This window comes from Genypterus blacodes, unplaced genomic scaffold (assembly GCF_046128005.1).
Source record: "Genypterus blacodes isolate CSIRO-AG114 ecotype Tasmania unplaced genomic scaffold, CSIRO-AGI_Gbla_v1 ptg000039l_1, whole genome shotgun sequence".
Lineage (NCBI taxonomy): Eukaryota > Metazoa > Chordata > Actinopteri > Ophidiiformes > Ophidiidae > Genypterus > Genypterus blacodes.
This window is the reverse complement of record NW_027466852.1, coordinates 4,707,227-4,843,360: the sequence shown is the minus strand read 5'-3', so window position 1 is coordinate 4,843,360 and position 136,134 is coordinate 4,707,227. Positions and strand designations below refer to the sequence as shown.

The following is a 136,134-nucleotide window of genomic DNA, read 5'->3' as shown; positions in this document are numbered from 1 at the left end:
TAGATGTTCTTCAGATGAGTCCCTTGCTTCTGCAGCCAGATCCAGCTGCTCTGGAGGTTCTACAGCATCTTCAGCTGCTTTCCCACTGGACTCTGCGTTGGATTCTGTGTGGTCACTCATAGAATCAGAGGAAAATTCATGGCCCTCATCAGTCGGTTCATCACTGCCCCCGTCCGGTCCTCCAATAGATGACAGCGACGCCTCAATCAGGCTGCAGCGCTTCCCCGCTCCTCTTCCTCGTTCACCTACAGCACTGAATGCGGCGGAGAGGGACAAGGTCTCGCTCTCAAACGAGCACTCGGACGGAGCGCCGGAGCTGCTTCCGCCGGCAGCTCGGGGATGGTCTCGCCTGGGCTGGGGCAAAAATCCCGGCGCTCCTGAAGCCTCCAGCTCCTCCTGCTCCAGCTCCAGGCTGAACTGAGTGGGGGTCTCACTCGAGCCTGTTTCTGAGGTGCTCTCGTCCGGCTGAAGCTGCAGCTGCAGAGAAGTCTGACGAGGATCCTGAGGAGTCCTGAGCCCGCCAATGCGAAACGAAGAAGACGTCTGAACTTGACACTTGCTGGGAGACACGCGGCGCAGGTGGGGGAGAGTGTCCACGTTCTGGGTTGGTGTTAGGACACGATTGAGCGGGGGGAACTTGAGTTCAGAGGGCCGCGGATGAGGTTGCTGATGTGTACGCGGGTGGTGTTTGGGGCTGCGGGGAGTAGAGGAGCAGTGGATCTTGGTGCGGGGAGCCGGGCAGGAAGAGGATAAGATATTTTTGGGGGAGGTAGAAATCAAGCGAGAGCGGCGGGAAGGGGAGGAGGCAGACGGAGTATTGGGCGCAGCAGGAATCACCCAAGCTTTAGTGGTGCTCCTGGTTGGAGTCTTGGTTGGGGTCCGTGGTGGAGTTTTGTTTGGGGTGTGAGGAGGCGTCTTAGGTGGCGTTTTTGGCTTCACTTTAGCTGTGAGTTTTGGAGAGGCTCTGGGTGTGTGTTTGGGTCTTTGGTTGCCCATCAGCTGCTGCTGCTGCTCAGTAAGTTTCTGCATGTCTTTCTGCAGTGACTGCAGAGCTTCACTCAGTTTCTGCACCACTTCATTATACTCCAGGACTGGGCCTTTCTCTTTCTCTTTCTCCTTCTCCTTCTCCTTCTCCTTCTCCTTCTCTTTCTCTTTCTCCTTCTCTTCATCTTTGTCTTTCGCCTTCTCATTCTTGCCTCCTCCCTTTTCTGTCTCTGCACCTTTCGTACTTTGCACAGAGAATGTGACCTGCTTCTCTAATCGAGGTGGATTGCGTTCAGATGGTTTGTCTTCCTCAGTTTCTCCATGTCTTTCCTTCTCCTTCTTCTCTGTCTCTTCCTTCTCTTCCTCCTGGCTCAGTTGCTCCTCCATGCGAGTTAGACGCTCCTCCAGAGTCAGATTATCTTCCTCTGCTCTCTCTGCTCCTCCTTCTCCTTGCTCCCTTTGCAACTGAAGGAAAGCAGTTTTTCCAAGCCTCTGTCTGTGTTTGGCAAAGATGGCTTCAATACGCCTTTTTTGGGCTTCGATGCCTTTACGTTTCTCCTCCAAACGAGCACCCAACTCCCAGGCCTCTGAGCCTGGTTCAGGGCCTCTGGGACCTGGACTGTCCTGGCGACCAGGCGCCCCTGCAGGGGTGGAGGGCGTGTGTGGAGTTCCTGGGGTGGTCGGGGTCTGAGCAGTGGCGGACTCTTCCCCGGTGGGGGCAGGATTTCGCCTTCTGTTGTCTCGTCGTTCGGCAAAGCTTGTCATGCGTGGACTGCTGCTGGCACTGTGGTTACCCTGGCGACTGGGTCGAACATTGCCGGGAGCATTTCTCGGGGTGTCATCTGATGCTTCTGAGGAGTCAACGCTGCCATCGCGAAGTACAGAGTCATCATCGCGTGACATGTCAGTCCGTGTGGATCTCTCTCTCCTCCCTCCTCTTCCTTGCTTTTCAGGCTCACCGCCTTCTCCTCCTCCGACCGGCCGATGGAGAATTCCAGAGCGGCAGGGGGCGGAGCTACTGAGGGGAGGAGGATCCTTTTCAGGGCAATGTAGGAAGAAACCAGCAGGGGCTCCTTCTGGACACAACCTCGCCTCTGGCCTGTCATCTTTCTCGCTTATCTTTCCCTGTTTCTGATCTTTTCTTCCAGTAGTATGGACCACCTGTAGCACTTCCTCAATGGTTGGCAGTTCTCCTAGCGGGGGGGTTTGCAAGTGTGAGTGAGGAGCCCAGGAAGATCGATGTGACGGGGCAGAAGCACTGACAAGGTGGCTGAGGTCTTCCGGAGGGCTGTATGGGACACGGGTCATTCCCGATGACATCATTGCAGGGATGCCAGTGGCGAGGCTGTCAGTGCTGACAGAATGAAAAAGAGAATCTATAGGGTTTCCCATGACAATGTCAACATCACTGTCCAGCCCAAATGGGATGCTGAAAGTCACTGCAGACAGAGGACGGCTGGAGAGCGGAGGGATGGGGGATGAATGGATGAACAAATGGATGGGTTGATTCAAAGACAATGGAGAAGCAGAGGTTGCAGGAGATGGAGGAGAAGCCAACATGAGAGCACAAAATAATTAGGACAAAATGTCAAAAACAAAAGTTTATATAGAAATCAAGTGAAAGTTTCAGTGTAAGTACCTGATTTGCTTTTTAGTCCACATTTTGTTTTCTGGAAAGACAGAGGCAAATTCAATTGATGCTGATTCCAATCAAATGAACAAATTCTTGTAGAGCTGCAATGTAACGTTCTTACCAGGTGACACTGGTGAGGAGATGGGCACAAAGGGCTGTTTGAAGATGAAGGAAGGAGAACTGCTGAACAGAAGAACACAGTAATGAGTATTACTAATATATTCAACATTCTATCAACCAAACGTTCCAGTCAGCATTGTGTTTTGGCGTGAGCTTCATCGTAGCATTTTTGTCTCAATTCCTCGGTTCAAAGACAGAACAGCTTTCCTCACCTGTTGTTGTTCCCGCCGACGGGACTCGTACAGTCCAGTAACCCTGAGACATCTGAAACACACAATCAGATACAGAATGGAATCATAAAGACTAATATTCATTCACATCAGTCAGACAGTCAATATAACGACATCAACGAACAAATGAACATCTTTTCTGCCGCACACCTGTGAGGTCGACGGGCTGTGCAGGCTGGACGAAGTCGGGCTTCTTCACCTCAAACCACTCCAGCAAGTCAGCAATGAAGCTCATGATGTTCAGCTGAGGTCAAGAGAATAGATGTAGAATTTACTGAGAGAATGACAGAATCAGCAACAATCATTTAAGTAAAGCAACAAAAGTTAGTGAGATGGACAGAAATAACAAGACTCATTTCCTATTTCTGTTAACAAGAGTTATCTGGAGTAAACCGATCATGCCGATTTCAATCTATTGATGCTGTTTACGGGACATCTGCCTAAATCTGATTAGAATTGCATGTAAACAGACTGTGTGAACCTGGTGGAGGTTCATGCTCAATTCAAATCATATTCATGCTATTATACTGAATAGGGTGAACGGGTGAGAGAAGCCGTAATGCCTACATGCAGAGTGGGTGGAGCGTAGAGCAGGTCCTCCACAGCCAGGGGGCAGCAGCTCTGCAAACTGCTCCCACAGAACTCCCTGATCAGCTGCAGGTTGTACAGGCTGTCAGCCACTGACATGGTGTCCTTCAGACACACCTCTGAGAGCAGCAGACAGGGGTGGACAGAGGGATGGACAGAGGGGTGGACAGAGGGATGGACAGAGGGAAAGAACTGAGTTACAAGGATGAATACAAACTCTACTCTGCATGTACAGCATGTATGTGTGTCTGTATCAAAGACTTCTCTCTCACACACTGAGAATAGAAGCTGTTTGAAGCTGTTTACACCTTTGATAGCTGATAGATCAAATATGTAATACAGATATAATTAAAGGAAAGTTTGAAACTTCCTCTCATTGACCATAGGATATGTTCCTTTTGTATTTACTATTTAATGTGTGTGTTGAGGCCTGGGAGAAATCTCAACTGTAGAAAAGATAAGGTAAAAGTGCTGCTTAGTATAGAAAAGGAAAAATAGCCATTAGTCTTTGTGTGCACATGCGTGGTTGCATCTGACAGTGTGTGTGTGCGCGCGTGCGTGTGCGTGTGTGTGTGTGTGTGTGTGCGTGTGTGTACCCTCTAGAGGCAATAAGCTGGGGCAGTAGAAATGCAGCACAGCAGCTATAGCACAGCCGTTAGAGAGATCTTTGACGGCAGAAACCAGAGGAAAAGTAGGAGTGAGCTTAGACTGCACTTTATCCTTCCGGTAGCGGATCTAGAACAGAAAGAGAGGAGAGGAGGGGTGAGGAAAAGGAGAGAGAGGAAGAGGAAGGAGGTGCAAAGACAAGTGGGAAATGGGAACAGCAAATGGGCGAGTGAGGGGAAGCACGGAGGGATGAGAGAGAGAGAGAGAGAGAAAGAGCAAGAGAGAGAGACGGGCAGACAGAGAGATTTGATATGAAAATAGATATTTAGGTGTAAGTGTTATGTGATTATTGGTTTATGTCAGAGAGAAATGTCACGCATGTGAAAGTGCAAAAGAAAGCAAAAGAACGTTACTGCTGAAGAAATAACAAACGGTGACGCCAGCCATTATCCAATACAGTGGCAAAGACTATGAGCCCACACAGACCATGCGTCAGTGCAGAACACACACAAACACGCACACACACCAGGACAGTGCAGTGCAAAGCCACACACTTAAAGAAGCGTCGCAAAAAAAAAATGTGTCACTGGCAAATACAACAGATGAGAAACGGCAATGATCATCACAGAGAACATGGAGGAGCGCCCTCTCGTGTCCATGCAGCAGGAACACGCACTGATGACTGTGACTTTAGTCTGAGCAGATACAAACTACACTCTGCTTGTTTCTAACACACACACAGTCAAATCTAAACACATGGATCAAAAGCGTGTTAGTGTGTCGTCTGCATGTCCGTGGGAGAGGTGTGGGCAATTTGTCAGTCAGTCATGTGCGCTGCTACAGAACACGTGGAGGAGGAAGGAGGACAAGGAGGAAGAGGAGGAAGGCAGGGGAGAACAGAGTGAGGTGTTATACGTTACCACTGGCGGCTTATTCCCCGACTCCTTCAAACAAAAAGCGATAGCATGCTGGATGGGGAGGATGGCAGAGAGAGGGAAACAAGCATAAATGACACAAGGGCCGGTCACCGCGGTAACCGCCACGCCACAAACTCACATGGAAAGGAAGAAAAAGAGAAACGGTGGAGAGGGGAAGGAGGAGAGGGAGGGGGACAAAGGAGGGGGCCATCACCTCCCTCCCTCCGCCCCCCGACCACACCTCAGATCTCATAACTGGCAAAGTTTGCTACTGGTAACCGCGCGTGTTCAAAAGCATTGTCGCTATGGTAACCATTACAGGACATCACTATAGAAGGTCAAGAGGTATGGAGAAGGTATTACTGTCAAAGGCACTTCACAATGGGACAGAGGAGAGGCACTGGACAGCATGGATGAGACCTCCAGCAGGCACAACACACATCAGCCACAGACAGACAGACAGACAGACAGACAGACAGACAGACAGAGAGAGAGAGACAGAGAGAGAGAGAGAGAGCGAGACAGACAGACAGACAGACAGACAGACAGACAGACAGGTGAACAGGACACTTACGGGGACTAGCTTCCAGTACCAGCGGTTGGAGTTAGACTGCAGAGAGCGTGAAATGAAAGAGACACAACAGAGAGGCAGAGCAGGGGAGATGTTAGATGCCATGTGCAGTACATGGGTATGAGTGTGTGTGTGTGTGTGTGTGTGTGTGTGTGTGTGTGTGTGTGTGTGCGTGCGTGCGTGTGTGTGTGTGTGTTTTCACCGTGTCCTGTGCGGGCTGTAGGTCTGTACACGTCTGTGACTTGGGAGGCTCCTCTTCCTCTGTGCTCACTCTCAGCGCCTGGTTCAGCTGTGTGCACCACACAAACACAGCTGGTATTTAACTCATCAGTTCAATACATTTATCTTCAGTTATGCTATTATACACTTGCCAAAATGATTGAAATTGCATCTCCTTCCATCATTTCATTACAGATTTGGAATTACTTTGATTGAATTGATGAAAAGGTGTATCTCCAATTTTGGCAATTTGAATACAGCTTCATATACACTGGGAGACCTCCATACAAACCTCCATGTTACTACTCCTAATTCTAAATATGATATATTCCTGCTGTAATGAATGCAAACATCAGACGTTTCTTACATGCAGTTATTGCTTATGAACTGTCTCAATATAACAGATTTCATTGTTTCTGCGCAGGCTTTGCGTCCCCCCACTCAAATGAGCTACTGAGCTTTGGTCTCACCCTGTTGACCCAGAAGAGCAGCGCGTTCTCCCATGGAGCTCCCACACCCATCTGCTCTGCCTCATCCGCCATCTTTACCCTGCCAACACTCTCTCTGGCAGCCAGGGACATCAATGCATCAATCAGGGCGACGTGGGCCTTCTGACAGGGGAAACAACAGCAATATCCTCTCTCTCTCAGCACATGGCAGCACAATGGATTTGCAATGAAATAGAACAAGGCAGCAGAAATCAATCCAATACCTCGCAACTATACACACACACACACACACACACACACACACACACACACACACACACACACCGTCTTGATAGGGGAGTGGCTGAGGTCATCCTCTGTGATGTCATCATCCTGGACCCTTGGAGAGAAACCTTTCTTAATGAGGAGCTGAAGCAGAGCCGAGTTATCTGCCAGGGAGCCCTGCGACGCCGGCTGGGAGACCCCGTTCGCCTCGGCCAGCAGGTCCTGAGCTCGGCAGTAGAAGTCCGGGGCGAGAAGCAGCTTGCAAACAGCTGGTTTGAGGTGCTCCTGGTCATACTGGTCTTTGTAAAGTGGCTCATGTAAGTCCAGCGGTACATTCTCTGAAGAGGGAGAAAGGATGAAGAGTGAGCGCATGTATGTATGAGCAGAGAGGAGCTCAGAATGAATATTTCAGTAGGTGGCTCGAGATGAGTGAGTCCTCTGAAGCAGGAAGGAAAAGGAAACACTCAACATGATAAAGATCACATGTGTTTGTGAGGTAAAGATCAACCTGCACTGCAAATTCCCTCACAGTCTACATTCAGGCTTGACCTCAGATAAACAAACACTAAGGGTCTGCAGGTTAGATCCACAGAAACTGACACAGAAGGCAGAAACAGAAGCGACTGAGTCAGCTTCCCTGCACTCCTCTCTAAAGGGGATGGGGAGGCCTCGCTCAAATGCAAAGAACTGCTTTGTCAAAGCAACAATCCCTTTTGGACACCAGGGACACACAGACTGCGGCATGTAGAGAGAAGAGGAACACACTAAGACCTCTAGAGCTCAGAAAATGAAGATAAAAGAAATGAGGAGACAATCAGCGATATCTTCTGCAGGGATCAAATCCCTTTCAGTAATGATGTCATCATCTGCATGAGCAGCCAGGTTACCCAGACAAGAGTGTGTCTGTGTGTGCTACACACTATGAATACAGCACAGAGTGGGTCGATTCACAGACAAGTACACACTCACCCGATCACACACACTCCTCACTGACCCACATTCATGTGGATGGTTGCTCAAGGAGTCATGATAATCCTGAAGATTGGGCTGGACGGACATCATTAAAGGAACCATGAGTACTTTCCTCCTTTCCTCTGCCCTACCACTTCTGTCCATTCACTTTCAACTACAACTGCTAAGGAGAACTACAGCTCGGTGTTGTTGCTGCTCTTCTTCCTCGCTGTATCTTACATAGATTTCCTGGGGAGTAGCTCTCTCCCTCCATACCCAAAGAGAGGAGACAAATGACAGTGAGTTTGAATAGAGAATCAGTGTGTGACAATAGTTGCTGGATAGAAACAGCGCCATGTTTGACTTTAGTCTCTCAAAGTAAGTCAAAGTCATTGTCACATGGTGCAGCATATACACCGGTGCAGTGTGATACACACTCTATTTGGGGTTAAACTCTCCTCGGTCACCCTCTGCAGCGCTGAAGGGAAATAGGACGATCGTCGCTATGGGAACGATGGAAATGGAAAGCAGCCATTCTGTCCCAATCAAAGCAGAGACTCGGGCTGGACTGCAGAGCAGGAACCAGCTGAAGCATTTAGCATGGGACTAATTTAATCTAGCAGATACACAAACACATCTGTGGAGCTAAAGCTGCTCTCCAGTGTAGTTGTGTGTCACATTGTGTAGATCTATTTATGTGTGATCAGGTGCAGGTAAATACATGAAATTAACCCAATTGTATGTGTGTGTGTGTGTGTGTGTGTGTGTGTGTGTGTACTTTACATTTTAGTACTCATCTGGTCATGTTAGAGTAAATGGGTCTATGGCTAAATCTATGGGTGGCATTTTAATGATTTCCATCTGAGCACCCATTAAAATGCTATGAGGCACCCAGTGAGTGATCTCTAGGGGACAGAGAACAATGACGCCCCCTGCTGCCAACTTTCTCATCTAGCTCATCTCTTCTCCTGTCCATTGTAAGCTTAGACATACAAGAGATGATGGGAAAATAACTCAGAACATAATTAACAAAAATGATAAGTGACATCATTTTGTTCATCATTATGTTTACCGTGACATTCTCTGTCACTCTGCATCTCTTGTATGTAGTATTTTCCTGTTTCTAAAGTGCTTTGTAGGTTTGATAACTACTACAAAGGAAAAATGAATATAGTCATTTGTGTTAGTTATTATCATTCACCCTTGACTGGATAAAAGGCAAACATACCGGGGATGAATAGAGTGACAGCACAGCTCAGCGTGTAATGGACTCCACTGACTCACACTCACTACACATGAACAAAAGCAGCACTTATAATATGCAGGTGTTTCTTCTTGTGTAAACAATATATATATACTGCCCACTTGTGTTATTTATATTTACCGGTACATGCTTACTTTGGAATATATCTCTTTTTACAGTCACACTTTTATGATGTATGACTGAGCCTCAGTAACATCTATTGTCTCACAGTGAACCCACAGCACGCGCGCGTTACACTGACACAGATACTATGAGCTCGTGACCCATTTACCGCCGGAAACACTTAAGTCTTATTTCTTGCAACACAAAAGTTGAAATTGTGTAGTTTCCACCGCCTCAACGTCTCCACCCGTGCAGGTGTAACGACATGACTTCACCTTAAAGCTCCACGGGCCTAAAACACAACCTGACAGAAGCCTTTGTTGCAATGCAGCTGTGACCGCGTCCCGCTCCTCAAACGCCTCATGCACCACTTATATGAATGCTTCTGCCCAGCATCAAATTCGTGTCATTTTAAAATTAGTCGTGGCCATTTAAAGAAAAACGCATTAAGGGTTACAGACCGAGAGAGCCACAGCAGGGGGGGTTTAGGGCTTCAGTCCCAGGCTGTGAGGGCCGGATGCCGGGCAGGAGACAGCCGTGTTTCCCCTCAACGCCTCACAACCCGACATACGCCGGCCTGAGCCTCACAAACCGGGATGCTAATTTATTAAACGCCCCACCCAAGCTGTGCGCCGCCTTCAGCAGACAGAGAGCGGTGGAAGCCCCGAACACGACGAGGAGCTTTTACCTGCAGAGCCGAAGGACTTAGACAGCAGCCACCGCACGCTGGCGCAGGTCTTGGCCCGGTTGAAATCGTACTGATCCAGCGGTTTAATCTCCGGTACCGAGAAGGTCTTCATGGTGCCGGCAGCATCCACCATGGCAAAGCTGCTCCACACGGGGGACACGGAGGAAGCAGGCGCGCCACGGTATGATGTGATGATGATGGAGGAGGAGGAGGAGGAGGAGGAGGAGGAGGGGGAGGAGGAGGAGGAGGACCCTACTGTGATGTATCAACTAGGGCTGTGTGACAGCATGACAGCACCATTTCTAAAACAAATAGTCAAACATATGTATCATTCAGCCCCTCCACGCCCCAGTAAAGACTGCCGTCATTCGAAACTCCGTGGTTAAATCAGCGGCACCTCCATTCAGAGTGCACGCGTATTCACGCCTTTGTGGTAAATTGATTGAAGCGGAAGTTAGCGTAAAGATACGCAAGTGACTATTTCCGTTTTTCAAAATAAACTAATAACTCAACAACAACATTTCTTCTTTCAAATTCTCTCTCTCTCTCTCTCTCTCTCTCTCTCTCTCTCTCTCTCTCTCTCTCTCTCTCTCTCTCTCTCGCTCTCTCACACACACACATCCTCCTCTTTGGCAAATCAGAGGTTACAGAGTTCAAATTCTAGGAACGCATTAATCAGATGCTCCCAACGTTACCCTGTGGTAATGTACATTTTGTCACCTCAGTGGAATGTAATTCAATGGAAACTATGTTTGCTCTCTGCTTTGCTACCGGTGATGGTTTGTGGATCATTTCAATTCCAAGCATGTAACTTACAAGTAAGTGACACACACACTGGGGTCACATGACTTCTTGTATTCTGCACTTGAAGAGAATGTGCATGCACACCGACACTTCAAAACCACAGGAACAGGATACAAACCAAGACCTCAAGTTTAAGCTTCTACGTGGATAAATGTAGCAAATCAGCGATATTTCTAACCCTTTTCTCATATTAATCTAATCTACCTTTGTGGAGCAGTAACTCAGTGGTGCCTGTAAAACAGCAAAGTTACCTAACCTAAAGAATGCTGTTTAACTAGTTTGTTCCTGTTGTTATGATTGGGTGTAACTTAAGGTGTCACAAGAATAAAGGAATAAATATGATGGTTTTGGCTTCACAGAGCAAATTGACATCTGAGAGAGCAGAGCTGCGACACTATTTCAAACCAGTACAGAGGACCTTAACAGCAAAGACGCCTGCTAAGACTGCAGAAATAAGGTGTGTATGAATTTATGTACTAGGTGTGTACATTACGGTTGTATGTGTGTGTCTGCAGTGCCGGGCGACATTTGAAGTGATATATGGAGCTGCTTAGTGCCGTCATGGTAGTTTCAAATCCCAAACCCTCTAAATTATTTAACTATTTATTACGTACTTATTATTATTTACTCACTATAATTATTCAGTGTTAGGGGTTTTATTTAATTCAAAATCTGTGTAGGGACCCTGAAATGTTTTGGCCCTGTGTGAAGAGAGAAAGGAGAGGAAAAAGAGAGAGAAAGAGAGAGAGAGAGAGAGCAGGAGTCATCTCACCTGTTTGTTTTTGTTTTAATATTGGACTTTGTGAGAATAATCACTTGAAGTAACACAAGAACACAGCTTAAAATCATCTCTTTAATTAAGTAGGAAAATGTAGTAAGTTTACCTTAAACAAATTAAGTTTGGGTTTTTCAAAAATTATTGAATGTCGACCTTCCCAAATGGCTGCAAGTGCATTCATACTTTACACGCAATTTTGATGCATGTTTATGTTTTATGTAATTCCTTTGTTGTGTTGCAGCAAACACACCTGACCTCCACAGGTGGTCTGTCCACTGAGGGTCAACCGGCCATGGGTGGTACCTCCTCTAAGAAGAAGGTGTTTTGGAGAAGGAAAAAGCAGTCAACTATGAGCAAAGCCTGGAAAGGACTGAAGGGGGCGATACCCAATAAGAAAAGCAAGAAGAAGAATATTTTGTCACTTGAGAAACTACGTATGGACAGCCAGAGGAAGGAGAAGAAGAGATTCTCACTGCCAACGGACAAAAAAGAGAGAATATCTGTGAAAAGGTTCTCTCTTGGGGAAATTAAGAAGGAGCCACAGTCATCACAGGTGTTTTCACTGGGAAGGAAGGAGAAGGCGAGAGGGGGTAGTCTTGCAGCAGGGGATCTCATGAAGAGCATACAGTCTTCAAAGAACACAAGTAAGGAGCCGAAACCCAGCAAGAGGTTTTCCCTTTCGCCCTGAATGTGTGGATAACACATGCAAGCAGAGACGGCAAAATCAGAAAATGCGGGGAAACAAGAGAATTGATTGTCATTGATCCATGGCAGTGCTACATGAGCCATGAAAACAATCTGAAGAAGACCTGTGGTTTGGCAGGCAGAGGCAAGAGCGAATCAGAGACGTACAAATATTCAACAATTTTATTAACACACAAGTTAAAGAGAGCAGATTATTATGGCCAATATCCATTTTATGCAGTACTGAAAATCAATCATCATATTAATTACACTAAATGTCTTGATGCCATTTTTACTTAACCACAACCAGGCCGCAAAAACGCTGCTGCACAGCTGTCCTTAACTTACAAATGGATGAAAACAAAAGTCTAAATCTAAATGTCATAGCGTATTTGTTGACTTCACTGTAATGTGAAATTCATGTGCATTTGTACAAGAGTCTGATCATAAATACAGTTTTATATGGCAATTTATCTGAGTGATTTGAGCACAGACATTTCAACACAAAACACCAAAGGATTATCATTCAGTAAAAAATAAAAATAAAACATTAAATCTTAATCTAAACTAAATACAAGTAGAAAAGGAACACCTGGCAACATAATGTCTTTCGGTTGAGCAGTTTGTATACAAAAGAACGTCTTTACTGGCTCACTATTGGGAAACAAGCAGAACTTTGGACATAAGCTGCAAGTCAGTTTGGAAAAAGAACACAAACTATAATATCTCAGGTCAGCTGGAAGGATTGGTCTCTTACAGTTTTGTGAAATTACAGGAAAATAGCTGTTCAACAAGTCTCCCATTGATATCATAAACTTAAACATATACATAAATATTAGAATCTTATGAACAGTGGCAACATGGGCTTTCCATTGATTCTATATACACACATACTGGAACCTATGGAGGGTTACAAATATTACCTCTAGAACCTCAATGGCACTCAATAGAGAATATTTGCACACCAAAGCGATACAGTTGTTGAGACATGCCCGGGCCACACACTGGACTCACCATTTCCATCACGTATTCAAGTTGAAGCTGCTCTTCTCCCATTCTTACTTTTATAGGGAGGTCATGTCTAAACAGGAAGAGAGCTCCTTCCCTTGGCCCAATAATGAAGAGTTTGCCCCCCTTATGCCTGCTGAGAGTTGATGCTAGTTTAATTGAGTGCAAGTTACTAAATGAGTCAATTAGGTTTTAATTTAGAAGACACATTACAGCAAAAATATCAGTTTGGTCAGGATTTACACATTGTTGTTTCCTAAAGTATTTGAATTGTCCCTTTAACAGACAAACATACAGACAGTGGTCAGAGGTAAACACAATGATTTTAGCAGCAACCAGTTTTGATGCTGTCAGAACAAACATCTACTGGTTGTAGAATAGCAGGACTTAACACATTTAATGCATGCATACATACAGACAGGATGTTGTGCATTTACGCCGCTTGTTGCTTGGGCTAGTTTCAGCTTGCTGAGGAGGCCTGGGTGTCGTCTAGGCCTTCAAGCATGAGGGGGGCACCGTTGTTCTTCTCTTCTAGTTCAGGATTGGGAGACTTAGAGGTCTGAAAACAGAGGTGGATAAAGGACAAGAGGAGGGAGGAATGAGGAGAGGAATGGGGTGAAGGAGGAAGAATGAGGATCAGGTGATGCAGGAGGTATTAGGGAGTGAAAAAGAAAGAAAATGGGTTAGTTGTGTCCATACTGGCAGGAAAAGTGAAAGACAAATGAATACATTTAGTATTATTCTTATGTAACAATGTCTCAGTTGGTTTCACTCATCAACACACAAACACACCGCGAGGCAAACAGCAAGCAGCCACATATGACGACACAAATCACAGAGGTAGGTGGAGTTATAGTTGTGCATTTATTCATTTTGTATAAAAATAATACAAAATGTGAAGAAAGATCTGTAACTGTAAAAAAAATATTATCACCAGCAAGCCTATAGTATGACAGCGAGTTAGTTCAACTGAAATTCAAAAACACAGTTTGCAGGTTAAATATACAGTAGAGCTGCTTTGCATTCCCTTTCAGGGTTCTACCAATAAAGCCAGAGTTAAGCTAATGATTTAATCAATGCCACCGTCCACAAATGTGTAACCTCATTCATTGTGTGAGTCATGGCATAGTTCACTTTCATGCAATCCTTCCTCTTGTGAATCAGTGTATACATATGCATATCCTTGCATGCAAGGCTGCAGCCAATTTAATAACAGATCTGTGTGGGTGTCCGTCTTCCTGTGGTTGACGCTGTGTATGCCCCCAACATGTTCACATGCCAGAGCAACAAGGTCAGAGGAAATACAGCAAGACACATGAGCCGTGCCAAACACAAGCAGAGATCTGGAGTGGTGTAAGACTGTACAAGCGCTGCCACACAATGTAACACACATCAGCATTAGCACAAATGACATACAAGTGGTGTATCACTGTATATTGGGGCAGCTGGGAAATTCTAATGAAACCATTAACGGCAGGAAGCACTGTGAGTCAGGAGTTTTCCGGCTCTAATTGGTAGGATTTACTGGAAAGTTTCAGACCCTGAACACAAACATGTTTGGCTTTTTGCTTTTTCACAAGACGGCTGCAGTCACCCAGGCACAACAGTTAAGGAGGACACACACAGAGTATCTACACTCTGGGTTCCATTTTGCAATGTTTTTATGCGCAAATGACATTGATCTCTAACTGCAGCACTGCGCTTACTTAGATTGTTTTAGTCCCTCCTCCTGAAAATCATCATCATCATCGCGAGGCCCGAGCGGGCAACACCCACAACTTACAAAAACATGGATGCTGGCCACGAACTTGTTCACTCGCCCCAATTCTTTTGCTAGGCGTGTTGGAACACTTTATATGTCGATGATGTCACCTAAAAATGTTACAGAAGTAAAGGACCAATCAAAATCTAACATGTTCAGGGCAGTTTAGGACGTATAGGTCTGACTTAGTGGATGCAGAATATTTAACCCGGATTCCCCATTAAATCAGATGATACACCCAACACAGAAGCACTCAAATATAAACGGCACAGTTTGACTGCTGACATCGAACCATGCAACAACCAGAGGGGAAGATTTGATATTTATATTATACAATTTAGGAAATCACTCTATGCTGCTTTTAAGCTCCTCCTCCATTGTTCCGTCGCTTCTGTTAGCATCACCCACAGCTAATCCCTCAATGAGTTGAATTTGGTTGGATATTTGAGCGCATCAGCAAAGTGCACCATTTGGGTGGCTCGCGATGCTCAAGGAACACAAGCATCTCTGCTCAAGACTTTTCACAAGTCGTGGCAGACATAAAGAAAAAAGTAATTTGCCCATATTTAGACTCGCATGGGTCAGACTCGGTACCTACAGCAAAAAAACAGTGTCAAGTCACTCTGCAGTGGATTCACTCAGAGCCTGTAAAGTAGATATGCACGTCTTTACATTTGCTTTTGAGTTTTACCTGATTTGATTTTGCTAACACTATTGTTTGTAGTAATCTGTTTTTAAAATCAAGATTAGAACGATTATGTGCAGTTCTTATTTTACATAATGTTTAATTGTTTAGTCAAGACAATTGTCACCGATAGTTTGATCGTTACCATTTGCCAATCATAGTATTTCTACAGTCAGTATGATTTCAGGGACTTGTATCGTTTACAGCCCTGGTCTTTAGTGTGCTTGGCTGTTTTGATTCTGATTGGTGGTGTCGCCTCCGTTGCTCTCAGACAGTACCTCGTGCTCCAGGGTGTTAAAGTTCACGCCAGACTTCAGCGTGTGGCTCTTGTCGCGTCGGCAGAGGCAGCACATGATTCTCTTGAAGGTTCTCCACATGTCTTTATCCCTGAACGAGTAGATGATGGGGTTGACGAAGGAGTTGCACTCGGCCAGCACCAGGCAGTACTTCTCATAGCGCAGCACTCTGCACCGGTCACAGCCAAGACCGTCCAGCAGCAACACCACCAGGCCGGGCGTCCAGCAGATCACAAAGCAGCCTGTAGGAGGAGAGTGGGAGTCAGGGAGTGAGAGGACGGTGGGGAGAGGGCGAGGGGAATCGAGGGCATGTAAGATTATTAAAAACCTTGTAATGGCATTGTTGATCAAACCCAAAACGTGACATAAAGTCAAAATAGTTCAAAGGAACACAAAGACAAAAAAGAACCGACAAAGGAGAGTAGAAGAACGTGAAGAAGTAGGGGGTAGCCAAGGGAGAAAGGGAATGCACTGTAAATTCCTCTGTAGACGATGCACACATGAACACACATACACACGCACGTCAGCTTGAGTTCTGGGTTTAGTCTGTATGATCAAATTTCATTGTCATAATACCTGATTAGACAGCTCAGGAATTCCGTATGTACACACACTAATTTATGCACACGTCCAAGCTACAGATGGAAAAGTTAAAACACTGGGGTAACAAAACACAGACACACGCACATAGACACACATACACACACACACTTGCACACAAACACTAAGCGGTGTCATACAGGCAGGAGGGAGAGAAGCAATGAGGGAATGTTTTGTGTCATACTAACTAAACTATGCAGCTCTCTGTTAGGACATGTTGAGGGTTTGCTCACATGCCAGACATGTTGGATCCTTGTCGGCGAGCGAAGACGGGAGAGAAGTAACATTGTCAAAGTTGAGGAATTTAATCCACAGTTAAAAATGCAAAAGCAGAAGCAGGGGAGTGTGGGAAGACGGGAGAGGAGCAGGAGAGCACGGCCAGGGCAAAAAGAAACACCAACAATCAGCAGAAAAGGGAGGGAAGGAGTGTGGGTGGGGAGAGTCAGGGTCAGGTTTAACACGTTCAGACAAGCTAAGAGAGCAGCCTGCATGGCACTGTGTGTGTGTGTGTGTGTGTATGTGTGTGTGTGTATGTGTGTGTGTGTGTGTGTGTGTGTGTGTGTGTGTGTGTGTGTGTGTGTGTGTGTGTGTGTGTGTGGATGTGCAGAGTCTTAAAAAGCAACCAGTGTTCCTTTTGTATCACAATTTGAATTTTTCATTGTGGAGCTCCAGGCTGCTGTTGATACGATTGATACACTATTTTTACACACAAACCCTGGATGGAATACTGTTGCATATCTGCAGAACTGCAACATCTGAGAATAAACTGTCTCTGAATATGTGTAACTATTGTACTCTTTATTTCAGAGGCATTGACATCCTAAAGTTTGGCTTGTGTGTGTATGTGTGTGTGTGTGTGTGTGTGTGTGTGTAATACCACAGTTCAGTTTAGGAGAGGGGATAACTACTGTGTCTTTTGTGTGCGTTTGTAATCTCTACACAGTTACACATGGGGATATCAGCTAGTATGCCATGAGCTGCTCACTTCCAGCTCACTCAGTTCTCTCGGTGTGCAGACGCAGTGGTGGAGAGTCTGAGAGAGAAATGTGGCCCTTCTTCATTTCTCACAAGGACACAAACAAGAGTTCCACCTCCTTCAGACTCTTTGATCAGAGTGACAGATGAAGCATCCTGTGACAGGTGACATCACTGTTGCCCATGACATCCACTTATACTGTAAATTCATTTCTATCCTCCCTATTCTTGTCACACTTGTGGGTGTGTGCGTGTGGGAATGTATGCGTGTGCGTTTCCTCACCGAGGATCAGGGAGACCGTCTTCATCAGGTTTAGCACAGTCTCTTTGTGTCTCATCTGGGTGGTGTGCTGGGACATTTGCTTGCTCTTGTGCCTCACATAGATGAAGATCCTGGTGTAGACGACCACCATGATGGAGAAGGTCAGCAGGTTAAGAACGCCCCAGAACACCAGGTAGCTGCGACTGTACAGTGGTGCCATTGTGGAGCAGTTCTCCAGGTCACACAGACAGTGCCAGCCCATGGTGGGGATCAGACCCATGAGTATTGCCACCACCCAGATGCCCATCATGACCAGCAGAACGCGACGGTTGCTCATCGTGCTGTGGAGCTGCATGTTGAAGATGGTTTGGTGCCGCTCCACTGCCACAGCCAAGAGGTTGAGGACCGAGGCCGTCAGGCTGGTGTCAATCAGCCCCTGACGCACAAACCACAGGTGCTTGGTCAGCTTGATGGTCCAGGGACCAGTATGGAACATCATGAAGAGGTAGGAAACACCTGACAAGAGGAAAGAGCAGAATGAATCACAAAGACATTATTTATGTATGGTCCCACATCAATTGTTAAATTATTATTATTTTTAATAAGTCAAGAATTGGGGGCTAATCATGACTGTGTGTCTATATCTCTGCACTGACTGGTGCGGGAGTTTGAGGAAGACAGTAGATCCACTCACTATTTACCAGCCAACATTAAAAAGGCCGTACACAAACAAGGTGACTGGTGTAAGTAAATAGCACACTGATGAGCATACTTTCAAACTGAACGCACACATACAACACAAACTTTACACAAAGTACATGGCAGTATAAATATAAAAGTTTATGTAAATTAGGCTCATACCTGAGAAGAGATCTGAAACGGCCAGGTTACCCAACAGGTAGTAGATGGGAAAGTGGAAACGTCTGTTCATAAAAATGGAGATTATAACCAAAAGGTTAGAGAAGATAACGATGAAACACACCCCCATGCCCAGACTGACAATCACATAGTCACGGGTTCGCCAATTTTCACTGATGTTCTTGCCGCTCTTGTCATAGAAGAATTTGACAGTGCGGTTATTGAAGCATCCTTCTCTGTCCTCGCCCAGTGTATCCATCTTCAGCTATTCAATGGATTTGGGATCAGGGAAGAAAGCGTGAGGTCTGAATCAGCCTTTTAAAGCAGTTCAGGGTGTGGCGTGCTGGTGGGGGCGGGGGGCCGGGGGGGTTTCTTAGAGCGTCATCCAGTACGGCCCTCTCAGATGTTTTGTGGTCTGCAGGCCATCGGCTGGAGAGACGGTGACAGGAGGTGTCCGGTAGGAAATCTGAAGCCTTTATCTCTGTCTGGGATTGTGGCAGCTCCTCTTCATTCTGTGGAAGAAGGAAAGGTTAGTTAAGGACATTATCACAGCTTCACTCGACTCCATTACACAGCTTGTGCCAAACAACATGTAAAGTTCTTCTCAACTCGTAATTATATGTTAATTGAAGTCTGCACATTGTGTGAAAGCACAAAAGCAAAAACCACGAGAGAGATGTAAGATGAGAACAAATGAAAGGATTCTGCAGTGGTTTTGATCAATACTGGATCAGATAGATACAATTTGTATTTGTGCTGTGTGTGTGTTGTGTCAACATTGGTGGTGGTCAGGTCATGCTGAACCTTATCCAACATCACACAAGATCCCAAAACACAGACAGAGAGACAGACAGTTGTGTCTTTCCCATATCATCTTTGTCTCCGTTTCTCTCCCCTCCCTCCTCCCTTCTCCAAGGAAAATATATTGAATTCGTGGTGAGTCTATCCAGGAGCTGAGTGCGTTCGCCCATCCTGATGGCATCACCCCGAGCTGAGGCACGTATGCTGCAGGTGGAGAAACTCGTTCCTGCCTGCGGCAGCATACAAACGGCCTTCCAGTCACACTCGCACAACAATACAAACTTGCATGCTAACCTAGTACTCCATGGGCGTGTCTAACCAGGTGTGAAACTCACACACCTTAACAACGTTGATAATCTTGAACAAATACAATTACTTTATATTACGCAATAATAACGACAGAAAATAACTGACATGTCGCAAGGGATTTTGGCTTTAAGGATGTGGAGCCGATTTGTTGTTAGGATAAAGTAAAAGTGATTTCTTATTTTGACTCCACACACCCAAAGTTGTTCTCTAGCAAAGATGACTCACACTAATTGTTTTGGTTCTGGGAACAGTTCAGTTCAGCATCTGTGGAACCAAGCTGCCATCTGTTGCTGCCATCTGTTGTGGCACCTAAGGGTAGAATAGGTGAGGGCATGAGATCCTCAAACTAAGTTTGAAGTCACTGATGCTTGTGCTGCCTGTCAACTATTCACTAGTTTTACAAATTGTTGTGTTAAAGAATCTCGAAAGCTAGAAATTCTTGGCTGGATGAGTTATTGACTTTATCAGGCAAGTTGCTGCTGTACTTTTACCACCAAAAGACCAACCTCTGTGCAGCTGAGCAAGGCATGACAGACGCCTGTGAAGCTTTCTGACCGGGGCACTGTAATCAAAACCAACCACAACTTGGAGCAGAACTCAACCGGTCAAACCCCATTTTGGAGGACACATCTGAAATGAGGCCAGCAACAACAAACTTTAATCCATTGTTTACGGTAAACTTGCACGGACCACATGATGGGCTTTGAATCAACAAAACTCCCTCACACATGCTGCCATTGGCTCTGATAATCACACACATACACACACACACACAGTACCACTCTAAGTTCGCCTCTCTCAACAAAGGAGAGCAGCACCCGAGTAGAGACACACCTCAGAATTACACAATCCAGCTATGTAATCCAATCTCAATCCAAACATGAACAATACACACACGCACACACACACACACGCACATAGAGCTCCTCAGTGACCCATTCCCCATCCAAGGGTGTGTGTGGACGGGGTACGCCAAACCAGAAAGAGCAAGAAAAGGAATGAAAATGTGAGAAACCGGAGAATGAATGATCAAGACGGGTTTGATTAAGGCAACAATGCAAAATATTTGAGGAAAGTCCCACAAGTATGGTGCCGAAAACAAAAAAGAAGAAGAGAAAAGTCAAAACATGATGACTTGGATGAACAGGAATGCTAATACATGGTTTGTGGTATGTGTGTGCGTGTGAGTGTGTGTCACTGTCCGCGCAGTGCCAACAGGTTCCTGTTTGTGTGTGGCATTCAAAGAGGAAGTAACAGTTGCAAATCCTTTTGTAAGGGAGCGTTCCTCCCACCTCTCCTGGATCTTTTTCTGGATGAGAGCTGACAACCAAGCTGCAACTGATCTTTGAACCCAGATCATTCAGGTCACTCAGTGCCAACACGCCACCTCCACTCTCTCCTTTAGGACAAACCTGTAAACTACCCTCCACCCTTCACCTGCTACGTGTACACGAGAGCACAAGAGTGCAGATCTACCATCTTTATTACCAACTTGTTGAAAGCACAAACATTTCTGCTCAGGTCCATTAAAATTCCGCTTCTGTGTTGACCTTTGTACTTGCTGCCAAGGTTAAAGGGGGAATTCTACAGAACAACTTCATCATTGTTAAGGTGTTTGTGCTACATGTGATATGTGACGTGTACATTTCAGTGTATTTGTTATTTGCTGTATGAGCATAGAGCTAGCAGGCAAACTGAATCTAACCTTGGAGTCATGGATTGTAATGTATTGTCCATGACAGCACAATACGTTAACCCACTTATTAAGAGTATTAAATAAATAAATCACAGACTATAATAATTTAAATGACTTCATTACTAATAACAAGCTTGTGCTGAGGAAAATAGCATCATTCCTGTTTCCTGTGCTAGCCTAGCAAGCGAGTCAAACCTCCGTGCTAGCTACAGAGAAGCAGTTAGAGTTAACATTTCCATTAACTGTGAAACACAATATAGTGAATGAAACATATTTTGGGACGTTGCTTTTCAGTTTTAAAACCTGACGAGTCTGCTTTCCAGGTGACGCCAAGAAAGCAATGCTAGTTTGTAGCTAGCTAGGAATGCTGGTAACTCTACCAAACAAACCAGGTCGATTGGTCTATTATAAACTTCAGCAATCATTATTAAGTGAATAATTCACCGCAGAGTGCTTTGATTGATCGGAACTGCGCATTACATAGAGCAACGTAATAAGTTATCATTTATTTATAGGGCACTTTCATAGGCAAATGTTCCAAAGTGCTGCGTGCTAGAAAATATAGCGTAGCCATAAATTCCACATTAAAACAGATGCACCTTTCATTTCACCTCATTACTGCAGGTTAATGTTCTGTTGTCTGATAATAAACTCACATTTGATTGTAAATTAATCCAATTAGTAATGAATAACGATTGACAAGATGTGTCTACTACAGACTGAACATCTAACATAACCTTGGTACACACAGGATGCGGTCTCTTGAACACCACCTGAGATCACGTGCCAGCGTTTATATCCTGTGTTGGTCTGCAGTTGTTATAGAAGGTCCACAAGCAGGAGTCTTTCTTGTAGCAGCTGAAGTATGTCAGGTTTGATACTTACAATTGTAATCATACATGTTCCATAAAGACTTTGTCTTAAACCTTTGTGTCCATCTAGCTGTTGAAGATCAATCTCAAACCTGAGAGTCTAGACAACAAACTGTCCAGTGTTTATGACATTGGAGCGTTTATGTGCCTCAGATCTACATGCAAATCCTCTCAAAACACAACCAGCTATAACTGGCGGCTTTTATGTGATCAGTTTCAGTTTCACCCTGTGCTGTGTGTGGCTCTAAGGGACTAGAAATACAAGACTGCGATTTCACGTGTCATAACTTGTTGGAGTGTGTGACTGGACCAGGCCGAATCACTAAATGCCACTTTGAATGAAAACCCCATCATTATCGGAGCAGCCACACCCGCGTCTCTTCCCTCTTTATTTCTCATCCTCTCTCTGCAAGAACTCACATTTACTTCAGCAAGCACCGAATAACACTGCACACAAACACAGACCTAAGACACCTTTCAAGAGCCAACAAGACTGGAGGGATTGTGGTAGAGTTGATGATGTCCCTCCAGCTGTGAAGTAAGGACAAGTAACAGCTGGGATCCCCTGTGCAACATCAGTGCCTTGACCTCAACCCAACTCATCAGATAGCACAGACACTTCCTCTCCCTTATAACACACGGTCAAGGCAATAGCCTTGCTCGAAACCTTTGTTAGTAGATGAGACACCTGCCTGCACAGGAAACTGCTAAAGAAAGGTCATGTCTCACTTCCCACTGAAGCTCTGCAAATAGGAGACGATAGCGAATTCCGGTCGATGGGACAGTCACGTCTTTGTTGCTAAGCTCTACTGTAATTAGGGACGTTTTTAAATAACTACAGTGCACAACAAAGGTTTCCATAAACTTGAAGAAAAGCAGATCTATCTATTGAACCTCTATATGCTGTTGGAAATAGAGTAAGTGCAGATCCTTGGACAGCACAGAGACACTGTTGGTGGCCCCGTTTATCAGAATGAGCCATCATCCGGTTTGGTGCAGGTCTGCCTCAAGCCTTCTGGCTGTGTCAATAACAGATCACTGACTGGCTCTAGTAACACGGTGTGTGTATTTAATGTTGCTATTTCTTCTGTGGGCTTGCAGGCACCAGATTAGAGAATCGTTCCACTGATCATCTGTACCTGCACCTTAATGATAATCAACTGTGTGTAGCCACCAAACGTTCATATTGATTTGATTAATTTGAGACAGACTCCCATTTTACAAGAAGTAAAGGTAACATATTCTTAACAGATCTTATTTTGACTTAACAAAAAGTGATTAAAGCCAAATGGATTGTATTAGCAATAAAGTTAAAGTGAGAAGAGCAGCACATTTACACCCTGGAGAGGCTTAAGAAGCAGTTTGACGTGTTTTTCTTATTTCATGATCTTTATAAATGACTCAAGTGATTAATCTTGTGTTGATCAACTGACCATTTAAGCACAGAAAGTTACAGGATAGTCTCACCTGACAGATCCATTAAAGGCCTAAATGTTCAAATACATGTGGTCAGTCCAGATAAGCGGGAGTGTTAAGCGCTAAATTTCCTCTTTCTGCATTCTTTCGTCGTCTCGGGGCAAACAAACTGAATAGTTGAGGAGAATTAAGCCTTGAAGTTTAAGTTGGAAGTTTACCAAAGGAAGGAAGATCGATGTTGGATTATTGAGACGGGGCTGCGATCGTGTCCCAGAGAGAGAGAGATACCCAGTGGGACGGAGCAGTTGTCCCGGTGCAGGACAGACTCAGCATGGACAAACATAGCCACCAGGAGTCAAACCGACTTACCTTAGCGCGGATCTCAGAACGCGTTAGTCCAGTAAATCCAGCTGGTAGGCCTCGGCAGGTGAAGCCGTCGTACCTTTGCGCACACCAGCGCGCTCACAACAAAGGCTGGTTGAAACTATACACTCGGTTTACCGGTTCACACTCTCGTCCCGGCGCAGCTCCAGTCCCCAGAGGTACGTCCTCTCCTCCCCCCTAAATTTTCGGATCGCCTCCACCTGTGCGGACTCTCTCTCTCTTTCTCTTCCACGCTGCGTGGTTTCCTGCTGCGTCTACCTGTGCGCGTCCCCGGGGCGCACTGAGTGAGTGAGTGAGTTAGGGCGCGGTACACACACTCACACACTCAAACAGGCAGGCGCGCGCACACACACACACTTCGCTTCTCTCTTTCACAACACAGCAGCCTGGAGCTTTGTGCTGTGGCCCATTCCAACCTGAGCGTCATGTGTCCGCCCGCCGGATGAAGCAGCCAATGGGAGCCGGAGCCGCGGCCTGACTGACGGCTTGCACGGGTTTGTTTTTGCTTGGAGTCGGATTCTTTTTTGATGTTGAAGGTTTCCCAGAGGTAAGTGGGCCTTTCTTTTTCAAGATGGTGAAAAGGAATGTTGACAAAAGCGATGTGAGGACAAACACATCTGGTAAAATACTGTAATCTCCTTAAAGACTCTTTATTCTTCTTATTACACACTCCTCACATGTATCATCATCTACCATCTACAATTCTATGATTCATAAAATCAAAGTTATTGGTTTTCATTCACTTTAGATACCAAAATGAGCTGTGTTTACTTTTATGTTCAGGGTTAGACATGACACATGCACAGCAGGACCGTGACCCGGATCGCTGAGGTCATGGGCCCAAGAACCTCCAGATCATCCACTGCGCATGATATAAAGACCATGGAGGTAAAAGGTTTTAGACCACAATGATTCACACCCTGGAAGCCACTCACAGATTTGATTAGGTAGGAACTTAATATTTAGCTTTCAATATATATTTATCTCTATTATACTCAATATACCATATAGCCTCTATGTTCCTGAATCATATAATGAACTACAGAGTAAACAAAGCGTATCTAAATGCTATGAGTTGTAGTGGATGTTGATAGCTGAGACCTAGATGATTACCACATTATAGGTATCGAACATTTAGTTTCTACCTGTGATTGATCTTCTGTTGCATTGGATCATTTTTTATTTGGTTTCTCATTGCAAGGATCTCACTCATTGATGCTTCCCTGCCTGTTTGTGCAGCCGTACTTGCATTAGACAGTACCCATTATACATAATGTGCTTGGCTTCAATCCTGTCACTGGGTAAAATTGCTGTCTTATTACAATCATATCCCAGTAGGGTTTGATTGGAGCCGCAGAGACGTTCTTGGATCGGTTGTTTTGATTCTTACGCAGTGCGAGTGCTGCTTTTTCACCTGTCCAAACAAACCACACCAGTAAACGCACCCGTGTGTGAAAGTGACCTCACTTTACACAGAAGCACTCATGACCTTAAACTGTAGAAAACACATTTGCAGGATACAGAAGTCAAATAACGACACCCCTGAACACTCTCTGTCTCCAGCAGACCTATGGTACTGATCTCGTCCTTATTCTCATTCTGACTACCAACACAACCAAAACTGCCAACAAAACAATGATACCAATGAAACAGACACACCACCACCACCACCAACCTCCACCAACAATGGCCTGTCTGGCTCATCTTTTATTCAGAAGATGAAGGCACAAGGCCTGTTGGCATTCAGCTCACCACCCCACTGAGCAGGCAGAATGTATCATCTCATCCAAAGAGGCTGTGTTACATCATGACAGCAACAAATTAAGTTTTTGACTATCTTGTTTTTTTCCCCTATTGTTTGATAATTTGGCTGAGAGTGGAATGAAGTACAGAATGAACCTGTCGCCTGGGATTTATCTGTCCACAGAGTTAAATTTATGATACAATGTATGAAGGACAACATGTTGACTCCATCAATACTACTATACTATACTCTACTCCATTCCCCCACTCAACTCCATCCTCCCTCTAGCATCATCTTGCACTCCACTGCAATTTGCACAACTTTCTGTTTGCACTGATCATTTCCGTTTCACTTCCGTTTTGCACTAAGACTCCTTGCACTATTTATTTACATATTTATTCATTTATATTTATAGTTAGTATATATAGTATATATAATGTATATAGTTTATTCTGTATATATTCTGTATTCTGTATATATAATAGTACACTTTTGCACTTTCTGGTTGGATGCTACTGCATTTCATTGGCTTGTACCTGTACTTGCTCACTGACAATAAAGTTGAATCTTATCTAATTTAATATTAAACTTTCTCCATGTTGGGCTCATTAGAAATCATTTAGAGGCGGTGACGTGGACCTAATCTGTTGCTCTTCAGATAGCTGCAATAATGTTTATGGAACGTCGGAGGCCTTTCAGATGTGGAAACACTGTCTCATAATGAAAATCACTGGTGAAAGAAGGGAGGAGATAAGGAGGAAATGACGGGAAGAATGTGAGGCAGACAAGGATGGTGCAGCAAGAATGAGGAGACAGAAGTGGAGACTCTTTCCTGTTTATACAAAAGGCTCAGTGTGTTAGCGTGTGGAGGTTAGAGTGTGAGAGAAAAGACAGGCGTGTTTGTTCAACATGTGCCATCTCCTCTTCTTGTTAGGTGCATGTGTGTGCACGCTTTGTGTGTGTGTGTGTGTGTGTGTGTGTTCCAGGGTTCAGTTTCCCATTTGTTGTATCAGGCCTCTGCAATATCTGATTTCCACTCAACGTCACAAACAGCTACCCTGAGGCTGTGCTGTCACCACGGCAACCGAGATGCTGATTGCTCTTCATGCCCTCCACAGCTGTCCGATGACATCAATGACCAAACAGATTTATCACCTTAAGTAATAATTCCCCATGGACCCGGGGACCAGTAGGACAAAGCTGCACACTATTACATTCAAGGTTTGAAATTTGTTATTAATGAAACATAAATAGGTGGACCAAACTTGATAGAAAATTCGTATTTTAACTTCCTTCCATCCTTCATTTCTGATCTAAGGAGACACGCAGCTTAAAAAAACAACCTTATTTTATTATATACTGGTGGAATAAATCCTTAATCATTGATATAAGAGCAGGACAAGGAGCATAAATTACATTTATGACAAAGCCTAATCTGTTATGATTCTTCAATGAACTGTCTATTACAAACTATCAATCCAGTTAATGTACAAAATGATATTACTTCTTTATGGGTCAGACTTAGAACTGATCAATCAGTCCATGTGTTCCTCTGTTTCCAGACAGCATAGACAAAAGGTTTGTTTTCAGGATCAGGAAGTGTAAATGGAAGGGGAAAGGTCAGAGTGTGTAAACAAGCCGAGGACACGTTGGACCTGAGTGGCGACACAGCAGGGACGACCGCATCGCCATGGACACCAGCAGGAAGTGAGTGACGACCAAGCGACCTCCCAGAGAGACCACGCGCACCCTACAACTGCAAGACCCACTGCAGGAGACCTGGGTTGCGTGTGAGTTTGGGAATGTGTGAGTGAGGGTGTGTGTGACCAAACTTGACTGGGGCTTGTGCAATGTGTACAATATTGTGGAACTGTGACTGTATGTGTGTGTGTGTGTGTGTGTGTGTGTGTGTGTGTGTGTGTGTGTGTGTGTGTGTGTGTGTGTGTGTGTGTGTGACCAAACTTGACTGGGGCTTTTGCAATGTGTACAATATTGTGGAACTGTGACTGTATGTGTGTGTGTGTGTGTGTGTGTGTGTGTGTGTGTGTGTGTGTGTGTGTGTGTGTGTGTGTGTGTGTGTGCGTGTGTGTGTGTGTGTGTGTGTGTGTGTGTGCGCACGTGTGTGCGTGTGCGTGTGCGTGTGTGCGTGTGTGTATAAATCACATACGGAGTTGCTTATTGTCATCTGGCATCGATTTTGTCGAGGCCCTTGATGTCCCAATGATTGCACTCATCCCTGATTTCCACCCCCTGACATTCCAAAATGCCATCAACAGGAAGATTGCAGTAGTTCTTACTGAGCCTGTGCATGTGTGTACGATACAATGCTGTTGGTATGCGGGACACACACACACACACACACACACACACACGGAATTTCCCGCTTAAAAGATGACATCACTGTTCTGTGAGTGGATGCAGCTGTCAGATTGATTGATTGATCTGTTTTGTGCTGGTGTCACTGGTAACAACAGTGGGTAAAGGCAATGCCGGACTGAAAAATGTATCATTTTATTTACCACTTTGAAAATAGGATTCTGAGGGTGCTCAGAATAACCCAAGATACAGAAGAGAGGATTTGTTTTATGTCTGAAAATGTAAGTTCAAAGTTGAACTTTATTTTGAAATTCTGGTGGAGAATCAAAACAATGAAAGCGTCTCCTCCTCTCATGCATCATTTTGTCTAAGTAGGATTTTGTTGGGAAACTTCTGCCAAATGTGAAGACATGATAAGAGGAGGAACAGGAGGCGTGCATGTCACACTGACACACTGCCACATAAATGCAGTGGCGTAACACACAAAACATTATTTTCCATAACATATAACACTAGAGAGCTTAACCAAATACTGCAGTGAGAATAGTTTGATGTTTTTCACAACAGACTGGTTTTGGACATGGACAGAGGAGACCAAGAGCTCTGCTTGTCTGCTTCCTTAAGAAGATCACATGACTGCGCTGTAGACACACGCACACACACGCACGCACATGCTTAAATTTCACTCCTGGCAGACATCACTATGCTATTCTTTCATTCTCAGTTGAAGTGTTTCTCCTCCAGTGTGTTTCCATTCACATGCAGAGACTTAAAGGTGACAGCAGCGTTTCACCAGCATCCCTTATCTTCTCGTTGGCCTCTCCTCAACCTCTCACCTGATAAATGCAGGGGCATGCTTGGCAGTTTTCCAACATTTGGTTTCTTTCAAAACACTCCGTCCCTCCAACGAATGAGGTGTGGAAATGCACAACGCTTCTGTCGCGGCCCTGATTTGATTTTAAAAAGCAAAATGCTATGCAAAACCACAGCGGTGCTCATTTGACAGTCAAACACAATCGAAACGAAAACAACAGCTCCCTGCTTGCCAAATGTGATAAATAAATGCTGAATAGATCCTCACAGACGCCAGTTTATCAGTGCACTAAGGACGCTATCAGTCTGTGCAAGGTCACAGGAGAACAGTTTGACTGTTTGGGATACAATTTGAATAATCTGCTTTCAGACTCAAATGTGTCTGTTACAACTAAAACTGAATGTCAGAGGAAGTAAACTAACTTTAGGTCCAAGAAAGTGTGACCAATGACATCGTCTCACCACTTCTGTGTTTGGTTTCAACTGGTTTTAACCACAACATTCCCTGTTCTGCTTCAATGCTGAGTAAGTCCATAAGTGACTTCAGTGTTTCATCTCCATCTTGTATTCACAATCCTGGCTTATCAATAACTTCTAATTCCAATAGATTTACACTTTCGTCTTCACTTTACATTCTGGTAAAGACACCTCCTATCCTTTCACCTCCTATTGACATAATCAGGTCAGATGGTCAGAATGTAAAGAAACGTACAGGTGAAACTGAAACTGCACAGTTCTGCTGTGTATCATAAAAAACATGCATCTCAGATACTGTAAGTTGATTAATTATACACATTTTCCTTTATTCTTTTTCCTTTATATTCTTTTCCTTTTTTTTCCCCCCTGTGAATTCTTTTTCAAGGGCATCAAGGAGGAGCGTCGAGCACATTTTGGAAAGGAAAAGCGAGGACATGCCTTTCCTTTTCCTTTCTTTTATTCCCTTTCTTCTTTACATCATTTTTGATTTTAGTAATGTGAAATTGAATGTAGAAAGTGAGGCTACAAGTGGCAGTGGGCCCTTCCTAAAAAGTGAAATTAATCAATGGCCAACAGTGACTATATAAGTTTCAGTGATAACGTCTCTCTATCGCCCTCATGTGGCTGAAACAAGAAGAGAAGACAAAAAAAAAAGAAAATCACATTTTTTTTTAAATATTATTTTAATACTTTTCTTAAAAAAAGATGTACTCCATAATCTTAACAGGATGAATCTATTGACTTCAATACCTCACTCACCAACATAACAACAGGTTGTTCTGGATAAAATAATGAAAAATAGCTAAGGGAAAGAAAAAAAAAAACTCAAAACAATCAAATATGAAACGGGAAATAAATGAAATAAAAGTAAAAAAAAAAAAAAAGTGTATATAGAACCAAAAAACACTCTTGGATCTCTGGGCCAACCTAAGGAGAGCAGGACAACATCCCACCTCCAGAAAAATACAATGGCACACAACAACCCAAAACTGTTATCATGGGAAACTAAAACACAGGATGACAAACAAAACGTATTATACAGACTGTAGGGGCTGTAGAGATAAAGGCGGAGGAGACAGCTAAGAAAGTTTAAAGACACGTACAAGATGAAACAATCCAAAAAAACAAAAGCAAACGGTGTCAGAAATGAAACAGTTAAGTGCAGCAGCTAGATGATGTAGCTACAGGATGGTGGGACTTAGTAAATAGTGACAATGATTTGGAACCGCTTATTCAAACTATTACAGAGCAAACTGGTGCATAACTCTCGTTTTTAAAAAGGGATAAAGGAAAATTAAATAGCAATAAAAACATCCTTTAATATAAAGTGAAAAGCAGATGCATTTTACATGTAAAAATGTGAAGGAACTTTCAGCACTCAAGAGATTGGTTTTGGCATAGAGTTGAGAATAGACAGAGAAGGTATGAGAGAGAATAAGAGACTAAACAATCATTTCAATAGAATCATAGAAAAGTTTTTTTTTTCTTCTTTACAGTAAATTCTACAAAATCAAAACCAGAGCTCAGAGATGAACACAGAGATGAGCTTTGCTCCCCACCGACCAAATTCCTCTAATGATCGTTTTTTTGTTGACTTTTCATCGTATATAATATATATTCATGTATTTATTTATATATAATATGTATAATTTGTAGGGCATGATCATTAGTTTACAGGCCAGAGCGCTAAGGCAAAGGACACACTCTGAAACGTATTACATCATCATTCCTTCCTCCTTTCTGTCTCTTGTTCAAAATGGACACAGACCAGACATCACAGGATTATCAAAGCGCACAAAGGCTCCAGCTCTCCAATTGAGGGACCGGCAAGAGAGAGAGAGAGAAGTAGAAGGGGGGAAAAGCAGAGGGAGAAGAGGGAGGAAGGATGTATTTAGTAAGCAGGGTTTACGTGGCCAGGGTTTTTACGTTTCTACCACATCCTGAGAAAAAAAAAAAAAAAAAAAAAGCAATTCTCAGACGGCTGAAACTGACAAACTAGACTGCAACAACCCACCCAAACAAGCTAAATCCAACAGAAAAAAGCAGAGGGACAAAGAGAGGAAATAAAGGCGATCTGTCCATTCATAATTTGTTCGCCCACTTCTCTCTGTCCAGACAGATTTACATTTTTACTGATTTAAATTCTTTTTTTTACTCCACCTCTTCATTGCCATTTTTTGAATTTAATTTTTTTTCAATATCGCAGTTCTGTGCCCTCCTCTTCTTCTACTCTTACTGTATCACTCCACACAGGTGGAGGGAGCTGACCTTCTGATTAGTACAGTGTTCATTTTCACTCTGTTGTCCCTGGAAACTCATAACCAACAGCCATGAACACAATTCAGACACTAAAATGCATCCAAGTTGAGGGTCGTTAGAATTTTATTTCTCCGCTCACGTGACATGCCGTTCATTTCTACTCCTTAGAGAAAGGGACAATTAACATCAAGTGTGTGTGTGTGTGTGTGTGTGTGTGCGTGTGCGAAGGTGTGTGAGCAGCTATGTATCAGAGCACTGTGGTCTATATCCACTTCTGCCTATGTGTGTCTACATCCTTCTTTCTCACTGCCATCGGCTCCTTTCTTTTTCAGAAGAGGTTCTCCTCAAAAATAGCCATGAGGTCACTCTGGAAGTTGATGTCAATAGTGTCGGCCATCTGTGGAGGAGAGAGACAAGACGGAGCATTAAAGGGCCATGTTTGCAATTTTCAGATCAGACAGTGTGGACAACATCTTCAGACTCCAGACGTACCGCCTCTCTCCTCCGCCTCTCCTGTTCACGGCGCCGCGCCATCTCCCTCTGCTGGTCGAGAGCGTTCTGCGCAGCTGAGGAGGGTGGGGGCGGGGCGGCGGGCTGACTGGGCGGAGCCTGTGGAGAGTGAGTCGGCGGGGTGGTTGCAGGGGGAGTGGGAGCAAGCGGCGACTGTTGCTCCTGACGACGGCGCGCATCTTCTTGCGCTCGACGAGCTTGCTCCTGGGAGTCCTCGTCATCGCGGCTGCCAGACAGGAAACGGCAGGTTGTCAGTGAATTTAGTTACAACAACAAAACTTTATCAACCAAACAACTCCTCACCTCAGCATCAATGATACATGAATGTAACTTGGGAAATCTCAAATTTAACAAAACCTAAAAACAGATAAATTCTGCTTTGTGTTTTGAGTTAGTTTGTTTTGAGTTAGTGTGTTGCAGCTGTTGTCATGGTGTCAGTTGGTTTCTTCCCACCGCCCTCATGTCACTGTCTGCTTCCTTCCGTCTCCCTCTCTTACCGTAGCTTCTCTTGTTCTCTCCTGGCCTGTTCAGCCTGTGCTTTGAGTTGTCTCTCTCTCTCCTCTTTCTCCCTTGCGGCCCGCTTGAACTGTTCAAAGCTGTCACTGGAGGAGCGAACTGAAGAGGCTGGTGTGGATTGGGACCTTTGAGCCAGGCTGGCCCAAGAACCCATGTTCTTTAGCTTCACATGCGAGGAACAGAGAAGATGTGAAAACAATAAGTACAAAGTGACAGCATAGGCAACAACATAGCATCTTTACAACACACACACACACACACACACACACACACACACACACACACACACACACACACACACACACACACACACACACACACACACACACACACACACACACACACACACACACACACACACACACACACACACACACACACACACACACACCTGTGTCTTCTTGGGGGCGATGGGTGTTTTGGGCTCTTGCTTGATTTTGCTGTCCTGCTGGGTGCAGGGGGCGGCTGGAGAGCCTGGGAGGCGTGAACCAAGGCGTGAACAATCCTGCTGCTTCAAATCTGATCCTGAGAGAGTCATGTGTCACATGTTCGATTTATGAAGCGTACATCTGGCAGGCTACCGTCGAAAACTGTTGCTTTAAAGCTGCTTTTTAAGATTCTGCAATTTTGGTTTTAAATACAATGGAGGCAAAGTTGCAAAGAGGTTTAGAACTTCACACAGACAAAGATAGAGAGGGGGAGCTCTTGTACTCACTGTAAGATGGTTTGTTGTCAGGGGGTTTGTGTGCATCCTGACGCAGGGCGGGACTGAAAGGGGAGGGCGGCAGTACTGGCGACTGGGAAGGCTTCTCTTCTTTAACCGCCACCAGGTTGGACCTCTGTTCCTACAGGCAGACGGACAGTTCATTATTGAGAAAGGAAAAAAGGTTACAATTGCACAACTTTATCCTCTAACCATCACAAACTCCAGACTTAGGATATATACATGGCACAGAATAAAATTATAGAAATACAATCTGAAAAATGATCCCTGTCAGTGTAAAATAAATACAAATACTACAATAACAATACTGCTCCTAATGCATTAAGAATCAAAGTTGGGATAAGTGTTTAACCTAAACGAAATAAACAATCTTGTTTCACCAAATACATTAAGTTTGGAAATATTATTGCCTAAATGCTCCTCAAGGTTGAAATCAATTCTCTTTTCCTTTATAAATCTCTTAATAAAAATTTTGAAATGGTAACTCAAAATTGTAATGACGGTGAACAGTGATTGAGTAAATGTTACTTTCCCCCTCTGCGTGCAAAGACAAACACAAAGACATAGATCACTAACATGATTCTTGGTCTGAGACGGTGACTGCTGTCCCATTGCGTGAAACGGAGGCATCTGAGGGGAATGCATCATCAGTGACGGAGGGCTGTCCTGCAGGCAACCTACGAAGATCAAATCAAAATGTATTCCATCCAAATACAAGTGAAGCCTTTTGGAACTGTGCAGCCACACCTACAGCGCGGTTTATTCTAGAAAAGTGTTTCTGCTTGTAACTGTCTTACCTGTTGAGAAAGGCTCTACTTTGTTGCGCGGTGACATGTGTTGTTGGTGTTGATGTTGCATCTGCTGTACCTTCTGCTGCAGGGCCAGTCCCTTCTGCTGCTGCTGCTGCTGCTGCTGCTGCATGGGGATGTGCGTGTGTGTAAACGAATGCTGCATGTGTGTATGGCCCGTGTTGTGTCTCTGTGTCAGGGCTGGGGAGGGCGTGGTTATAGCTTGTGTATTAACCGACTGCATCAGCTGGGAGGCGGCCTGCACGGGTGAATGTGTGTGTGTGCGCGGCGGCGGCGGCGGCTGGCTCAGCGGGGGAGGCCGAGGCTGGAGCGACTGCAGGTACGTGTGGACCTGACTGAGCGGCAGCGACGGGGGCGGGGTTTCAGAAATGGTAGGCGTCTGCTCTTCGTCGTCTTCCAACAGGGCTTGAGGAGGCTGTGCCGAGAGGGTGCCCAAGATGCCGTGCGACGCGGGTGAGGGGACGCGGGGCCGGGGGACGGGCTGGGGGACGGGTTGGGGGACGGGCTGGGGGAGGGCGAGGGGCAGCGAGGGGCGAAGCTGGGGCGGGGGGGAAGGAGGCAGAGGGGTGAGCGAGGCCGGGGCAGGCTGCAAGATTTTGGGAGGAAGTGGTGCTGCACGGTGGCTAGGTCTGGATGGTTGCTGGGGAAGAGCATTGTGGAGCGCTGAGGAGGGGGAAGGGGGAGACAGGACAAAGTGGAACAAGTACAGAGATAAATATATTGTCAGTAACATTACCACGTTAATAAACATTTCCAAAGACCAGGAAACATGTTAAGTATTGCTGAGGTCTACATACCCGGTGAAGGTAAGATGGGATGTTGGTTTAGGAAAGGGTGCGTCTCAGTGGGTGTCTGGTTGGTGGGTGTGTTTGTGTTGAGGAGGCCAGTAGGAACTGGGACACCAGCAGCAGTAATGATTGGATGAGGCTCCGAGTTCGACTGAGACAGATGAGGGTTCATAAAATGGGCAAGGGGGTCAAAACCAGAGCCCAGCAGCTGAGAGGAGTCCAATGATGGGACAGAGACGGGAACAGGGGGAGGAGGGACAAAAGGTGGTTTAGACTGGACCACCTGCGGTTGGGGCTGAAGCTGGGGCTGAAGCTGGGGCTGAAGCTGGGGCTGAAGCTGGGGCTGAAGCTGGGGCTGGAGCTGAGGCTGAAGCTGGGGCTGAAGCTGAAGCTGGGGCTGAGGCTGGAGCTGAGGTTGGAGCTGGAGCTGGAGCTGGAGCTGAGGCTGAGGCTGAGGCTGAGGCACAGGCAGAGGCAGAGGCAGAGGAGCTATAACCGGGCCTGCTACACTGCTGAGGGCCTGGTGAAGTGTTCTCTTGATGTCCTTGTTTGATAAGGTCTTCTTCTGCTGCTTGGGAACCAGCCCTGAAAGATTGACATCAAACGAGAACGGGGGTGGGAGACGTTTGAGACGTCAAAAGAAAAAAACAGTTTCGGAAATGTTTGGTATGCTGGCAACACATATATGAACTGTGTACATGACAGTGTATATGTGTGTGTTACCATTCTCAGAGTCTTCACTATCATCAGACGAGTCACTGCTGCCGGAAGATGAAGATCCCGTCTTCATCTTTGTCACATTTGTCACTTCCAAAGGCTTTTCTATTGCAACAAAACAACATTCATTACTTGGAATCGCTGCTCCTCGTCTGAGAAAATACTGAACACTGATTAGAATCCATTCGAAATTTTGTGTATAACCGAAAGTCTTTCCATATTGTACATCTACGGGTCACAAGTCAAACGGAAATGATATTAAGGACAGTAATTCATATTGGCTGCATAAGTGAACTCATACCTCTATTTACGTTTACGTTTATTGAGTAAGACCATTTAGTGCTGTGATCAACCTCAGTGAAGAATTACAAATTTACAAATTAACAAATTCCTTCAACAACCACGAGAGCATTGTTTAAGCACTTCGCTTTACTCCAAAGGACTCGCCACGGCTTGTTGTTGTTTACTTGAAGTATATAATGTGTACACAAGCCTTTGTCTCCTCAGTACAGATATCCAAATTAAACTGAAACCATTTAGTCAACATTTGTAAATGATTACTGATTCTACTCTGCATTTGATACATTTCATATTTTGTGAATCAAAGAGTTGTTAGAAACTCTGGACTCGGTGCGTGATCTTACGCTGAGCGCACAAACAGCCTACCTGTTGGTTTCTTCTTTTTCCTAAGGCAACTGGAAACGTATTTTTCCAGCTCTCTCAGCGTGGAGGGTTTCAGAGTCTCAAAGTCTATCTCGATTTCATCCGGATTGGAGTTCTTCAGTGAGGGCTCCCGGGTTTGGATGATGTGCACGACGCGCCCCAGTTTGTCACCGGGCAATTTGTTGATGTCCAGGCTCAGCTGCCGCTTCTCCTCATAGGACATTGGCTTACACCTTTCAGTGTTCAGGCCTCCAAACACATCTGTGAAGGAGAATGAAGATATTGGCGGGATGACGTTGCATCAGAGGAATTGGTATTGAGTACAAGAACATAATGCATACCGAAATAAACGTTAATATACTCAAATATACACACCTATGTCATCCTCTGCTTCTAGAGATGCTGAGGGGACGAGAGGGGTTGGCCCTGGCTGAGGGGGCACGCTGGTGCGAATGTTCTTTATTACTTCTTTTTTACTATAATAGACAAATAGATTTGATTAGCTCCAGTTAACACAGCTCAAATACCTCTGCTCCTCTTGTAAATCCTTCTAATAACCTACCCAGGCTTTTTCCTGTCCTTCTTTACAACAATTGGATCTTTGCTGTTCTTGCTTTTCTTGGATGTCTGAAGCAGTGCAGAGGGAGGCGCCTCCACAGGTTCCTCTGATACCATCTTCTTCTTGTGCTTTTCTTTCTTCTTCTCCTTCTTCTCCCTCTCTTTCTTCTTGGGCTTGCAGACCGGGGGCTGGGAGAGTGCGGCCAACTGCTCATGGACAGCCTTGAGCTACAGTACACAGACAAACACAATTGCAGCACAAGACAGACAAACGGTGGGATGCAAATTTCTTTTTGTGTCTCAGCCTTCACCCATGCTCGGTAAAGCTGCTCTGCATGGCCCACCCACCTTTTGTTTCTCATAAGCCTCCCTCCCCCTTCATTTTCCATCCTCTAACCTGTTCCTGTAACTCGGCCAAACGATGTTGCCTTTCGTGGTCCGAATTCCCTCCCGAGGACTCCGATTCGGAGGAAGTGGAGCTGTCGTCTTCCGAGACGGCAGAAGGAGGCGGGGCTTGTCGAGTGGAGGGGGCAGGGTGGAGGGCTGGTGATGGGGTGGGAACAGGGGCCAGCTCCTCTGGCTCGTCTGGCATTTTGGCAAAACGCATCTCAAACACATCCTGTCAGGCGGGAGATGAAACTGTGAGAAACTGAGGCTCTGAGCTCGTCATATGCACGCACGCACACGCACACACACACACACACACACACACACACACACACACACACACACACACACACACACAGTATATATGCCAGTATTTGTGATGTGTTGTGTTGTATACCTGCAATTTGCGTGCCATAGCAACCACATCATGGTCTGGTGGATTGTACTTGTAACAGTTCGAGAACATCAACCGGACATCTGATGCAAATTCTTGAGCCTCTCTGTACTGTCTGTTGTCCAGCCTTTTCTGTAAGAACAAACACACACATGCATAAATATTTACAAACTTGCAAACCAGCTCTGGGTCAACAGTAAAATAAAGCAAAGTTGTACTTTAGTGACAGTAGTTCCACAATATGTTGGCCACCAATCCAAATAAGATCACCTTGATGTTGCTGAGATCCATGGGGTGCTTGATGATGTCATGGTAGTCGTGGAGACCAAGAGCCTTTGCATCAACAGGTTTGTAGAAGGGCCAAGCGTAAGACACATGTTTCTTGGACAGCATCTCTCTAACCAGGCGTGCACAGAAACGCAACTGCTCCTGGCGTTTTGGTGTTCCTGTGCCTCCCACGTCCAAACCAACACTGAGGCCCAGGTGATGCTGAGAGTCTGGCTGTGATGTTTCTTTTTTGGGTTGTTTCGACGGCCGACTGCTCTCCCTCCGTGGCCGAATCTCAACAGAAACCGGAGAAGATTCACTGAGCTGGTCATTAGCGGTAGGTGTGGTGGTGTCTGCTTTCCTCTTCTGACTCTTCCTCTGCTGTTGGTTTATCAAAGAGCACAGATTTTAAAATGACAAATTAAATTGTGTTATGTAGAAATGCCAATTCACCTGTCCATCTTCATACCTTAATGGGGGCAGTAGAACTCTGCTGCAGTGGGGCAGGATGGAGTCCTGGTAGAGTTGGGACTGAAGTGGGAAAAGAGATCATGCCCTGGGCCAGCATATCTGGGGCTGAGAGAGAGAATGGGGGTCCCAGATGGGGTGCATGGGAGGTGGGTGTAGGAGGCACACGTGGGGGCTGGGGCTGGACCAGTGGTAAGTTGGGGGGTCCGGGGGCAGTTAGTTGGGCACATGTCTGTGGGGTGGTTGAAGGGGATGAGAAGGTTTGTGTATGCGGGGTGGAGGAGGGAGAGGACGACTCATGGCCTGAATCTGACTTGATCAGACCTGCGAGAGAAAGTAAGAATAAAGATTGTCAACACCGGGATGACACCAATTAAAGATAGAAGAGAAATAAGACAGCGTTAAGTGATCAACACCAGGCACTCTGACTAAGACACGGGCAGGTCACACCTGTACAAGTTGACCGAGAAAACAGACAAGTCTTAACAGAACAATTAAGGCTGTAATGAAAGGCATGTTTAATAAACAGCGGGGTCCAGTACCGACACATATTAGACTGTACAAACAAGCTCAGCTGGTTTGATTTGTGTCATGTGCCTATCCATGTATTTCGCTGTGTGAGGAGGGAGCGGTGCAGCAGAGGAGTAATGTCACTCTCCTCACACAGACTATACACAATGATCGCTACGACTTCATCGGTGTTCCAATTTTGAAAGCAATGCTCGTATAACTGAAACAAAACAGCCCCACCAACAGCCCCCAAAACAGCCCTTCATAATGATGTAACTACTATGCCACTGCTGTAGATCCTAAGAGACAATATTCAAGGACCATATGCCGAAGTATCTCGAATGTACCTGATTCCCGTCTGACCCCACGACGCCCCTTGGTGACCACAGCGATCTCAGTTTCCTCCTGGGGCATCTCTGTGATCTTCTGGAGAAAAAGCTTTTCCAAGGCCTCTGCCATTAACACAATGTCATCACCAGGCTAAACAAACGTAGACAAATACACATAAGAAACTTTAGAGGGTCTTGGATGAACTTTTGTTATTTCTGTATTTTAAGTAATTGGTGACATAATTATGCACAACAATTTCATCCTCCATAAGTGTGACAGTTGAACTAATGTTGTACAGCACTGGATGACACAATCCTTTGGCACAGCGAACACAGGTTTACCTTGTTGTAGATGTAGCAATTTGTGAACATTGTGTTGAAGTCTTGGATACACTCCTGTGCATTCCAGTAGTAGTTGTTCTCCAAACGTTTTTTTATCGTGCCCATGTCCATGGGGACCTTGATGATCTTATAGTAGTCCTAGAGACAGAGAGCGAGAGATAATAATGGTTATTACTCTATCGGGAATTAAGTGAAGAATCAAGGAGAAAATGGCAACAATGAATGCTTCGGTTGTAACTCTCATTCTCTTTCATACATTTTGTTTAAAGACACACACACACACACACACACACACACACACACACACACACACACACACACACACACACACACACACACACACACACACACACACACACACACACACACACACACACACACACACACACACACACACACACACACACACACACACACACACACACACACACACACAACTCACAGGCAAATTGAGCTTGACTGTATCTACGGGGACTTGGAAGGGCCATGCGAACTGGTGTTTCCATAGCGTCTTCAACACCACTTTTAGCAGGTACTGAAAAGGAGCAGATCTGGAGTTAATCAAATTGTCCGGCATCACAGTTTACACGGTCAAAGGGCAACGAGAACCATACAACAGAGTAAACATCCCCCCCACCTGTAGCTGGTTGGTCTGTCGTTTGGGTCTGGAGGGATTCCATGTTTCAGGGGGTGGAGGGTTGAAGGAGAGAGGTGGCGGGGCAGAGGGAGGGTGGTGCTGGCTGCTGCCTGCGTCCAGTCCGTCCCCCATAGCAGCGGTGGATTGCAGCAGCTGTGCAGACAGTTTAGGTAGATGGGACCTGGAGGGGGCAGGCGGGAGCGGGGGACCCCCCCTCAGGCCATCACATGCCCGGCTTGACGCTCTGAGGGCAAAAAACAAAAATAAAAATCTAAAAATGTAGGAAATTAGCTCCAATTGTCCGGAAAGTCTGATTCAAATCCGATGTCGTCTGTGAAAGTTCTCCGTCATCCAGGTCATGCTATCCTAGGAAAGTTCATCTGAGGCAGCTGGACTCGCTGGTGAAGGCTTGAAGACGTTTCACCTCTCATCCGATAGGCTTCTTCAGTTCTGGCAGACTGGTGGGGTTTCCCAGGATTTATACTCTGTGGTCGTAGTCCGGGTCATTGATTCTCCTGATTAGTCATCATCAGGGCCATTGATTAACGACTCTGACTACGACTCCACAGAGGATGAGAGGTGAAACGTCTCCAAAGCCTTAACTAGCGAGTCAGTTGCCTAAGATTAACTTTCTTTGAAGATATATGTTAATATGATCAAAATCAAAACAAACTGGCAATTTCCCACAGCAAACCAAACCACTGCTACATAGCAAATAGTTACAAACATACAGGAAACAAGTGAGAGGGGACAGGATCCAGGACATGTCAGGACAACTGATAGAGTGGGTAGATGGCGAATTTGTCATGTGATTAGCTCATAACAATAGTGTTTTGATCACAAGTGGGACTTCCAGAAGAAAGTAAACGTTATTATCTATATCTAGAAATTGGTCTGATTTAGCGTCTGTCCAGAAGGGAAGAAGATGAAGTAAAATTCAACTAGAGCAAACCATAAATATAAAATAAAATACATATTTAAAAAATTAATCTCTGATGAAATACAATCTTTGATAAGGTTTAACATAATGTGTTGGCAAACATGCTATTTAAAGTCATTCTTGTTCTATTTGGATTCAAGAAGTGGAATAGTAATTACTGGATTCAGACAAAGCGTGATAATTTTTAGACCTACCAACTGTACTGTAAGGTTTCAAAATGCATGATTACTATAAATGTTTCTGTTGATACCCAATCACAGCTGTGAAACATAAACCTACTTACTTACTTAAAGATTGTGACAAGGTGATAACACGGTATTAATGTGTTGTACGATATGTATGTGCACACGATGTATGTAATGGTTCAAAACATCATTCATTCAACACAAATGGCCGCAAATTATCCATTCAAGTCAATCATGGATTACATTTGGGTTGCATGATATGGAGAAAAAGTGTGATATCGATTTAACTTTTTGCACAGAAAGCAGCACTCTTCATACCGCTCCTTGTGCTTGTAGTCTAAGTGGTGGAAGAGATTGGCTACCTCTGCTGAATACTTTGGGATTGGGACTTCTATCTATACTGAAGTACTGTGATGGGATTACATGTCTGAGCTCAAGTGAGTAGCGTGTAATGGAGCTGGTGTTTCCGTCCACACCATATGAGCAAAGGTCCTTGCAAATAAACAAGAGTCCGTTATCCACTTTGCCCAGGGGGAGTTACTGGGCAGATGTGCTTTAGGGACCAAATCTTCTGTCTCAGGCTACATGTCACCAATCATCAGCTACCAGTAAATGCTTAGCCTTGCACACAAAGACACCACTATTATCATTAAAGTCATATATTTGAGAAATATATATTGAAAGCCTCTGTGATAGTGCACATCACACAACTAACATTGTTCAGCCCAAGATTAGATTAGATAAAAAATATAGAATTACTTCCTGAAATTTTCAAAACAATAATAGTGTAATGTCAGATTTCCTGTTTGGAGTAGTGGAGCCTTTGAACATCAATAAGTCAAACTTTCTATGCACAAACGGTGTGTAGGGACTTACATGTTTGTTGCAGTGGAGCCTCGGTTTACTTGAATTGTGTGATCATGTCTCAACTGTGGCAGCAGGGATTTGTTGAGGTAATCCAGAGGCTTGTCAGCGACGCGCTGCAGGGGCAAGGAAACTCACCTGGAAGAGAAACACACAATTGCAGGATGCCAGATTTAAACTTAGGCAGACAGTTGGAAATTTACCAGCTGACCCAGATTTTAACATCAGTGTCTACCTGTCCATTGAATTAATTACTGTGATTATTACTTGTTGTAGAGATGGGAGCAGGGCTGCAGCAATGCCTCTTATTGTCACTCTAAACCATCCTGTGTCTGGAATCAGCAGTGGGCTACACAATTCCTATAGGCTAAACATTAAAAAGTTTAACAGTAGTACAAGGTGAAGAACCTCAGTCTTCCAGCCCAAACTATCTTTCTCATGCAGCGCTTGTTGCTGTTGTTTTGTTTCATTTTCATTTTCAGCTCGGGTGCCACAGAAAAACAAAGCAGGAATTACTTCTAAATCATGTCTGGAATAAAGTGCTTTACTTTGAAAACGGTGTATTTTTGTACAATATTGAGTTCCATTGTGAGTGGGTTAAAGTTTGGTTCTGAATTGGAAAATCCAAAGTAACTGCCGAGTTTGTAATTGCAGATTTACAGACGACTCTCTGGACTGTAAACAAGCTCCAGTGGTGATAAGTAGAGAGTTTGGACACCAATTTTATGTGGAGTTTATTCCCTTCACAGAATACTGCTAGAAAGCAGAAATCATCTAATTAAATCAGCTGCAGTTTGATCAATGACACCGTGGATCTGACTGTTTGGTAGCCTAGCATTTGTGTGTTTGTTTGGCATTCACATGGAGTTACCATGAGTGAAAAATAACTGAATGAGAACAGTTTTATGCAAAGTTATGGACGAGGATGTACATTTGTTTCCTCTCTGTTCTAAATGACAAAGGCGACTCTTTTTAGGGAATTCATACCCTTGCCATGCAGAACCCTTCCAGGGACCACGGACAAGCTCCTTTTACTACATTGAACCCTGTTTATGGCTCATAACACATAAGTGGACCCAAATTGGACAATATTGTTCTGTAAAGATTAAGTGGATTTATCTGAGGGATAAAGAACCTTGAAATGGTAAATCATTGTGTGTTTTTGTTTTGTCCTCAATATGTGAGAGTGCAAATATTTAAGAGACTGTTAAATTGAAAGAATAAGTGGTTTTATTTGTATATTTGTTTCCTGGGTTATGATGGAAGTCCCCATTTTGTGTTAACTATGATCTACTATTACACAATATAATAGTTGCGCACTGACAATAGACTGCCGCTACAGTTTGTTTCAAAATCATTATTGCTGAAGTAAATACCTTGTCGCGCACACGGTTATCATTGATAATGCTACAAAAATGCATCAGCCATTTTGTTATAAATAAGTACCCTATTAGTTGTTTAACTGAACTACTGGTATGCGAGGAAAGCGAAACAGCTAATAAATCTCTACATGACTACTTGACCCTTCGGCAAATTACCAATAAACACACACAGATACACAACTTTGCTGTAATGAGGTAGGTTTGTATTCATGTCGTTGTAGCTTTGCCTCGCTAACCTTCCGTGTCAGTGTATCGCCATGTCCTTTGAGAACTGACAGCTCCGCACGTAAACGGCCTTTCAGAATACTACTTCGGACAGGATTGAGATTCTCGAAATGACGTACGTCGCACTTCACATGAGCCTCTGCGCCATCGTGCTTAAGCTACGCAGTGAAAAGGACGTAACTTATGTCACGAATACGGCCTACGGGGCTACAAACAAACATCCTAGCAGCTAACTGGATAGCATAATACCGACCTGCAGCTAACGTGTACACTGACAGCACGGAGCACACACAGCCACGGAATCTACCATACCGGGAGTGTTACATTCCGAGACATCTAGCCAAATACGTGCAAGCAAAACCAAATCACTGCGACTTGAAATACAAAAACGCATATATCTCGTGTACCCGAACCGGTGCAAGGCCTGCGAAGACAGCTCATGCTCCGTTTGGCACCGCGCACACTGACAGCGTGAGAAATACGCCGACGTTGACCGTAGTAACACTTTGACCGAAAACCCGTTGTTGTAAACATTCTTTTAATGTGGCTGTGTCAACTACAAAGACAGAGAAAAGACCGTTTTTACCTTCTTCGCTCGGCTGTCAGCGCGCGCAGACCTTCCTCGCCCCAAATCCAGAACAAACAGTCCCGTTCGACGTCGATGACGTCAGACGCACGGGGGCCGGCTGAGCGGACTGGCTGTCAGACGGAATGTCACCTCTGCGCGGCTCCTCCCCCTCCCACGGGGAAGATCATGCAATACCACGTAATGATTTCGAGCGATACATTTATTTGGCCATGAAATATTTGTTTTTAAACGAGTAGATTTAAATAAAAACACAATAGAAACGAAAATGTTGATTAGAAAAAAAAATCGACACTCCGTTTGCATATAATGTGCCAATTCACTTTAACACAGATGAACACAGTGCGTGTCCATCTTGCTTTAAAACCGTGAAATTGTACCTATTCGGAAAAATAGCCGCGAGTGTTACGCAAATTAACAAAGTTTTTATATTTGTATTGGTATTGGCAATAGCGGCCTATGGAGTAGGTACGCCCCCGTGTGGTCATAGATGATACGCCACTGATCTTGCCGATCTGTGACCGTCTACGTTTGCCCTTCCATTGTCACGCAAAGTTGCTCCCTCGTCTTTGTTTGATGAGAATCAGTCAGTCCAAGCGTCACTTGTACGATTGATCTCTGGCGAAAATTGCTAAAAAAAAAGTTCAGTATACAAACAATGAAATAGTAATTTAACAAGTTTATTTAACCAGCAGAGGGAAACAAAACTGCCTGTTACATGAGAGATTATTGTTACATGATCAATTCCTGTTCTACATATTCCACATATTTTCTATAGACTCACCTCATACTACATGAATGACCCAAGGTGTAGAATAAAAGCCCAGCAATGTCAATTTATGTTGGATTTTTGAAGATGAGCACTTTGATTCACGTTCATAAATCCTATCAATGGGCAAATTGGTATGGCATTGTCTTAACACAAGAAAATGGACAATGCTCACAACTGTACAATTCTCTTAACAGTTCTAAACAAATAAAATAAAAAACATTGGAACAAAAGGCACAAAAATGTATTAACAAAAATTAAAAATTCATGTTTAGGCTTCTAAAAATGAAAAACCTGGCGGACAGGGCGAGTATCAATGTGCCTGCTTAGAAAATCAGGCTGCACAGACTGTGGGAGGCATTGAGTGGTCCGGACCTTTTTAGGTCAAAAGTCGCACACAGGGTACAAAAGTCATTCATCATCAGTCTTATCAACCCCCTCAATCACTGCTGCCTCTATTCCTTCATCCTCCTCATCCTCATCTTGCAGTTCAACCGGTGCTCCCTCCTCCCCAATCTCATCCTCAAGCTCATCCCCGATCTCATCATGCACCACATATCCCTCTTCCTCCTCATCCTCCCCAACTTCAAAACCTTCCTCCTCTTCCTGCTGCCCCTGCTCTTGCTCTTGCTCTTGTTCCTGTTCCTGTTCCTGCTCCTTCTCCTCCTCCTCCTCCTCCTCCTCCTCTCCTAGCTCCTCCTCCATCTTTTCCTCCTCTGTTGCTTCACCAGGTGCTACCTCTTGGCCTGGCTCTTCCTGAGATGCTGGCTCTTCTTTGACTAGCATCTCCTCTGGTTTGAGGTCATTGGTGAACTCCATTTCTGACATGTCCATCACCATAGAATCCTCAGGGTCCTGGTCATCTTGGTTACCAGTAAATGGGTTCTCGCCCTGCCAAATGAAGGAAAATGCTAAGTTGACAGTCTTAATAAGACACCAAGAATAATTATGTATCCCATAGTGCGCCGGAACAAAAACATTACGATTTTAACGGCGCATAACAAATAACCACATACCTTGAGGTAGCTCTCCAGCTTCTTGCCAATGAGTTTGTGGTTAAGGATGCTGCGAGCAACTGACAAACTGGCCCTCTTTGACTGCTCCATCATACCCTTGAAACACAGAGGACAGTTACGAGTGATACACAGAGCAGAGGGAAAACACCCAAAGAATAAACACAACATCTGATATCACACTATGTGGTTGTTACACTCACAACATGCTGGACTATTAGCTAGATGAAATTCAAAGACTTAAGCTTTGGACACAGTGTCCATTACATTATCAAGTCCCAACTGGAATGTGTGTGTTGTCCCATACCTTCCGATTATAGTTATGGTCATGCGACTTGATGTGTTTCTGAATCAGATGGGGCTGCATTGGAATGAAAAGGTCACAGGCCGCACAGTGGGCAGCCTCCACTTTCCTCATGAAGTGCTCCATACCAAGTTCTACACCAGAATGAGGGGAAGAAAATCTGCTGTAAGATCACTTGCGTCCTCTACATCACTCATACACAGTCAGACAATCGGAGACGGAAAAGCCGCTTACCCCTGGTGAGGTCCTGCTCTTTGTACACCTGGCAGATGGCAGCGCTGTGATTTTCCAGTTGATCCACCCTCTGCTCCGTCTTCTTAAACTTGTTTTGCAAATACTCCTACAACCCAAAGAAAGCTCATCAGTGTCTCTAGTAATGTCATTGTATCTAGGGTACAATGTGTTGATGTCGGTCAAATTGGAGTCACCTGTAGGAAGTCTGTGGTGGGCTTGGAAAGCTGGCCGGACAGGAACTTGAAGTGGTCCTTGTGAAAGCGGCTGTCCATGTGCGCCCCCATTTCCTCCTTGTAGAATGAACGGAACTTGCACACAGAGCACGCAAACATCACCCTGAATAAAGCAAAAATGACACGGAGGACATTTAGCCTGCGAACCCAACTCTTCAAAAGGCACACAATGTATAATTATACATTCGAATTGGATGAATTTGGGCCATTTGGGCTGTTTCGCAATGCTTGTGAACACTATTGCGGCGACACCTAGGTGGAGACCAACTACATGTGAGCCGGTCTTACCATAGTAAAGCACAGGAGAGCTACAAGAAAATTGGTCAATACAAGGACACTGCTGCCGAAAGACTTGTTATTCTGCTAATATTGCAATGTAGAAAGCATGCATTGGGAGGCTCAATCACAGCATAGACTGACAAACCACGCACGTTTCCTCTTCTATCACCAATTTAGTTTACAAATGAGGGTTTAAACAGCTGCTTCACTTATGGTCTTTACTGTGAAATATCCCTTTGCTCCCTAAACTAAATGATTCATCAATGGACATAAAAGACAAGAGACGCAAAGTAACGTTTAAGGGAGGTCAAGCCTGTGCCGGGCTCAGTGGTCTGCAGTTACATTTCCCCTCACCTTTCCAGGAAGCCCCTCCTCTTTCTCATTTTGGGGTGCTTGTCCAGACCTGGGGTCGGAGTTTGTCTGCCCTGTTGCTTTTTCTTCGTCTGGGAGTCGTCTTCGTCTTTGGGTGCATCTGAGGATGGAGAGCGCAGAGAGTAAGCATACCCGTAACAACTTGATTATCATATAGGAGCTGATGAAGACGGCTAAAGCATTTTTACAGTCCCACCGAAGACGCAATCTAAGACACCTATACAGTGCAGGAACAGCCAAGAGCAACTGTGAGCTCACCTTTCTCTCCATCTTCAACAGGAGTTGTGTCCTTGTCCTGTGATGAGGAGAAGATAAGCAGACGGGAGGTTTATGAATAACATAATATAGACTATAAAAAGTAATAAATAGAGTTAGTTACTGTCAGAGACTTATAACAAATGAAATCACTCACATCAGGTTCGGTCTTTGCTTCAGTTTCATCACCGTTTTTCTCGACTTGCTCTGTGGTGGAAGCAGGGGACATTAGCATGAGCCATCAAAAAGACCATAAGCAGAAATCAAGATGGAAATGTGGTTTGCAAAGTAGTAGTTTTATCTCTATGGTGTCATGTACTGTATGTCCTGTGTGTTGGAGAGCACCTTTGGGAGCTTCTGACTCTGTGTTCTCCGTCTTGTTAATTTTTGACTCTGGCTCATCAGATGGAGTGAGCATCTGTTTTCTCTTCTTCTGCCCATCACGCTGTGGTTTCCCCTGCTTTGGGTCAACAAAATCAATTTGCATTTAGACATGGACATGTTGGCAGAAACATACGACAACACAGCCAGTGTTATATATACACGCACACACACACATACAGAGACACACACACACACATCTGTAAATTCTAGACTTGTCAAATCCAATTTGGCACAAGTGAAATCTCTCCCTTCTTTGGACAGTCCTTTAACATTAGTGTTTAATCAAGTCTGATACCTTGGACTACCCAAGGGTGGGGCAAAACAAAAATAAAATCCAAATAAAATAAGGGCAATGGTGAGCTTGTGTACACTGTGGGTTGTCATTGGGCACTTAATGTACACAGGGGGCATTTTAGCTCCAAAATGAATCTGAGCCGGGCAGAGGGGGAAGGGCGAGTGATGATTAAATTAGAGATGATTTGGGACAAGTTGCTTTTATTACACAGCAAATACGAGCACGTGAGGCTGACTTGACTTGTCTGATGCGGGTACATAAGGAAGTTTTTTTTATAAAGGGCTCAAGTTACACCCAGTGTGATGGGGCATCCTAACCTGGCTGGAGGTACTTACTTTGTTAAGGGGTCTCTTTCGGCCTCGCTGGCGGCCAGCCCGTGGGCCCCCTCCAAAATGCCTCCCAGGAAAGTCGTGAGGCCCTTGAGTGGAACCCTGATGGAAACCCCCACTCTCAGGGTACATGCGGTGGGAAAGGAGGGATGGGAGCTTGCCCCTACCACCTCCTGGAGAGTGGCCACGGTGGGACTGGCCACCACTACCGCTTCCTCGCCCACCTCCGCCTAATGGAGTGGGGTCAGACCTGCGGCTTCCAAACCCTCCAGCTCCTCGGCCCCCGGCACTTCCACCCCTTCTGGGGGAACGTCGGCCTGCTCCGGCCCATGCTCCACCTCCAGAACCGCCTCCCTGGCCACTGGTGAAGGACTCCCTCATATTGTGTCGCATCTTAGCGACTCCATAGGAAGAGGAGGGGCTGTCGAAGCCTCCTCCTCCCCCAAGCCCCATTCCCCCTCCGAAGCCAGAGCCTCCACGCTGACCCAACAGCATGCTGTCCCCACGGCCATCGCCATAACCATAGCTACTGCCACCAGATCTGTAGAGATCTCGGGAAGAGGTGAGAGCGGAGGGGCGCGAGTCAAATGACTCGTACTGGTCAAACCTGCGGGAGGGAGGAAGGGAGAGGGATGATAAAGAGCAGAGTGCGAGGGAGGCAGTCAGGCTTGGATTTCTCCACCTGCATTTCCTTTTCCTCCATGTCTCACTTTCACTCTTCCTTTATTTTCTTGTCACTCCCAGCTTTTAGAACCACATGAGATCAGAAACTCCAAATCCAAAACAAGTTAACAGTTTGCAGTATATGGCACTGTTTTTCTCTGATTATGAAGTTTGCAGAAGCTCATCCAACCACCTTCTCTGTTGGAGGTCCCGTAGGTTAAGGGAAATGCAATTTCTTTTCCCATCCACTCTCTAGCTTAAGGACAGTTTGTCAAACTTAGGTGGTGGTGGTGGTGCAGGGGGTCCATTAGAATCAATATCTCTAGATTGTTGGAAGGCCTGAAAAGTCACTGAATTATGTGTCAGCACTTAAGAAGGGATTCTATAAATTGAGCTTTGCTTTGGAGACTTGAGTGTTTTTGGATAAAGATGCAACTGACGGTTCCAACCAACGATTCCACTTGACATAGCAATACTAGGCTGAAAAACCAAGAAACTCATCTCTCTTGAGTAACCAAAGGTCAGGACATGGGATAGGTCACTTGGAGGATGAAAGAAACAGTGTGTGAGCAACTAAAACTAAAAGTCAGGACAAAGGCAATGCTGAAAAGGGACTGGCTTCGTGTGCAAGGATGTTGATGTGTTACAGACCACCTGGCCTATAACAGTGTCTCCAGAGGGTCGCACATTGCCATGGTGTATAAGCTTAGGAGGGAACACCACTATTTATCTCTCTCCCAGAAATCAATCCAAGAGGAAACAGCAAATCAGGAGCACTCAAAGTTTCCTCAAAGGCAGAGCTATTCAATGCTTCTGAGCAAGATGCACACACTCCATCACACCCCATGCATTTAGACCTATCGTGTAAACTGGAATTACTAACTTAGACAATTTATCACTAGGACAATGACATCTCTTTCTACAACCACATGAAGTTTTCAAAATGCACACAAAAGCTTGTAACCTCTCTCAGAGGTGGTTCTTTGTTTGTTCCATAGAATTAAACGTGGTCAAACTCTTGATGGAAATACATGCTGAAATACAGGCTCATATGGATAGAATGATTCCACCAGTTGTTTTCATGTTGAACTGCAACATGTACGATATAGATAACTTTTCTGAATCTCATGAAAGAGAAAAACAAATGTACTGAAAACACAATGGCTTCATGTACTGGGAGGGCTGATGTGTTGAAAGGACACTACACACTGGACTGTTTTCAGGAATAAATGCAGTGTGAGGTGCCAGAAAAGCCTATTTTGTTACATCTGTTCATATGCTTTGTACTTCAGCAAATATGTCCCATCATGGTGTTTGTGATGTTGCCAGATGTTATGGCAGCGCGGCTTAACCTGGTAACACAGATAAACAACAACAGAAGGTGTATTACCTGTCGCTACGACCCCCTTTCATTCCTCCCTCCAACTGAGTGAGCATGTCCAAGCGCTGATTAATCTTGGCTATAACTGCATCTGCGTGTGTGCCTGTGGATGAAACCAGCGATGCCCCAGAGAGACCTCTCTTCATGTGCCCACCTCCTCCATAGCCACCGAGCCCTGACAAGGAGTCCTTATAACCACCCCCATACAGGTCAAAGCTGCCAGAACCTAATGTAGCAGGGAGTACAAATGTGTTAACATCGTTACAATCGCCCCACGCTTCTTCAAACTTACAAATTGGTGGTGAGACAACAATATTGTTTTCATTTTATACAAATGTGTGTGTATATTTAACAACAATACCTATATTTAAAAGGTCATAAGAGTCTTCAACCACTGTATAAAACAAAGCTGCTTATCAAAGTGGTTGTGTGCAGGGATGGGGACTGTTGATGATGTAATCACTAAGCAACAATGCTGTCTAGTTAAGCAGCTTGAGTGTGTTGAAGGCTTGTGTTGTGTGCAGTCCGGAGGGAAATGAAAGCAAAACTGTGTGCTTTTGTGCACATTTATATCTCCGTATATAAGAGCACAAAAACACAGAAGGGACAGAATTATGACCCCTCCCCTCTCCTAAATTAACTGTGTACGCTGTATGTAATGTCTATATGATGACACACACACACAATATCACTGTTTTCACTGGTGGTGTGTGTGTTTTCAGAGAACACAATGTACTGATGTGTGTTTCCTTTCCTCAGAACTACATTAAAACTAAATAAATAATGCAATACTGCTGGAGAGGGACAACAGTGAAAGGCCACATATCCTCACATCATGATTGACCTCCGTGATGAAACTGTAAGTGTTGGCTTACCTCTGCTGCTTGACCCTCCACCTCCCCAACTGGAGTAACCTTTAAGACAACAAACGTGAAAACATTAGCGCCATTTAAAGAAACAAACTGGACAGTAATCACTTAGACTCTAGACTAAGGGGATTCGAAAAAATAATCAAATCGCAACCTAGATCATTCAAAAGACTTCCGTGTCCCATTTATGTAATTCGAAGCAACCAACCAAGACGTTCAGTTAAATAGACCGATTGCTTGAATAGTGTCGTCGTAGATTCGGTGATTGAACCTCCATTTAAATACTACATGCCAATTTCGTCCAACGCCCCATTTTCTATCGAGATTTCGCAGATTTCAAGCAGACCTTTGTTTCACCGCCCGAGATGAGAGCCGATCATGCCTCGGCGTTAGCTCGTTAGCAAACAAAGGGCTAATCAGTCATCATAACGCGATATAGTGATAACCACGAGAATATTGCAGGGTTTTAATTTCATAAACACGCATTAAAACCCCGTATCGTCCAAGTATCTTCAGTCAAAACATTACTGGAACAACACAGCGGGGAAGTCTTGTGCGTTTCAGGCCAGCTCGTCGTTGCTAGGAAGCTACATTAGAGGAAAGCTAGCTTAGTTGCGCTTCGGCGTCACCTGCCTCGACCGCCAAGCTAAACATTAGCTTCGGTGGCTATTTAGTCCCAAAAGAGTATACACAGAAAACTAGCATACAGCAATATCATGTTTCTAGAGCCCAGTCAATGTGTAACGTGATGATTAACAATTCATTTATGTGCACCTGAACCGTAGCTTCTGCCGTCCATGGTTTCGTGCTGCGTTGTTCCGTCCAGCCGCACTAGCTACGGCGCCAGATACTGCACTTGTGCAAAGGTGCAAGTCTCCTTCGACTTCTTTAAAGAGGATCGTAAAATGACCCTAGAGGTGTATACCGCCACCTACCGAATGGGTGTCCGCCGCGTGATGGCACTCACGTGGTTCTCACTCTGTGTCCATTGGTTGAATGCCAACCAGAGGGCCCCGGAAATGTATGTAGTATAATCCAGGAGGAATATTACATTTTTAAATAGTTTTTTCTTTTAATCACAAATAAGATTCTTCTTTATTGAGATTTTGCATTCATTTTTTAATCACATGCCTCTACTAAAACTATTTTAATACTCTTAACATTTCATATTGTTTGTTTTGTACTGCTCATATATTGTTTATTTATATGGATTTATATGGACAGGTTAATCATTCAATTTAAGCAGATCACTCAAATCTAGATGCTGGTTAGACCCTACAACATTAAACAGAAATACATTTGGTAAAGCCCTTTGAGTTATTGTATGTGATGTTTTACAGGAGTCACACCAGCTGCACAACATTCCAGGGCAAGGTAGGTCGAAGTAAGCCAAATATCAAAGTGTTTTAATTGTCCAATATTTTACAGTATTTCACATATTAAGCTACGCTGTAACAAATTTCTGTAAAATGCAGCCAAATTCTGACAGCATGATACTGTTAACCATTAATACAACACTATGCTGTAGAAAACAAGGCATTTGTTTCCATGAAGTATTGTTTAAATACTGTGAATTGCATTTCATTACGGGGGTGATGTTTGAATCAATGGCAGTGAGCCCCCCCAATACGGAATTTCATCTGAATGGCTAAGCTTAGTTGTAGCTAACGCTTAAAGAGTAATTTTAATAGAGCAGGTAAAAGCAAACCTTTGAATCATAAGTTAAAAAAAAACAAATATATGAAATGCAAATGCATTTCATATATTGGCTAAATGAACAGATGTCCTCTTTTGAGTGTATGGCAAATCTAGCAGAAAAGGTCAAATCAACATTTGAGCGTTTCAGCATGTTGTGCTTGGATCCCAAATTAGAATACAAACTAAAATGAGCTTAAAAGAAAGAAAGAAGCTCAACCAAATTCAGAATGCGAGTAGTTTATTGAATCAAAGCAGGTTTCACTCTCACCACAATCAGAACAGAGCCAGAACTTTAGCATCACAATGAAAGCTTGAGTTTGATTAAGAATGAAGGAGGGAGATGATTCTGTTGATGTTTATTACAACGCCTCCACAGTGGATCAGCGTCTGGCGCGTCTGGCGCATATGTAGGGTCTTAGAACTTCACAGCTGACGTCGTTGAGGTGAGCTGTGGAAAGACGTCAGACATTAGACAACAGTTTGGATCTTTGTGGTCTGTGTGATGAAGGTTTCATTCTTTGTCTTTGTGGCATCTTTAGGTCTAACAGCACAAACGATCAAGTCCAGATCCAGTCCCCCCTGGTGCCCCAGGTGGCCCTGGTTGGATACAGGGAGTATTAGGTACCTGTGCTGTACATCACCACACAGTCCTCTTCCTTCCAGTTGTTGGGTTCACCCTTAGCCCAGCGTTTGTAGTCAGATCTGGAGCCATCGGTGTAGAACCAGCGACCCTCCTGGAAGAGGACGGATGTGGAAATTGATTGTTAATTGAATAGTTGGTACTTGTATATGTGTGTACTCTGAGCTTATGTGTCGTTCTAACTGTTAACACTTCATAAAGCTCCATAATTAATCCAATGTGACCGGGACGGGTTTTTGCCATTGAAGACCCAGACCAGGAAATGGTGCACTGTCACTTTAAGACAGGATGACATGATGATTGAGTCACAATTTACATCGTGTTCTCTACTCGTGCAGAAGAGAGAGTGAATGTAATCAGGCAACTTGTAGCAGGACGGCTTTTCAGTTAGGAAAGGCAGAGAAAGCAAAGTCAGCGGGGAGAATAAAGTTACCAAACACAATAAGAGTCAAGTGTGCTACACAACTTTGGTGAATCCGTCCTGTTGTGTTCTCTCACTGTGAAGAAGACTTCCGAGGTCTGTGGTGCTTTTGACAAAAGGAATGAGGAGGGAAAGTATTTCTTGTCTTTCTAAGATGGAGTGAAGTCAAAGTCATCATTTTCTAAAGCCTAAATTCTCTCTGAAAGCCCTTCAGCACTGTAGTGATGTACTTTTGTTTGCTGTGTTAGGTTACAGACGTGTCAATCAACCCTCACAGAGAAGGAAAGCCTTGAGTTTTGAATTTACTGACCTTCAGGGCGTCATGTAGTCCAGTCCAGGTGCTGACATGAGTGTGATATCTTCTTTGTAAAGCGCGAGCCAAAGTGCGCATTTCACTATAGTTGTGGTAGGAGACCAAATGTGCCCCCCTTTTCATGCAATCAGACTAAGGGGAGGAGAAAGGAGAGAAAGAGATCAAACAACAAGAAAAGAGTCTGAATGAACCTTTAAAATTCAACACCTGAACTAAAGGTGAAATCACTAAAGAGCAGCTGGAAGCTGATTGGTTACCTCAGCGTCAGGCATGCTCTTTGGCTTGGAACGGAACAGGAAACAACGACCCCTAAAATGACCCCAATATCTAGGACAGCGCCCTAACACACAAAACAAGTCAATCAATCAAAATGTATCAATGATTGTGTTCATATTCATTTGCACAACATGTAATCAAAGTAAGGAAGCAGGACTGACTTGCTTCAGCCGAGGCAAACTGTAAAGGAAGAAGAAACACAAAGTCAGAGGGAAAATCAAAAAGCAATGGAGTCAAATTCCTGATAAGATATCAACAAGAGAATGAAGAAGATCTGAAGAAAATAAACCCAGGAGGAGAGAAAGTGAGGAAGATGAAGTAGAAAGCACAGAACACTACACAGTTGGAATTAAGGAGGAAACCCTAAGAACCTGAGTGTGTGTTTGACTCACCAGAGCCACAGTGAGGAGCGTGAGGAGCGGAAGAAAGGATGCCATCTGTGGAATAGAGATATGGAAGGAGTCCAGATCACTAAGCTTTTATTCAGACAGTACAGGCATCACAGAATCAGACCAAACAAAGTTTAGACACTGACCTCAGTGGTGATGAAGAGGAGCTGATGTTGCAGCAGCAGGTTTCGGTGTCAGGATGATGTTGGAGGAAGAAACTCAGCACCTTTATACCTTCAACTCGCCCGCACACACACACGCACGCACGCACGCACGCACGCACGCACGCGCGCGCGCACACACACACACACACACACACACAGTATTATCATGTGTCTATAAAGACACATCAAGGAGCTGCCTTCAGTAAATAAGCAGCAGATCTGTGTTTTGAATAAAAGTTATTAAGGTTGAGACGGTTTCAGCCTCAGGAGCTCCATGTGACTTTAAGATCGAACGATTCCACGGCTGCGTCAAGTTTCATCAAAGTGGCAAAGGCAGAAAATAAGTGAAAGGTTTCTACTGATTCATAAACCATGACTCCTCAGAGTCCCCTGAGACTCTGGGGTCCCCTTCCCCTTAGGAAGAAGGTCTGGATGTCTCATTGTCACATCAGTTCCAAAATCATCTGAGGTCACCAGGAAGTGGCTGCTTAGTTTGGCGACGCTCAGCTCGGCTCCACAAGATCTCACTACAGATGGAGCAGAATCTGAACGAGTGCTGCCATTCTTCAGGGACATTCATCCATTCGTCGTGTCCACCATCACTTTCTTTTGCTCACCACCCAGAGTTTGTGATCAGAGGTAAGAGTTGATGAAGATGCAGCACTCTACCTTCAGATCAGGATGCATTTAGGTTTAGATCCAAACTTGTGTCACTGCCAGCTGGTTATTAATGGGACTTTGAACAAGGGAGGGAACCGTGTGACAGACAGAATTCAGCAGTGTCAGCACATTTAGATCACTGAATGCAGCCCTAAGGATGTGAACATATTCTGATATTGTTTAACATCCTGGAGATTTACATCCAACTTAAATATAAAAATTGCTGTGCAAACTTCTTAAGCAGTTTGTTCTCAGGCTGTATTGACTTTAGAATGGGAGGAAGAGAGACCTCTGACTCAAAAGCTGGGGGTGGGGAGGGGGTCTCATTTCAGTCCGGGGCCACATTCAGCCCAATGTAAACTCAAGAGGGCCGGAGCAGTAAAGTCAGAGCATCATAACTCATAATTGGATGTAAATGGAAAACTCCAAGTTTTCCCTTTGTTTTAGTGCAAAGAAGTACAAGTACATATGGAAATGTTTGAATGACATTTAATGACCTCTCTTTTTACAAAACAGATTAAATGTCTTAAGAAAAACAAGTGCAATTTCACCAATAAACAATAATCCCAATACAGTTCATATAAAACAACTTGTCAAGATCTATAAATGATTTTAAATGTACATCCATGTCCAAATCTGTGAAGTAATGTGAACTGAATGGACTCACTAGCCTTGGATAACTCCTAAACAAGTCTAGGAGGAAGGTAGTTTAATTCTGCGTGGACAGATACATCTGCTTTCACTGCCAACAATACAGGAGAGACAGAATCACCATTAATAATAATGTGTTCGCTATATGGAGAGACACATTAATCAATGTAACTTTCAAAAGACATTTCCAGAGCAAACAAGGAGCATTTACTGAAGAAAAAAAAACAAGCTGCAGATGAACGTAAAAAAGCGATTACGTCACTGCAGAAAAGAGAAATGTAACTTCGAGAAGAACGTAAGGCGCTGAAAGCCCTCACAGACGGAGATGACATGAGAGAATATTTTACTAAAATATCAGAGAATCAATTCTAGGACTTTATTTAAAAAAAAAACCCGGGAAATTGCTCAAAAGATCAATACAAGCACCATTAAATTGGTCTTTGTGCCACGGTGGCTTTGCATGTGTCTCACAGCGAGAAGGTTGTGGGTTTGATCCCCGCCCTCGGCTCTTCTGTTTGGAGTTGTGTGTCAACAGTTTTCTGCTCCACCACGACCCCAATGGACAAATTGAGAATAGCAGTTATTTTTTCTTTTTAAACTTTGCCGTTAATGTCTTATAGTTTTCAAACTTTGCAAACTCATCCCGCGGGCCGAACTGTTTCAGATGTTTGTTTCAGATGCAACAACATTGATACTATTGGACATCAGCAAACTGGTAGACAAACTTCACTTGAGCAGGTTTAGTGATCAGCTGCCTGTAGGCTGTGATCATGTGACCTCATCAGACTAGTGATCATTACATCACTCGTCGGTTGGTCTGAGCTTTAAATAGCAAATTGGAGGTATAAGACCATATGCCAATGCGCCAGCTACCGCGGTGCACGAGGGGACTTGTAGTCCCAGTGGTGCGCACGCTGTATACCGGCGGCTGGAAAATACGCTCTCGCGCGCCTGATACGATTGTACCGCGGGCCGGATGTGGCCCGCTCTGTCATGAAACAAATGATCATTTGAACTTGAACATTTATCTAAGCGTTCCTGCCTTAGGTTTCACGACGTTAGTGTCTCCGCAGTGCGCGTCTCCAGCTCTGCTCAGCCGCACAGCTGACGTGATCTGCTGTGTGTGGACTGAACCAAGCTCAGCACACTCACACACAAACATAATCATTGCCCCCTTAAATCAACATATATACAGTATATATAATATATTTGAATTTATATGTGTAAATGTCTTTATAAATATAAAATATATGAAGCACTTTATATGAAGTTTTGTCCTAGTTGGTCAATATGACTCTACCTTTAGAAAGAAACAAAACCTCTTCAAAGCTGCTGAGGCTAAACATGAGCTGTGTCAAAGTAGAAGCTAATATGTCGCTGTAGCATCAAGCAGACTAGCTGCTAACGTCACCCTCATTTAACCCTTTAGTTTGAGGAGACAGAAGTGTACAGTGCTGTGAAAAAGTTTTTGCCCCTAACAGATTTCTTCTGTATTTGCACATTTGTCACACTTTCTTGATTCTACAGGTCTGGCAGTAATCAGGCCTGGGTGTGGATAGTGACATTGAACTAAACTTCTCCAAAAAAATTGGGTAAATCTGTTTTAACATGGACTCAGCCTGTTTAGTATCTGTCACTCAGCTTTACTCCAGCAGTCTGAAGGTGAAGCTTATTTCTTTGCAGTCCGTCATGCTTCATGTCTCCACTGTAGCAACCTCACAAACTCCTATTGTAACACAACCATCAGCCTGATGGAAGTACCAGGTTCTATTCCTGGTGGAGTCGCTGGTTTGTACTACAGCGTCCTGTGAACTCTGACCTCTCAGGCTGCAGAGTCTCTATACAGCAGAGATTCATGAAGTGATTCAACTGAGACCAGTAAAAGTCCCAACAATGAATGTGTCCTGTAATCTTCTGGATGTTTACAGCTGTTGCAGATGTCTCCACTCTAACAGGACACAATACACACACACGCACGAAGGCTGAGAAATCTTTAAAATCTGAGGTATTTTAAACTTGGGATGTCTGACAAAAACATGAAATATTTGAAAATGCTGAATGGCTCAAAGAAAGTCTGAAATGTTTGAATGTTCTCTCTGTAAGTCTGAAACTGGAGGGGCCTGAAGGCATCAGAATAGGTGTGAGGTGTTAATGGGGCTTTTAAAGCGTAAAAATGCTGAATATTCCAGAAAATATCAAAGATTTGAACATAAAGTGATAATGTCCTGAACACTCTGGGCACTTTGATGTGTGAATGGTGTCTGTAGGTCTGAAGTGTACAGAAGTAGAGGGACCAAACCTACGGAAGAACATCAGAAGCAATCACTGCAATGAATGACAGGTAAACATATTAAACTAACTGAATCATTCATGTTTTGGTTTCTGTGAGGTTTTATTGGAGTTTACTGCTGATGCCATATTGATTGAGGTTAATGAGAGTCCGGCTTGGGTTTGTTTGGTGTTGGCAGTGGGAAACTGTCTATTGTCTACAAGACCGGAAGTGTGTGACTGGACTACAGAGGCAGGAAAACAAAGTCAGACAGGAGTAATTCTGGTCAGAGATCCTTCCCAGAGTTCCACAGAGCTGCCATGACAACAGCTGTCTTTTTTGCGGTTGCTGATGCTGCACAGGTAAAAGTGGCGAGATGAAGCTTCATGAAGCGTTGAAGCTTTCCATCCAATTGCTCGACACATGGGCCGAGGCTTTACACTGCTTCATTTCCTCTACTCTGCCATCAAGTGGACAATAAATGCAAAACAGGCAGTGATTATAGTGACACCATGACTTTGGTGTTTGAAGCTTTGAATTGAATTAATGGATGATGGATGTTGGTGACGCCAATAAATAAATTAGTGATGTCTCCTTCCGTGTCGAGGCTTTGAAGCGTGTGTCGAATAATGCAGGAAGATTTTTGTGAAGCGCAAATCGAGGCTTGTTGGTGACGTTCAAAGCCCTCGAACCTGCAGCACCACGTGACTGATTCACCAACAGCTACTTTGTGAGTTGGGCACGTATGAATGACTGAATGAATAACGAGTAAACATATTAAACTTTGTTTAATATTACCTGTCATTCATTGCAGTGATTGCTTCTGATGTTCTTCCGTAGGTTTGGTCCCTCTACTTCTGTACACTTCAGACCTACAGACACCATTCATACATCTAAGTGCCCAGAGTGTTCAGGACATTATCACTTTATGTTAAAATCTTTGATATTTTCTGGAACATTCAGCAGTTTTTAGCTTTAAAAGCCCCATTAACACCTCACACCTATTCTGATGCCTTCAGGCCCCTCCAGCTTCAGACTTACAGGCAGATAGAACATTCAAACATTTCAAGCCATTCAGCATTTTCAAATATTTGTTTGTCAGACCAGATGTTTTCGATCCAAATGAGAACAGGAAATGGCTGAAATAAGTCAAGTGGTCTCTCCTCAGCATCTACGTATCAAACAGGCAGGTACGTGTTCCCAAGACGAAGCAGGGAAGGCAGACAAAAGTCATAGAACAAGGGTAGCATGATATAGAACCAGTGGAGCATTATTGGGGAGGTCCTGCTCTTTGTACACCTGGCAGATGGCAGCGCTGTGATTTTCCAGTTGATCCACCCTCTGCTCCGTCTTCTTAAACTTGTTTTGCAAATACTCCTACAACCCAAAGAAAGCTCATCAGTGTCTCTAGTAATGTCATTGTATCTAGGGTACAATGTGTTGATGTCGGTCAAATTGGAGTCACCTGTAGGAAGTCTGTGGTGGGCTTGGAAAGCTGGCCGGACAGGAACTTGAAGTGGTCCTTGTGAAAGCGGCTGTCCATGTGCGCCCCCATTTCCTCCTTGTAGAATGAACGGAACTTGCACACAGAGCACGCAAACATCACCCTGAATAAAGCAAAAATGACACGGAGGACATTTAGCCTGCGAACCCAACTCTTCAAAAGGCACACAATGTATAATTATACATTTGAATTGGATGAATTTGGGCCATTTGGGCTGTTTCGCAATGCTTGTGAACACTATTGCGGCGACACCTAGGTGGAGACCAACTACATGTGAGCCGGTCTTACCATAGTAAAGCACAGGAGAGCTACAAGAAAATTGGTCAATACAAGGACACTGCTGCCGAAAGACTTGTTATTCTGCTAATATTGCAATGTAGAAAGCATGCATTGGGAGGCTCAATCACAGCATAGACTGACAAACCACGCACGTTTCCTCTTCTATCACCAATTTAGTTTACAAATGAGGGTTTAAACAGCTGCTTCACTTATGGTCTTTACTGTGAAATATCCCTTTGCTCCCTAAACTAAATGATTCATCAATGGACATAAAAGACAAGAGACGCAAAGTAACGTTTAAGGGAGGTCAAGCCTGTGCCGGGCTCAGTGGTCTGCAGTTACATTTCCCCTCACCTTTCCAGGAAGCCCCTCCTCTTTCTCATTTTGGGGTGCTTGTCCAGACCTGGGGTCGGAGTTTGTCTGCCCTGTTGCTTTTTCTTCGTCTGGGAGTCGTCTTCGTCTTTGGGTGCATCTGAGGATGGAGAGCGCAGAGAGTAAGCATACCCGTAACAACTTGATTATCATATAGGAGCTGATGAAGACGGCTAAAGCATTTTTACAGTCCCACCGAAGACGCAATCTAAGACACCTATACAGTGCAGGAACAGCCAAGAGCAACTGTGAGCTCACCTTTCTCTCCATCTTCAACAGGAGTTGTGTCCTTGTCCTGTGATGAGGAGAAGATAAGCAGACGGGAGGTTTATGAATAACATAATATAGACTATAAAAAGTAATAAATAGAGTTAGTTACTGTCAGAGACTTATAACAAATGAAATCACTCACATCAGGTTCGGTCTTTGCTTCAGTTTCATCACCGTTTTTCTCGACTTGCTCTGTGGTGGAAGCAGGGGACATTAGCATGAGCCATCAAAAAGACCATAAGCAGAAATCAAGATGGAAATGTGGTTTGCAAAGTAGTAGTTTTATCTCTATGGTGTCATGTACTGTATGTCCTGTGTGTTGGAGAGCACCTTTGGGAGCTTCTGACTCTGTGTTCTCCGTCTTGTTAATTTTTGACTCTGGCTCATCAGATGGAGTGAGCATCTGTTTTCTCTTCTTCTGCCCATCACGCTGTGGTTTCCCCTGCTTTAAGTCAACAAAATCAATTTGCATTTAGACATGGACATGTTGGCAGAAACATACGACAACACAGCCAGTGTTATATATACACGCACACACACACACATACAGAGACACACACACACACATCTGTAAATTCTAGACTTGTCAAATCCAATTTGGCACAAGTGAAATCTCTCCCTTCTTTGGACAGTCCTTTAACATTAGTGTTTAATCAAGTCTGATACCTTGGACTACCCAAGGGTGGGGCAAAACAAAAATAAAATCCAAATAAAATAAGGGCAATGGTGAGCTTGTGTACACTGTGGGTTGTCATTGGGCACTTAATGTACACAGGGGGCATTTTAGCTCCAAAATGAATCTGAGCCGGGCAGAGGGGGAAGGGCGAGTGATGATTAAATTAGAGATGATTTGGGACAAGTTGCTTTTATTACACAGCAAATACGAGCACGTGAGGCTGACTTGACTTGTCTGATGCGGGTACATAAGGAAGTTTTTTTTTTATAAAGGGCTCAAGTTACACCCAGTGTGATGGGGCATCCTAACCTGGCTGGAGGTGCTTACTTTGTTAAGGGGTCTCTTTCGGCCTCGCTGGCGGCCAGCCCGTGGGCCCCCTCCAAAATGCCTCCCAGGAAAGTCGTGAGGCCCTTGAGTGGAACCCTGATGGAAACCCCCACTCTCAGGGTACATGCGGTGGGAAAGGAGGGATGGGAGCTTGCCCCTACCACCTCCTGGAGAGTGGCCACGGTGGGACTGGCCACCACTACCGCTTCCTCGCCCACCTCCGCCTAATGGAGTGGGGTCAGACCTGCGGCTTCCAAACCCTCCAGCTCCTCGGCCCCCGGCACTTCCACCCCTTCTGGGGGAACGTCGGCCTGCTCCGGCCCATGCTCCACCTCCAGAACCGCCTCCCTGGCCACTGGTGAAGGACTCCCTCATATTGTGTCGCATCTTAGCGACTCCATAGGAAGAGGAGGGGCTGTCGAAGCCTCCTCCTCCCCCAAGCCCCATTCCCCCTCCGAAGCCAGAGCCTCCACGCTGACCCAACAGCATGCTGTCCCCACGGCCATTGCCATAACCATAGCTACTGCCGCCAGATCTGTAGAGATCTCGGGAAGAGGTGAGAGCGGAGGGGCGCGAGTCAAATGACTCGTACTGGTCAAACCTGCGGGAGGGAGGAAGGGAGAGGGATGATAAAGAGCAGAGTGCGAGGGAGGCAGTCAGGCTTGGATTTCTCCACCTGCATTTCCTTTTCCTCCATGTCTCACTTTCACTCTTCCTTTATTTTCTTGTCACTCCCAGCTTTTAGAACCACATGAGACCAGAAACTCCAAATCCAAAACAAGTTAACAGTTTGCAGTATATGGCACTGTTTTTCTCTGATTATGAAGTTTGCAGAAGCTCATCCAACCACCTTCTCTGTTGGAGGTCCCGTAGGTTAAGGGAAATGCAATTTCTTTTCCCATCCACTCTCTAGCTTAAGGACAGTTTGTCAAACTTAGGTGGTGGTGGTGGTGCAGGGGGTCCATTAGAATCAATATCTCTAGATTGTTGGAAGGCCTGAAAAGTCACTGAATTATGTGTCAGCACTTAAGAAGGGATTCTATAAATTGAGCTTTGCTTTGGAGACTTGAGTGTTTTTGGATAAAGATGCAACTGACGGATCCAACAAACGATTCCACTTGACATAGCAATACTAGGCTGAAAAACCAAGAAACTCATCTCTCTTGAGTAACCAAAGGTCAGGACATGGGATAGGTCACTTGGAGGATGAAAGAAACAGTGTGTGAGCAACTAAAACTAAAAGTCAGGACAAAGGCAATGCTGAAAAGGGACTGGCTTCGTGTGCAAGGATGTTGATGTGTTACAGACCACCTGGCCTATAACAGTGTCTCCAGAGGGTCGCACATTGCCATGGTGTATAAGCTTAGGAGGGAACACCACTATTTATCTCTCTCCCAGAAATCAATCCAAGAGGAAACAGCAAATCAGGAGCACTCAAAGTTTCCTCAAAGGCAGAGCTATTCAATGCTTCTGAGCAAGATGCACACACTCCATCACACCCCATGCATTTAGACCTATCGTGTAAACTGGAATTACTAACTTAGACAATTTATCACTAGGACAATGACATCTCTTTCTACAACCACATGAAGTTTTCAAAATGCACACAAAAGCTTGTAACCTCTCTCAGAGGTGGTTCTTTGTTTGTTCCATAGAATTAAACGTGGTCAAACTCTTGATGGAAATACATGCTGAAATACAGGCTCATATGGATAGAATGATTCCACCAGTTGTTTTCATGTTGAACTGCAACATGTACGATATAGATAACTTTTCTGAATCTCATGAAAGAGAAAAACAAATGTACTGAAAACACAATGGCTTCATGTACTGGGAGGGCTGATGTGTTGAAAGGACACTACACACTGGACTGTTTTCAGGAATAAATGCAGTGTGAGGTGCCAGAAAAGCCTATTTTGTTACATCTGTTCATATGCTTTGTACTTCAGCAAATATGTCCCATCATGGTGTTTGTGATGTTGCCAGATGTTATGGCAGCGCGGCTTAACCTGGTAACACAGATAAACAACAACAGAAGGTGTATTACCTGTCGCTACGACCCCCTTTCATTCCTCCCTCCAACTGAGTGAGCATGTCCAAGCGCTGATTAATCTTGGCTATAACTGCATCTGCGTGTGTGCCTGTGGATGAAACCAGCGATGCCCCAGAGAGACCTCTCTTCATGTGCCCACCTCCTCCATAGCCACCGAGCCCTGACAAGGAGTCCTTATAACCACCCCCATACAGGTCAAAGCTGCCAGAACCTAATGTAGCAGGGAGTACAAATGTGTTAACATCGTTACAATCGCCCCACGCTTCTTCAAACTTACAAATTGGTGGTGAGACAACAATATTGTTTTCATTTTATACAAATGTGTGTGTATATTTAACAACAATACCTATATTTAAAAGGTCATAAGAGTCTTCAACCACTGTATAAAACAAAGCTGCTTATCAAAGTGGTTGTGTGCAGGGATGGGGACTGTTGATGATGTAATCACTAAGCAACAATGCTGTCTAGTTAAGCAGCTTGAGTGTGTTGAAGGCTTGTGTTGTGTGCAGTCCGGAGGGAAATGAAAGCAAAACTGTGTGCTTTTGTGCACATCAATATCTCCGTATATAAGAGCACAAAAACACAGAAGGGGCAGAATTACGACCCCTCCCCTCTCCTAAATTAACTGTGTACGCTGTATGTAATGTCTTTATGATGACACACACACACAATATCACTGTTTTCACTGGTGGTGTGTGTGTGTTTTCAGAGAACACAATGTACTGATGTGTGTTTCCTTTCCTCAGAACTACATTAAAACTAAATAAATAATGCAATACTGCTGGAGAGGGACAACAGTGAAAGGCCACATATCCTCACATCATGATTGACCTCCGTGATGAAACTGTAAGTGTTGGCTTACCTCTGCTGCTTGACCCTCCACCTCCCCAACTGGAGTAACCCTTAAGACAACAAACGTGAAAACATTAGCGCCATTTAAAGAAACAAACTGGACAGTAATCACTTAGACTCTAGACTAAGGGGATTCGAAAAAATAATCAAATCGCAACCTAGATCATTCAAAAGACTTCCGTGTCCCATTTATGTAATTCGAAGCAACCAACCAAGACGTTCAGTTAAATAGACCGATTGCTTGAATAGTGTCGTCGTAGATTCGGCGATTGAACCTCCATTTAAATACTACATAGCAATTTCGTCCAACGCCCCATTTTCTATCGAGATTACGCAGATTTCAAGCAGGGTTTTAATTTCATAAACACGCATTTAAACCCCGTATCGTCCGAGTATCTTCAGTCAAAACATTACTGGAACAACACAGCGGGGAAGTCTTGTGCGTTTCAGGCCAGCTCGTCGTTACTAGGAAGCTACATTAGAGGAAAGCTAGCTTAGTTGCGCTTCGGCGTCACCTGCCTCGACCGCCAAGCTAAACATTAGCTTCGGTGGCTATTTAGTCCCAAAAGAGTATACACAGAAAACTAGCATACAGCAATATCATGTTTCTAGAGCCCAGTCAATGTGTAACGTGATGATTAACAATTCATTTATATGCACCTGAACCGTAGCTTCTGCCGTCCATGGTTTCGTGCTGCGTTGTTCCGTCCATGGTTTCGTGCTGCGTTGTTCCGTCCAGCCGCACTAGCTACGGCGCTAGATACTGCACTTGTGCAAAGGTGCGAGTCTCCTTCGACTTCTTTAAAGAGGATCGTAAAATGACCCTAGAGGTGTATACCGCCACCTACCGAATGGGTGTCCGCCGCGTGATGGCACTCACGTGGTTCTCACTCTGTGTCCATTGGTTGAATGCCAACCAGAGGGCCCCGGAAATGTATGTAGTATAATCCAGGAGGAATATTACATTTTTAAATAGTTTTTTCTTTTAATCACAAATAAGATTCTTCTTTATTGAGATTTTGCATTCATTTTTTAATCACATGCCTCTACTAAAACTATTTTAATACTCTTAACATTTCATATTGTTTGTTTTGTACTGCTCATATATTGTTTATTTATATGGATTTATATGGACAGGTTAATCATTCAATTTAAGCAGATCACTCAAATCTAGATGCTGGTTAGACCCTACAACATTAAACAGAAATACATTTGGTAAAGCCCTTTGAGTTATTGTATGTGATGTTTTACAGGAGTCACACCAGCTGCACAACATTCCAGGGCAAGGTAGGTCGAAGTAAGCCAAATATCAAAGTGTTTTAATTGTCCAATATTTTACAGTATTTCACATATTAAGCTACGCTGTAACACATTTCTGTAAAATGCAGCCAAATTCTGACAGCATGATACTGTTAACCATTAATACAACACTATGCTGTAGAAAACAAGGCATTTGTTTCCATGAAGTATTGTTTAAATACTGTGAATTGCATTTCATTACGGGGGTGATGTTTGAATCAATGGCAGTGAGCCCCCCCAATACGGAATTTCATCTGAATGGCTAAGCTTAGTTGTAGCTAACGCTTAAAGAGTAATTTTAATAGAGCAGGTAAAAGCAAACCTTTGAATCATAAGTTAAAAAAAAACAAATATATGAAATGCAAATGCATTTCATATATTGGCTAAATGAACAGATGTCCTCTTTTGAGTGTATGGCAAATCTAGCAGAAAAGGTCAAATCAACATTTGAGCGTTTCAGCATGTTGTGCTTGGATCCCAAATTAGAATACAAACTAAAATGAGCTTAAAAGAAAGAAAGAAGCTCAACCAAATTCAGAATGCGAGTAGTTTATTGAATCAAAGCAGGTTTCACTCTCACCACAATCAGAACAGAGCCAGAACTTTAGCATCACAATGAAAGCTTGAGTTTGATTAAGAATGAAGGAGGGAGATGATTCTGTTGATGTTTATTACAACGCCTCCACAGTGGATCAGCGTCTGGCGCGTCTGGCGCATATGTAGGGTCTTAGAACTTCACAGCTGACGTCGTTGAGGTGAGCTGTGGAAAGACGTCAGACATTAGACAACAGTTTGGATCTTTGTGGTCTGTGTGATGAAGGTTTCATTCTTTGTCTTTGTGGCATCTTTAGGTCTAACAGCACAAACGATCAAGTCCAGATCCAGTCCCCCCTGGTGCCCCAGGTGGCCCTGGTTGGATACAGGGAGTATTAGGTACCTGTGCTGTACATCACCACACAGTCCTCTTCCTTCCAGTTGTTGGGTTCACCCTTAGCCCAGCGTTTGTAGTCAGATCTGGAGCCATCGGTGTAGAACCAGCGACCCTCCTGGAAGAGGACGGATGTGGAAATTGATTGTTAATTGAATAGTTGGTACTTGTATATGTGTGTACTCTGAGCTTATGTGTCGTTCTAACTGTTAACACTTCATAAAGCTCCATAATTAATCCAATGTGACCGGGACGGGTTTTTGCCATTGAAGACCCAGACCAGGAAATGGTGCACTGTCACTTTAAGACAGGATGACATGATGATTGAGTCACAATTTACATCGTGTTCTCTACTCGTGCAGAAGAGAGAGTGAATGTAATCAGGCAACTTGTAGCAGGACGGCTTTTCAGTTAGGAAAGGCAGAGAAAGCAAAGTCAGCGGGGAGAATAAAGTTACCAAACACAATAAGAGTCAAGTGTGCTACACAACTTTGGTGAATCCGTCCTGTTGTGTTCTCTCACTGTGAAGAAGACTTCCGAGGTCTGTGGTGCTTTTGACAAAAGGAATGAGGAGGGAAAGTATTTCTTGTCTTTCTAAGATGGAGTGAAGTCAAAGTCATCATTTTCTAAAGCCTAAATTCTCTCTGAAAGCCCTTCAGCACTGTAGTGATGTACTTTTGTTTGCTGTGTTAGGTTACAGACGTGTCAATCAACCCTCACAGAGAAGGAAAGCCTTGAGTTTTGAATTTACTGACCTTCAGGGCGTCATGTAGTCCAGTCCAGGTGCTGACATGAGTGTGATATCTTCTTTGTAAAGCGCGAGCCAAAGTGCGCATTTCACTATAGTTGTGGTAGGAGACCAAATGTGCCCCCCTTTTCATGCAATCAGACTAAGGGGAGGAGAAAGGAGAGAAAGAGATCAAACAACAAGAAAAGAGTCTGAATGAACCTTTAAAATTCAACACCTGAACTAAAGGTGAAATCACTAAAGAGCAGCTGGAAGCTGATTGGTTACCTCAGCGTCAGGCATGCTCTTTGGCTTGGAACGGAACAGGAAACAACGACCCCTAAAATGACCCCAATATCTAGGACAGCGCCCTAACACACAAAACAAGTCAATCAATCAAAATGTATCAATGATTGTGTTCATATTCATTTGCACAACATGTAATCAAAGTAAGGAAGCAGGACTGACTTGCTTCAGCCGAGGCAAACTGTAAAGGAAGAAGAAACACAAAGTCAGAGAGAAAATCAAAAAGCAATGGAGTCAAATTCCTGATAAGATATCAACAAGAGAATGAAGAAGATCTGAAGAAAATAAACCCAGGAGGAGAGAAAGTGAGGAAGATGAAGTAGAAAGCACAGAACACTACACAGTTGGAATTAAGGAGGAAACCCTAAGAACCTGAGTGTGTGTTTGACTCACCAGAGCCACAGTGAGGAGCGTGAGGAGCGGAAGAAAGGATGCCATCTGTGGAATAGAGATATGGAAGGAGTCCAGATCACTAAGCTTTTATTCAGACAGTACAGGCATCACAGAATCAGACCAAACAAAGTTTAGACACTGACCTCAGTGGTGATGAAGAGGAGCTGATGTTGCAGCAGCAGGTTTCGGTGTCAGGATGATGTTGGAGGAAGAAACTCAGCACCTTTATACCTTCAACTCGCCCGCACACACACGCGCACGCACGCACGCACGCACGCACGCACACACGCGCGCGCGCACACACACACACACACACACACACAGTATTATCATGTGTCTATAAAGACACATCAAGGAGCTGCCTTCAGTAAATAAGCAGCAGATCTGTGTTTTGAATAAAAGTTATTAAGGTTGAGACGGTTTCAGCCTCAGGAGCTCCATGTGACTTTAAGATCGAACGATTCCACGGCTGCGTCAAGTTTCATCAAAGTGGCAAAGGCAGAAAATAAGTGAAAGGTTTCTACTGATTCATAAACCATGACTCCTCAGAGTCCCCTGAGACTCTGGGGTCCCCTTCCCCTTAGGAAGAAGGTCTGGATGTCTCATTGTCACATCAGTTCCAAAATCATCTGAGGTCACCAGGAAGTGGCTGCTTAGTTTGGCGACGCTCAGCTCGGCTCCACAAGATCTCACTACAGATGGAGCAGAATCTGAACGAGTGCTGCCATTCTTCAGGGACATTCATCCATTCGTCGTGTCCACCATCACTTTCTTTTGCTCACCACCCAGAGTTTGTGATCAGAGGTAAGAGTTGATGAAGATGCAGCACTCTACCTTCAGATCAGGATGCATTTAGGTTTAGATCCAAACTTGTGTCACTGCCAGCTGGTTATTAATGGGACTTTGAACAAGGGAGGGAACCGTGTGACAGACAGAATTCAGCAGTGTCAGCACATTTAGATCACTGAATGCAGCCCTAAGGATGTGAACATATTCTGATATTGTTTAACATCCTGGAGATTTACATCCAACTTAAATATAAAAATTGCTGTGCAAACTTCTTAAGCAGTTTGTTCTCAGGCTGTATTGACTTTAGAATGGGAGGAAGAGAGACCTCTGACTCAAAAGCTGGGGGTGGGGAGGGGGTCTCATTTCAGTCCGGGGCCACATTCAGCCCAATGTAAACTCAAGAGGGCCGGAGCAGTAAAGTCAGAGCATCATAACTCATAATTGGATGTAAATGGAAAACTCCAAGTTTTCCCTTTGTTTTAGTGCAAAGAAGTACAAGTACATATGGAAATGTTTGAATGACATTTAATGACCTCTCTTTTTACAAAACAGATTAAATGTCTTAAGAAAAACAAGTGCAATTTCACCAATAAACAATAATCCCAATACAGTTCATATAAAACAACTTGTCAAGATCTATAAATGATTTTAAATGTACATCCATGTCCAAATCTGTGAAGTAATGTGAACTGAACGGACTCACTAGCCTTGGATAACTCCTAAACAAGTCTAGGAGGAAGGTAGTTTAATTCTGCGTGGACAGATACATCTGCTTTCACTGCCAACAATACAGGAGAGACAGAATCACCATTAATAATAATGTGTTCGCTATATGGAGAGAAACATTAATCAATGTAACTTTCAAAAGACATTTCCAGAGCAAACAAGGAGCATTTACTGAAGAAAAAAAAACAAGCTGCAGATGAACGTAAAAAAGCGATTACGTCACTGCAGAAAAGAGAAATGTAACTTCGAGGAGAACGTAAGGCGCTGAAAGCCCTCACAGACGGAGATGACATGAGAGAATATTTTACTAAAATATCAGAGAATCAATTCTAGGACTTTATTTAAAAAAAAAACCCGGGAAATTGCTCAAAAGATCAATACAAGCACCATTAAATTGGTCTTTGTGCCACGGTGGCTTTGCATGTGTCTCACAGCGAGAAGGTTGTGGGTTTGATCCCCGCCCTCGGCTCTTCTGTTTGGAGTTGTGTGTCAACAGTTTTCTGCTCCACCACGACCCCAATGGACAAATTGAGAATAGCAGTTATTTTTTCTTTTTTCTTTTTCTTTTTAAACTTTGCCGTTAATGTCTTATAGTTTTCAAACTTTGCAAACTCATCCCGCGGGCCGAACTGTTTCAGATGTTTGTTTCAGATGCAACAACATTGATACTATTGGACATCAGCAAACTGGTAGACAAACTTCACTTGAGCAGGTTTAGTGATCAGCTGCCTGTAGGCTGTGATCATGTGACCTCATCAGACTAGTGATCATTACATCACTCGTCGGTTGGTCTGAGCTTTAAATAGCAAATTGGAGGTATAAGACCATATGCCAATGCGCCAGCTACCGCGGTGCACGAGGGGACTTGTAGTCCCAGTGGTGCGCACGCTGTATACCGGCGGCTGGAAAATACGCTCTCGCGCGCCTGATACGATTGTACCGCGGGCCGGATGTGGCCCGCTCTGTCATGAAACAAATGATCATTTGAACTTGAACATTTATCTAAGCGTTCCTGCCTTAGGTTTCACGACGTTAGTGTCTCCGCAGTGCGCGTCTCCAGCTCTGCTCAGCCGCACAGCTGACGTGATCTGCTGTGTGGACTGAACCAAGCTCAGCACACTCACACACAAACATAATCATTGCCCCCTTAAATCAACATATATACAGTATATATAATATATTTGAATTTATATGTGTAAATGTCTTTATAAATATAAAATATATGAAGCACTTTATATGAAGTTTTGTCCTAGTTGGTCAATATGACTCTACCTTTAGAAAGAAACAAAACCTCTTCAAAGCTGCTGAGGCTAAACATGAGCTGTGTCAAAGTAGAAGCTAATATGTCGCTGTAGCATCAAGCAGACTAGCTGCTAACGTCACCCTCATTTAACCCTTTAGTTTGAGGAGACAGAAGTGTACAGTGCTGTGAAAAAGTTTTTGCCCCTAACAGATTTCTTCTGTATTTGCACATTTGTCACACTTTCTTGATTCTACAGGTCTGGCAGTAATCAGGCCTGGGTGTGGATAGTGACATTGAACTAAACTTCTCCAAAAAAATTGGGTAAATCTGTTTTAACATGGACTCAGCCTGTTTAGTATCTGTCACTCAGCTTTACTCCAGCAGTCTGAAGGTGAAGCTTATTTCTTTGCAGTCCGTCATGCTTCATGTCTCCACTGTAGCAACCTCACAAACTCCTATTGTAACACAACCATCAGCCTGATGGAAGTACCAGGTTCTATTCCTGGTGGAGTCGCTGGTTTGTACTACAGCGTCCTGTGAACTCTGACCTCTCAGGCTGCAGAGTCTCTATACAGCAGAGATTCATGAAGTGATTCAACTGAGACCAGTAAAAGTCCCAACAATGAATGTGTCCTGTAATCTTCTGGATGTTTACAGCTGTTGCAGATGTCTCCACTCTAACAGGACACAATACACACACACGCACGAAGGCTGAGAAATCTTTAAAATCTGAGGTATTTTAAACTTGGGATGTCTGACAAAAACATGAAATATTTGAAAATGCTGAATGGCTCAAAGAAAGTCTGAAATGTTTGAATGTTCTCTCTGTAAGTCTGAAACTGGAGGGGCCTGAAGGCATCAGAATAGGTGTGAGGTGTTAATGGGGCTTTTAAAGCGTAAAAATGCTGAATGTTCCAGAAAATATCAAAGATTTGAACATAAAGTGATAATGTCCTGAACACTCTGGGCACTTTGATGTGTGAATGGTGTCTGTAGGTCTGAAGTGTACAGAAGTAGAGGGACCAAACCTACGGAAGAACATCAGAAGCAATCACTGCAATAAATGACAGGTAAACATATTAAACTAACTGAATCATTCATGTTTTGGTTTCTGTGAGGTTTTATTGGAGTTTACTGCTGATGCCATATTGATTGAGGTTAATGAGAGTCCGGCTTGGGTTTGTTTGGTGTTGGCAGTGGGAAACTGTCTATTGTCTACAAGACCGGAAGTGTGTGACTGGACTACAGAGGCAGGAAAACAAAGTCAGACAGGAGTAATTCTGGTCAGAGATCCTTCCCAGAGTTCCACAGAGCTGCCATGACAACAACTGTCTTTTTTGCGGTTGCTGATGCTGCACAGGTAAAAGTGGCGAGATGAAGCTTCATGAAGCGTTGAAGCTTTCCATCCAATTGCTCGACACATGGGCCGAGGCTTTACACTGCTTCATTTCCTCTACTCTGCCATCAAGTGGACAATAAATGCAAAACAGGCAGTGATTATAGTGACACCATGACTTTGGTGTTTGAAGCTTTGAATTGAATTAATGGATGATGGATGTTGGTGACGCCAATAAATAAATTAGTGATGTCTCCTTCCGTGTCGAGGCTTCGAAGCGTGTGTCGAATAATGCAGGAAGATTTTTGTGAAGCGCAAATCGAGGCTTGTTGGTGACGTTCAAAGCCCTCGAACCTGCAGCACCACGTGACTGATTCACCAACAGCTACTTTGTGAGTTGGGCACGTATGAATGACTGAATGAATAACGAGTAAACATATTAAACTTTGTTTAATATTACCTGTCATTCATTGCAGTGATTGCTTCTGATGTTCTTCCGTAGGTTTGGTCCCTCTACTTCTGTACACTTCAGACCTACAGACACCATTCATACATCTAAGTGCCCAGAGTGTTCAGGACATTATCACTTTATGTTAAAATCTTTGATATTTTCTGGAACATTCAGCAGTTTTTAGCTTTAAAAGCCCCATTAACACCTCACACCTATTCTGATGCCTTCAGGCCCCTCCAGCTTCAGACTTACAGGCAGATAGAACATTCAAACATTTCAAGCCATTCAGCATTTTCAAATATTTGTTTGTCAGACCAGATGTTTTCGATCCAAATGAGAACAGGAAATGGCTGAAATAAGTCAAGTGGTCTCTCCTCAGCATCTACGTATCAAACAGGCAGGTACGTGTTCCCAAGACGAAGCAGGGAAGGCAGAAAAAAGTCATAGAACAAGGGTAGCATGATAAAGAACCCGTGGAGCATTATTGGGGAGGTCCTGCTCTTTGTACACCTGGCAGATGGCAGCGCTGTGATTTTCCAGTTGATCCACCCTCTGCTCCGTCTTCTTAAACTTGTTTTGCAAATACTCCTACAACCCAAAGAAAGCTCATCAGTGTCTCTAGTAATGTCATTGTATCTAGGGTACAATGTGTTGATGTCGGTCAAATTGGAGTCACCTGTAGGAAGTCTGTGGTGGGCTTGGAAAGCTGGCCGGACAGGAACTTGAAGTGGTCCTTGTGAAAGCGGCTGTCCATGTGCGCCCCCATTTCCTCCTTGTAGAATGAACGGAACTTGCACACAGAGCACGCAAACATCACCCTGAATAAAGCAAAAATGACACGGAGGACATTTAGCCTGCGAACCCAACTCTTCAAAAGGCACACAATGTATAATTATACATTTGAATTGGATGAATTTGGGCCATTTGGGCTGTTTCGCAATGCTTGTGAACACTATTGCGGCGACACCTAGGTGGAGACCAACTACATGTGAGCCGGTCTTACCATAGTAAAGCACAGGAGAGCTACAAGAAAATTGGTCAATACAAGGACACTGCTGCCGAAAGACTTGTTATTCTGCTAATATTGCAATGTAGAAAGCATGCATTGGGAGGCTCAATCACAGCATAGACTGACAAACCACGCACGTTTCCTCTTCTATCACCAATTTAGTTTACAAATGAGGGTTTAAACAGCTGCTTCACTTATGGTCTTTACTGTGAAATATCCCTTTGCTCCCTAAACTAAATGATTCATCAATGGACATAAAAGACAAGAGACGCAAAGTAACGTTTAAGGGAGGTCAAGCCTGTGCCGGGCTCAGTGGTCTGCAGTTACATTTCCCCTCACCTTTCCAGGAAGCCCCTCCTCTTTCTCATTTTGGGGTGCTTGTCCAGACCTGGGGTCGGAGTTTGTCTGCCCTGTTGCTTTTTCTTCGTCTGGGAGTCGTCTTCGTCTTTGGGTGCATCTGAGGATGGAGAGCGCAGAGAGTAAGCATACCCGTAACAACTTGATTATCATATAGGAGCTGATGAAGACGGCTAAAGCATTTTTACAGTCCCACCGAAGACGCAATCTAAGACACCTATACAGTGCAGGAACAGCCAAGAGCAACTGTGAGCTCACCTTTCTCTCCATCTTCAACAGGAGTTGTGTCCTTGTCCTGTGATGAGGAGAAGATAAGCAGACGGGAGGTTTATGAATAACATAATATAGACTATAAAAAGTAATAAATAGAGTTAGTTACTGTCAGAGACTTATAACAAATGAAATCACTCACATCAGGTTCGGTCTTTGCTTCAGTTTCATCACCGTTTTTCTCGACTTGCTCTGTGGTGGAAGCAGGGGACATTAGCATGAGCCATCAAAAAGACCATAAGCAGAAATCAAGATGGAAATGTGGTTTGCAAAGTAGTAGTTTTATCTCTATGGTGTCATGTACTGTATGTCCTGTGTGTTGGAGAGCACCTTTGGGAGCTTCTGACTCTGTGTTCTCCGTCTTGTTAATTTTTGACTCTGGCTCATCAGATGGAGTGAGCATCTGTTTTCTCTTCTTCTGCCCATCACGCTGTGGTTTCCCCTGCTTTAAGTCAACAAAATCAATTTGCATTTAGACATGGACATGTTGGCAGAAACATACGACAACACAGCCAGTGTTATATATACACGCACACACACACACATACAGAGACACACACACACACATCTGTAAATTCTAGACTTGTCAAATCCAATTTGGCACAAGTGAAATCTCTCCCTTCTTTGGACAGTCCTTTAACATTAGTGTTTAATCAAGTCTGATACCTTGGACTACCCAAGGGTGGGGCAAAACAAAAATAAAATCCAAATAAAATAAGGGCAATGGTGAGCTTGTGTACACTGTGGGTTGTCATTGGGCACTTAATGTACACAGGGGGCATTTTAGCTCCAAAATGAATCTGAGCCGGGCAGAGGGGGAAGGGCGAGTGATGATTAAATTAGAGATGATTTGGGACAAGTTGCTTTTATTACACAGCAAATACGAGCACGTGAGGCTGACTTGACTTGTCTGATGCGGGTACATAAGGAAGTTTTTTTTTTATAAAGGGCTCAAGTTACACCCAGTGTGATGGGGCATCCTAACCTGGCTGGAGGTGCTTACTTTGTTAAGGGGTCTCTTTCGGCCTCGCTGGCGGCCAGCCCGTGGGCCCCCTCCAAAATGCCTCCCAGGAAAGTCGTGAGGCCCTTGAGTGGAACCCTGATGGAAACCCCCACTCTCAGGGTACATGCGGTGGGAAAGGAGGGATGGGAGCTTGCCCCTACCACCTCCTGGAGAGTGGCCACGGTGGGACTGGCCACCACTACCGCTTCCTCGCCCACCTCCGCCTAATGGAGTGGGGTCAGACCTGCGGCTTCCAAACCCTCCAGCTCCTCGGCCCCCGGCACTTCCACCCCTTCTGGGGGAACGTCGGCCTGCTCCGGCCCATGCTCCACCTCCAGAACCGCCTCCCTGGCCACTGGTGAAGGACTCCCTCATATTGTGTCGCATCTTAGCGACTCCATAGGAAGAGGAGGGGCTGTCGAAGCCTCCTCCTCCCCCCCCAAGCCCCATTCCCCCTCCGAAGCCAGAGCCTCCACGCTGAGCCAACAGCATGCTGTCCCCACGGCCATCGCCATAACCATAGCTACTGCCGCCAGATCTGTAGAGATCTCGGGAAGAGGTGAGAGCGGAGGGGCGCGAGTCAAATGACTCGTACTGGTCAAACCTGCGGGAGGGAGGAAGGGAGAGGGATGATAAAGAGCAGAGTGCGAGGGAGGCAGTCAGGCTTGGATTTCTCCACCTGCATTTCCTTTTCCTCCATGTCTCACTTTCACTCTTCCTTTATTTTCTTGTCACTCCCAGCTTTTAGAACCACATGAGACCAGAAACTCCAAATCCAAAACAAGTTAACAGTTTGCAGTATATGGCACTGTTTTTCTCTGATTATGAAGTTTGCAGAAGCTCATCCAACCACCTTCTCTGTTGGAGGTCCCGTAGGTTAAGGGAAATGCAATTTCTTTTCCCATCCACTCTCTAGCTTAAGGACAGTTTGTCAAACTTAGGTGGTGGTGGTGGTGCAGGGGGTCCATTAGAATCAATATCTCTAGATTGTTGGAAGGCCTGAAAAGTCACTGAATTATGTGTCAGCACTTAAGAAGGGATTCTATAAATTGAGCTTTGCTTTGGAGACTTGAGTGTTTTTGGATAAAGATGCAACTGACGGATCCAACAAACGATTCCACTTGACATAGCAATACTAGGCTGAAAAACCAAGAAACTCATCTCTCTTGAGTAACCAAAGGTCAGGACATGGGATAGGTCACTTGGAGGATGAAAGAAACAGTGTGTGAGCAACTAAAACTAAAAGTCAGGACAAAGGCAATGCTGAAAAGGGACTGGCTTCGTGTGCAAGGATGTTGATGTGTTACAGACCACCTGGCCTATAACAGTGTCTCCAGAGGGTCGCACATTGCCATGGTGTATAAGCTTAGGAGGGAACACCACTATTTATCTCTCTCCCAGAAATCAATCCAAGAGGAAACAGCAAATCAGGAGCACTCAAAGTTTCCTCAAAGGCAGAGCTATTCAATGCTTCTGAGCAAGATGCACACACTCCATCACACCCCATGCATTTAGACCTATCGTGTAAACTGGAATTACTAACTTAGACAATTTATCACTAGGACAATGACATCTCTTTCTACAACCACATGAAGTTTTCAAAATGCACACAAAAGCTTGTAACCTCTCTCAGAGGTGGTTCTTTGTTTGTTCCATAGAATTAAACGTGGTCAAACTCTTGATGGAAATACATGCTGAAATACAGGCTCATATGGATAGAATGATTCCACCAGTTGTTTTCATGTTGAACTGCAACATGTACGATATAGATAACTTTTCTGAATCTCATGAAAGAGAAAAACAAATGTACTGAAAACACAATGGCTTCATGTACTGGGAGGGCTGATGTGTTGAAAGGACACTACACACTGGACTGTTTTCAGGAATAAATGCAGTGTGAGGTGCCAGAAAAGCCTATTTTGTTACATCTGTTCATATGCTTTGTACTTCAGCAAATATGTCCCATCATGGTGTTTGTGATGTTGCCAGATGTTATGGCAGCGCGGCCTAACCTGGTAACACAGATAAACAACAACAGAAGGTGTATTACCTGTCGCTACGACCCCCTTTCATTCCTCCCTCCAACTGAGTGAGCATGTCCAAGCGCTGATTAATCTTGGCTATAACTGCATCTGCGTGTGTGCCTGTGGATGAAACCAGCGATGCCCCAGAGAGACCTCTCTTCATGTGCCCACCTCCTCCATAGCCACCGAGCCCTGACAAGGAGTCCTTATAACCACCCCCATACAGGTCAAAGCTGCCAGAACCTAACGTAGCAGGGAGTACAAATGTGTTAACATCGTTACAATCGCCCCACGCTTCTTCAAACTTACAAATTGGTGGTGAGACAACAATATTGTTTTCATTTTATACAAATGTGTGTGTATATTTAACAACAATACCTATATTTAAAAGGTCATAAGAGTCTTCAACCACTGTATAAAACAAAGCTGCTTATCAAAGTGGTTGTGTGCAGGGATGGGGACTGTTGATGATGTAATCACTAAGCAACAATGCTGTCTAGTTAAGCAGCTTGAGTGTGTTGAAGGCTTGTGTTGTGTGCAGTCCGGAGGGAAATGAAAGCAAAACTGTGTGCTTTTGTGCACATTTATATCTCCGTATATAAGAGCACAAAAACACAGAAGGGACAGAATTACGACCCCTCCCCTCTCCTAAATTAACTGTGTACGCTGTATGTAATGTCTATATGATGACACACACACACAATATCACTGTTTTCACTGGTGGTGTGTGTGTGTTTTCAGAGAACACAATGTACTGATGTGTGTTTCCTTTCCTCAGAACTACATTAAAACTAAATAAATAATGCAATACTGCTGGAGAGGGACAACAGTGAAAGGCCACATATCCTCACATCATGATTGACCTCCGTGATGAAACTGTAAGTGTTGGCTTACCTCTGCTGCTTGACCCTCCACCTCCCCAACTGGAGTAACCCTTAAGACAACAAACGTGAAAACATTAGCGCCATTTAAAGAAACAAACTGGACAGTAATCACTTAGACTCTAGACTAAGGGGATTCGAAAAAATAATCAAATCGCAACCTAGATCATTCAAAAGACTTCCGTGTCCCATTTATGTAATTCGAAGCAACCAACCAAGACGTTCAGTTAAATAGACCGATTGCTTGAATAGTGTCGTCGTAGATTCGGCGATTGAACCTCCATTTAAATACTACATGCCAATTTCGTCCCCATTTTCTATCGAGATTACGCAGATTTCAAGCAGACCTTTGTTTCACCGCCCGAGATGAGAGCCGATCATGCCTCGGCGTTAGCTCGTTAGCAAACAAAGGGCTAATCAGTCATCATAACGCGATATAGTGATAACCACGAGAATATTGCAGGGTTTTAATTTCATAAACACGCATTAAAACCCCGTATCGTCCAAGTATCTTCAGTCAAAACATTACTGGAACAACACAGCGGGGAAGTCTTGTGCGTTTCAGGCCAGCTCGTCGTTACTAGGAAGCTACATTAGAGGAAAGCTAGCTTAGTTGCGCTTCGGCGTCACCTGCCTCGACCGCCAAGCTAGACATTAGCTTCGGTGGCTATTTAGTCCCAAAAGAGTATACACAGAAAACTAGCATACAGCAATATCATGTTTCTAGAGCCCAGTCAATGTGTAACGTGATGATTAACAATTCATTTATATGCACCTGAACCGTAGCTTCTGCCGTCCATGGTTTCGTGCTGCGTTGTTCCGTCCAGCCGCACTAGCTACGGCGCTAGATACTGCACTTGTGCAAAGGTGCGAGTCTCCTTCGACTTCTTTAAAGAGGATCGTAAAATGACCCTAGAGGTGTATACCGCCACCTACCGAATGGGTGTCCGCCGCGTGATGGCACTCACGTGGTTCTCACTCTGTGTCCATTGGTTGAATGCCAACCAGAGGGCCCCGGAAATGTATGTAGTATAATCCAGGAGGAATATTACATTTTTAAATAGTTTTTTCTTTTAATCACAAATAAGATTCTTCTTTATTGAGATTTTGCATTCATTTTTTAATCACATGCCTCTACTAAAACTATTTTAATACTCTTAACATTTCATATTGTTTGTTTTGTACTGCTCATATATTGTTTATTTATATGGATTTATATGGACAGGTTAATCATTCAATTTAAGCAGATCACTCAAATCTAGATGCTGGTTAGACCCTACAACATTAAACAGAAATACATTTGGTAAAGCCCTTTGAGTTATTGTATGTGATGTTTTACAGGAGTCACACCAGCTGCACAACATTCCAGGGCAAGGTAGGTCGAAGTAAGCCAAATATCAAAGTGTTTTAATTGTCCAATATTTTACAGTATTTCACATATTAAGCTACGCTGTAACACATTTCTGTAAAATGCAGCCAAATTCTGACAGCATGATACTGTTAACCATTAATACAACACTATGCTGTAGAAAACAAGGCATTTGTTTCCATGAAGTATTGTTTAAATACTGTGAATTGCATTTCATTACGGGGGTGATGTTTGAATCAATGGCAGTGAGCCCCCCCAATACGGAATTTCATCTGAATGGCTAAGCTTAGTTGTAGCTAACGCTTAAAGAGTAATTTTAATAGAGCAGGTAAAAGCAAACCTTTGAATCATAAGTTAAAAAAAAACAAATATATGAAATGCAAATGCATTTCATATATTGGCTAAATGAACAGATGTCCTCTTTTGAGTGTATGGCAAATCTAGCAGAAAAGGTCAAATCAACATTTGAGCGTTTCAGCATGTTGTGCTTGGATCCCAAAAAAAGAATACAAACTAAAATGAGCTTAAAAGAAAGAAAGAAGCTCAACCAAATTTAGAATGCGAGTAGTTTATTGAATCAAAGCAGGTTTCACTCTCACCACAATCAGAACAGAGCCAGAACTTTAGCATCACAATGAAAGCTTGAGTTTGATTAAGAATGAAGGAGGGAGATGATTCTGTTGATGTTTATTACAACGCCTCCACAGTGGATCAGCGTCTGGCGCGTTTGGCGCATATGTAGGGTCTTAGAACTTCACAGCTGATGTCGTTGAGGTGAGCTGTGGAAAGACGTCAGACATTAGACAACAGTTTGGATCTTTGTGGTCTGTGTGATGAAGGTTTCATTCTTTGTCTTTGTGGCATTTTTAGGTCTAACAGCACAAACGATCAAGTCCAGATCCAGTCCCCCCTGGTGCCCCAGGTGGCCCTGGTTGGATACAGGGAGTATTAGGTACCTGTGCTGTACATCACCACACAGTCCTCTTCCTTCCAGTTGTTGGGTTCACCCTTAGCCCAGCGTTTGTAGTCAGATCTGGAGCCATCGGTGTAGAACCAGCGACCCTCCTGGAAGAGGACGGATGTGGAAATTGATTGTTAATTGAATAGTTGGTACTTGTATATGTGTGTACTCTGAGCTTATGTGTCGTTCTAACTGTTAACACTTCATAAAGCTCCATAATTAATCCAATGTGACCGGGACGGGTTTTTGCCATTGAAGACCCAGACCAGGAAATGGTGCACTGTCACTTTAAGACAGGATGACATGATGATTGAGTCACAATTTACATCGTGTTCTCTACTCGTGCAGAAGAGAGAGTGAATGTAATCAGGCAACTTGTAGCAGGACGGCTTTTCAGTTAGGAAAGGCAGAGAAAGCAAAGTCAGCGGGGAGAATAAAGTTACCAAACACAATAAGAGTCAAGTGTGCTACACAACTTTGGTGAATCCGTCCTGTTGTGTTCTCTCACTGTGAAGAAGACTTCCGAGGTCTGTGGTGCTTTTGACAAATGTAATGAGGAGGGAAAGTATTTCTTGTCTTTCTAAGATGGAGTGAAGTCAAAGTCATCATTTTCTAAAGCCTAAATTCTCTCTGAAAGCCCTTCAGCACTGTAGTGATGTACTTTTGTTTGCTGTGTTAGGTTACAGACGTGTCAATCAACCCTCACAGAGAAGGAAAGCCTTGAGTTTTGAATTTACTGACCTTCAGGGCGTCATGTAGTCCAGTCCAGGTGGTGACATGTGGGCTTCTTCTTCGTAAAGCGAGAGCCAAAGTGTACATTTCAGTATAGTTGTGGTAGGAGACCAAATGTGCCCCCCTTTTCATGCAATCAGACTAAGGAGAGGAGAAAGGAGAGAAAGAGATCAAACAACAAGAAAAGAGTCTGAATGAACCTTTAAAATTCAACATCTGAACTAAAGGTGAAATCACTAAAGAGCAGCTGGAAGCTGATTGGTTACCTCAGCGTCAGGCATGCTCTTTGGCTCGGAACAGAAATGGAAACAACGACCCCTAAAATGACCCCAATGTCTAGGACAGCGCCCTAACACACAAAACAAGTCAATCAATCAAAATGTATCAATGATTGTGTTCATGTTCATTTGCACAACATGTAATCAAAGTAAGGAAGCAGGACTGACTTGCTTCAGCCGAGGCAAACTGTAAAGGAAGAAGAAACACAAAGTCAGAGGGAAAATCAAAAAGCAATGGAGTCAAATTCCTGATAAGATATCAACAAGAGAATGAAGAAGATCTGAAGAAAATAAACCCAGGAGGAGAGAAAGTGAGGAAGATGAAGTAGAAAGCACAGAACACTACACAGTTGGAATTAAGGAGGAAACCCTAAGAACCTGAGTGTGTGTTTGACTCACCAGAGCCACAGTGAGGAGCGTGAGGAGCGGAAGAAAGGATGCCATCTGTGGAATAGAGATATGGAAGGAGTCCAGATCACTAAGCTTTTATTCAGACAGTACAGGCATCACAGAATCAGACCAAACAAAGTTTAGACACTGACCTCAGTGGTGATGAAGAGGAGCTGATGTTGCAGCAGCAGGTTTCGGTGTCAGGATGATGTTGGAGGAAGAAACTCAGCACCTTTATACCTTCAACTCCCCCGCACACACGCACACACGCACGCACACACACACACACACACACACACACACACACACACAGTATTATCATGTGTCTATAATGACACATCAAGGAGCTGCCTTCAGTAAATAAGCTGCAGATCTGTGTGTTTTGAATAAAAGTTATTAAGGTTGAGACGGTTTCAGCCTCAGGAGCTCCATGTGACTTTAAGATCGAACAATTCCACGGCTGCGTCAAGTTTCATCAAAGTGGCAAAGGCAGATAATAAGTGAAAGGTTTCTACTGATTCATAAACCATGACTCCTCAGAGTCCCCTGAGACTCTGGGGTCCCCTTCCCCTTAGGAAGAAGGTCTGGATGTCTCATTGTCACATCAGTTCCAAAATCATCTGAGGTCACCAGGAAGTGGCTGCTTAGTTTGGCGACGCTCAGCTCGGCTCCACAAGATCTCACTACAGATGGAGCAGAATCTGAACGAGTGCTGCCATTCTTCAGGGACATTCATCCATTCGTCGTGTCCACCATCACTTTCTTTTGCTCACCACCCAGAGTTTGTGATCAGAGGTAAGAGTTGATGAAGATGCAGCACTCTACCTTCAGATCAGGATGCATTTAGGTTTAGATCCAAACTTGTGTCACTGCCAGCTGGTTATTAATGGGACTTTGAACAAGGGAGGGAACCGTGTGACAGACAGAATTCAGCAGTGTCAGCACATTTAGATCACTGAATGCAGCCCTAAGGATGTGAACATATTCTGATATTGTTTAACATCCTGGAGATTTACATCCAACTTAAATATAAAAATTGCTGTGCAAACTTCTTAAGCAGTTTGTTCTCAGGCTGTATTGACTTTAGAATGGGAGGAAGAGAGACCTCTGACTCAAAAGCTGGGGGTGGGGAGGGGGTCTCATTTCAGTCCGGGGCCACATGCAGCCCAATGTAAACTCAAGAGGGCCGGAGCAGTAAAGTCAGAGCATCATAACTCATAATTGGATGTAAATGGAAAACTCCAAGTTTTCCCTTTGTTTTAGTGCAAAGAAGTACAAGTACATATGGAAATGTTTGAATGACATTTAATGACCTCTCTTTTTACAAAACAGATTAAATGTCTTAAGAAAAACAAGTGCAATTTCACCAATAAACAATAATCCCAATACAGTTCATATAAAACAACTTGTCAAGATCTATAAATGATTTTAAATGTACATCCATGTCCAAATCTGTGTAGTAATGTGAACTGAACGGACTCACTAGCCTTGGATAACTCCTAAACAAGTCTAGGAGGAAGGTAGTTTAATTCTGCGTGGACAGATACATCTGCTTTCACTGCCAACAATATAGGAGAAACAGAATCACCATTAATAACAATGTGTTCGCTATATGGAGAGAAACATTAATCAATGTAACGTTCAAAGACATTTCCAGAGCAAACAAGGAGCATTTACTGAAGAAAAAAAAACAAGCTGCAGATGAACGTAAAAAAGCGATTACGTCACTGCAGAAAAGAGAAATGTAACTTCGAGGAGAACGTAAGGCGCTGAAAGCCCTCACAGACGGAGATGACATGAGAGAATATTTTACTAAAATATCAGAGAATCAATTCTAGGACTTTATTTAAAAAAAAAACCCGGGAAATTGCTCAAAAGATCAATACAAGCACCATTAAATTGGTCTTTGTGCCACGGTGGCTTTGCATGTGTCTCACAGCGAGAAGGTTGTGGGTTTGATCCCCGCCCTCGGCTCTTCTGTTTGGAGTTGTGTGTCAACAGTTTTCTGCTCCACCACGACCCCAATGGACAAATTGAGAATAGCAGTTATTTTTTCTTTTTTCTTTTTCTTTTTAAACTTTGCCGTTAATGTCTTATAGTTTCGCCGCACAGCACCTTTATACCTTCAACTCCCCCGCACGCACGCACGCACGCACGCACACACACACACACACACACACACACACACACACACACACACACACACACACACACACACACACACACACACACACACACACACACACACAGTATTATCATGTGTCTATAAAGACACATCAAGGAGCTGCCTTCAGTAAATAAGCTGCAGATCTGTGTTTTGAATAAAAGTTATTAAGGTTGAGACGGTTTCAGCCTCAGGAGCTCCATGTGACTTTAAGATCGAACGATTCCACGGCTGCGTCAAGTTTCATCAAAGTGGCAAAGGCAGAAAATAAGTGAAAGGTTTCTACTGATTCATAAACCATGACTCCTCAGAGTCCCCTGAGACTCTGGGGTCCCCTTCCCCTTAGGAAGAAGGTCTGGATGTCTCATTGTCACATCAGTTCCAAAATCATCTGAGGTCACCAGGAAGTGGCTGCTTAGTTTGGCGACGCTCAGCTCGGCTCCACAAGATCTCACTACAGATGGAGCAGAATCTGAACGAGTGCTGCCATTCTTCAGGGACATTCATCCATTCGTCGTGTCCACCATCACTTTCTTTTGCTCACCACCCAGAGTTTGTGATCAGAGGTAAGAGTTGATGAAGATGCAGCACTCTACCTTCAGATCAGGATGCATTTAGGTTTAGATCCAAACTTGTGTCACTGCCAGCTGGTTATTAATGGGACTTTGAACAAGGGAGGGAACCATGTGACAGACAGAATTCAGCAGTGTCAGCACATTTAGATCACTGAATGCAGCCCTAAGGATGTGAACATATTCTGATATTGTTTAACATCCTGGAGATTTACATCCAACTTAAATATAAAAATTGCTGTGCAAACTTCTTAAGCAGTTTGTTCTCAGGCTGTATTGACTTTAGAATGGGAGGAAGAGAGACCTCTGACTCAAAAGCTGGGGGTGGGGAGGGGGTCTCATTTCAGTCCGGGGCCACATTCAGCCCAATGTAAACTCAAGAGGGCCGGAGCAGTAAAGTCAGAGCATCATAACTCATAATTGGATGTAAATGGAAAACTCCAAGTTTTCCCTTTGTTTTAGTGCAAAGAAGTACAAGTACATATGGAAATGTTTGAATGACATTTAATGACCTCTCTTTTTACAAAACAGATTAAATGTCTTAAGAAAAACAAGTGCAATTTCACCAATAAACAATAATCCCAATACAGTTCATATAAAACAACTTGTCAAGATCTATAAATGATTTTAAATGTACATCCATGTCCAAATCTGTGAAGTAATGTGAACTGAACGGACTCACTAGCCTTGGATAACTCCTAAACAAGTCTAGGAGGAAGGTAGTTTAATTCTGCGTGGACAGATACATCTGCTTTCACTGCCAACAATACAGGAGAGACAGAATCACCATTAATAATAATGTGTTCGCTATATGGAGAGAAACATTAATCAATGTAACTTTCAAAAGACATTTCCAGAGCAAACAAGGAGCATTTACTGAAGAAAAAAAAACAAGCTGCAGATGAACGTAAAAAAGCGATTACGTCACTGCAGAAAAGAGAAATGTAACTTCGAGGAGAACGTAAGGCGCTGAAAGCCCTCACAGACGGAGATGACATGAGAGAATATTTTACTAAAATATCAGAGAATCAATTCTAGGACTTTATTTAAAAAAAAAACCCGGGAAATTGCTCAAAAGATCAATACAAGCACCATTAAATTGGTCTTTGTGCCACGGTGGCTTTGCATGTGTCTCACAGCGAGAAGGTTGTGGGTTTGATCCCCGCCCTCGGCTCTTCTGTTTGGAGTTGTGTGTCAACAGTTTTCTGCTCCACCACGACCCCAATGGACAAATTGAGAATAGCAGTTATTTTTTCTTTTTTCTTTTTCTTTTTAAACTTTGCCGTTAATGTCTTATAGTTTTCAAACTTTGCAAACTCATCCCGCGGGTCGAACTGTTTCAGATGTTTGTTTCAGATGCAACAACATTGATACTATTGGACATCAGCAAACTGGTAGACAAACTTCACTTGAGCAGGTTTAGTGATCAGCTGCCTGTAGGCTGTGATCATGTGACCTCATCAGACTAGTGATCATTACATCACTCGTCGGTTGGTCTGAGCTTTAAATAGCAAATTGGAGGTATAAGACCATATGCCAATGCGCCAGCTACCGCGGTGCACGAGGGGACTTGTAGTCCCAGTGGTGCGCACGCTGTATACCGGCGGCTGGAAAATACGCTCTCGCGCGCCTGATACGATTGTACCGCGGGCCGGATGTGGCCCGCTCTGTCATGAAACAAATGATCATTTGAACTTGAACATTTATCTAAGCGTTCCTGCCTTAGGTTTCACGACGTTAGTGTCTCCGCAGTGCGCGTCTCCAGCTCTGCTCAGCCGCACAGCTGACGTGATCTGCTGTGTGTGGACTGAACCAAGCTCAGCACACTCACACACAAACATAATCATTGCCCCCTTAAATCAACATATATACAGTATATATAATATATTTGAATTTATATGTGTAAATGTCTTTATAAATATAAAATATATGAAGCACTTTATATGAAGTTTTGTCCTAGTTGGTCAATATGACTCTACCTTTAGAAAGAAACAAAACCTCTTCAAAGCTGCTGAGGCTAAACATGAGCTGTGTCAAAGTAGAAGCTAATATGTCGCTGTAGCATCAAGCAGACTAGCTGCTAACGTCACCCTCATTTAACCCTTTAGTTTGAGGAGACAGAAGTGTACAGTGCTGTGAAAAAGTATTTGCCCCTGACAGATTTCTTCTGTATTTGCACATTTGTCACACTTTCTTGATTCTACAGGTCTGGCAGTAATCAGGCCTGGGTGTGGATAGTGACATTGAACTAAACTTCTCCAAAAAAATTGGGTAAATCTGTTTTAACATGGACTCAGCCTGTTTAGTATCTGTCACTCAGCTTTACTCCAGCAGTCTGAAGGTGAAGCTTATTTCTTTGCAGTCCGTCATGCTTCATGTCTCCACTGTAGCAACCTCACAAACTCCTATTGTAACACAACCATCAGCCTGATGGAAGTACCAGGTTCTATTCCTGGTGGAGTCGCTGGTTTGTACTACAGCGTCCTGTGAACTCTGACCTCTCAGGCTGCAGAGTCTCTATACAGCAGAGATTCATGAAGTGATTCAACTGAGACCAGTAAAAGTCCCAACAATGAATGTGTCCTGTAATCTTCTGGATGTTTACAGCTGTTGCAGATGTCTCCACTCTAACAGGACACAATACACACACACGCACGAAGGCTGAGAAATCTTTAAAATCTGAGGTATTTTAAACTTGGGATGTCTGACAAAAACATGAAATATTTGAAAATGCTGAATGGCTCAAAGAAAGTCTGAAATGTTTGAATGTTCTCTCTGTAAGTCTGAAACTGGAGGGGCCTGAAGGCATCAGAATAGGTGTGAGGTGTTAATGGGGCTTTTAAAGCGTAAAAATGCTGAATATTCCAGAAAATATCAAAGATTTGAACATAAAGTGATAATGTCCTGAACACTCTGGGCACTTTGATGTGTGAATGGTGTCTGTAGGTCTGAAGTGTACAGAAGTAGAGGGACCAAACCTACGGAAGAACATCAGAAGCAATCACTGCAATGAATGACAGGTAAACATATTAAACTAACTGAATCATTCATGTTTTGGTTTCTGTGAGGTTTTATTGGAGTTTACTGCTGATGCCATATTGATTGAGGTTAATGAGAGTCCGGCTTGGGTTTGTTTGGTGTTGGCAGTGGGAAACTGTCTATTGTCTACAAGACCGGAAGTGTGTGACTGGACTACAGAGGCAGGAAAACAAAGTCAGACAGGAGTAATTCTGGTCAGAGATCCTTCCCAGAGTTCCACAGAGCTGCCATGACAACAGCTGTCTTTTTTGCGGTTGCTGATGCTGCACAGGTAAAAGTGGCGAGATGAAGCTTCATGAAGCGTTGAAGCTTTCCATCCAATTGCTCGACACATGGGCCGAGGCTTTACACTGCTTCATTTCCTCTACTCTGCCATCAAGTGGACAATAAATGCAAAACAGGCAGTGATTATAGTGACACCATGACTTTGGTGTTTGAAGCTTTGAATTGAATTAATGGATGATGGATGTTGGTGACGCCAATAAATAAATTAGTGATGTCTCCTTCCGTGTCGAGGCTTCGAAGCGTGTGTCGAATAATGCAGGAAGATTTTTGTGAAGCGCAAATCGAGGCTTGTTGGTGACGTTCAAAGCCCTCGAGCCTGCAGCACCACGTGACTGATTCACCAACAGCTACTTTGTGAGTTGGGCACGTATGAATGACTGAATGAATAACGAGTAAACATATTAAACTTTGTTTAATATTACCTGTCATTCATTGCAGTGATTGCTTCTGATGTTCTTCCGTAGGTTTGGTCCCTCTACTTCTGTACACTTCAGACCTACAGACACCATTCATACATCTAAGTGCCCAGAGTGTTCAGGACATTATCACTTTATGTTAAAATCTTTGATATTTTCTGGAACATTCAGCAGTTTTTAGCTTTAAAAGCCCCATTAACACCTCACACCTATTCTGATGCCTTCAGGCCCCTCCAGCTTCAGACTTACAGGCAGATAGAACATTCAAACATTTCAAGCCATTCAGCATTTTCAAATATTTGTTTGTCAGACCAGATGTTTTCGATCCAAATGAGAACAGGAAATGGCTGAAATAAGTCAAGTGGTCTCTCCTCAGCATCTACGTATCAAACAGGCAGGTACGTGTTCCCAAGACGAAGCAGGGAAGGCAGAAAAAAGTCATAGAACAAGGGTAGCATGATATAGAACCCGTGGAGCATTATTGGGGAGGTCCTGCTCTTTGTACACCTGGCAGATGGCAGCGCTGTGATTTTCCAGTTGATCCACCCTCTGCTCCGTCTTCTTAAACTTGTTTTGCAAATACTCCTACAACCCAAAGAAAGCTCATCAGTGTCTCTAGTAATGTCATTGTATCTAGGGTACAATGTGTTGATGTCGGTCAAATTGGAGTCACCTGTAGGAAGTCTGTGGTGGGCTTGGAAAGCTGGCCGGACAGGAACTTGAAGTGGTCCTTGTGAAAGCGGCTGTCCATGTGCGCCCCCATTTCCTCCTTGTAGAATGAACGGAACTTGCACACAGAGCACGCAAACATCACCCTGAATAAAGCAAAAATGACACGGAGGACATTTAGCCTGCGAACCAAACTCTTCAAAAGGCACACAATGTATAATTATACATTTGAATTGGATGAATTTGGGCCATTTGGGCTGTTTCGCAATGCTTGTGAACACTATTGCGGCGACACCTAGGTGGAGACCAACTACATGTGAGCCGGTCTTACCATAGTAAAGCACAGGAGAGCTACAAGAAAATTGGTCAATACAAGGACACTGCTGCCGAAAGACTTGTTATTCTGCTAATATTGCAATGTAGAAAGCATGCATTGGGAGGCTCAATCACAGCATAGACTGACAAACCACGCACGTTTCCTCTTCTATCACCAATTTAGTTTACAAATGAGGGTTTAAACAGCTGCTTCACTTATGGTCTTTACTGTGAAATATCCCTTTGCTCCCTAAACTAAATGATTCATCAGTGGACATAAAAGACAAGAGACGCAAAGTAACGTTTAAGGGAGGTCAAGCCTGTGCCGGGCTCAGTGGTCTGCAGTTACATTTCCCCTCACCTTTCCAGGAAGCCCCTCCTCTTTCTCATTTTGGGGTGCTTGTCCAGACCTGGGGTCGGAGTTTGTCTGCCCTGTTGCTTTTTCTTCGTCTGGGAGTCGTCTTCGTCTTTGGGTGCATCTGAGGATGGAGAGCGCAGAGAGTAAGCATACCCGTAACAACTTGATTATCATATAGGAGCTGATGAAGACGGCTAAAGCATTTTTACAGTCCCACCGAAGACGCAATCTAAGACACCTATACAGTGCAGGAACAGCCAAGAGCAACTGTGAGCTCACCTTTCTCTCCATCTTCAACAGGAGTTGTGTCCTTGTCCTGTGATGAGGAGAAGATAAGCAGACGGGAGGTTTATGAATAACATAATATAGACTATAAAAAGTAATAAATAGAGTTAGTTACTGTCAGAGACTTATAACAAATGAAATCACTCACATCAGGTTCGGTCTTTGCTTCAGTTTCATCACCGTTTTTCTCGACTTGCTCTGTGGTGGAAGCAGGGGACATTAGCATGAGCCATCAAAAAGACCATAAGCAGAAATCAAGATGGAAATGTGGTTTGCAAAGTAGTAGTTTTATCTCTATGGTGTCATGTACTGTATGTCCTGTGTGTTGGAGAGCACCTTTGGGAGCTTCTGACTCTGTGTTCTCCGTCTTGTTAATTTTTGACTCTGGCTCATCAGATGGAGTGAGCATCTGTTTTCTCTTCTTCTGCCCATCACGCTGTGGTTTCCCCTGCTTTAAGTCAACAAAATCAATTTGCATTTAGACATGGACATGTTGGCAGAAACATGCGACAACACAGCCAGTGTTATATATACACGCACACACACACATACAGAGACACACACACACATCTGTAAATTCTAGACTTGTCAAATCCAATTTGGCACAAGTGAAATCTCTCCCTTCTTTGGACAGTCCTTTAACATTAGTGTTTAATCAAGTCTGATACCTTGGACTACCCAAGGGTGGGGCAAAACAAAAATAAAATCCAAATAAAATAAGGGCAATGGTGAGCTTGTGTACACTGTGGGTTGTCATTGGGCACTTAATGTACACAGGGGGCATTTTAGCTCCAAAATGAATCTGAGCCGGGCAGAGGGGGAAGGGCGAGTGATGATTAAATTAGAGATGATTTGGGACAAGTTGCTTTTATTACACAGCAAATACGAGCACGTGAGGCTGACTTGACTTGTCTGATGCGGGTACATAAGGAAGTTTTTTTTTTATAAAGGGCTCAAGTTACACCCAGTGTGATGGGGCATCCTAACCTGGCTGGAGGTGCTTACTTTGTTAAGGGGTCTCTTTCGGCCTCGCTGGCGGCCAGCCCGTGGGCCCCCTCCAAAATGCCTCCCAGGAAAGTCGTGAGGCCCTTGAGTGGAACCCTGATGGAAACCCCCACTCTCAGGGTACATGCGGTGGGAAAGGAGGGATGGGAGCTTGCCCCTACCACCTCCTGGAGAGTGGCCACGGTGGGACTGGCCACCACTACCGCTTCCTCGCCCACCTCCGCCTAATGGAGTGGGGTCAGACCTGCGGCTTCCAAACCCTCCAGCTCCTCGGCCCCCGGCACTTCCACCCCTTCTGGGGGAACGTCGGCCTGCTCCGGCCCATGCTCCACCTCCAGAACCGCCTCCCTGGCCACTGGTGAAGGACTCCCTCATATTGTGTCGCATCTTAGCGACTCCATAGGAAGAGGAGGGGCTGTCGAAGCCTCCTCCTCCCCCAAGCCCCATTCCCCCTCCGAAGCCAGAGCCTCCACGCTGAGCCAACAGCATGCTGTCCCCACGGCCATCGCCATAACCATAGCTACTGCCGCCAGATCTGTAGAGATCTCGGGAAGAGGTGAGAGCGGAGGGGCGCGAGTCAAATGACTCGTACTGGTCAAACCTGCGGGAGGGAGGAAGGGAGAGGGATGATAAAGAGCAGAGTGCGAGGGAGGCAGTCAGGCTTGGATTTCTCCACCTGCATTTCCTTTTCCTCCATGTCTCACTTTCACTCTTCCTTTATTTTCTTGTCACTCCCAGCTTTTAGAACCACATGAGACCAGAAACTCCAAATCCAAAACAAGTTAACAGTTTGCAGTATATGGCACTGTTTTTCTCTGATTATGAAGTTTGCAGAAGCTCATCCAACCACCTTCTCTGTTGGAGGTCCCGTAGGTTAAGGGAAATGCAATTTCTTTTCCCATCCACTCTCTAGCTTAAGGACAGTTTGTCAAACTTAGGTGGTGGTGGTGGTGCAGGGGGTCCATTAGAATCAATATCTCTAGATTGTTGGAAGGCCTGAAAAGTCACTGAATTATGTGTCAGCACTTAAGAAGGGATTCTATAAATTGAGCTTTGCTTTGGAGACTTGAGTGTTTTTGGATAAAGATGCAACTGACGGATCCAACAAACGATTCCACTTGACATAGCAATACTAGGCTGAAAAACCAAGAAACTCATCTCTCTTGAGTAACCAAAGGTCAGGACATGGGATAGGTCACTTGGAGGATGAAAGAAACAGTGTGTGAGCAACTAAAACTAAAAGTCAGGACAAAGGCAATGCTGAAAAGGGACTGGCTTCGTGTGCAAGGATGTTGATGTGTTACAGACCACCTGGCCTATAACAGTGTCTCCAGAGGGTCGCACATTGCCATGGTGTATAAGCTTAGGAGGGAACACCACTATTTATCTCTCTCCCAGAAATCAATCCAAGAGGAAACAGCAAATCAGGAGCACTCAAAGTTTCCTCAAAGGCAGAGCTATTCAATGCTTCTGAGCAAGATGCACACACTCCATCACACCCCATGCATTTAGACCTATCGTGTAAACTGGAATTACTAACTTAGACAATTTATCACTAGGACAATGACATCTCTTTCTACAACCACATGAAGTTTTCAAAATGCACACAAAAGCTTGTAACCTCTCTCAGAGGTGGTTCTTTGTTTGTTCCATAGAATTAAACGTGGTCAAACTCTTGATGGAAATACATGCTGAAATACAGGCTCATATGGATAGAATGATTCCACCAGTTGTTTTCATGTTGAACTGCAACATGTACGATATAGATAACTTTTCTGAATCTCATGAAAGAGAAAAACAAATGTACTGAAAACACAATGGCTTCATGTACTGGGAGGGCTGATGTGTTGAAAGGACACTACACACTGGACTGTTTTCAGGAATAAATGCAGTGTGAGGTGCCAGAAAAGCCTATTTTGTTACATCTGTTCATATGCTTTGTACTTCAGCAAATATGTCCCATCATGGTGTTTGTGATGTTGCCAGATGTTATGGCAGCGCGGCTTAACCTGGTAACACAGATAAACAACAACAGAAGGTGTATTACCTGTCGCTACGACCCCCTTTCATTCCTCCCTCCAACTGAGTGAGCATGTCCAAGCGCTGATTAATCTTGGCTATAACTGCATCTGCGTGTGTGCCTGTGGATGAAACCAGCGATGCCCCAGAGAGACCTCTCTTCATGTGCCCACCTCCTCCATAGCCACCGAGCCCTGACAAGGAGTCCTTATAACCACCCCCATACAGGTCAAAGCTGCCAGAACCTAATGTAGCAGGGAGTACAAATGTGTTAACATCGTTACAATCGCCCCACGCTTCTTCAAACTTACAAATTGGTGGTGAGACAACAATATTGTTTTCATTTTATACAAATGTGTGTGTATATTTAACAACAATACCTATATTTAAAAGGTCATAAGAGTCTTCAACCACTGTATAAAACAAAGCTGCTTATCAAAGTGGTTGTGTGCAGGGATGGGGACTGTTGATGATGTAATCACTAAGCAACAATGCTGTCTAGTTAAGCAGCTTGAGTGTGTTGAAGGCTTGTGTTGTGTGCAGTCCGGAGGGAAATGAAAGCAAAACTGTGTGCTTTTGTGCACATTTATATCTCCGTATATAAGAGCACAAAAACACAGAAGGGACAGAATTACGACCCCTCCCCTCTCCTAAATTAACTGTGTACGCTCTATGTAATGTCTATATGATGACACACACACACACACAATATCACTGTTTTCACTGGTGGTGTGTGTTTTCAGAGAACACAATGTACTGATGTGTGTTTCCTTTCCTCAGAACTACATTAAAACTAAATAAATAATGCAATACTGCTGGAGAGGGACAACAGTGAAAGGCCACATATCCTCACATCATGATTGACCTCCGTGATGAAACTGTAAGTGTTGGCTTACCTCTGCTGCTTGACCCTCCACCTCCCCAACTGGAGTAACCCTTAAGACAACAAACGTGAAAACATTAGCGCCATTTCAAGAAACAAACTGGACAGTAATCACTTAGACTCTAGACTAAGGGGATTCGAAAAAATAATCAAATCGCAACCTAGATCATTCAAAAGACTTCCGTGTCCCATTTATGTAATTCGAAGCAACCAACCAAGACGTTCAGTTAAATAGACCGATTGCTTGAATAGTGTCGTCGTAGATTCGGTGATTGAACCTCCATTTAAATACTACATAGCAATTTCGTCCAACGCCCCATTTTCTATCGAGATTACGCAGATTTCAAGCAGGGTTTTAATTTCATAAACACGCATTAAAACCCCGTATCGTCCGAGTATCTTCAGTCAAAACATTACTGGAACAACACAGCGGGGAAGTCTTGTGCGTTTCAGGCCAGCTCGTCGTTACTAGGAAGCTACATTAGAGGAAAGCTAGCTTAGTTGCGCTTCGGCGTCACCTGCCTCGACCGCCAAGCTAGACATTAGCTTCGGTGGCTATTTAGTCCCAAAAGAGTATACACAGAAAACTAGCATACAGCAATATCATGTTTCTAGAGCCCAGTCAATGTGTAACGTGATGATTAACAATTCATTTATATGCACCTGAACCGTAGCTTCTGCCGTCCATGGTTTCGTGCTGCGTTGTTCCGTCCAGCCGCACTAGCTACGGCGCTAGATACTGCACTTGTGCAAAGGTGCGAGTCTCCTTCGACTTCTTTAAAGAGGATCGTAAAATGACCCTAGAGGTGTATACCGCCACCTACCGAATGGGTGTCCGCCGCGTGATGGCACTCACGTGGTTCTCACTCTGTGTCCATTGGTTGAATGCCAACCAGAGGGCCCCGGAAATGTATGTAGTATAATCCAGGAGGAATATTACATTTTTAAATAGTTTTTTCTTTTAATCACAAATAAGATTCTTCTTTATTGAGATTTTGCATTCATTTTTTAATCACATGCCTCTACTAAAACTATTTTAATACTCTTAACATTTCATATTGTTTGTTTTGTACTGCTCATATATTGTTTATTTATATGGATTTATATGGACAGGTTAATCATTCAATTTAAGCAGATCACTCAAATCTAGATGCTGGTTAGACCCTACAACATTAAACAGAAATACATTTGGTAAAGCCCTTTGAGTTATTGTATGTGATGTTTTACAGGAGTCACACCAGCTGCACAACATTCCATGGCAAGGTAGGTCGAAGTAAGCCAAATATCAAAGTGTTTTAATTGTCCAATATTTTACAGTATTTCACATATTAAGCTACGCTGTAACAAATTTCTGTAAAATGCAGCCAAATTCTGACAGCATGATACTGTTAACCATTAATACAACACTATGCTGTAGAAAACAAGGCATTTGTTTCCATGAAGTATTGTTTAAATACTGTGAATTGCATTTCATTACGGGGGTGATGTTTGAATCAATGGCAGTGAGCCCCCCCAATACGGAATTTCATCTGAATGGCTAAGCTTAGTTGTAGCTAACGCTTAAAGAGTAATTTTAATAGAGCAGGTAAAAGCAAACCTTTGAATCATAAGTTAAAAAAAAACAAATATATGAAATGCAAATGCATTTCATATATTGGCTAAATGAACAGATGTCCTCTTTTGAGTGTATGGCAAATCTAGCAGAAAAGGTCAAATCAACATTTGAGCGTTTCAGCATGTTGTGCTTGGATCCCAAAAAAAGAATACAAACTAAAATGAGCTTAAAAGAAAGAAAGAAGCTCAACCAAATTTAGAATGCGAGTAGTTTATTGAATCAAAGCAGGTTTCACTCTCACCACAATCAGAACAGAGCCAGAACTTTAGCATCACAATGAAAGCTTGAGTTTGATTAAGAATGAAGGAGGGAGATGATTCTGTTGATGTTTATTACAACGCCTCCACAGTGGATCAGCGTCTGGCGCGTTTGGCGCATATGTAGGGTCTTAGAACTTCACAGCTGATGTCGTTGAGGTGAGCTGTGGAAAGACATCAGACATTAGACAACAGTTTGGATCTTTGTGGTCTGTGTGATGAAGGTTTCATTCTTTGTCTTTGTGGCATTTTTAGGTCTAACAGCACAAACGATCAAGTCCAGATCCAGTCCCCCCTGGTGCCCCAGGTGGCCCTGGTTGGATACAGGGAGTATTAGGTACCTGTGCTGTACATCACCACACAGTCCTCTTCCTTCCAGTTGTTGGGTTCACCCTTAGCCCAGCGTTTGTAGTCAGATCTGGAGCCATCGGTGTAGAACCAGCGACCCTCCTGGAAGAGGACGGATGTGGAAATTGATTGTTAATTGAATAGTTGGTACTTGTATATGTGTGTACTCTGAGCTTATGTGTCGTTCTAACTGTTAACACTTCATAAAGCTCCATAATTAATCCAATGTGACCGGGACGGGTTTTTGCCATTGAAGACCCAGACCAGGAAATGGTGCACTGTCACTTTAAGACAGGATGACATGATGATTGAGTCACAATTTACATCGTGTTCTCTACTCGTGCAGAAGAGAGAGTGAATGTAATCAGGCAACTTGTAGCAGGACGGCTTTTCAGTTAGGAAAGGCAGAGAAAGCAAAGTCAGTGGGGAGAATAAAGTTACCAAACACAATAAGAGTCAAGTGTGCTACACAACTTTGGTGAACCCGTCCTGTTGTGTTCTCTCACTGTGAAGAAGACTTCCGAGGTCTGTGGTGCTTTTGACAAATGTAATGAGGAGGGAAAGTATTTCTTGTCTTTCTAAGATGGAGTGAAGTCAAAGTCATCATTTTCTAAAGCCTAAATTCTCTCTGAAAGCCCTTCAGCACTGTAGTGATGTACTTTTGTTTGCTGTGTTAGGTTACAGACGTGTCAATCAACCCTCACAGAGAAGGAAAGCCTTGAGTTTTGAATTTACTGACCTTCAGGGCGTCATGTAGTCCAGTCCAGGTGGTGACATGTGGGCTTCTTCTTCGTAAAGCGAGAGCCAAAGTGTACATTTCAGTATAGTTGTGGTAGGAGACCAAATGTGCCCCCCTTTTCATGCAATCAGACTAAGGAGAGGAGAAAGGAGAGAAAGAGATCAAACAACAAGAAAAGAGTCTGAATGAACCTTTAAAATTCAACATCTGAACTAAAGGTGAAATCACTAAAGAGCAGCTGGAAGCTGATTGGTTACCTCAGCGTCAGGCATGCTCTTTGGCTCGGAACAGAAATGGAAACAACGACCCCTAAAATGACCCCAATGTCTAGGACAGCGCCCTAACACACAAAACAAGTCAATCAATCAAAATGTATCAATGATTGTGTTCATGTTCATTTGCACAACATGTAATCAAAGTAAGGAAGCAGGACTGACTTGCTTCAGCCGAGGCAAACTGTAAAGGAAGAAGAAACACAAAGTCAGAGGGAAAATCAAAAAGCAATGGAGTCAAATTCCTGATAAGATATCAACAAGAGAATGAAGAAGATCTGAAGAAAATAAACCCAGGAGGAGAGAAAGTGAGGAAGATGAAGTAGAAAGCACAGAACACTACACAGTTGGAATTAAGGAGGAAACCCTAAGAACCTGAGTGTGTGTTTGACTCACCAGAGCCACAGTGAGGAGCGTGAGGAGCGGAAGAAAGGATGCCATCTGTGGAATAGAGATATGGAAGGAGTCCAGATCACTAAGCTTTTATTCAGACAGTACAGGCATCACAGAATCAGACCAAACAAAGTTTAGACACTGACCTCAGTGGTGATGAAGAGGAGCTGATGTTGCAGCAGCAGGTTTCGGTGTCAGGATGATGTTGGAGGAAGAAACTCAGCACCTTTATACCTTCAACTCCCCCGCACACACGCACGCACGCACGCACACACACACACACACACACACACACACACACACACAGTATTATCATGTGTCTATAATGACACACCAAGGAGCTGCCTTCAGTAAATAAGCTGCAGATCTGTGTGTTTTGAATAAAAGTTATGAAGGTTGAGACGGTTTCAGCCTCAGGAGCTCCATGTGACTTTAAGATCGAACGATTCCACGGCTGCGTCAAGTTTCATCAAAGTGGCAAAGGCAGATAATAAGTGAAAGGTTTCTACTGATTCATAAACCATGACTCCTCAGAGTCCCCTGAGACTCTGGGGTCCCCTTCCCCTTAGGAAGAAGGTCTGGATGTCTCATTGTCACATCAGTTCCAAAATCATCTGAGGTCACCAGGAAGTGGCTGCTTAGTTTGGCGACGCTCAGCTCGGCTCCACAAGATCTCACTACAGATGGAGCAGAATCTGAACGAGTGCTGCCATTCTTCAGGGACATTCATCCATTCGTCGTGTCCACCATCACTTTCTTTTGCTCACCACCCAGAGTTTGTGATCAGAGGTAAGAGTTGATGAAGATGCAGCACTCTACCTTCAGATCAGGATGCATTTAGGTTTAGATCCAAACTTGTGTCACTGCCAGCTGGTTATTAATGGGACTTTGAACAAGGGAGGGAACCATGTGACAGACAGAATTCAGCAGTGTCAGCACATTTAGATCACTGAATGCAGCCCTAAGGATGTGAACATATTCTGATATTGTTTAACATCCTGGAGATTTACATCCAACTTAAATATAAAAATTGCTGTGCAAACTTCTTAAGCAGTTTGTTCTCAGGCTGTATTGACTTTAGAATGGGAGGAAGAGAGACCTCTGACTCAAAAGCTGGGGGTGGGGAGGGGGTCTCATTTCAGTCCGGGGCCACATGCAGCCCAATGTGAACTCAAGAGGGCCGGAGCAGTAAAGTCAGAGCATCATAACTCATAATTGGATGTAAATGGAAAACTCCAAGTTTTCCCTTTGTTTTAGTGCAAAGAAGTACAAGTACATATGGAAATGTTTGAATGACATTTAATGACCTCTCTTTTTACAAAACAGATTAAATGTCTTAAGAAAAACAAGTGCAATTTCACCAATAAACAATAATCCCAATACAGTTCATATAAAACAACTTGTCAAGATCTATAAATGATTTTAAATGTACATCCATGTCCAAATCTGTGTAGTAATGTGAACTGAACGGACTCACTAGCCTTGGATAACTCCTAAACAAGTCTAGGAGGAAGGTAGTTTAATTCTGCGTGGACAGATACATCTGCTTTCACTGCCAACAATATAGGAGAGACAGAATCACCATTAATAATAATGTGTTCGCTATATGGAGAGAAACATTAATCAATGTAACGTTCAAAGACATTTCCAGAGCAAACAAGGAGCATTTACTGAAGAAAAAAAAACAAGCTGCAGATGAACGTAAAAAAGCGATTACGTCACTGCAGAAAAGAGAAATGTAACTTCGAGGAGAACGTAAGGCGCTGAAAGCCCTCACAGACGGAGATGACATGAGAGAATATTTTACTAAAATATCAGAGAATCAATTCTAGGACTTTATTTAAAAAAAAAAACCGGGAAATTGCTCAAAAGATCAATACAAGCACCATTAAATTGGTCTTTGTGCCACGGTGGCTTTGCATGTGTCTCACAGCGAGAAGGTTGTGGGTTTGATCCCCGCCCTCGGCTCTTCTGTTTGGAGTTGTGTGTCAACAGTTTTCTGCTCCACCACGACCCCAATGGACAAATTGAGAATAGCAGTTATTTTTTCTTTTTTCTTTTTCTTTTTAAACTTTGCCGTTAATGTCTTATAGTTTCGCCGCACAGCACCTTTATACCTTCAACTCCCCCGCACGCACGCACGCAAGCACGCACACACACACACACACACACACACACACACACACACACACACACACACACACACACACACACACACACACACACACAGTATTATCATGTGTCTATAAAGACACATCAAGGAGCTGCCTTCAGTAAATAAGCTGCAGATCTGTGTTTTGAATAAAAGTTATTAAGGTTGAGACGGTTTCAGCCTCAGGAGCTCCATGTGACTTTAAGATCGAACGATTCCACGGCTGCGTCAAGTTTCATCAAAGTGGCAAAGGCAGAAAATAAGTGAAAGGTTTCTACTGATTCATAAACCATGACTCCTCAGAGTCCCCTGAGACTCTGGGGTCCCCTTCCCCTTAGGAAGAAGGTCTGGATGTCTCATTGTCACATCAGTTCCAAAATCATCTGAGGTCACCAGGAAGTGGCTGCTTAGTTTGGCGACGCTCAGCTCGGCTCCACAAGATCTCACTACAGATGGAGCAGAATCTGAACGAGTGCTGCCATTCTTCAGGGACATTCATCCATTCGTCGTGTCCACCATCACTTTCTTTTGCTCACCACCCAGATTTTGTGATCAGAGGTAAGAGTTGATGAAGATGCAGCACTCTACCTTCAGATCAGGATGCATTTAGGTTTAGATCCAAACTTGTGTCACTGCCAGCTGGTTATTAATGGGACTTTGAACAAGGGAGGGAACCGTGTGACAGACAGAATTCAGCAGTGTCAGCACATTTAGATCACTGAATGCAGCCCTAAGGATGTGAACATATTCTGATATTGTTTAACATCCTGGAGATTTACATCCAACTTAAATATAAAAATTGCTGTGCAAACTTCTTAAGCAGTTTGTTCTCAGGCTGTATTGACTTTAGAATGGGAGGAAGAGAGACCTCTGACTCAAAAGCTGGGGGTGGGGAGGGGGTCTCATTTCAGTCCGGGGCCACATTCAGCCCAATGTAAACTCAAGAGGGCCGGAGCAGTAAAGTCAGAGCATCATAACTCATAATTGGATGTAAATGGAAAACTCCAAGTTTTCCCTTTGTTTTAGTGCAAAGAAGTACAAGTACATATGGAAATGTTTGAATGACATTTAATGACCTCTCTTTTTACAAAACAGACTAAATGTCTTAAGAAAAACAAGTGCAATTTCACCAATAAACAATAATCCCAATACAGTTCATATAAAACAACTTGTCAAGATCTATAAATGATTTTAAATGTACATCCATGTCCAAATCTGTGAAGTAATGTGAACTGAACGGACTCACTAGCCTTGGATAACTCCTAAACAAGTCTAGGAGGAAGGTAGTTTAATTCTGCGTGGACAGATACATCTGCTTTCACTGCCAACAATACAGGAGAGACAGAATCACCATTAATAATAATGTGTTCGCTATATGGAGAGAAACATTAATCAATGTAACTTTCAAAAGACATTTCCAGAGCAAACAAGGAGCATTTACTGAAGAAAAAAAAACAAGCTGCAGATGAACGTAAAAAAGCGATTACGTCACTGCAGAAAAGAGAAATGTAACTTCGAGAAGAACGTAAGGCGCTGAAAGCCCTCACAGACGGAGATGACATGAGAGAATATTTTACTAAAATATCAGAGAATCAATTCTAGGACTTTATTTAAAGAAAAAACCCGGGAAATTGCTCAAAAGATCAATACAAGTACCATTAAATTGGTCTTTGTGCCACGGTGGCTTTGCATGTGTCTCACAGCGAGAAGGTTGTGGGTTTGATCCCCGCCCTCGGCTCTTCTGTTTGGAGTTGTGTGTCAACAGTTTTCTGCTCCACCACGACCCCAATGGACAAATTGAGAATAGCAGTTATTTTTTCTTTTTTCTTTTTCTTTTTAAACTTTGCCGTTAATGTCTTATAGTTTTCAAACTTTGCAAACTCATCCCGCGGGCCGAACTGTTTCAGATGTTTGTTTCAGATGCAACAACATTGATACTATTGGACATCAGCAAACTGGTAGACAAACTTCACTTGAGCAGGTTTAGTGATCAGCTGCCTGTAGGCTGTGATCATGTGACCTCATCAGACTAGTGATCATTACATCACTCGTCGGTTGGTCTGAGCTTTAAATAGCAAATTGGAGGTATAAGACCATATGCCAATGCGCCAGCTACCGCGGTGCACGAGGGGACTTGTAGTCCCAGTGGTGCGCACGCTGTATACCGGCGGCTGGAAAATACGCTCTCGCGCGCCTGATACGATTGTACCGCGGGCCGGATGTGGCCCGCTCTGTCATGAAACAAATGATCATTTGAACTTGAACATTTATCTAAGCGTTCCTGCCTTAGGTTTCACGACGTTAGTGTCTCCGCAGTGCGCGTCTCCAGCTCTGCTCAGCCGCACAGCTGACGTGATCTGCTGTGTGTGGACTGAACCAAGCTCAGCACACTCACACACAAACATAATCATTGCCCCCTTAAATCAACATATATACAGTATATATAATATATTTGAATTTATATGTGTAAATGTCTTTATAAATATAAAATATATGAAGCACTTTATATGAAGTTTTGTCCTAGTTGGTCAATATGACTCTACCTTTAGAAAGAAACAAAACCTCTTCAAAGCTGCTGAGGCTAAACATGAGCTGTGTCAAAGTAGAAGCTAATATGTCGCTGTAGCATCAAGCAGACTAGCTGCTAACGTCACCCTCATTTAACCCTTTAGTTTGAGGAGACAGAAGTGTACAGTGCTGTGAAAAAGTATTTGCCCCTAACAGATTTCTTCTGTATTTGCACATTTGTCACACTTTCTTGATTCTACAGGTCTGGCAGTAATCAGGCCTGGGTGTGGATAGTGACATTGAACTAAACTTCTCCAAAAAAATTGGGTAAATCTGTTTTAACATGGACTCAGCCTGTTTAGTATCTGTCACTCAGCTTTACTCCAGCAGTCTGAAGGTGAAGCTCATTTCTTTGCAGTCCGTCATGCTTCATGTCTCCACTGTAGCAACCTCACAAACTCCTATTGTAACACAACCATCAGCCTGATGGAAGTACCAGGTTCTATTCCTGGTGGAGTCGCTGGTTTGTACTACAGCGTCCTGTGAACTCTGACCTCTCAGGCTGCAGAGTCTCTATACAGCAGAGATTCATGAAGTGATTCAACTGAGACCAGTAAAAGTCCCAACAATGAATGTGTCCTGTAATCTTCTGGATGTTTACAGCTGTTGCAGATGTCTCCACTCTAACAGGACACAATACACACACACGCACGAAGGCTGAGAAATCTTTAAAATCTGAGGTATTTTAAACTTGGGATGTCTGACAAAAACATGAAATATTTGAAAATGCTGAATGGCTCAAAGAAAGTCTGAAATGTTTGAATGTTCTCTCTGTAAGTCTGAAACTGGAGGGGCCTGAAGGCATCAGAATAGGTGTGAGGTGTTAATGGGGCTTTTAAAGCGTAAAAATGCTGAATATTCCAGAAAATATCAAAGATTTGAACATAAAGTGATAATGTCCTGAACACTCTGGGCACTTTGATGTGTGAATGGTGTCTGTAGGTCTGAAGTGTACAGAAGTAGAGGGACCAAACCTACGGAAGAACATCAGAAGCAATCACTGCAATGAATGACAGGTAAACATATTAAACTAACTGAATCATTCATGTTTTGGTTTCTGTGAGGTTTTATTGGAGTTTACTGCTGATGCCATATTGATTGAGGTTAATGAGAGTCCGGCTTGGGTTTGTTTGGTGTTGGCAGTGGGAAACTGTCTATTGTCTACAAGACCGGAAGTGTGTGACTGGACTACAGAGGAAGGAAAACAAAGTCAGACAGGAGTAATTCTGGTCAGAGATCCTTCCCAGAGTTCCACAGAGCTGCCATGACAACAGCTGTCTTTTTTGCGGTTGCTGATGCTGCACAGGTAAAAGTGGCGAGATGAAGCTTCATGAAGCGTTGAAGCTTTCCATCCAATTGCTCGACACATGGGCCGAGGCTTTACACTGCTTCATTTCCTCTACTCTGCCATCAAGTGGACAATAAATGCAAAACAGGCAGTGATTATAGTGACACCATGACTTTGGTGTTTGAAGCTTTGAATTGAATTAATGGATGATGGATGTTGGTGACGCCAATAAATAAATTAGTGATGTCTCCTTCCGTGTCGAGGCTTCGAAGCGTGTGTCGAATAATGCAGGAAGATTTTTGTGAAGCGCAAATCGAGGCTTGTTGGTGACGTTCAAAGCCCTCGAACCTGCAGCACCACGTGACTGATTCACCAACAGCTACTTTGTGAGTTGGGCACGTATGAATGACTGAATGAATAACGAGTAAACATATTAAACTTTGTTTAATATTACCTGTCATTCATTGCAGTGATTGCTTCTGATGTTCTTCCGTAGGTTTGGTCCCTCTACTTCTGTACACTTCAGACCTACAGACACCATTCATACATCTAAGTGCCCAGAGTGTTCAGGACATTATCACTTTATGTTAAAATCTTTGATATTTTCTGGAACATTCAGCAGTTTTTAGCTTTAAAAGCCCCATTAACACCTCACACCTATTCTGATGCCTTCAGGCCCCTCCAGCTTCAGACTTACAGGCAGATAGAACATTCAAACATTTCAAGCCATTCAGCATTTTCAAATATTTGTTTGTCAGACCAGATGTTTTCGATCCAAATGAGAACAGGAAATGGCTGAAATAAGTCAAGTGGTCTCTCCTCAGCATCTACGTATCAAACAGGCAGGTACGTGTTCCCAAGACGAAGCAGGGAAGGCAGAAAAAAGTCATAGAACAAGGGTAGCATGATAAAGAACCCGTGGAGCATTATTGGGGAGGTCCTGCTCTTTGTACACCTGGCAGATGGCAGCGCTGTGATTTTCCAGTTGATCCACCCTCTGCTCCGTCTTCTTAAACTTGTTTTGCAAATACTCCTACAACCCAAAGAAAGCTCATCAGTGTCTCTAGTAATGTCATTGTATCTAGGGTACAATGTGTTGATGTCGGTCAAATTGGAGTCACCTGTAGGAAGTCTGTGGTGGGCTTGGAAAGCTGGCCGGACAGGAACTTGAAGTGGTCCTTGTGAAAGCGGCTGTCCATGTGCGCCCCCATTTCCTCCTTGTAGAATGAACGGAACTTGCACACAGAGCACGCAAACATCACCCTGAATAAAGCAAAAATGACACGGAGGACATTTAGCCTGCGAACCCAACTCTTCAAAAGGCACACAATGTATAATTATACATTTGAATTGGATGAATTTGGGCCATTTGGGCTGTTTCGCAATGCTTGTGAACACTATTGCGGCGACACCTAGGTGGAGACCAACTACATGTGAGCCGGTCTTACCATAGTAAAGCACAGGAGAGCTACAAGAAAATTGGTCAATACAAGGACACTGCTGCCGAAAGACTTGTTATTCTGCTAATATTGCAATGTAGAAAGCATGCATTGGGAGGCTCAATCACAGCATAGACTGACAAACCACGCACGTTTCCTCTTCTATCACCAATTTAGTTTACAAATGAGGGTTTAAACAGCTGCTTCACTTATGGTCTTTACTGTGAAATATCCCTTTGCTCCCTAAACTAAATGATTCATCAATGGACATAAAAGACAAGAGACGCAAAGTAACGTTTAAGGGAGGTCAAGCCTGTGCCGGGCTCAGTGGTCTGCAGTTACATTTCCCCTCACCTTTCCAGGAAGCCCCTCCTCTTTCTCATTTTGGGGTGCTTGTCCAGACCTGGGGTCGGAGTTTGTCTGCCCTGTTGCTTTTTCTTCGTCTGGGAGTCGTCTTCGTCTTTGGGTGCATCTGAGGATGGAGAGCGCAGAGAGTAAGCATACCCGTAACAACTTGATTATCATATAGGAGCTGATGAAGACGGCTAAAGCATTTTTACAGTCCCACCGAAGACGCAATCTAAGACACCTATACAGTGCAGGAACAGCCAAGAGCAACTGTGAGCTCACCTTTCTCTCCATCTTCAACAGGAGTTGTGTCCTTGTCCTGTGATGAGGAGAAGATAAGCAGACGGGAGGTTTATGAATAACATAATATAGACTATAAAAAGTAATAAATAGAGTTAGTTACTGTCAGAGACTTATAACAAATGAAATCACTCACATCAGGTTCGGTCTTTGCTTCAGTTTCATCACCGTTTTTCTCGACTTGCTCTGTGGTGGAAGCAGGGGACATTAGCATGAGCCATCAAAAAGACCATAAGCAGAAATCAAGATGGAAATGTGGTTTGCAAAGTAGTAGTTTTATCTCTATGGTGTCATGTACTGTATGTCCTGTGTGTTGGAGAGCACCTTTGGGAGCTTCTGACTCTGTGTTCTCCGTCTTGTTAATTTTTGACTCTGGCTCATCAGATGGAGTGAGCATCTGTTTTCTCTTCTTCTGCCCATCACGCTGTGGTTTCCCCTGCTTTAAGTCAACAAAATCAATTTGCATTTAGACATGGACATGTTGGCAGAAACATACGACAACACAGCCAGTGTTACATATACACGCACACACACACACATACAGAGACACACACACACATCTGTAAATTCTAGACTTGTCAAATCCAATTTGGCACAAGTGAAATCTCTCCCTTCTTTGGACAGTCCTTTAACATTAGTGTTTAATCAAGTCTGATACCTTGGACTACCCAAGGGTGGGGCAAAACAAAAATAAAATCCAAATAAAATAAGGGCAATGGTGAGCTTGTGTCCACTGTGGGTTGTCATTGGGCACTTAATGTACACAGGGGGCATTTTAGCTCCAAAATGAATCTGAGCCGGGCAGAGGGGGAAGGGCGAGTGATGATTAAATTAGAGATGATTTGGGACAAGTTGCTTTTATTACACAGCAAATACGAGCACGTGAGGCTGACTTGACTTGTCTGATGCGGGTACATAAGGAAGTTTTTTTTATAAAGGGCTCAAGTTACACCCAGTGTGATGGGGCATCCTAACCTGGCTGGAGGTGCTTACTTTGTTAAGGGGTCTCTTTCGGCCTCGCTGGCGGCCAGCCCGTGGGCCCCCTCCAAAATGCCTCCCAGGAAAGTCGTGAGGCCCTTGAGTGGAACCCTGATGGAAACCCCCACTCTCAGGGTACATGCGGTGGGAAAGGAGGGATGGGAGCTTGCCCCTACCACCTCCTGGAGAGTGGCCACGGTGGGACTGGCCACCACTACCGCTTCCTCGCCCACCTCCGCCTAATGGAGTGGGGTCAGACCTGCGGCTTCCAAACCCTCCAGCTCCTCGGCCCCCGGCACTTCCACCCCTTCTGGGGGAACGTCGGCCTGCTCCGGCCCATGCTCCACCTCCAGAACCGCCTCCCTGGCCACTGGTGAAGGACTCCCTCATATTGTGTCGCATCTTAGCGACTCCATAGGAAGAGGAGGGGCTGTCGAAGCCTCCTCCTCCCCCAAGCCCCATTCCCCCTCCGAAGCCAGAGCCTCCACGCTGAGCCAACAGCATGCTGTCCCCACGGCCATCGCCATAACCATAGCTACTGCCGCCAGATCTGTAGAGATCTCGGGAAGAGGTGAGAGCGGAGGGGCGCGAGTCAAATGACTCGTACTGGTCAAACCTGCGGGAGGGAGGAAGGGAGAGGGATGATAAAGAGCAGAGTGCGAGGGAGGCAGTCAGGCTTGGATTTCTCCACCTGCATTTCCTTTTCCTCCATGTCTCACTTTCACTCTTCCTTTATTTTCTTGTCACTCCCAGCTTTTAGAACCACATGAGACCAGAAACTCCAAATCCAAAACAAGTTAACAGTTTGCAGTATATGGCACTGTTTTTCTCTGATTATGAAGTTTGCAGAAGCTCATCCAACCACCTTCTCTGTTGGAGGTCCCGTAGGTTAAGGGAAATGCAATTTCTTTTCCCATCCACTCTCTAGCTTAAGGACAGTTTGTCAAACTTAGGTGGTGGTGGTGGTGCAGGGGGTCCATTAGAATCAATATCTCTAGATTGTTGGAAGGCCTGAAAAGTCACTGAATTATGTGTCAGCACTTAAGAAGGGATTCTATAAATTGAGCTTTGCTTTGGAGACTTGAGTGTTTTTGGATAAAGATGCAACTGACGGATCCAACAAACGATTCCACTTGACATAGCAATACTAGGCTGAAAAACCAAGAAACTCATCTCTCTTGAGTAACCAAAGGTCAGGACATGGGATAGGTCACTTGGAGGATGAAAGAAACAGTGTGTGAGCAACTAAAACTAAAAGTCAGGACAAAGGCAATGCTGAAAAGGGACTGGCTTCGTGTGCAAGGATGTTGATGTGTTACAGACCACCTGGCCTATAACAGTGTCTCCAGAGGGTCGCACATTGCCATGGTGTATAAGCTTAGGAGGGAACACCACTATTTATCTCTCTCCCAGAAATCAATCCAAGAGGAAACAGCAAATCAGGAGCACTCAAAGTTTCCTCAAAGGCAGAGCTATTCAATGCTTCTGAGCAAGATGCACACACTCCATCACACCCCATGCATTTAGACCTATCGTGTAAACTGGAATTACTAACTTAGACAATTTATCACTAGGACAATGACATCTCTTTCTACAACCACATGAAGTTTTCAAAATGCACACAAAAGCTTGTAACCTCTCTCAGAGGTGGTTCTTTGTTTGTTCCATAGAATTAAACGTGGTCAAACTCTTGATGGAAATACATGCTGAAATACAGGCTCATATGGATAGAATGATTCCACCAGTTGTTTTCATGTTGAACTGCAACATGTACGATATAGATAACTTTTCTGAATCTCATGAAAGAGAAAAACAAATGTACTGAAAACACAATGGCTTCATGTACTGGGAGGGCTGATGTGTTGAAAGGACACTACACACTGGACTGTTTTCAGGAATAAATGCAGTGTGAGGTGCCAGAAAAGCCTATTTTGTTACATCTGTTCATATGCTTTGTACTTCAGCAAATATGTCCCATCATGGTGTTTGTGATGTTGCCAGATGTTATGGCAGCGCGGCTTAACCTGGTAACACAGATAAACAACAACAGAAGGTGTATTACCTGTCGCTACGACCCCCTTTCATTCCTCCCTCCAACTGAGTGAGCATGTCCAAGCGCTGATTAATCTTGGCTATAACTGCATCTGCGTGTGTGCCTGTGGATGAAACCAGCGATGCCCCAGAGAGACCTCTCTTCATGTGCCCACCTCCTCCATAGCCACCGAGCCCTGACAAGGAGTCCTTATAACCACCCCCATACAGGTCAAAGCTGCCAGAACCTAACGTAGCAGGGAGTACAAATGTGTTAACATCGTTACAATCGCCCCACGCTTCTTCAAACTTACAAATTGGTGGTGAGACAACAATATTGTTTTCATTTTATACAAATGTGTGTGTATATTTAACAACAATACCTATATTTAAAAGGTCATAAGAGTCTTCAACCACTGTATAAAACAAAGCTGCTTATCAAAGTGGTTGTGTGCAGGGATGGGGACTGTTGATGATGTAATCACTAAGCAACAATGCTGTCTAGTTAAGCAGCTTGAGTGTGTTGAAGGCTTGTGTTGTGTGCAGTCCGGAGGGAAATGAAAGCAAAACTGTGTGCTTTTGTGCACATTTATATCTCCGTATATAAGAGCACAAAAACACAGAAGGGACAGAATTACGACCCCTCCCCTCTCCTAAATTAACTGTGTACGCTGTATGTAATGTCTATATGATGACACACACACACAATATCACTGTTTTCACTGGTGGTGTGTGTGTGTTTTCAGAGAACACAATGTACTGATGTGTGTTTCCTTTCCTCAGAACTACATTAAAACTAAATAAATAATGCAATACTGCTGGAGAGGGACAACAGTGAAAGGCCACATATCCTCACATCATGATTGACCTCCGTGATGAAACTGTAAGTGTTGGCTTACCTCTGCTGCTTGACCCTCCACCTCCCCAACTGGAGTAACCCTTAAGACAACAAACGTGAAAACATTAGCGCCATTTCAAGAAACAAACTGGACAGTAATCACTTAGACTCTAGACTAAGGGGATTCGAAAAAATAATCAAATCGCAACCTAGATCATTCAAAAGACTTCCGTGTCCCATTTATGTAATTCGAAGCAACCAACCAAGACGTTCAGTTAAATAGACCGATTGCTTGAATAGTGTCGTCGTAGATTCGGTGATTGAACCTCCATTTAAATACTACATAGCAATTTCGTCCAACGCCCCATTTTCTATCGAGATTACGCAGATTTCAAGCAGGGTTTTAATTTCATAAACACGCATTAAAACCCCGTATCGTCCGAGTATCTTCAGTCAAAACATTACTGGAACAACACAGCGGGGAAGTCTTGTGCGTTTCAGGCCAGCTCGTCGTTACTAGGAAGCTACATTAGAGGAAAGCTAGCTTAGTTGCGCTTCGGCGTCACCTGCCTCGACCGCCAAGCTAGACATTAGCTTCGGTGGCTATTTAGTCCCAAAAGAGTATACACAGAAAACTAGCATACAGCAATATCATGTTTCTAGAGCCCAGTCAATGTGTAACGTGATGATTAACAATTCATTTATATGCACCTGAACCGTAGCTTCTGCCGTCCATGGTTTCGTGCTGCGTTGTTCCGTCCAGCCGCACTAGCTACGGCGCTAGATACTGCACTTGTGCAAAGGTGCGAGTCTCCTTCGACTTCTTTAAAGAGGATCGTAAAATGACCCTAGAGGTGTATACCGCCACCTACCGAATGGGTGTCCGCCGCGTGATGGCACTCACGTGGTTCTCACTCTGTGTCCATTGGTTGAATGCCAACCAGAGGGCCCCGGAAATGTATGTAGTATAATCCAGGAGGAATATTACATTTTTAAATAGTTTTTTCTTTTAATCACAAATAAGATTCTTCTTTATTGAGATTTTGCATTCATTTTTTAATCACATGCCTCTACTAAAACTATTTTAATACTCTTAACATTTCATATTGTTTGTTTTGTACTGCTCATATATTGTTTATTTATATGGATTTATATGGACAGGTTAATCATTCAATTTAAGCAGATCACTCAAATCTAGATGCTGGTTAGACCCTACAACATTAAACAGAAATACATTTGGTAAAGCCCTTTGAGTTATTGTATGTGATGTTTTACAGGAGTCACACCAGCTGCACAACATTCCATGGCAAGGTAGGTCGAAGTAAGCCAAATATCAAAGTGTTTTAATTGTCCAATATTTTACAGTATTTCACATATTAAGCTACGCTGTAACAAATTTCTGTAAAATGCAGCCAAATTCTGACAGCATGATACTGTTAACCATTAATACAACACTATGCTGTAGAAAACAAGGCATTTGTTTCCATGAAGTATTGTTTAAATACTGTGAATTGCATTTCATTACGGGGGTGATGTTTGAATCAATGGCAGTGAGCCCCCCCAATACGGAATTTCATCTGAATGGCTAAGCTTAGTTGTAGCTAACGCTTAAAGAGTAATTTTAATAGAGCAGGTAAAAGCAAACCTTTGAATCATAAGTTAAAAAAAAACAAATATATGAAATGCAAATGCATTTCATATATTGGCTAAATGAACAGATGTCCTCTTTTGAGTGTATGGCAAATCTAGCAGAAAAGGTCAAATCAACATTTGAGCGTTTCAGCATGTTGTGCTTGGATCCCAAAAAAAGAATACAAACTAAAATGAGCTTAAAAGAAAGAAAGAAGCTCAACCAAATTTAGAATGCGAGTAGTTTATTGAATCAAAGCAGGTTTCACTCTCACCACAATCAGAACAGAGCCAGAACTTTAGCATCACAATGAAAGCTTGAGTTTGATTAAGAATGAAGGAGGGAGATGATTCTGTTGATGTTTATTACAACGCCTCCACAGTGGATCAGCGTCTGGCGCGTTTGGCGCATATGTAGGGTCTTAGAACTTCACAGCTGATGTCGTTGAGGTGAGCTGTGGAAAGACATCAGACATTAGACAACAGTTTGGATCTTTGTGGTCTGTGTGATGAAGGTTTCATTCTTTGTCTTTGTGGCATTTTTAGGTCTAACAGCACAAACGATCAAGTCCAGATCCAGTCCCCCCTGGTGCCCCAGGTGGCCCTGGTTGGATACAGGGAGTATTAGGTACCTGTGCTGTACATCACCACACAGTCCTCTTCCTTCCAGTTGTTGGGTTCACCCTTAGCCCAGCGTTTGTAGTCAGATCTGGAGCCATCGGTGTAGAACCAGCGACCCTCCTGGAAGAGGACGGATGTGGAAATTGATTGTTAATTGAATAGTTGGTACTTGTATATGTGTGTACTCTGAGCTTATGTGTCGTTCTAACTGTTAACACTTCATAAAGCTCCATAATTAATCCAATGTGACCGGGACGGGTTTTTGCCATTGAAGACCCAGACCAGGAAATGGTGCACTGTCACTTTAAGACAGGATGACATGATGATTGAGTCACAATTTACATCGTGTTCTCTACTCGTGCAGAAGAGAGAGTGAATGTAATCAGGCAACTTGTAGCAGGACGGCTTTTCAGTTAGGAAAGGCAGAGAAAGCAAAGTCAGTGGGGAGAATAAAGTTACCAAACACAATAAGAGTCAAGTGTGCTACACAACTTTGGTGAACCCGTCCTGTTGTGTTCTCTCACTGTGAAGAAGACTTCCGAGGTCTGTGGTGCTTTTGACAAATGTAATGAGGAGGGAAAGTATTTCTTGTCTTTCTAAGATGGAGTGAAGTCAAAGTCATCATTTTCTAAAGCCTAAATTCTCTCTGAAAGCCCTTCAGCACTGTAGTGATGTACTTTTGTTTGCTGTGTTAGGTTACAGACGTGTCAATCAACCCTCACAGAGAAGGAAAGCCTTGAGTTTTGAATTTACTGACCTTCAGGGCGTCATGTAGTCCAGTCCAGGTGGTGACATGTGGGCTTCTTCTTCGTAAAGCGAGAGCCAAAGTGTACATTTCAGTATAGTTGTGGTAGGAGACCAAATGTGCCCCCCTTTTCATGCAATCAGACTAAGGAGAGGAGAAAGGAGAGAAAGAGATCAAACAACAAGAAAAGAGTCTGAATGAACCTTTAAAATTCAACATCTGAACTAAAGGTGAAATCACTAAAGAGCAGCTGGAAGCTGATTGGTTACCTCAGCGTCAGGCATGCTCTTTGGCTCGGAACAGAAATGGAAACAACGACCCCTAAAATGACCCCAATGTCTAGGACAGCGCCCTAACACACAAAACAAGTCAATCAATCAAAATGTATCAATGATTGTGTTCATGTTCATTTGCACAACATGTAATCAAAGTAAGGAAGCAGGACTGACTTGCTTCAGCCGAGGCAAACTGTAAAGGAAGAAGAAACACAAAGTCAGAGGGAAAATCAAAAAGCAATGGAGTCAAATTCCTGATAAGATATCAACAAGAGAATGAAGAAGATCTGAAGAAAATAAACCCAGGAGGAGAGAAAGTGAGGAAGATGAAGTAGAAAGCACAGAACACTACACAGTTGGAATTAAGGAGGAAACCCTAAGAACCTGAGTGTGTGTTTGACTCACCAGAGCCACAGTGAGGAGCGTGAGGAGCGGAAGAAAGGATGCCATCTGTGGAATAGAGATATGGAAGGAGTCCAGATCACTAAGCTTTTATTCAGACAGTACAGGCATCACAGAATCAGACCAAACAAAGTTTAGACACTGACCTCAGTGGTGATGAAGAGGAGCTGATGTTGCAGCAGCAGGTTTCGGTGTCAGGATGATGTTGGAGGAAGAAACTCAGCACCTTTATACCTTCAACTCCCCCGCACACACGCACGCACGCACGCACACACACACACACACACACACACACACACACACACAGTATTATCATGTGTCTATAATGACACACCAAGGAGCTGCCTTCAGTAAATAAGCTGCAGATCTGTGTGTTTTGAATAAAAGTTATGAAGGTTGAGACGGTTTCAGCCTCAGGAGCTCCATGTGACTTTAAGATCGAACGATTCCACGGCTGCGTCAAGTTTCATCAAAGTGGCAAAGGCAGATAATAAGTGAAAGGTTTCTACTGATTCATAAACCATGACTCCTCAGAGTCCCCTGAGACTCTGGGGTCCCCTTCCCCTTAGGAAGAAGGTCTGGATGTCTCATTGTCACATCAGTTCCAAAATCATCTGAGGTCACCAGGAAGTGGCTGCTTAGTTTGGCGACGCTCAGCTCGGCTCCACAAGATCTCACTACAGATGGAGCAGAATCTGAACGAGTGCTGCCATTCTTCAGGGACATTCATCCATTCGTCGTGTCCACCATCACTTTCTTTTGCTCACCACCCAGAGTTTGTGATCAGAGGTAAGAGTTGATGAAGATGCAGCACTCTACCTTCAGATCAGGATGCATTTAGGTTTAGATCCAAACTTGTGTCACTGCCAGCTGGTTATTAATGGGACTTTGAACAAGGGAGGGAACCATGTGACAGACAGAATTCAGCAGTGTCAGCACATTTAGATCACTGAATGCAGCCCTAAGGATGTGAACATATTCTGATATTGTTTAACATCCTGGAGATTTACATCCAACTTAAATATAAAAATTGCTGTGCAAACTTCTTAAGCAGTTTGTTCTCAGGCTGTATTGACTTTAGAATGGGAGGAAGAGAGACCTCTGACTCAAAAGCTGGGGGTGGGGAGGGGGTCTCATTTCAGTCCGGGGCCACATGCAGCCCAATGTGAACTCAAGAGGGCCGGAGCAGTAAAGTCAGAGCATCATAACTCATAATTGGATGTAAATGGAAAACTCCAAGTTTTCCCTTTGTTTTAGTGCAAAGAAGTACAAGTACATATGGAAATGTTTGAATGACATTTAATGACCTCTCTTTTTACAAAACAGATTAAATGTCTTAAGAAAAACAAGTGCAATTTCACCAATAAACAATAATCCCAATACAGTTCATATAAAACAACTTGTCAAGATCTATAAATGATTTTAAATGTACATCCATGTCCAAATCTGTGTAGTAATGTGAACTGAACGGACTCACTAGCCTTGGATAACTCCTAAACAAGTCTAGGAGGAAGGTAGTTTAATTCTGCGTGGACAGATACATCTGCTTTCACTGCCAACAATATAGGAGAGACAGAATCACCATTAATAATAATGTGTTCGCTATATGGAGAGAAACATTAATCAATGTAACGTTCAAAGACATTTCCAGAGCAAACAAGGAGCATTTACTGAAGAAAAAAAAACAAGCTGCAGATGAACGTAAAAAAGCGATTACGTCACTGCAGAAAAGAGAAATGTAACTTCGAGGAGAACGTAAGGCGCTGAAAGCCCTCACAGACGGAGATGACATGAGAGAATATTTTACTAAAATATCAGAGAATCAATTCTAGGACTTTATTTTAAAAAAAAAACCGGGAAATTGCTCAAAAGATCAATACAAGCACCATTAAATTGGTCTTTGTGCCACGGTGGCTTTGCATGTGTCTCACAGCGAGAAGGTTGTGGGTTTGATCCCCGCCCTCGGCTCTTCTGTTTGGAGTTGTGTGTCAACAGTTTTCTGCTCCACCACGACCCCAATGGACAAATTGAGAATAGCAGTTATTTTTTCTTTTTTCTTTTTCTTTTTAAACTTTGCCGTTAATGTCTTATAGTTTCGCCGCACAGCACCTTTATACCTTCAACTCCCCCGCACGCACGCACGCAAGCACGCACACACACACACACACACACACACACACACACACACACACACACACACACACACACACACACACACACACACACACACACACACACACACAGTATTATCATGTGTCTATAAAGACACATCAAGGAGCTGCCTTCAGTAAATAAGCTGCAGATCTGTGTTTTGAATAAAAGTTATTAAGGTTGAGACGGTTTCAGCCTCAGGAGCTCCATGTGACTTTAAGATCGAACGATTCCACGGCTGCGTCAAGTTTCATCAAAGTGGCAAAGGCAGAAAATAAGTGAAAGGTTTCTACTGATTCATAAACCATGACTCCTCAGAGTCCCCTGAGACTCTGGGGTCCCCTTCCCCTTAGGAAGAAGGTCTGGATGTCTCATTGTCACATCAGTTCCAAAATCATCTGAGGTCACCAGGAAGTGGCTGCTTAGTTTGGCGACGCTCAGCTCGGCTCCACAAGATCTCACTACAGATGGAGCAGAATCTGAACGAGTGCTGCCATTCTTCAGGGACATTCATCCATTCGTCGTGTCCACCATCACTTTCTTTTGCTCACCACCCAGAGTTTGTGATCAGAGGTAAGAGTTGATGAAGATGCAGCACTCTACCTTCAGATCAGGATGCATTTAGGTTTAGATCCAAACTTGTGTCACTGCCAGCTGGTTATTAATGGGACTTTGAACAAGGGAGGGAACCGTGTGACAGACAGAATTCAGCAGTGTCAGCACATTTAGATCACTGAATGCAGCCCTAAGGATGTGAACATATTCTGATATTGTTTAACATCCTGGAGATTTACATCCAACTTAAATATAAAAATTGCTGTGCAAACTTCTTAAGCAGTTTGTTCTCAGGCTGTATTGACTTTAGAATGGGAGGAAGAGAGACCTCTGACTCAAAAGCTGGGGGTGGGGAGGGGGTCTCATTTCAGTCCGGGGCCACATTCAGCCCAATGTAAACTCAAGAGGGCCGGAGCAGTAAAGTCAGAGCATCATAACTCATAATTGGATGTAAATGGAAAACTCCAAGTTTTCCCTTTGTTTTAGTGCAAAGAAGTACAAGTACATATGGAAATGTTTGAATGACATTTAATGACCTCTCTTTTTACAAAACAGACTAAATGTCTTAAGAAAAACAAGTGCAATTTCACCAATAAACAATAATCCCAATACAGTTCATATAAAACAACTTGTCAAGATCTATAAATGATTTTAAATGTACATCCATGTCCAAATCTGTGAAGTAATGTGAACTGAACGGACTCACTAGCCTTGGATAACTCCTAAACAAGTCTAGGAGGAAGGTAGTTTAATTCTGCGTGGACAGATACATCTGCTTTCACTGCCAACAATACAGGAGAGACAGAATCACCATTAATAATAATGTGTTCGCTATATGGAGAGAAACATTAATCAATGTAACGTTCAAAGACATTTCCAGAGCAAACAAGGAGCATTTACTGAAGAAAAAAAAACAAGCTGCAGATGAACGTAAAAAAGCGATTACGTCACTGCAGAAAAGAGAAATGTAACTTCGAGGAGAACGTAAGGCGCTGAAAGCCCTCACAGACGGAGATGACATGAGAGAATATTTTACTAAAATATCAGAGAATCAATTCTAGGACTTTATTTAAAGAAAAAACCCGGGAAATTGCTCAAAAGATCAATACAAGTACCATTAAATTGGTCTTTGTGCCACGGTGGCTTTGCATGTGTCTCACAGCGAGAAGGTTGTGGGTTTGATCCCCGCCCTCGGCTCTTCTGTTTGGAGTTGTGTGTCAACAGTTTTCTGCTCCACCACGACCCCAATGGACAAATTGAGAATAGCAGTTATTTTTTCTTTTTTCTTTTTCTTTTTAAACTTTGCCGTTAATGTCTTATAGTTTTCAAACTTTGCAAACTCATCCCGCGGGCCGAACTGTTTCAGATGTTTGTTTCAGATGCAACAACATTGATACTATTGGACATCAGCAAACTGGTAGACAAACTTCACTTGAGCAGGTTTAGTGATCAGCTGCCTGTAGGCTGTGATCATGTGACCTCATCAGACTAGTGATCATTACATCACTCGTCGGTTGGTCTGAGCTTTAAATAGCAAATTGGAGGTATAAGACCATATGCCAATGCGCCAGCTACCGCGGTGCACGAGGGGACTTGTAGTCCCAGTGGTGCGCACGCTGTATACCGGCGGCTGGAAAATACGCTCTCGCGCGCCTGATACGATTGTACCGCGGGCCGGATGTGGCCCGCTCTGTCATGAAACAAATGATCATTTGAACTTGAACATTTATCTAAGCGTTCCTGCCTTAGGTTTCACGACGTTAGTGTCTCCGCAGTGCGCGTCTCCAGCTCTGCTCAGCCGCACAGCTGACGTGATCTGCTGTGTGTGGACTGAACCAAGCTCAGCACACTCACACACAAACATAATCATTGCCCCCTTAAATCAACATATATACAGTATATATAATATATTTGAATTTATATGTGTAAATGTCTTTATAAATATAAAATATATGAAGCACTTTATATGAAGTTTTGTCCTAGTTGGTCAATATGACTCTACCTTTAGAAAGAAACAAAACCTCTTCAAAGCTGCTGAGGCTAAACATGAGCTGTGTCAAAGTAGAAGCTAATATGTCGCTGTAGCATCAAGCAGACTAGCTGCTAACGTCACCCTCATTTAACCCTTTAGTTTGAGGAGACAGAAGTGTACAGTGCTGTGAAAAAGTATTTGCCCCTAACAGATTTCTTCTGTATTTGCACATTTGTCACACTTTCTTGATTCTACAGGTCTGGCAGTAATCAGGCCTGGGTGTGGATAGTGACATTGAACTAAACTTCTCCAAAAAAATTGGGTAAATCTGTTTTAACATGGACTCAGCCTGTTTAGTATCTGTCACTCAGCTTTACTCCAGCAGTCTGAAGGTGAAGCTCATTTCTTTGCAGTCCGTCATGCTTCATGTCTCCACTGTAGCAACCTCACAAACTCCTATTGTAACACAACCATCAGCCTGATGGAAGTACCAGGTTCTATTCCTGGTGGAGTCGCTGGTTTGTACTACAGCGTCCTGTGAACTCTGACCTCTCAGGCTGCAGAGTCTCTATACAGCAGAGATTCATGAAGTGATTCAACTGAGACCAGTAAAAGTCCCAACAATGAATGTGTCCTGTAATCTTCTGGATGTTTACAGCTGTTGCAGATGTCTCCACTCTAACAGGACACAATACACACACACGCACGAAGGCTGAGAAATCTTTAAAATCTGAGGTATTTTAAACTTGGGATGTCTGACAAAAACATGAAATATTTGAAAATGCTGAATGGCTCAAAGAAAGTCTGAAATGTTTGAATGTTCTCTCTGTAAGTCTGAAACTGGAGGGGCCTGAAGGCATCAGAATAGGTGTGAGGTGTTAATGGGGCTTTTAAAGCGTAAAAATGCTGAATATTCCAGAAAATATCAAAGATTTGAACATAAAGTGATAATGTCCTGAACACTCTGGGCACTTTGATGTGTGAATGGTGTCTGTAGGTCTGAAGTGTACAGAAGTAGAGGGACCAAACCTACGGAAGAACATCAGAAGCAATCACTGCAATGAATGACAGGTAAACATATTAAACTAACTGAATCATTCATGTTTTGGTTTCTGTGAGGTTTTATTGGAGTTTACTGCTGATGCCATATTGATTGAGGTTAATGAGAGTCCGGCTTGGGTTTGTTTGGTGTTGGCAGTGGGAAACTGTCTATTGTCTACAAGACCGGAAGTGTGTGACTGGACTACAGAGGCAGGAAAACAAAGTCAGACAGAAGTAATTCTGGTCAGAGATCCTTCCCAGAGTTCCACAGAGCTGCCATGACAACAGCTGTCTTTTTTGCGGTTGCTGATGCTGCACAGGTAAAAGTGGCGAGATGAAGCTTCATGAAGCGTTGAAGCTTTCCATCCAATTGCTCGACACATGGGCCGAGGCTTTACACTGCTTCATTTCCTCTACTCTGCCATCAAGTGGACAATAAATGCAAAACAGGCAGTGATTATAGTGACACCATGACTTTGGTGTTTGAAGCTTTGAATTGAATTAATGGATGATGGATGTTGGTGACGCCAATAAATAAATTAGTGATGTCTCCTTCCGTGTCGAGGCTTCGAAGCGTGTGTCGAATAATGCAGGAAGATTTTTGTGAAGCGCAAATCGAGGCTTGTTGGTGACGTTCAAAGCCCTCGAACCTGCAGCACCACGTGACTGATTCACCAACAGCTACTTTGTGAGTTGGGCACGTATGAATGACTGAATGAATAACGAGTAAACATATTAAACTTTGTTTAATATTACCTGTCATTCATTGCAGTGATTGCTTCTGATGTTCTTCCGTAGGTTTGGTCCCTCTACTTCTGTACACTTCAGACCTACAGACACCATTCATACATCTAAGTGCCCAGAGTGTTCAGGACATTATCACTTTATGTTAAAATCTTTGATATTTTCTGGAACATTCAGCAGTTTTTAGCTTTAAAAGCCCCATTAACACCTCACACCTATTCTGATGCCTTCAGGCCCCTCCAGCTTCAGACTTACAGGCAGATAGAACATTCAAACATTTCAAGCCATTCAGCATTTTCAAATATTTGTTTGTCAGACCAGATGTTTTCGATCCAAATGAGAACAGGAAATGGCTGAAATAAGTCAAGTGGTCTCTCCTCAGCATCTACGTATCAAACAGGCAGGTACGTGTTCCCAAGACGAAGCAGGGAAGGCAGAAAAAAGTCATAGAACAAGGGTAGCATGATAAAGAACCCGTGGAGCATTATTGGGGAGGTCCTGCTCTTTGTACACCTGGCAGATGGCAGCGCTGTGATTTTCCAGTTGATCCACCCTCTGCTCCGTCTTCTTAAACTTGTTTTGCAAATACTCCTACAACCCAAAGAAAGCTCATCAGTGTCTCTAGTAATGTCATTGTATCTAGGGTACAATGTGTTGATGTCGGTCAAATTGGAGTCACCTGTAGGAAGTCTGTGGTGGGCTTGGAAAGCTGGCCGGACAGGAACTTGAAGTGGTCCTTGTGAAAGCGGCTGTCCATGTGCGCCCCCATTTCCTCCTTGTAGAATGAACGGAACTTGCACACAGAGCACGCAAACATCACCCTGAATAAAGCAAAAATGACACGGAGGACATTTAGCCTGCGAACCCAACTCTTCAAAAGGCACACAATGTATAATTATACATTTGAATTGGATGAATTTGGGCCATTTGGGCTGTTTCGCAATGCTTGTGAACACTATTGCGGCGACACCTAGGTGGAGACCAACTACATGTGAGCCGGTCTTACCATAGTAAAGCACAGGAGAGCTACAAGAAAATTGGTCAATACAAGGACACTGCTGCCGAAAGACTTGTTATTCTGCTAATATTGCAATGTAGAAAGCATGCATTGGGAGGCTCAATCACAGCATAGACTGACAAACCACGCACGTTTCCTCTTCTATCACCAATTTAGTTTACAAATGAGGGTTTAAACAGCTGCTTCACTTATGGTCTTTACTGTGAAATATCCCTTTGCTCCCTAAACTAAATGATTCATCAATGGACATAAAAGACAAGAGACGCAAAGTAACGTTTAAGGGAGGTCAAGCCTGTGCCGGGCTCAGTGGTCTGCAGTTACATTTCCCCTCACCTTTCCAGGAAGCCCCTCCTCTTTCTCATTTTGGGGTGCTTGTCCAGACCTGGGGTCGGAGTTTGTCTGCCCTGTTGCTTTTTCTTCGTCTGGGAGTCGTCTTCGTCTTTGGGTGCATCTGAGGATGGAGAGCGCAGAGAGTAAGCATACCCGTAACAACTTGATTATCATATAGGAGCTGATGAAGACGGCTAAAGCATTTTTACAGTCCCACCGAAGACGCAATCTAAGACACCTATACAGTGCAGGAACAGCCAAGAGCAACTGTGAGCTCACCTTTCTCTCCATCTTCAACAGGAGTTGTGTCCTTGTCCTGTGATGAGGAGAAGATAAGCAGACGGGAGGTTTATGAATAACATAATATAGACTATAAAAAGTAATAAATAGAGTTAGTTACTGTCAGAGACTTATAACAAATGAAATCACTCACATCAGGTTCGGTCTTTGCTTCAGTTTCATCACCGTTTTTCTCGACTTGCTCTGTGGTGGAAGCAGGGGACATTAGCATGAGCCATCAAAAAGACCATAAGCAGAAATCAAGATGGAAATGTGGTTTGCAAAGTAGTAGTTTTATCTCTATGGTGTCATGTACTGTATGTCCTGTGTGTTGGAGAGCACCTTTGGGAGCTTCTGACTCTGTGTTCTCCGTCTTGTTAATTTTTGACTCTGGCTCATCAGATGGAGTGAGCATCTGTTTTCTCTTCTTCTGCCCATCACGCTGTGGTTTCCCCTGCTTTAAGTCAACAAAATCAATTTGCATTTAGACATGGACATGTTGGCAGAAACATACGACAACACAGCCAGTGTTATATATACACGCACACACACACACATACAGAGACACACACACACATCTGTAAATTCTAGACTTGTCAAATCCAATTTGGCACAAGTGAAATCTCTCCCTTCTTTGGACAGTCCTTTAACATTAGTGTTTAATCAAGTCTGATACCTTGGACTACCCAAGGGTGGGGCAAAACAAAAATAAAATCCAAATAAAATAAGGGCAATGGTGAGCTTGTGTACACTGTGGGTTGTCATTGGGCACTTAATGTACACAGGGGGCATTTTAGCTCCAAAATGAATCTGAGCCGGGCAGAGGGGGAAGGGCGAGTGATGATTAAATTAGAGATGATTTGGGACAAGTTGCTTTTATTACACAGCAAATACGAGCACGTGAGGCTGACTTGACTTGTCTGATGCGGGTACATAAGGAAGTTTTTTTTATAAAGGGCTCAAGTTACACCCAGTGTGATGGGGCATCCTAACCTGGCTGGAGGTGCTTACTTTGTTAAGGGGTCTCTTTCGGCCTCGCTGGCGGCCAGCCCGTGGGCCCCCTCCAAAATGCCTCCCAGGAAAGTCGTGAGGCCCTTGAGTGGAACCCTGATGGAAACCCCCACTCTCAGGGTACATGCGGTGGGAAAGGAGGGATGGGAGCTTGCCCCTACCACCTCCTGGAGAGTGGCCACGGTGGGACTGGCCACCACTACCGCTTCCTCGCCCACCTCCGCCTAATGGAGTGGGGTCAGACCTGCGGCTTCCAAACCCTCCAGCTCCTCGGCCCCCGGCACTTCCACCCCTTCTGGGGGAACGTCGGCCTGCTCCGGCCCATGCTCCACCTCCAGAACCGCCTCCCTGGCCACTGGTGAAGGACTCCCTCATATTGTGTCGCATCTTAGCGACTCCATAGGAAGAGGAGGGGCTGTCGAAGCCTCCTCCTCCCCCAAGCCCCATTCCCCCTCCGAAGCCAGAGCCTCCACGCTGAGCCAACAGCATGCTGTCCCCACGGCCATCGCCATAACCATAGCTACTGCCGCCAGATCTGTAGAGATCTCGGGAAGAGGTGAGAGCGGAGGGGCGCGAGTCAAATGACTCGTACTGGTCAAACCTGCGGGAGGGAGGAAGGGAGAGGGATGATAAAGAGCAGAGTGCGAGGGAGGCAGTCAGGCTTGGATTTCTCCACCTGCATTTCCTTTTCCTCCATGTCTCACTTTCACTCTTCCTTTATTTTCTTGTCACTCCCAGCTTTTAGAACCACATGAGACCAGAAACTCCAAATCCAAAACAAGTTAACAGTTTGCAGTATATGGCACTGTTTTTCTCTGATTATGAAGTTTGCAGAAGCTCATCCAACCACCTTCTCTGTTGGAGGTCCCGTAGGTTAAGGGAAATGCAATTTCTTTTCCCATCCACTCTCTAGCTTAAGGACAGTTTGTCAAACTTAGGTGGTGGTGGTGGTGCAGGGGGTCCATTAGAATCAATATCTCTAGATTGTTGGAAGGCCTGAAAAGTCACTGAATTATGTGTCAGCACTTAAGAAGGGATTCTATAAATTGAGCTTTGCTTTGGAGACTTGAGTGTTTTTGGATAAAGATGCAACTGACGGATCCAACAAACGATTCCACTTGACATAGCAATACTAGGCTGAAAAACCAAGAAACTCATCTCTCTTGAGTAACCAAAGGTCAGGACATGGGATAGGTCACTTGGAGGATGAAAGAAACAGTGTGTGAGCAACTAAAACTAAAAGTCAGGACAAAGGCAATGCTGAAAAGGGACTGGCTTCGTGTGCAAGGATGTTGATGTGTTACAGACCACCTGGCCTATAACAGTGTCTCCAGAGGGTCGCACATTGCCATGGTGTATAAGCTTAGGAGGGAACACCACTATTTATCTCTCTCCCAGAAATCAATCCAAGAGGAAACAGCAAATCAGGAGCACTCAAAGTTTCCTCAAAGGCAGAGCTATTCAATGCTTCTGAGCAAGATGCACACACTCCATCACACCCCATGCATTTAGACCTATCGTGTAAACTGGAATTACTAACTTAGACAATTTATCACTAGGACAATGACATCTCTTTCTACAACCACATGAAGTTTTCAAAATGCACACAAAAGCTTGTAACCTCTCTCAGAGGTGGTTCTTTGTTTGTTCCATAGAATTAAACGTGGTCAAACTCTTGATGGAAATACATGCTGAAATACAGGCTCATATGGATAGAATGATTCCACCAGTTGTTTTCATGTTGAACTGCAACATGTACGATATAGATAACTTTTCTGAATCTCATGAAAGAGAAAAACAAATGTACTGAAAACACAATGGCTTCATGTACTGGGAGGGCTGATGTGTTGAAAGGACACTACACACTGGACTGTTTTCAGGAATAAATGCAGTGTGAGGTGCCAGAAAAGCCTATTTTGTTACATCTGTTCATATGCTTTGTACTTCAGCAAATATGTCCCATCATGGTGTTTGTGATGTTGCCAGATGTTATGGCAGCGCGGCTTAACCTGGTAACACAGTTAAACAACAACAGAAGGTGTATTACCTGTCGCTACGACCCCCTTTCATTCCTCCCTCCAACTGAGTGAGCATGTCCAAGCGCTGATTAATCTTGGCTATAACTGCATCTGCGTGTGTGCCTGTGGATGAAACCAGCGATGCCCCAGAGAGACCTCTCTTCATGTGCCCACCTCCTCCATAGCCACCGAGCCCTGACAAGGAGTCCTTATAACCACCCCCATACAGGTCAAAGCTGCCAGAACCTAACGTAGCAGGGAGTACAAATGTGTTAACATCGTTACAATCGCCCCACGCTTCTTCAAACTTACAAATTGGTGGTGAGACAACAATATTGTTTTCATTTTATACAAATGTGTGTGTATATTTAACAACAATACCTATATTTAAAAGGTCATAAGAGTCTTCAACCACTGTATAAAACAAAGCTGCTTATCAAAGTGGTTGTGTGCAGGGATGGGGACTGTTGATGATGTAATCACTAAGCAACAATGCTGTCTAGTTAAGCAGCTTGAGTGTGTTGAAGGCTTGTGTTGTGTGCAGTCCGGAGGGAAATGAAAGCAAAACTGTGTGCTTTTGTGCACATTTATATCTCCGTATATAAGAGCACAAAAACACAGAAGGGACAGAATTACGACCCCTCCCCTCTCCTAAATTAACTGTGTACGCTGTATGTAATGTCTATATGATGACACACACACACACAATATCACTGTTTTCACTGGTGGTGTGTGTGTGTTTTCAGAGAACACAATGTACTGATGTGTGTTTCCTTTCCTCAGAACTACATTAAAACTAAATAAATAATGCAATACTGCTGGAGAGGGACAACAGTGAAAGGCCACATATCCTCACATCATGATTGACCTCCGTGATGAAACTGTAAGTGTTGGCTTACCTCTGCTGCTTGACCCTCCACCTCCCCAACTGGAGTAACCCTTAAGACAACAAACGTGAAAACATTAGCGCCATTTCAAGAAACAAACTGGACAGTAATCACTTAGACTCTAGACTAAGGGGATTCGAAAAAATAATCAAATCGCAACCTAGATCATTCAAAAGACTTCCGTGTCCCATTTATGTAATTCGAAGCAACCAACCAAGACGTTCAGTTAAATAGACCGATTGCTTGAATAGTGTCGTCGTAGATTCGGTGATTGAACCTCCATTTAAATACTACATAGCAATTTCGTCCAACGCCCCATTTTCTATCGAGATTACGCAGATTTCAAGCAGGGTTTTAATTTCATAAACACGCATTAAAACCCCGTATCGTCCGAGTATCTTCAGTCAAAACATTACTGGAACAACACAGCGGGGAATTCTTGTGCGTTTCAGGCCAGCTCGTCGTTACTAGGAAGCTACATTAGAGGAAAGCTAGCTTAGTTGCGCTTCGGCGTCACCTGCCTCGACCGCCAAGCTAGACATTAGCTTCGGTGGCTATTTAGTCCCAAAAGAGTATACACAGAAAACTAGCATACAGCAATATCATGTTTCTAGAGCCCAGTCAATGTGTAACGTGATGATTAACAATTCATTTATATGCACCTGAACCGTAGCTTCTGCCGTCCATGGTTTCGTGCTGCGTTGTTCCGTCCAGCCGCACTAGCTACGGCGCTAGATACTGCACTTGTGCAAAGGTGCGAGTCTCCTTCGACTTCTTTAAAGAGGATCGTAAAATGACCCTAGAGGTGTATACCGCCACCTACCGAATGGGTGTCCGCCGCGTGATGGCACTCACGTGGTTCTCACTCTGTGTCCATTGGTTGAATGCCAACCAGAGGGCCCCGGAAATGTATGTAGTATAATCCAGGAGGAATATTACATTTTTAAATAGTTTTTTCTTTTAATCACAAATAAGATTCTTCTTTATTGAGATTTTGCATTCATTTTTTAATCACATGCCTCTACTAAAACTATTTTAATACTCTTAACATTTCATATTGTTTGTTTTGTACTGCTCATATATTGTTTATTTATATGGATTTATATGGACAGGTTAATCATTCAATTTAAGCAGATCACTCAAATCTAGATGCTGGTTAGACCCTACAACATTAAACAGAAATACATTTGGTAAAGCCCTTTGAGTTATTGTATGTGATGTTTTACAGGAGTCACACCAGCTGCACAACATTCCAGGGCAAGGTAGGTCGAAGTAAGCCAAATATCAAAGTGTTTTAATTGTCCAATATTTTACAGTATTTCACATATTAAGCTACGCTGTAACAAATTTCTGTAAAATGCAGCCAAATTCTGACAGCATGATACTGTTAACCATTAATACAACACTATGCTGTAGAAAACAAGGCATTTGTTTCCATGAAGTATTGTTTAAATACTGTGAATTGCATTTCATTACGGGGGTGATGTTTGAATCAATGGCAGTGAGCCCCCCCAATACGGAATTTCATCTGAATGGCTAAGCTTAGTTGTAGCTAACGCTTAAAGAGTAATTTTAATAGAGCAGGTAAAAGCAAACCTTTGAATCATAAGTTAAAAAAAAACAAATATATGAAATGCAAATGCATTTCATATATTGGCTAAATGAACAGATGTCCTCTTTTGAGTGTATGGCAAATCTAGCAGAAAAGGTCAAATCAACATTTGAGCGTTTCAGCATGTTGTGCTTGGATCCCAAAAAAAGAATACAAACTAAAATGAGCTTAAAAGAAAGAAAGAAGCTCAACCAAATTTAGAATGCGAGTAGTTTATTGAATCAAAGCAGGTTTCACTCTCACCACAATCAGAACAGAGCCAGAACTTTAGCATCACAATGAAAGCTTGAGTTTGATTAAGAATGAAGGAGGGAGATGATTCTGTTGATGTTTATTACAACGCCTCCACAGTGGATCAGCGTCTGGCGCGTTTGGCGCATATGTAGGGTCTTAGAACTTCACAGCTGATGTCGTTGAGGTGAGCTGTGGAAAGACGTCAGACATTAGACAACAGTTTGGATCTTTGTGGTCTGTGTGATGAAGGTTTCATTCTTTGTCTTTGTGGCATTTTTAGGTCTAACAGCACAAACGATCAAGTCCAGATCCAGTCCCCCCTGGTGCCCCAGGTGGCCCTGGTTGGATACAGGGAGTATTAGGTACCTGTGCTGTACATCACCACACAGTCCTCTTCCTTCCAGTTGTTGGGTTCACCCTTAGCCCAGCGTTTGTAGTCAGATCTGGAGCCATCGGTGTAGAACCAGCGACCCTCCTGGAAGAGGACGGATGTGGAAATTGATTGTTAATTGAATAGTTGGTACTTGTATATGTGTGTACTCTGAGCTTATGTGTCGTTCTAACTGTTAACACTTCATAAAGCTCCATAATTAATCCAATGTGACCGGGACGGGTTTTTGCCATTGAAGACCCAGACCAGGAAATGGTGCACTGTCACTTTAAGACAGGATGACATGATGATTGAGTCACAATTTACATCGTGTTCTCTACTCGTGCAGAAGAGAGAGTGAATGTAATCAGGCAACTTGTAGCAGGACGGCTTTTCAGTTAGGAAAGGCAGAGAAAGCAAAGTCAGTGGGGAGAATAAAGTTACCAAACACAATAAGAGTCAAGTGTGCTACACAACTTTGGTGAATCCGTCCTGTTGTGTTCTCTCACTGTGAAGAAGACTTCCGAGGTCTGTGGTGCTTTTGACAAATGTAATGAGGAGGGAAAGTATTTCTTGTCTTTCTAAGATGGAGTGAAGTCAAAGTCATCATTTTCTAAAGCCTAAATTCTCTCTGAAAGCCCTTCAGCACTGTAGTGATGTACTTTTGTTTGCTGTGTTAGGTTACAGACGTGTCAATCAACCCTCACAGAGAAGGAAAGCCTTGAGTTTTGAATTTACTGACCTTCAGGGCGTCATGTAGTCCAGTCCAGGTGGTGACATGTGGGCTTCTTCTTCGTAAAGCGAGAGCCAAAGTGTACATTTCAGTATAGTTGTGGTAGGAGACCAAATGTGCCCCCCTTTTCATGCAATCAGACTAAGGAGAGGAGAAAGGAGAGAAAGAGATCAAACAACAAGAAAAGAGTCTGAATGAACCTTTAAAATTCAACATCTGAACTAAAGGTGAAATCACTAAAGAGCAGCTGGAAGCTGATTGGTTACCTCAGCGTCAGGCATGCTCTTTGGCTCGGAACAGAAATGGAAACAACGACCCCTAAAATGACCCCAATGTCTAGGACAGCGCCCTAACACACAAAACAAGTCAATCAATCAAAATGTATCAATGATTGTGTTCATGTTCATTTGCACAACATGTAATCAAAGTAAGGAAGCAGGACTGACTTGCTTCAGCCGAGGCAAACTGTAAAGGAAGAAGAAACACAAAGTCAGAGGGAAAATCAAAAAGCAATGGAGTCAAATTCCTGATAAGATATCAACAAGAGAATGAAGAAGATCTGAAGAAAATAAACCCAGGAGGAGAGAAAGTGAGGAAGATGAAGTAGAAAGCACAGAACACTACACAGTTGGAATTAAGGAGGAAACCCTAAGAACCTGAGTGTGTGTTTGACTCACCAGAGCCACAGTGAGGAGCGTGAGGAGCGGAAGAAAGGATGCCATCTGTGGAATAGAGATATGGAAGGAGTCCAGATCACTAAGCTTTTATTCAGACAGTACAGGCATCACAGAATCAGACCAAACAAAGTTTAGACACTGACCTCAGTGGTGATGAAGAGGAGCTGATGTTGCAGCAGCAGGTTTCGGTGTCAGGATGATGTTGGAGGAAGAAACTCAGCACCTTTATACCTTCAACTCCCCCGCACACACGCACGCACGCACGCACACACACACACACACACACACACACACACACACACACAGTATTATCATGTGTCTATAATGACACACCAAGGAGCTGCCTTCAGTAAATAAGCTGCAGATCTGTGTGTTTTGAATAAAAGTTATGAAGGTTGAGACGGTTTCAGCCTCAGGAGCTCCATGTGACTTTAAGATCGAACGATTCCACGGCTGCGTCAAGTTTCATCAAAGTGGCAAAGGCAGATAATAAGTGAAAGGTTTCTACTGATTCATAAACCATGACTCCTCAGAGTCCCCTGAGACTCTGGGGTCCCCTTCCCCTTAGGAAGAAGGTCTGGATGTCTCATTGTCACATCAGTTCCAAAATCATCTGAGGTCACCAGGAAGTGGCTGCTTAGTTTGGCGACGCTCAGCTCGGCTCCACAAGATCTCACTACAGATGGAGCAGAATCTGAACGAGTGCTGCCATTCTTCAGGGACATTCATCCATTCGTCGTGTCCACCATCACTTTCTTTTGCTCACCACCCAGAGTTTGTGATCAGAGGTAAGAGTTGATGAAGATGCAGCACTCTACCTTCAGATCAGGATGCATTTAGGTTTAGATCCAAACTTGTGTCACTGCCAGCTGGTTATTAATGGGACTTTGAACAAGGGAGGGAACCATGTGACAGACAGAATTCAGCAGTGTCAGCACATTTAGATCACTGAATGCAGCCCTAAGGATGTGAACATATTCTGATATTGTTTAACATCCTGGAGATTTACATCCAACTTAAATATAAAAATTGCTGTGCAAACTTCTTAAGCAGTTTGTTCTCAGGCTGTATTGACTTTAGAATGGGAGGAAGAGAGACCTCTGACTCAAAAGCTGGGGGTGGGGAGGGGGTCTCATTTCAGTCCGGGGCCACATGCAGCCCAATGTGAACTCAAGAGGGCCGGAGCAGTAAAGTCAGAGCATCATAACTCATAATTGGATGTAAATGGAAAACTCCAAGTTTTCCCTTTGTTTTAGTGCAAAGAAGTACAAGTACATATGGAAATGTTTGAATGACATTTAATGACCTCTCTTTTTACAAAACAGATTAAATGTCTTAAGAAAAACAAGTGCAATTTCACCAATAAACAATAATCCCAATACAGTTCATATAAAACAACTTGTCAAGATCTATAAATGATTTTAAATGTACATCCATGTCCAAATCTGTGTAGTAATGTGAACTGAACGGACTCACTAGCCTTGGATAACTCCTAAACAAGTCTAGGAGGAAGGTAGTTTAATTCTGCGTGGACAGATACATCTGCTTTCACTGCCAACAATATAGGAGAGACAGAATCACCATTAATAATAATGTGTTCGCTATATGGAGAGAAACATTAATCAATGTAACGTTCAAAGACATTTCCAGAGCAAACAAGGAGCATTTACTGAAGAAAAAAAAACAAGCTGCAGATGAACGTAAAAAAGCGATTACGTCACTGCAGAAAAGAGAAATGTAACTTCGAGGAGAACGTAAGGCGCTGAAAGCCCTCACAGACGGAGATGACATGAGAGAATATTTTACTAAAATATCAGAGAATCAATTCTAGGACTTTATTTAAAAAAAAAAACCGGGAAATTGCTCAAAAGATCAATACAAGCACCATTAAATTGGTCTTTGTGCCACGGTGGCTTTGCATGTGTCTCACAGCGAGAAGGTTGTGGGTTTGATCCCCGCCCTCGGCTCTTCTGTTTGGAGTTGTGTGTCAACAGTTTTCTGCTCCACCACGACCCCAATGGACAAATTGAGAATAGCAGTTATTTTTTCTTTTTTCTTTTTCTTTTTAAACTTTGCCGTTAATGTCTTATAGTTTCGCCGCACAGCACCTTTATACCTTCAACTCCCCCGCACGCACGCACGCACGCACGCACGCACACACACACACACACACACACACACACACACACACACACACACACACACACACACAGTATTATCATGTGTCTATAAAGACACATGAAGGAGCTGCCTTCAGTAAATAAGCTGCAGATCTGTGTTTTGAATAAAAGTTATTAAGGTTGAGACGGTTTCAGCCTCAGGAGCTCCATGTGACTTTAAGATCGAACGATTCCACGGCTGCGTCAAGTTTCATCAAAGTGGCAAAGGCAGAAAATAAGTGAAAGGTTTCTACTGATTCATAAACCATGACTCCTCAGAGTCCCCTGAGACTCTGGGGTCCCCTTCCCCTTAGGAAGAAGGTCTGGATGTCTCATTGTCACATCAGTTCCAAAATCATCTGAGGTCACCAGGAAGTGGCTGCTTAGTTTGGCGACGCTCAGCTCGGCTCCACAAGATCTCACTACAGATGGAGCAGAATCTGAACGAGTGCTGCCATTCTTCAGGGACATTCATCCATTCGTCGTGTCCACCATCACTTTCTTTTGCTCACCACCCAGAGTTTGTGATCAGAGGTAAGAGTTGATGAAGATGCAGCACTCTACCTTCAGATCAGGATGCATTTAGGTTTAGATCCAAACTTGTGTCACTGCCAGCTGGTTATTAATGGGACTTTGAACAAGGGAGGGAACCATGTGACAGACAGAATTCAGCAGTGTCAGCACATTTAGATCACTGAATGCAGCCCTAAGGATGTGAACATATTCTGATATTGTTTAACATCCTGGAGATTTACATCCAACTTAAATATAAAAATTGCTGTGCAAACTTCTTAAGCAGTTTGTTCTCAGGCTGTATTGACTTTAGAATGGGAGGAAGAGAGACCTCTGACTCAAAAGCTGGGGGTGGGGAGGGGGTCTCATTTCAGTCCGGGGCCACATGCAGCCCAATGTGAACTCAAGAGGGCCGGAGCAGTAAAGTCAGAGCATCATAACTCATAATTGGATGTAAATGGAAAACTCCAAGTTTTCCCTTTGTTTTAGTGCAAAGAAGTACAAGTACATATGGAAATGTTTGAATGACATTTAATGACCTCTCTTTTTACAAAACAGATTAAATGTCTTAAGAAAAACAAGTGCAATTTCACCAATAAACAATAATCCCAATACAGTTCATATAAAACAACTTGTCAAGATCTATAAATGATTTTAAATGTACATCCATGTCCAAATCTGTGTAGTAATGTGAACTGAACGGACTCACTAGCCTTGGATAACTCCTAAACAAGTCTAGGAGGAAGGTAGTTTAATTCTGCGTGGACAGATACATCTGCTTTCACTGCCAACAATATAGGAGAGACAGAATCACCATTAATAATAATGTGTTCGCTATATGGAGAGAAACATTAATCAATGTAACGTTCAAAGACATTTCCAGAGCAAACAAGGAGCATTTACTGAAGAAAAAAAAACAAGCTGCAGATGAACGTAAAAAAGCGATTACGTCACTGCAGAAAAGAGAAATGTAACTTCGAGGAGAACGTAAGGCGCTGAAAGCCCTCACAGACGGAGATGACATGAGAGAATATTTTACTAAAATATCAGAGAATCAATTCTAGGACTTTATTTAAAAAAAAAAACCGGGAAATTGCTCAAAAGATCAATACAAGCACCATTAAATTGGTCTTTGTGCCACGGTGGCTTTGCATGTGTCTCACAGCGAGAAGGTTGTGGGTTTGATCCCCGCCCTCGGCTCTTCTGTTTGGAGTTGTGTGTCAACAGTTTTCTGCTCCACCACGACCCCAATGGACAAATTGAGAATAGCAGTTATTTTTTCTTTTTTCTTTTTCTTTTTAAACTTTGCCGTTAATGTCTTATAGTTTCGCCGCACAGCACCTTTATACCTTCAACTCCCCCGCACGCACGCACGCACGCACGCACGCACACACACACACACACACACACACACACACACACACACACACACACACACACACACACACACACACACAGTATTATCATGTGTCTATAAAGACACATGAAGGAGCTGCCTTCAGTAAATAAGCTGCAGATCTGTGTTTTGAATAAAAGTTATTAAGGTTGAGACGGTTTCAGCCTCAGGAGCTCCATGTGACTTTAAGATCGAACGATTCCACGGCTGCGTCAAGTTTCATCAAAGTGGCAAAGGCAGAAAATAAGTGAAAGGTTTCTACTGATTCATAAACCATGACTCCTCAGAGTCCCCTGAGACTCTGGGGTCCCCTTCCCCTTAGGAAGAAGGTCTGGATGTCTCATTGTCACATCAGTTCCAAAATCATCTGAGGTCACCAGGAAGTGGCTGCTTAGTTTGGCGACGCTCAGCTCGGCTCCACAAGATCTCACTACAGATGGAGCAGAATCTGAACGAGTGCTGCCATTCTTCAGGGACATTCATCCATTCGTCGTGTCCACCATCACTTTCTTTTGCTCACCACCCAGAGTTTGTGATCAGAGGTAAGAGTTGATGAAGATGCAGCACTCTACCTTCAGATCAGGATGCATTTAGGTTTAGATCCAAACTTGTGTCACTGCCAGCTGGTTATTAATGGGACTTTGAACAAGGGAGGGAACCATGTGACAGACAGAATTCAGCAGTGTCAGCACATTTAGATCACTGAATGCAGCCCTAAGGATGTGAACATATTCTGATATTGTTTAACATCCTGGAGATTTACATCCAACTTAAATATAAAAATTGCTGTGCAAACTTCTTAAGCAGTTTGTTCTCAGGCTGTATTGACTTTAGAATGGGAGGAAGAGAGACCTCTGACTCAAAAGCTGGGGGTGGGGAGGGGGTCTCATTTCAGTCCGGGGCCACATGCAGCCCAATGTGAACTCAAGAGGGCCGGAGCAGTAAAGTCAGAGCATCATAACTCATAATTGGATGTAAATGGAAAACTCCAAGTTTTCCCTTTGTTTTAGTGCAAAGAAGTACAAGTACATATGGAAATGTTTGAATGACATTTAATGACCTCTCTTTTTACAAAACAGATTAAATGTCTTAAGAAAAACAAGTGCAATTTCACCAATAAACAATAATCCCAATACAGTTCATATAAAACAACTTGTCAAGATCTATAAATGATTTTAAATGTACATCCATGTCCAAATCTGTGTAGTAATGTGAACTGAACGGACTCACTAGCCTTGGATAACTCCTAAACAAGTCTAGGAGGAAGGTAGTTTAATTCTGCGTGGACAGATACATCTGCTTTCACTGCCAACAATATAGGAGAGACAGAATCACCATTAATAATAATGTGTTCGCTATATGGAGAGAAACATTAATCAATGTAACGTTCAAAGACATTTCCAGAGCAAACAAGGAGCATTTACTGAAGAAAAAAAAACAAGCTGCAGATGAACGTAAAAAAGCGATTACGTCACTGCAGAAAAGAGAAATGTAACTTCGAGGAGAACGTAAGGCGCTGAAAGCCCTCACAGACGGAGATGACATGAGAGAATATTTTACTAAAATATCAGAGAATCAATTCTAGGACTTTATTTAAAAAAAAAACCCGGGAAATTGCTCAAAAGATCAATACAAGCACCATTAAATTGGTCTTTGTGCCACGGTGGCTTTGCATGTGTCTCACAGCGAGAAGGTTGTGGGTTTGATCCCCGCCCTCGGCTCTTCTGTTTGGAGTTGTGTGTCAACAGTTTTCTGCTCCACCACGACCCCAATGGACAAATTGAGAATAGCAGTTATTTTTTCTTTTTTCTTTTTCTTTTTAAACTTTGCCGTTAATGTCTTATAGTTTCGCCGCACAGCACCTTTATACCTTCAACTCCCCCGCACGCACGCACGCACGCACGCACACACACACACACACACACACACACACACACACACACACACACACACACACACACACACACACACAGTATTATCATGTGTCTATAAAGACACATCAAGGAGCTGCCTTCAGTAAATAAGCTGCAGATCTGTGTTTTGAATACAAGTTATTAAGGTTGAGACGGTTTCAGCCTCAGGAGCTCCATGTGACTTTAAGATCGAACGATTCCACGGCTGCGTCAAGTTTCATCAAAGTGGCAAAGGCAGAAAATAAGTGAAAGGTTTCTACTGATTCATAAACCATGACTCCTCAGAGTCCCCTGAGACTCTGGGGTCCCCTTCCCCTTAGGAAGAAGGTCTGGATGTCTCATTGTCACATCAGTTCCAAAATCATCTGAGGTCACCAGGAAGTGGCTGCTTAGTTTGGCGACGCTCAGCTCGGCTCCACAA

General features: G+C 43.7%; 15 protein-coding genes and 3 long non-coding RNA genes across 27 annotated transcripts in view; 1 reads left to right on the top strand and 17 right to left on the bottom strand.

Annotated features, from left to right (window-relative positions):
- The window catches only part of LOC142996637 (calmodulin-regulated spectrin-associated protein 3-like), a 13,387-nt gene extending 3,626 nt beyond the window's left edge, over positions 1-9,761 (bottom strand). Inside the window, exons 1-11 of the mRNA XM_076147626.1 lie at positions 9,587-9,761; positions 6,642-6,919; positions 6,339-6,479; positions 5,852-5,938; positions 4,152-4,290; positions 3,535-3,674; positions 3,118-3,211; positions 2,950-3,001; positions 2,739-2,800; positions 2,624-2,654; positions 1-2,440 (exon numbers count right to left, since the gene is read on the bottom strand). The exon at positions 1-2,440 is cut by the window's left edge and continues 99 nt beyond it. Of these exons, the coding sequence (XP_076003741.1) occupies positions 1-2,440; positions 2,624-2,654; positions 2,739-2,800; positions 2,950-3,001; positions 3,118-3,211; positions 3,535-3,674; positions 4,152-4,290; positions 5,852-5,938; positions 6,339-6,479; positions 6,642-6,919; positions 9,587-9,719 (3,597 nt within the window). The 5' untranslated portion in view covers positions 9,720-9,761. The remainder of the gene's footprint in view (positions 2,441-2,623; positions 2,655-2,738; positions 2,801-2,949; positions 3,002-3,117; positions 3,212-3,534; positions 3,675-4,151; positions 4,291-5,851; positions 5,939-6,338; positions 6,480-6,641; positions 6,920-9,586) is intronic.
- A 624-nt stretch (positions 9,762-10,385) lies between these two features.
- On the top strand, positions 10,386-12,158 carry LOC142996800 (uncharacterized). 2 transcript variants are annotated; one of them, XR_012961783.1, is made up of 3 exons: positions 10,386-10,404; positions 10,750-10,847; positions 11,410-12,158. It is a non-coding gene; the product is annotated as an uncharacterized LOC142996800 (long non-coding RNA). The 2 variants fall into 2 exon arrangements; XR_012961782.1 differs by lacking the exon at positions 10,386-10,404 and having other exon boundaries at positions 10,516-10,847.
- On the bottom strand, positions 12,022-24,175 carry lpar2b (lysophosphatidic acid receptor 2b). Of its 3 annotated transcripts, none has more exons than XM_076147890.1 (5): positions 23,762-24,175; positions 18,302-18,810; positions 17,462-17,956; positions 15,586-15,845; positions 12,022-13,558 (listed from the first exon to the last, which is right to left on the bottom strand). In XM_076147890.1, exons 2-5 carry the CDS (start codon positions 18,555-18,557, stop codon positions 13,544-13,546), a joined length of 1,026 nt encoding a protein of 341 aa, XP_076004005.1. In that variant the 5' UTR covers positions 18,558-18,810; positions 23,762-24,175; the 3' UTR covers positions 12,022-13,543. The 3 variants fall into 3 exon arrangements, with proteins under 3 accessions (XP_076004005.1, XP_076004003.1, XP_076004004.1); XM_076147888.1 differs by having other exon boundaries at positions 12,022-13,419; XM_076147889.1 differs by lacking the exon at positions 23,762-24,175 and adding an exon at positions 23,611-23,732 and having other exon boundaries at positions 12,022-13,419.
- Positions 24,176-30,424: 6,249 nt separating this feature from the next.
- On the bottom strand, positions 30,425-44,272 carry LOC142996714 (bromodomain-containing protein 4-like). The gene is made up of 22 exons (XM_076147741.1): positions 44,187-44,272; positions 42,006-42,131; positions 40,005-40,248; positions 39,810-39,902; positions 39,368-39,505; positions 39,044-39,176; positions 38,188-38,510; positions 37,722-38,099; positions 37,455-37,583; positions 37,068-37,289; positions 36,675-36,898; positions 36,488-36,588; positions 36,116-36,373; positions 35,456-35,554; positions 34,742-35,317; positions 33,933-34,607; positions 33,712-33,812; positions 33,127-33,256; positions 32,803-32,936; positions 32,393-32,574; positions 31,878-32,121; positions 30,425-31,782 (listed from the first exon to the last, which is right to left on the bottom strand). Exons 3-22 carry the CDS (start codon positions 40,134-40,136, stop codon positions 31,714-31,716), a joined length of 4,341 nt encoding a protein of 1,446 aa, XP_076003856.1. The 5' UTR covers positions 40,137-40,248; positions 42,006-42,131; positions 44,187-44,272; the 3' UTR covers positions 30,425-31,713.
- A 573-nt stretch (positions 44,273-44,845) lies between these two features.
- Positions 44,846-52,445, bottom strand: LOC142996858 (uncharacterized). 2 transcript variants are annotated; one of them, XM_076147972.1, is made up of 13 exons: positions 52,341-52,445; positions 51,573-51,611; positions 50,707-50,923; positions 48,660-49,260; positions 47,991-48,105; positions 47,803-47,852; positions 47,649-47,685; positions 47,373-47,490; positions 46,701-46,842; positions 46,507-46,612; positions 46,276-46,406; positions 45,972-46,067; positions 44,846-45,846 (listed from the first exon to the last, which is right to left on the bottom strand). In XM_076147972.1, the coding sequence occupies exons 1-13, from the start codon at positions 52,363-52,365 to the stop codon at positions 45,367-45,369; spliced, it is 2,157 nt and encodes a 718-aa protein (XP_076004087.1). In that variant the 5' UTR covers positions 52,366-52,445; the 3' UTR covers positions 44,846-45,366. The 2 variants fall into 2 exon arrangements, with proteins under 2 accessions (XP_076004087.1, XP_076004088.1); XM_076147973.1 differs by having other exon boundaries at positions 47,991-48,102.
- A 1,055-nt stretch (positions 52,446-53,500) lies between these two features.
- Positions 53,501-54,757, bottom strand: LOC142996669 (galactose-specific lectin nattectin-like). Its single transcript, XM_076147671.1, has 3 exons — positions 54,636-54,757; positions 53,890-53,998; positions 53,501-53,712 (listed from the first exon to the last, which is right to left on the bottom strand). The coding sequence occupies exons 1-3, from the start codon at positions 54,714-54,716 to the stop codon at positions 53,645-53,647; spliced, it is 258 nt and encodes an 85-aa protein (XP_076003786.1). The 5' UTR covers positions 54,717-54,757; the 3' UTR covers positions 53,501-53,644.
- Positions 54,758-55,078: 321 nt separating this feature from the next.
- LOC142996685 (uncharacterized) lies at positions 55,079-55,493 on the bottom strand. The gene is made up of 3 exons (XR_012961777.1): positions 55,450-55,493; positions 55,307-55,351; positions 55,079-55,094 (listed from the first exon to the last, which is right to left on the bottom strand). It is a non-coding gene; the product is annotated as an uncharacterized LOC142996685 (long non-coding RNA).
- A 1,109-nt stretch (positions 55,494-56,602) lies between these two features.
- LOC142996967 (uncharacterized) lies at positions 56,603-66,161 on the bottom strand. Of its 2 annotated transcripts, none has more exons than XM_076148105.1 (10): positions 66,041-66,161; positions 65,391-65,430; positions 64,523-64,739; positions 62,476-63,076; positions 61,803-61,914; positions 61,615-61,664; positions 61,461-61,497; positions 61,185-61,302; positions 60,513-60,654; positions 56,603-60,424 (listed from the first exon to the last, which is right to left on the bottom strand). In XM_076148105.1, exons 3-10 carry the CDS (start codon positions 64,657-64,659, stop codon positions 60,278-60,280), a joined length of 1,344 nt encoding a protein of 447 aa, XP_076004220.1. In that variant the 5' UTR covers positions 64,660-64,739; positions 65,391-65,430; positions 66,041-66,161; the 3' UTR covers positions 56,603-60,277. The 2 variants fall into 2 exon arrangements, with proteins under 2 accessions (XP_076004220.1, XP_076004219.1); XM_076148104.1 differs by having other exon boundaries at positions 61,803-61,917; positions 66,041-66,160.
- A 1,066-nt stretch (positions 66,162-67,227) lies between these two features.
- LOC142996670 (galactose-specific lectin nattectin-like) lies at positions 67,228-68,484 on the bottom strand. Its single transcript, XM_076147672.1, has 3 exons — positions 68,363-68,484; positions 67,617-67,725; positions 67,228-67,439 (listed from the first exon to the last, which is right to left on the bottom strand). The coding sequence occupies exons 1-3, from the start codon at positions 68,441-68,443 to the stop codon at positions 67,372-67,374; spliced, it is 258 nt and encodes an 85-aa protein (XP_076003787.1). The 5' UTR covers positions 68,444-68,484; the 3' UTR covers positions 67,228-67,371.
- A 321-nt stretch (positions 68,485-68,805) lies between these two features.
- On the bottom strand, positions 68,806-69,220 carry LOC142996684 (uncharacterized). Its single transcript, XR_012961776.1, has 3 exons — positions 69,177-69,220; positions 69,034-69,078; positions 68,806-68,821 (listed from the first exon to the last, which is right to left on the bottom strand). It is a non-coding gene; the product is annotated as an uncharacterized LOC142996684 (long non-coding RNA).
- Positions 69,221-70,333: 1,113 nt separating this feature from the next.
- Positions 70,334-80,002, bottom strand: LOC142996964 (uncharacterized). Of its 2 annotated transcripts, none has more exons than XM_076148100.1 (10): positions 79,898-80,002; positions 79,136-79,175; positions 78,268-78,484; positions 76,218-76,821; positions 75,545-75,659; positions 75,357-75,406; positions 75,203-75,239; positions 74,927-75,044; positions 74,255-74,396; positions 70,334-74,166 (listed from the first exon to the last, which is right to left on the bottom strand). In XM_076148100.1, exons 3-10 carry the CDS (start codon positions 78,402-78,404, stop codon positions 74,020-74,022), a joined length of 1,350 nt encoding a protein of 449 aa, XP_076004215.1. In that variant the 5' UTR covers positions 78,405-78,484; positions 79,136-79,175; positions 79,898-80,002; the 3' UTR covers positions 70,334-74,019. The 2 variants fall into 2 exon arrangements, with proteins under 2 accessions (XP_076004215.1, XP_076004216.1); XM_076148101.1 differs by having other exon boundaries at positions 75,545-75,656.
- A 1,056-nt stretch (positions 80,003-81,058) lies between these two features.
- On the bottom strand, positions 81,059-83,042 carry LOC142997026 (galactose-specific lectin nattectin-like). The gene is made up of 7 exons (XM_076148191.1): positions 83,005-83,042; positions 82,862-82,906; positions 82,631-82,649; positions 82,451-82,533; positions 82,194-82,325; positions 81,448-81,556; positions 81,059-81,270 (listed from the first exon to the last, which is right to left on the bottom strand). The coding sequence occupies exons 2-7, from the start codon at positions 82,904-82,906 to the stop codon at positions 81,203-81,205; spliced, it is 456 nt and encodes a 151-aa protein (XP_076004306.1). The 5' UTR covers positions 83,005-83,042; the 3' UTR covers positions 81,059-81,202.
- A 3,036-nt stretch (positions 83,043-86,078) lies between these two features.
- On the bottom strand, positions 86,079-95,630 carry LOC142996960 (uncharacterized). Of its 2 annotated transcripts, none has more exons than XM_076148093.1 (10): positions 95,526-95,630; positions 94,876-94,915; positions 94,008-94,224; positions 91,961-92,561; positions 91,292-91,406; positions 91,104-91,153; positions 90,950-90,986; positions 90,674-90,791; positions 90,002-90,143; positions 86,079-89,913 (listed from the first exon to the last, which is right to left on the bottom strand). In XM_076148093.1, the coding sequence occupies exons 3-10, from the start codon at positions 94,142-94,144 to the stop codon at positions 89,767-89,769; spliced, it is 1,347 nt and encodes a 448-aa protein (XP_076004208.1). In that variant the 5' UTR covers positions 94,145-94,224; positions 94,876-94,915; positions 95,526-95,630; the 3' UTR covers positions 86,079-89,766. The 2 variants fall into 2 exon arrangements, with proteins under 2 accessions (XP_076004208.1, XP_076004209.1); XM_076148094.1 differs by having other exon boundaries at positions 91,292-91,403.
- A 1,056-nt stretch (positions 95,631-96,686) lies between these two features.
- LOC142997039 (galactose-specific lectin nattectin-like) lies at positions 96,687-98,670 on the bottom strand. Its single transcript, XM_076148206.1, has 7 exons — positions 98,633-98,670; positions 98,490-98,534; positions 98,259-98,277; positions 98,079-98,161; positions 97,822-97,953; positions 97,076-97,184; positions 96,687-96,898 (listed from the first exon to the last, which is right to left on the bottom strand). The coding sequence occupies exons 2-7, from the start codon at positions 98,532-98,534 to the stop codon at positions 96,831-96,833; spliced, it is 456 nt and encodes a 151-aa protein (XP_076004321.1). The 5' UTR covers positions 98,633-98,670; the 3' UTR covers positions 96,687-96,830.
- A 5,189-nt stretch (positions 98,671-103,859) lies between these two features.
- Positions 103,860-111,244, bottom strand: LOC142996962 (uncharacterized). Of its 2 annotated transcripts, none has more exons than XM_076148095.1 (10): positions 111,140-111,244; positions 110,490-110,529; positions 109,622-109,838; positions 107,575-108,175; positions 106,906-107,020; positions 106,718-106,767; positions 106,564-106,600; positions 106,288-106,405; positions 105,616-105,757; positions 103,860-105,527 (listed from the first exon to the last, which is right to left on the bottom strand). In XM_076148095.1, exons 3-10 carry the CDS (start codon positions 109,756-109,758, stop codon positions 105,381-105,383), a joined length of 1,347 nt encoding a protein of 448 aa, XP_076004210.1. In that variant the 5' UTR covers positions 109,759-109,838; positions 110,490-110,529; positions 111,140-111,244; the 3' UTR covers positions 103,860-105,380. The 2 variants fall into 2 exon arrangements, with proteins under 2 accessions (XP_076004210.1, XP_076004211.1); XM_076148096.1 differs by having other exon boundaries at positions 106,906-107,017.
- A 1,056-nt stretch (positions 111,245-112,300) lies between these two features.
- On the bottom strand, positions 112,301-114,284 carry LOC142997040 (galactose-specific lectin nattectin-like). The gene is made up of 7 exons (XM_076148207.1): positions 114,247-114,284; positions 114,104-114,148; positions 113,873-113,891; positions 113,693-113,775; positions 113,436-113,567; positions 112,690-112,798; positions 112,301-112,512 (listed from the first exon to the last, which is right to left on the bottom strand). Exons 2-7 carry the CDS (start codon positions 114,146-114,148, stop codon positions 112,445-112,447), a joined length of 456 nt encoding a protein of 151 aa, XP_076004322.1. The 5' UTR covers positions 114,247-114,284; the 3' UTR covers positions 112,301-112,444.
- Positions 114,285-119,486: 5,202 nt separating this feature from the next.
- Positions 119,487-126,873, bottom strand: LOC142996959 (uncharacterized). Of its 2 annotated transcripts, none has more exons than XM_076148091.1 (10): positions 126,769-126,873; positions 126,119-126,158; positions 125,249-125,465; positions 123,202-123,802; positions 122,533-122,647; positions 122,345-122,394; positions 122,191-122,227; positions 121,915-122,032; positions 121,243-121,384; positions 119,487-121,154 (listed from the first exon to the last, which is right to left on the bottom strand). In XM_076148091.1, the coding sequence occupies exons 3-10, from the start codon at positions 125,383-125,385 to the stop codon at positions 121,008-121,010; spliced, it is 1,347 nt and encodes a 448-aa protein (XP_076004206.1). In that variant the 5' UTR covers positions 125,386-125,465; positions 126,119-126,158; positions 126,769-126,873; the 3' UTR covers positions 119,487-121,007. The 2 variants fall into 2 exon arrangements, with proteins under 2 accessions (XP_076004206.1, XP_076004207.1); XM_076148092.1 differs by having other exon boundaries at positions 122,533-122,644.
- A 1,056-nt stretch (positions 126,874-127,929) lies between these two features.
- On the bottom strand, positions 127,930-129,913 carry LOC142997030 (galactose-specific lectin nattectin-like). Its single transcript, XM_076148195.1, has 7 exons — positions 129,876-129,913; positions 129,733-129,777; positions 129,502-129,520; positions 129,322-129,404; positions 129,065-129,196; positions 128,319-128,427; positions 127,930-128,141 (listed from the first exon to the last, which is right to left on the bottom strand). Exons 2-7 carry the CDS (start codon positions 129,775-129,777, stop codon positions 128,074-128,076), a joined length of 456 nt encoding a protein of 151 aa, XP_076004310.1. The 5' UTR covers positions 129,876-129,913; the 3' UTR covers positions 127,930-128,073.
- Between the last annotated feature and the right edge of the window lie 6,221 nt (positions 129,914-136,134).

Excerpts from the sequence above, each read along its gene's own strand:
- LOC142997026 (XM_076148191.1), bottom strand. The coding sequence starts at position 82,906 with ATGGCATCCTTTCTTCCGCTCCTCACGCTCCTCACTGTGGCTCTG. Across the intron at positions 82,326-82,450 it reads AGAGCATGCCTGACGCTGAG|TCTGATTGCATGAAAAGGGG; the intron begins GTAACCAATCAG and ends TCCTCTCCTTAG. Across the intron at positions 81,557-82,193 it reads GACTACATGACGCCCTGAAG|GAGGGTCGCTGGTTCTACAC; the intron begins GTCAGTAAATTC and ends GTCCTCTTCCAG.
- LOC142997030 (XM_076148195.1), bottom strand. The coding sequence starts at position 129,777 with ATGGCATCCTTTCTTCCGCTCCTCACGCTCCTCACTGTGGCTCTG. Across the intron at positions 129,197-129,321 it reads AGAGCATGCCTGACGCTGAG|TCTGATTGCATGAAAAGGGG; the intron begins GTAACCAATCAG and ends TCCTCTCCTTAG. Across the intron at positions 128,142-128,318 it reads TGTGGTGATGTACAGCACAG|CTCACCTCAACGACATCAGC; the intron begins GTACCTAATACT and ends GTCTTTCCACAG.
- LOC142996714 (XM_076147741.1), bottom strand. The coding sequence starts at position 40,136 with ATGGGGGACGGACTGGACGCAGGCAGCAGCCAGCACCACCCTCCCTCT. Across the intron at positions 39,177-39,367 it reads ATTGCTACATCTACAACAAG|CCTGGTGATGACATTGTGTT; the intron begins GTAAACCTGTGT and ends ACGTTTGTTTAG. Across the intron at positions 32,122-32,392 it reads AGAGAACAAGAGAAGCTACG|CCGCGATGACGAGGACTCCC; the intron begins GTAAGAGAGGGA and ends CCTGTCTGGCAG.
- LOC142997039 (XM_076148206.1), bottom strand. The coding sequence starts at position 98,534 with ATGGCATCCTTTCTTCCGCTCCTCACGCTCCTCACTGTGGCTCTG. Across the intron at positions 97,954-98,078 it reads AGAGCATGCCTGACGCTGAG|TCTGATTGCATGAAAAGGGG; the intron begins GTAACCAATCAG and ends TCCTCTCCTTAG. Across the intron at positions 96,899-97,075 it reads TGTGGTGATGTACAGCACAG|CTCACCTCAACGACATCAGC; the intron begins GTACCTAATACT and ends GTCTTTCCACAG.
- LOC142996858 (XM_076147972.1), bottom strand. The coding sequence starts at position 52,365 with ATGGACGGCAGAAGCTACGGTTCAG. Across the intron at positions 51,612-52,340 it reads CGGCAGAAGCTACGGTTCAG|GTTACTCCAGTTGGGGAGGT; the intron begins GTGCACATAAAT and ends GTTGTCTTAAAG. Across the intron at positions 46,068-46,275 it reads ACCATAACTATAATCGGAAG|GGTATGATGGAGCAGTCAAA; the intron begins GTATGGGACAAC and ends CTGTGTTTCAAG.
- LOC142996670 (XM_076147672.1), bottom strand. The coding sequence starts at position 68,443 with ATGCGCACTTTGGCTCGCGCTTTACAAAGAAGATATCACACTCATGTC. Across the intron at positions 67,726-68,362 it reads GACTACATGACGCCCTGAAG|GAGGGTCGCTGGTTCTACAC; the intron begins GTCAGTAAATTC and ends GTCCTCTTCCAG. Across the intron at positions 67,440-67,616 it reads TGTGGTGATGTACAGCACAG|CTCACCTCAACGACGTCAGC; the intron begins GTACCTAATACT and ends GTCTTTCCACAG.
- lpar2b (XM_076147888.1), bottom strand. The coding sequence starts at position 18,557 with ATGGATACACTGGGCGAGGACAGAGAAGGATGCTTCAATAACCGCACT. Across the intron at positions 17,957-18,301 it reads CGTTTCAGATCTCTTCTCAG|GTGTTTCCTACCTCTTCATG; the intron begins GTATGAGCCTAA and ends TCCTCTTGTCAG. Across the intron at positions 15,846-17,461 it reads GACGGTCTCCCTGATCCTCG|GCTGCTTTGTGATCTGCTGG; the intron begins GTGAGGAAACGC and ends CTCCTCCTACAG.
- LOC142996960 (XM_076148093.1), bottom strand. The coding sequence starts at position 94,144 with ATGAAGAGAGGTCTCTCTGGGGCATCGCTGGTTTCATCCACAGGCACA. Across the intron at positions 90,987-91,103 it reads AAGCAAAGACCGAACCTGAT|GACAAGGACACAACTCCTGT; the intron begins GTGAGTGATTTC and ends TCCTCATCACAG. Across the intron at positions 90,792-90,949 it reads TGTTGAAGATGGAGAGAAAG|ATGCACCCAAAGACGAAGAC; the intron begins GTGAGCTCACAG and ends CTCCATCCTCAG.
- LOC142997040 (XM_076148207.1), bottom strand. The coding sequence starts at position 114,148 with ATGGCATCCTTTCTTCCGCTCCTCACGCTCCTCACTGTGGCTCTG. Across the intron at positions 113,568-113,692 it reads AGAGCATGCCTGACGCTGAG|TCTGATTGCATGAAAAGGGG; the intron begins GTAACCAATCAG and ends TCCTCTCCTTAG. Across the intron at positions 112,799-113,435 it reads GACTACATGACGCCCTGAAG|GAGGGTCGCTGGTTCTACAC; the intron begins GTCAGTAAATTC and ends GTCCTCTTCCAG.
- LOC142996669 (XM_076147671.1), bottom strand. The coding sequence starts at position 54,716 with ATGCGCACTTTGGCTCGCGCTTTACAAAGAAGATATCACACTCATGTC. Across the intron at positions 53,999-54,635 it reads GACTACATGACGCCCTGAAG|GAGGGTCGCTGGTTCTACAC; the intron begins GTCAGTAAATTC and ends GTCCTCTTCCAG. Across the intron at positions 53,713-53,889 it reads TGTGGTGATGTACAGCACAG|CTCACCTCAACGACGTCAGC; the intron begins GTACCTAATACT and ends GTCTTTCCACAG.
- LOC142996964 (XM_076148100.1), bottom strand. The coding sequence starts at position 78,404 with ATGAAGAGAGGTCTCTCTGGGGCATCGCTGGTTTCATCCACAGGCACA. Across the intron at positions 76,822-78,267 it reads AAAGGGGGTCGTAGCGACAG|GTTTGACCAGTACGAGTCAT; the intron begins GTAATACACCTT and ends TCCCTCCCGCAG. Across the intron at positions 75,660-76,217 it reads GAAAGAGACCCCTTAACAAA|CAGGGGAAACCACAGCGTGA; the intron begins GTAAGCACCTCC and ends GTTGACTTAAAG.
- LOC142996962 (XM_076148095.1), bottom strand. The coding sequence starts at position 109,758 with ATGAAGAGAGGTCTCTCTGGGGCATCGCTGGTTTCATCCACAGGCACA. Across the intron at positions 106,406-106,563 it reads TGTTGAAGATGGAGAGAAAG|ATGCACCCAAAGACGAAGAC; the intron begins GTGAGCTCACAG and ends CTCCATCCTCAG. Across the intron at positions 105,528-105,615 it reads CCACCACAGACTTCCTACAG|GAGTATTTGCAAAACAAGTT; the intron begins GTGACTCCAATT and ends TTTGGGTTGTAG.
- LOC142996959 (XM_076148091.1), bottom strand. The coding sequence starts at position 125,385 with ATGAAGAGAGGTCTCTCTGGGGCATCGCTGGTTTCATCCACAGGCACA. Across the intron at positions 123,803-125,248 it reads AAAGGGGGTCGTAGCGACAG|GTTTGACCAGTACGAGTCAT; the intron begins GTAATACACCTT and ends TCCCTCCCGCAG. Across the intron at positions 122,033-122,190 it reads TGTTGAAGATGGAGAGAAAG|ATGCACCCAAAGACGAAGAC; the intron begins GTGAGCTCACAG and ends CTCCATCCTCAG.
- LOC142996967 (XM_076148104.1), bottom strand. The coding sequence starts at position 64,659 with ATGAAGAGAGGTCTCTCTGGGGCATCGCTGGTTTCATCCACAGGCACA. Across the intron at positions 61,918-62,475 it reads GAAAGAGACCCCTTAACAAA|CAGGGGAAACCACAGCGTGA; the intron begins GTAAGCACCTCC and ends GTTGACTTAAAG. Across the intron at positions 61,303-61,460 it reads TGTTGAAGATGGAGAGAAAG|ATGCACCCAAAGACGAAGAC; the intron begins GTGAGCTCACAG and ends CTCCATCCTCAG.